Source organism: Gracilinanus agilis, chromosome 2 (genome assembly GCF_016433145.1).
Source record: "Gracilinanus agilis isolate LMUSP501 chromosome 2, AgileGrace, whole genome shotgun sequence".
Classification (NCBI taxonomy): Eukaryota; Metazoa; Chordata; class Mammalia; order Didelphimorphia; family Didelphidae; genus Gracilinanus; species Gracilinanus agilis.
The window spans coordinates 123934762-124078940 of record NC_058131.1 but is presented as its reverse complement, the minus strand read 5'-3'; the positions used below and the strand labels follow the sequence as shown (position 1 = coordinate 124078940).

The 144179-nt window shown below is 35.7% G+C and overlaps 1 protein-coding gene across 1 annotated transcript; it reads left to right on the top strand.

Moving 5' to 3' along the window:
- Positions 1-57180: 57180 nt before the first annotated feature.
- On the top strand, positions 57181-120730 carry FERMT1 (FERM domain containing kindlin 1). The gene is made up of 15 exons (XM_044663398.1): positions 57181-57625; positions 61661-61843; positions 72787-73020; positions 75671-75817; positions 76748-76961; positions 79186-79288; positions 82377-82484; positions 83305-83436; positions 92117-92166; positions 96917-97041; positions 99770-99876; positions 101512-101733; positions 104214-104338; positions 111240-111381; positions 119825-120730. Exons 2-15 carry the CDS (start codon positions 61678-61680, stop codon positions 119996-119998), a joined length of 2049 nt encoding a protein of 682 aa, XP_044519333.1. The 5' UTR covers positions 57181-57625; positions 61661-61677; the 3' UTR covers positions 119999-120730.
- Positions 120731-144179: the final 23449 nt, after the last annotated feature.

Below are 144179 nucleotides of genomic sequence, written 5' to 3'. Positions count from 1 at the left end.
TTTTCCTAATAAATACAGGAGTAAAATAAGATGTTTTCTTTCTCCACTGTCATTTGGTTTAACTCTAGCAATGCAAGTAATAGTAGAAAAAAAATTAAAGGCACAAACGTGGCAAAAAAGAGACAATTTTCTTTAATTTGATTAGAATTCTTTTTCTTTCTCTTTTTACTAGGTTTTATTGGTAACATACAAAAAGTCCAGTGGTTTTCATAATTTTAGTTTATATCTCATTACTTTATTGAAGTTGTTATTTCTATTAACTTTAGATCACTGTCTAGGGCTAAGTAAACTTTCATGTAATGTACAAACCCACTAATTTTATTTCTCCAACCTATTCAGAATACTTTGATTTATGCTTCTTTTCTTGTTCCTGTTATTAAAATTTTGGGAACTATATGAAATAATGGCATATAATCTTATTGGAAAGGCCTCCAGCATTTCTCCATTACAAATAATACCAATTCTTGGTTTTATCTAGACACTACCACATCAAGGAATGATTCTTTTATTTCTATGATTTTTAGTTTCTTCATTGTAAAAAGATGCTATATTTTATCAAAAGTCTTTTCTTCATCTATTGCTATAATCACATGAATTTTATTATCTTTCTTATTGACTTAACAGGGAATTGGTGAACAAGGCACCAATATTTGCAGAATTCACAGTATTTTCTCCCTGCTGGCAATCTGAATGGTGCTTGATAAACCTTATTTCAGAAATATGTGATTGTAAATAATGAAGAGACCACCTGCCTCAAATTCAAAATGTATAGAAGTATTCTTCTACTTTTTATTACTAGCTTCCAATATATGACAAAAAAGATCTTTAACTAGTTACTAGACTAGAACTACAAAGGCACAAACAATTGACCACTTGCTTTCACTTTGGCAGCTTTCAAATAAGAAGTAAGAAATGTTGGAGGCCTCGAAATTTTCTATGTGTTTGTTCAATCTGTCTTTGTCAATTCAAATAAACACAAAGACATAAATAGCTGCTCTTCTCACCCCTGATCAATGTCTTCATGCTTTACTCCTCTACTCCATTTACGTTAAATCATAAATTCCTCATACTTTCCTACTTTTTTCTCTATTTATTTTTTCCACTCCCTTTCTTTAGTTTTTGCAAATCAATGAGAAAAGAAAAATCTAGCACCTGTAGTTGTTACATTTTACCCCTATAACCCTTGAAAAAAGTTGAATTCTAAAGGGACAAATGTCTCTTCCTCATATCATATTAGAAGATAAGTGCTTCATCATCATGTAACCCCTTCCAATTGTTCTAATATATTTGCCTTTCTCTTAATTCCTATGTTTGCATTCCAAAGTTTCTACTTATTGCTGGTCTTTTCATCAGAAATGCTTTCAAGTCCTATTTTGAGATCCATTTATTCCCCTATAGGACTATATTCAACTTTTCAAGGTAAGTTTTCTTTGGTGGTAAGATGTTGTCTTTGCCTTTTGGAATATTATTACAAGACTTCATTTGCTTTTAGTTTTTGCCAAGGTTTGTATAATATTGTGGGTTTAGGGGATTTCACCTATTTCTTTTTGAATACTCAAAGAACTTATTATTTAACTTGGAAGCTAAAGATTTGAGTTATGATTTTATTGGGTGGCTTCAGCTTGGGATTTCTTTCAAGAGGATCCTTTTTGCTTTCATTTTCCCATCTAGTTCTAATAGAATTAAATATAATTGTTTTAGGATTTCTTGATATATTTTTCTTCCAGATATTTGATATATGATATAGGACATATGATAAATGATAATTTTCTTTTTCCAGATTTACTTCATGGATTTCTCTTAACCCCTAATATTTCTTCACAGTGTTTGCTATTTTATTCTAATTATTTATTTTTTGTTTAGTCATGGTTTCTAGGGATTCTAGTTATTATTAATTTACCTCTCCTTAACCTCTTTTACAGTTAATTTTTAAAATATCTTTACCCTTAGGTTTTTCTCTAATTTTTTTCAGTTTTTTAAAACTTTATTCCAACATTTTCTTCTTGTTTCATGGAGTCTTTGGTTTATGTTTTCTCCAGTATACTAGGAGTCCTTTACTTGAGTAAGGCTTTCTGCTTTCTTTTCTAAGCTATTTATTCTCCTTTAATTTTTCCCTAAATTTGTATGTCACTTACAATTTCATTTTTATATCTACCTTCATTTTTTCATTCCCATATTATGTTCCTTGCGTTGATTTTTTTCTCCCTCAAGCGCCATTTGTTCACACTTGAGAGGGTTACTTTCTTCTTCCAGATTTACTTCCTAGATTTCTCTTAATCCCTAATATTTCTTCACAGTGTTTGCTATTTTATTCTAATTATTTATATTTTCACCCTTAGTGTTTGACTTAGAATTTTGCATTTAGGCCATTCAATAATCTTGAATGATTTTGGGTAGGATTTACTTGGTTCTGTCCCCAATGTGGTCTGAATTCTGCTTCCATTATCAATACAAATGGGATAGCTGATATTAAACCCCTCCTCCAGCCTCAGTTCTTGACTTCCTATTGTCTAGTGATGGTGCTCTATGGTTTATAGCCATAAATAATCCCTGTCTTTTTTTAATGATCCCCAGTCAGGGGATGGTTCCATCTCCAGTTTTAACCTTGGCAAGTCCCAATGCAATGCTAGAGATCCCACTGATTTCAAGTCTTTTATATCCCTGATGATGAGTTGTCATAGGTTCTTTTTATGGCCCCTAGAATTCCAAGAAGAGCAGTAATTCCCCATTTCCCTGTGCAAGTGACCTATAAAGTCTGGGTCTGTTTCTGTTTCTCTTGCAGTTCTGACAAATTAGGAGCAAGATTGGACTTTAGGTTTTTTTCTAATTCAGTAAAAAAGTTTTTGGTAGTTTGATAGGTATGGTGCTAAATAGGTAAATTAATTTGGGTAGAATGGTCATTTTTATTATGTTAGCTCATCCTACCCATGAGCAATCTTTGTTTTTCCAATTGTTTAGATCTAGTTTTAATTGTTTGGAAAGTGTTTTGTAGTTGTTTTCGTATAATTCCTGTGTTTCTTTTGGTAGATAGATTCCTAAGTATTTTATATTGTCTAGGGTGATTTTAAATGGTGTTTCTCTTTCTACCTCTTGCTACTGTGATGTGTTGGAAATATATAGAAATGCTGGTGATTTGTGTGCATTTATTTTGTATTCTACAACTTTGCTAAAGTTGTTGATTATTTCTACAAGCTTCTTAGTTGATTCTCTAGGATTTTTTAAGTAGACCATCATATCATCTGCAAAGAGTGATAGCTTAGTCTCCTCATTGCCTATTTTGATACCTTCAGTTTCTTTTTCTTCTCTAATTGCTACTGCTAGTGTTTCTAGTACTATGTTAAATAATATAGGTGATAATGGGCATCCTTGTTTCACTCCTGATCTTATCAAGAATATCAAGGGAAATAATGAAAAAAAATGTGAAGGAAGGTGGTCTAGCAGTACCAGATATTAAACTATACTATAAAGCAGCAGTCTTCAAAACGGTATGGTACTGGCTAAGAGACAGAAAGGAGGATCAGTGGAATAGACTTGGGGTAAATGACATCAGCAAGACAGTGTATGATAAACCCAAAGAGCCCAACTTTTGGGACAGGAATCCACTATTTGACAAAAACTGCTGGGAAATTTGGAAAACAATATGGGAGAGATTAGGTTTAGATCAACATCTTACACCCTACACCAACATAAATTCAGAATGGGTGAATGACTTGAACATAAAGAGGGAAACTATAAATAAGCTAAGTGAACACAGAATAGTATACTTGTCAGATCTCTGGGAAAGGAAAGATTTTAAAACCAAGCAAGAGTTAGAGAAAATTACAAAATATAAAATAAATTATTTTGATTATATCAAACTAAAAAGTTTTTGTACAAACAAAAACAATGCAGCCAAAATCAGAAGGGAAACAACAAATTGGGGAAAAAATCTTTATAACAAAAAACTCTGACAGGGGTCTACTCAAATATACAAGGAGTTAAACCAATTGTATAAAAAAATCAAGCCATTCCCCAATTGATAAATTGGCAAGGGACATGAATAGGCAATTTTCAGATAAAGAAGTCAAAAGTATCGATAAGCACATGAGAAAGTGTTCTAAATCTCTAATAATTAGAGAAATGCAAATCAAAACAACTCTGAGGTATCACCTCACACCTAGCAGATTGGCTAAAATGAAAGAAGGGGAGAGTAATGAATGTTGGAGGGGATGTGGCAAAATTGGGACATTAATGCATTGCTGGTGGAGTTGTGAACTGATCCAACCATTCTGGCTGGCAATTCTGAACTATACTCAAAGGGCTATAAAAGAATGCCTGCCCTTTGATCCAGCCATACCATTGTTGGATTTGTACCCCCAAAGAGATCATAGATAAACAGACTTATACGAAAATATTTATAGCTGCGCTTTTTGTGGTGGTAAAATACTGGAAAATGAGGGTATGTCCTTCAATCGGGGAATGGCTGAACAAATTGTGGTATATGCTGGCGATGCTCAAAGGAATAATAAACTGGAGGAATTCCATGTGAACTGGAAAGAACTCCAGGAATTGATGCAGAGCGAAAGGAGCAGAGCCAGAAGAACATTGTACACAGAGACCAATACACTATGGTAAAATAGAATGTAATGGACTTCAGTACTAGCAGCAATGCAATGACCCAGGACAATTCTGAGGGATTTATGGAAAAGAACACTACCCACATTCAGAGGAAGGAGTGCAGGAGTGGAAACACAGAAGAATAGCAACTGCTTGAACACATGGGTTGACACATGATTGGGGATGTAGACTCGAAACCACCACACCAATGCAACTATCAACAATTTGGAAATAGGTCTTGATCAATGGTACATGTTAAAACCAGTGGAAATGTGTGTCGGCTATGGGAGGAAGGGGAGTTTTGGTAGTTAAGGGGAAAGTAAGAGCATGAATCATGTAACCATGTCAACTTTTCTAAAAAATAAATATTAAAAAAAAAGATTGGACTTTAGGACCTTGATTCATTTTATGACTAAAATTCTCTGATCACCATTTCTTAATTTATTAATTTTTATTAAATAATAAAAAGTGGGCCAGAGAAAGAAAAGTAACCAGTCACATGTAGGTGGCTACTCTCTTAGCCACCTCTCCCTGAGCTGGCCTCCTCAGTCAAAAATTACAAGGAAAAAAGAGCCCTACTTCCTCCTTCTACTCCATTTTATGCTTTTCATGACATCCCTTTCACACGCCTCTTTGATTGGAGGACTCCAAACTCAGTCCAGAGAAGAGGAGGGTCTTCCAAACACTGGGATTTACCACCAGGTGACATTTAGAATGGTCACACAGTGAATGTCCATTTTTCTCCACCTGGCTCTATCTCATTTAATTGTTTCACCATTCAAGACCCTCATTCACATATAAATAAAACTTGGTTCTGCCCTGCTTCAGCAAGAGGGGAGAAGTAAGTCCATAGCTTCAATCTTAAAAATCAAACCTTTCTCTCCTTTAAAATGCAAGGATTATCTTAAGGTGCCAAAAAGGAATACAGATTAATATTAACTTTACACATGGTAAAAATTATTCTAGCCAGTGAGCACTAGACCTGGCAATAGGAAAAAGAAGAGGAAAAGAAAAAGAGAGAATAAAGCAGGGAAGAAGGAGAGAAGGAAGAAGAGGAGGAGGAGGAATTGAAAATAAAATAACATTGGAAGGGTGGTTGGAACCATTGTGTGGAGGGACTTAAATAAAAGCTCAGAGTTTATTAAATTCCATAGGCAACAAAGGCCTCTAAAGGCTTTTTACCAGAGGGGTTTCATTGGTCAGAGCTGTGCATTAGCAAGATTGTTTTAAAAGTTCTATAAGATAAAGTGATGGGAGAGAAGCTAGAGTGACCAGACTTAACAGGTAGGCTGTTAAAAGTATTTTTTTCACATCTGGGTATACAACTTTGGGACTTCTCCACCATGTCCCCAGTCAATTGCTGGTGTTGGTCACTCCTCTCTGCATCTTCTGCCTTTCCTGTTTTTTCAGCTCCACAGAACAAGATGGCCTTCCCAGATAAAGCTCTTCACCCCTCATAGTCATGCTGCCACCTGGACTGATAAAACCCCCTTCAGCCTTTCTTCCCATCTGAATGGAGGACTAGAAAGTAGAGTATCAAACTCCTCCCAATGCCTTCCTTTATAGGAGGCATAAACTGGACTTTTGGACTCATACCACTCTACAGCTGCTACTCTTTCTGGTTTTAATTCCACAGAATAAGATGCCTCAACCCTGATAATCCCCTTCTATCTTTCCCCCATTTTTATACATTTCTTTTACATGTTGCCTCCCCCATTAGATTGTAAACTCCCTGAGGAGTTTACAGGACTTTCTTTCTTATTAATTGATAACCCACACTCATAGCTATGTTACTAGTTTAGTATTTGAATTCAAAATATCTTTTCCCATAGAATCAACATACTGTTAGATTCCATTAAAATAGTAGCTTAAGTACAATCCCTCTGCTACATTATGAGTTAAATCAGCTTTTTTTTGAGCTGGCCTGGAAACCTAACCAACATAAATTGCTTCTATGGAAAAATATGTTCCAAGTTCCAAACAACCAACTTACAAATGAACTTCTGGAACACAACTTTTTTGTAAATTGGGGACAGCCTGTATTACTGTTCACCATACAGTCACCCCTTGTTACTTCCAAACACAGGGGACCAGAGCTAAATAGACTTGGGTTATTCAATATTTTTATTAAAAAATAAGGGAGTTAGTTATTTGTAAAATAAGCAGGAGTTGTTTGAATTACACTCTATTTTGAATAAACCACTAGGCTTACTAAATCCTGAGCTCTTCTTTTCCCTCCTTTGCAACTAACCTTTTTTCTTTTAAAGAAATTAGAACTTGAACTAGATTCTGCTACTGTGTTTTTCAAGAATTTCATAGTTATAAAAGACCTTAAATGTCATTTTGTCCAATGAATACAAAAATAAGAATTTCCAAAAAGTGGACATTCTGCTTTTACTTGAAGATTCTTTATGAGGGGGAACTAACTCCCCATCTTCTAACTTAAAGAAATATTACTTCAATCATTCAGACAATAATAATGATAGCATTATATAGTGGCTACTATATGCCAATCATTATGCTAATAAGCACTTTAAAAATATCTCTCCTTATTCTGACAACAACCCCGGGAAGTAATTGATAGTATTACCTCCATATAACAGCTGAAGAAACTGAGATGGACAAAGGTTGCCCATGGTCACACAGCTAGTATCCAGGACCAGAACAACATTTAGGGTGATACACTAGACTTCTTACTCTACCTTCTCTTACCCTCTACTTTCATTTTTCCATCTCTTTGTAAATAAAGCTACTCAAAGTCAATTTTACTTGAACTATAATATTTTTAAATCAGTGACTACAGTACTATCTTAGAATTCTCATATATTTAGTCAAACACTTAATTTTAATTTCTTACATTTTACATAGGTTAAATTCATGGCTGCTATTGTTAAGTCAGTTCAAAATATGCAGGGTAAATATTATAAGTTATTCTCATTAAAATTCCTTACTCTACTTGGAAGGCTTATAAGATCTTAGAATTCTTCATTTCACAGATGAAGACATCTTAAATAAATTTCTACTATATGAAATTCATAGTAAAATATTAATATTATCTATTACATTTCTAAATGAACACTTTGAAACAATTTATGTCATTCTTTTAATAGTTGAATCCAGATTTTAAAAGAAAGTACCATTTTAACAATATTTCTAATACAATGAATTATCAAATTAATATTAGGCGTTTTTATCCACATTGTAGACTTGTAAACTGAGAAAACTTGCCTTAAAACAGTGATGGCAAACCTTTTAGAGACCAACTGCCCAAATTTCAACCCTCACACCACATGTGAGCCCCACCACCTTACCCTAGTCAGGGAGGGAGGAAGCACTCCCATTGGGCTGCTGGGCAGAGGGTCAGGTGAGGTGAGAGATGTTTTCTGGAACAAGTGGAGTGTGAGAGAGCCCCTTCACATGCCATAGGTTCACCAACATGGCTTTAAAATCACACATATAATGAATTTTCTGATCCATGCATTTTCCCAATGCTTTGCCTTACTATTAAATAGCAGAATAAATTATAAATACATTTTTATTCAGTTTGAAGATATATATGGCACAATTTTACTCTAGTTACTTTCAAATCATGATTTAGTTGTTATTACTACAGTTTCAACAAAAATAAAATTCCTCATATTCTTATCGAACCCAAAGCCTCCTTCAAACTTCTATGCATTATTGGTTAGGGACTTCCTTCTCTTCCTGCAGTGTATCCTGAAATTTATTCCAGTTCTATGGTGTTTGATATAACCTGATATTATCCTCAAGACCACTGGAATTCCAATGTGGATCTTCAAATTTGGGCTGAATTTGCACTTTGTCCTCACCAACCTGTTTGCTGCCTCTATTTTAGTTTGTCCTTCCCTGAGAGTGTAAGGTTAGCATTACACTGTTAACATCTCCCTTCATAAGGTTATATCTCCTAAAAATGGATTGAAATTGATTGGCCACAGTGGCTAGATCCTCATCAAATTTAAGGGCATTTCTACTAACATTACAAAGATTAGAGGGGCTGAAAGGTTTATGTTGTCAGAGCAAAACTATGGTGTCCTTAAAATAATGGCTACAGCTTCTTGCTGAGGAAGAATGCCCATAGATTTTTTCCTTTTTTTTAGAAGAAATCAAGCTCTCAGTCAATATGAGGCAAGTAGGAGGAGATGCAAAAATCAAGAGAGAGGAGGGAGGAATGAAGGAATTACAGCTGTCAGAAACTGCTCATGAACATTAAAGCTATCCACCAGGATCTCCTTTGGTGCACTGCTTTTGCTACTCTTATCTTCCATTAAAAAAGGGGGGGGGGAAGTTTTTAAATATACAGATAGAAGAAGATAAAACAAATGCACGCCAATTTGAAAAACGCTTTCCAAATTTATTCTTGCCTTTGTAAAATTATCAAGTATTTAATTAGATGTTCTAAAAAAACATTTATTTTTTGGTTATCTTCTGAATCATACAAATTTTTCTCTTTTTCATGAACCAGGAAGGAGTTAACATTTAAAATATAGGCTAGAGCCTATTTTTTTTTTCATTCACTGTTAACTTCTCACAAGCTAACTTGGCACTAATCAAGAAAGTGACCTTCCTCTCTTAATTGTAAAACAAGAAATTTTCCACTTGGCATGCAGAATGATAAAGGACCTGAATATTATTTTCCCTGTGACTTTTTACACTTATGGTCACATTTTTTTTTCTTAAAATAATCTAAAGAATGTTAACCCAAACCTCATTAGAATATTTCAGCATTAATAAAAATATTCATGCCACAATTTGGAGATTCATAATAGAGAATTTACATTTTAGTCCCAAATTCAATTTCTAATTAGTTTACATCATAAATTGTCTTTGCCACTTGTTATAAATAGTGCTGTTATAAATATTTTTGTACAAATAGATCCTTTTCCCCTATCTTTGATCTTTTTGGGATATGGACCCAGTAGTGGTATTGCCAGATCAAAGGATATGCACATTTGTTCTCCAGAATGATTGAATCAGGTCACAGCTCCAATGACAGTGTATTAGTGCCCCAATTTTCTCACATCTCCTCAAACATTTATCATTTTCCTTTTTTGTCTTATTAGCCAGCCTGAGAGGTGTGAGGTAGTGCCTCAGAGGTGTTTTAATTTGCATTTCTCTAATTAATAGTGACATGGAATATTTTTTCATATGACTAAAAGCTTTAACTTCTTCATCTGAGAATCACTTGTTCATATACTTTGACTATTTATCAATTGGAAAATGACTTGTATTCTTATAAATTTGACTCAGTTCTCTATCTTTTTGAGAAATGAGGCCCTCATCAGATACACTTACTATAAACGTTTTCCCAGTTTTTGTTTTCCCTTCTAATCTTAATTGCATTGATTCTGTTTGTGCAGAGCCTTTTTAATTTAATGTAGTCAAAGTTATCTTACATCTTGTAATGTTTGCTATGTCTTGTTTGGTCATAAATTCTTCTCTTATCCATTGAACAGACAGCTAAACTATTTTGTGATCCCATAATTTGTTTATGGCATCACACTTTATTTCCAAATCATGTATCCATTTTGACTTTATCTTGGTACATAGAGTGAGATATTGCCCTATGCCTAGTTTCTGCCATACTCTTTTCCAGATTTCCCAGTAGTTTTTGTTGAATAGTGAGTTGTTCCAAAAGCTTAGGTCTTTGGGTTTGTCAAACACTAGGTTACTATGATCATTTACTACTGCATGTTGAGTGCTTAATCTAAACCATTCTATTTCTTAGCTAGAACCAGATTGTTTTGATGGTTGCTACTTTAAAATACAGTTTGAGATCTGATACAACTAAACCATCTTCCTTCATACTTTTTTTCATTAATTCCCTTGATATTCTTGGCCTTTTGTTCTTCCAGATGAATTTTATTCTTCTAGATCTATGAAATAATTCTGAGGTAGTTTGGTATAATACTGAGTAGGTAAATTAACTTAAGTAGAATTACCATTTTATTATATTGGTTTGGCCAACTGTGAGTGATTAATGTTTTTCTAATTATTTAGATCTGACTTGATTTGTGTAAAAAGTGTTTCTTAGTAGTGTTCATATAGTTCTTGGGTTTGTCATGGCAGGTAGACTTACAAATATTTTATATTCTCTACAGTTATTTTAATTTTAAATGGGATTTCTCTTTCTATCTCTTGCTATTGGACTTATTATTAGTTGTACAAAGAAATGCTGATGATTTATGTGGGATTTATTTTATATCCTGCAACATCGCTAAAGTTAATTGTTTTGATTAGTTTTTCAGTTAACCATCTAAGATTCTCTAAGCATAACATCATATCATTGGCAAAAAATGATAGCTTCATTTCTTCATTTTTTCCCTCAACTGACTGTTTATGATCATAAACTATAAGACTGAGGAGACTGCTTATTTGGATGCATTATAAAGTCATTCAAAATCAAACAATTCTTTCCCCATTCATATATAAATAGGATTCCCTTAAAGCTTCTTTCAACAGACCTCCACAAAAGCTAGAATAATGATGGCCATTAGCAATGCCAAAGCATCCAATCTCAGCAAAGGTAGATCAAATCTCATTCTTTCATATTCTCTTCTAGTGAAGAGAAGAATATTTTCAATGTTAAAAAAAAATCAAGGGGGCAGCTGGGTAGCTCAGAGGATTGAGAGTCAGGTCTAGAGACTGGAGGTCCTAGGTTCAAATCTGGCCTCAGTCACTTCCCAGCTGTGTGACCTTGGGCAAGTCACTTGACCCCCATTGCCCACCCTTACTACTCTTCCACCTAGGAGCCAATACACAGAAGTTAAGAGTTTAAAAAAATTTTTTTAAAAATCAATCCCTCCTGTTTGCTTTGAAACTAAACTGAATTCTAAAAAAAATCCCTAAATAGAATTTGGAAGAGGCTTACATTGCTATACCAAGAAAGAGCCCACTGGTGGGTCTAAAAGTCAGCTATTTACCAGGACTCAGGAGTGTAGAAAATTAATATTGTGAAATCATTTTTCCCTTACCCCTTCTTCCCCCTAACCCCACCAGATTCTATTGTAAAAATAGATTGAGAGCTTTCATTTTTGTTAAAGATAAAAGGATCAAAGACAGTACCAGCCAGTCATGGTGAACCCCTTGATCTATTTGAAAGATTAAGGGAAGTCAGGAAACTCTAGCAGACGTGTTGGACTCCATGTAGCTGAATGTGTTGGTATTTTCCTTGCATGGACAAAGACCTGCATCTTCCTTTGATGAAGTACTGAGGGAGGAGTTGAGGTCTCTAAGTACCCCTCCTCAGTAGCTACATACCAATCAGAAATGGCTTGGGATATCAAGGGGATGCACTGAGTAGTGAGCTCATAAATGATATATAAACTGGTACCAGAGGAGTTGATGCTCTCTTTTGCCTTCTTCTTTCACCATGCCAGATAATAGAGTCAACTGACCAGCTTAGGATTTACAGACGGGTTAATTGATAAATAATTTTTAAAATAAGAAATATGCCTCCCAAGAATTTCAATTATTATAGCAGTTAGGTGGTGCAGTGAATAGAGAGTACACAACCAAGAGTCAGGAAGGCTTCTCTTCCTAAGCTCAAATCTGGACTCAGACACTAGCTATGTGACAAGTCACTTAAACCTGTTTCCTTAGTTTCCCCATCATCATAAGCTGGAGAAGAAAATGGCAAACCATTCCAGTATCTGCCAAGAAAACCCCAAATGGGATCCAAAAATTAGACACAACTGAACAAAATTACTGAAAAACAAATCTTCCAGGACACAGAATTCTCTCCTTGCTAAATGGCCATAGAGATTTTACTCTTCAGTGTCTCAGAGGACCTCACTGTTGTTGCCATTTGTTCTTCATTTTCAAAGAGGACCAATGGCATAATGGAGTGATATCTTAAATTGATCATGAATTGGATTTATGGGAGGCAGGGCTGCACAAAGTCATCAGCCTCACTCTCTCTTCCAGTCATCAAAATCCATTGGCAAGACAGAAGTCAGGATGACTGATAATGGCCCAGGTTGTTGGATGATGTTGGAATCTTCAATGATCAAGCTCTAAGTACTCAAGAGTACCTACTTCAGCCTCCTTCATGGCCTTTGGAACATATTGTTCTCATCTACCCATTCCACCAGGGGAAGTCTTCACTTGCTGGTTTAACCTATCTACCAAGATGGTTCTCCTCGGATGTAGCTGCTGTACATGCTACAACTTCTTGGGGCCACAGCTGAGAGCTGGGTGAAACATGGACACCAAAGGTGGATGAGCATCCCTGAAAAGGACTTGTCAAGCCCTCACACCAGAGGTGCTAGTGTTCCCTAACCATCCTGTATACCCCAATCTCACTATAAGCACAGGGATATAAATAAAATGGCAAAGATAGCCACTGCCCTGAAGGTGCTTACTTTCTAACATAAAGGAGTGATGGCACTCAAAGATCTGGGAAATTTACAGGAAATATGAGTAGAGCCTAGGGGAGTGGAGTGACATGCCTCAGAAACAATGGAAGAATTTATTAGATCTTAGTTGGCAGTTCCAGAACTGGAGGGTTAGGGAAGAAAGAAGAGCTAATTTGAGAAGGTAGAATGAAGTACAAGCAGGGCTGAGGTATTCCTGATATAGTATGCCTGGAGTTTGTCACCAATCAGGAGACTGGAGTAGAAGCCTCTGGTGTTGGTAGTAAGTCATTGTTGAAAAGGCTGTGGAGTCCTTTGGCAGACTCTTAAGGATAAACACATTATAAGAGCTCATGAGATATGATTTTAGGATACAAACCCACAGAGGGCCTTTCCTTGGTGGAATGGAGCTTCTCTACAAATTGAGATATACTCTAGGCATAAGGTACCCTTTCCTGAGAAAAGATTTCGATAAAAATTTAAGTCCACTGAATATCTCAAATAGTGGCATTCTTTTCTGTACTTTTTTTTGTTTAAATAAACCCTTACCTTCTTAGAATTAGTCTTAGAACATATATTGTGTATTGGTTCCAAGGCAGAAGAATGGTAAGGGCTAGGCAATGGGAGTTAAATGATTTGTCCAGAGTCACACAGCTAGGAAACATTTGAGGGCAGATTTTAATCTAGGACTTCCCATCTCTAGGCCTGACTCTCCATCCAGTGAGCCACCTAATTATCCCTTCTAGCACTTCCTTATGATTTGAAAAAATACTGGACTAGAGTAAAAAAAATGTTATTTATGTACCAACTGTACCACTTTATATCTGTGTGACTTTGAACAAGTCACTTAACTGCACTGAATCTGTCTCCTCATGAGTAAAACGAGAATAATAAACAACTCAGCTATACAGTGCTTTACAGTTTGTTGTAACATCTCAATAACCCTGTGTGGCAGAGGCTCAAAGGTTAAATGACTTGTTCACTATAACAAAAACTAGTTATCTCTTTTCCACTCTAAGTCTAGACCTCTTTCCATTACATGACATTACTTAGCTAGTTCTCACAGAACTGTTGTGAGGCTTGTAAGGGTTAAATGGTAGGAGTCTGACAAAAGTGAGGAGAGCAGTTGAATAAAACACTTAGTTTAATTTGAGAAGTACAGATAGAAAATATAAAGGAAGAAAAAGAGATTATTATCCTAATACCCTATGACTACACTTAAATTCCTAATACTAACTAAAATTTCTAAAACTCTACTTTAACTGTCTTCTGAGGACAGGTTCTTCTTGCCTGGCCAGACCAGGCCTATCTAACCTACACTATCTAAATTTGATTCACTAGGGGGCAGCTGGGTAGCTCAGTGGATTGAGAGCCAGGCCTAGAGATGGGAGGTCCTAGGTTCAAATCTGGCCTCAGCCACTCCCCAGCTTTGTGACCCTGGGCAAGTCACTTAACCCCCATTGCCTACCCTTACCACTCTTCTGTCTTGGAGTCAATATTTAGTATTGACTCCAAGACAGAAGGTAAGGGTTTTAAAAAAAATTTTTTAATAAATAAATAAATTTGATTCACTAACTATCTTATCTTACACTAATAAACAGACATTCACCAGCCAACAGAGACAGACCTCCTGCTCTCTCTCCAGATCCAAAGGCAAAAGACCTAAATGCCAAGGGATTCCTTCCTTATCTCTTCCCTGCTCTCCATGGTAATGGAATCTTCAGTTCTCCTTCACTGACCCCTGTCAGCTCTGCTCCACCTAGAAATCCCCCTCTCCTGCCTCTTAAAGAGACAGAGGAAGAGATTAAGAAAATCCCTTTAAGAAGATCATAGGTTGAGAGTTGAAAGAGTCCTTACAAGCCATTGAGTCCAGCTCCCTCATATTACATATGAGGAAAATGAGATTCAAAGAGGGGTTAAGCAGCTTACATAGAATCATACAGAGACAGTCTAAGGTAGGATGGAATCCAGGTCTCCCAGACACCAAAATACAACTCTGTCCATTGTGTAAACAAGTCGACATGTCTGTGACTCCAGAAGACCCCTCCTGAACCATACTATGGGGTTGTTATTTTGTTTTTGTTTTGTTTTTTATTTCATAATGTGGCATCTGGACAAAGGAAATATTTTTGGAGCAAGATTCTTTCACGACTTTACATTTTAGTCTCCCTACAGATTGGAACAACAAAAAAGATCTTTCATTTGATTATGTGTTGTTGTTGATTTTCTTTAGTAAAACCACAATGTATAAAAGCCAAGGAAAACATTTTCTCCTTGCATCTCCAACAAACTCCTTTTCACTTCAGGAAGGGGAAATATATACATACATATGTGTATATACATGCATATATATACATATGTGCCTATATTTAAAGAGGAAAGTGACAATGAGAAACAAAAACTAGTGAAAAAAACATGGGAGGAAACCAAAGATTCTGAGAAGTTATAAACGGAGAGGAAAAAAATTGTCTATGACCTAAGAATCGATATACTGTGCAAAAAAATCTACTGACTCTAAAGTAAGAAATATGTTTGATAAACAAGACCACAGTGGCATCTGCTGGGAGTAACATGCTAAAGCAGCTCAAATGCCCATCAATAAAAAACCATTTCATATTACTCCATAACAACAAAAAATTAATACTTGTTGGATTCCACATATCCTGATAGCCTAATTTTTTTGTTTTTTTCTTAATTTTGTCTTGTTTTTACAAGGAAGAATTGAATGAATGCTAGAAAAATGAAGAAAAGAAAAAAAAGAGTTTCATCATCATAAGCAATTTTTAATTAATATTTATGTAATGAGAATGACTCCATCTGTAGAGAGTGGTCCCATGTGTATAGTGAGGCTTAGATGTTGCAAGGGATTTCACACACACACACACACACACACACAGGAACACACACCTGTATTATGGAGGTGTTGATTATAGTTCAAAGGAAAGCAGAATAGACATCTCTAGTCTCTTCTTTCTCTACCTTTCTCTCTGCCTGGAGAAGAAGGAAGTTGGGCCAGAAGCTACTCTACTCTTCACAGACTGAGGAAGTGCTAGGTTAGAATTCTATTTCTCTGCTCCTGTAAGTATTATTCACCTAGGGGATATGACTGGGTTCAATCTAATTTATGATTACTATGTCATTATCAAGCAGAACCTCCAAGCTCTATAGCCAAAGCTTGACCCCTTTCCCAATAATCCCAGTTCCATGCTGAACATACATAGCAAATAGCAAAGAAACTCATTTATCCAAATTATAGCAAAATAGAAATCAGATAAGAGAATGAAGGAGGTCTTCCATTTGGGAGCAATGTAAATCAGCTCAACTGAGAGAGAAAAAGGATTCTGGGTCTCACTCAAGGGGAAACTACCTGTAGTGGCTAATGTAGCAATCCAGGGCCAACGAGATGCTGAGGACTGCCAGTTCTTCTCATATCTTCCCAGAATTTTTTTCTTTAGCAGCCCGAGTAGAGTTGGCCTTTGCCATTTTCTCTCTTGAAACTGGAAGCCCAAAGCCCCCAAAACAAGATACTTGAAGAGGCCTGACAAAGACCGAGGAAAGGTTGGCGATCTCCTGCTCTAGCCAATTCTACTCTACCCATCATGCAGAAAAGTAAATTCATCCTCACCAGTAAAGAGAGAGACCTATACCAGTAAGCTTTGGGACAAGAGTTACAAATGTAATATTAACAAGAGTTTTTGCCATTCTAGAGCATAATCAATTAACAAATAGTTATTTTACTGTGCTAAGCTCAAGAATAAAAAGAAATGCCAAAACAGTAGCTGTTATGAAGTAGCCTGCATTCTACTTAAGGAGATGACATGTAAATAAATATGTACATACAAATACATATGGTAAAAAGAAAGTAACCTTTTAGAGAAAAACTCCAATGTCTGGAGGGAACAAGGCAGGCCTTTTCCAGAACGTGGCTTCTGAACTGAGTCTTGAAGGAAGTCAAAGATTCTAAAGGGGATTGAGGTAAGGAAGGAGAACTTTCTAGGCATAAGAGACAGTCATTCAATCAATAAACCTTTATTAAGTTCCTACTATGTGCCAGGCACTCTGCTAAACTCTGGGAATACAAATAAGAAAAAGAAACAGTCTCTGCCCTCACAGAGATTGCATTGTAATGGGGGAAGACAATTCACCAAAAGAGGTTGAAGAGGGGTGGGAATGGGAAACACAAGAGGATACCCAGCTCAGAGGCCATGATGTTTGTAGAATTGAAATGAAGGGTTAGCTAGAAACTTCTGAGTCCTCTATAAAGGAACGCTTTGGGAAGAATTTAGTAGTTTGTTGCTCTGCCCTCCAACCCCTCAATCAGTGACTGAAGATTCTGAAAAGGTGTATCAAAAAATCAATTAAATGTTCACGATAAAGAAATTTCAGGTAATGAGCTTATCCTAAGGTAAGAATGGAATCCAAAACCAGGCAAAACACCTGATGAATAATGGAGAGAAATGGTGATGAGAGATTTGTGTGTGAAGAACAACCAATAGGCTAGTGGAACCAGATCACAAGAGTATATGGAAGAGCATAAAATCTAAGAAGACTAGAAAATGAGTCAGAAAAACAACCAGGTTGTAAAGAGATTTGAAGTCAAATAAATGACTTTATATTTGATCCAGGAGATAACAGTTAGCCACTAGAGTTCACCAAAGAGATGAGGCTACATGCAATTATGAAAAGTAAAATGAGCAAAACCAAGACAACATTATACACAGTAACAAAAAAATGTTACCTTATTTGAAGAATAACTTGTATATGTCCAACTCCAGAGAAAGAAGTGACAAATAGAAATAAGACATACTTTTATATATACAGATATCTTTTTTTTGTTAAATGATGCCTTCTCTGATGGGGGAGGAGGGAGTTTGGTATTTTAATGTAAAAAATAAATTTTAATTTTAAAACATATAAGCAAAAAAACTAGTATTAACTTTTCTAAGTGTGTGCATGTTATTTTGTCCTTACAAAGTTAAGAGGTAGGAATAGTAGAGATTAATACCCCCAAAACTTGCAAAAAAAGGCTAGATTTGCCAAAAGACAGACAACTAGTTAGTAGCATGCTCCACACTAAAATTGAGGTCTCCGGTCTCCCCTTCAGTATTCTTTCCACCAGACTCTACAGCCAAAGTCCTCAAATCCTGAATTACAAAAGTAGTTTCTAATGAGTTCATTCTTTTGTTCACACTACTTATCTAATCTGAGGTAACTTTTCATTGGCAAAGCTAATAACCCTCTTTTAAAGTGTATTCAAGATCCACTTGGTTTTAAATGGCCCTAAAAAGGTTTTCCAAATGGGTCAGGCTAGTTGGCCTGAAAGTATCTATTCCTGCACTTTTTTCTGACTTGTTAGATTGAAAAGCAAGTGAACAGAGCATTAATGCAGAAAAGAAAATATCTTAAAATGCTGCTCTGAAATCATTGAATTTTAGAGCTTACAAAAAACCAGGGAGATGGTAAATTCAATCTAATGATTTTACAGGTGTAGAAACTAATGTATATAATAGCTAAATATCTTCCCTAAAGTCATATAACTAGCTAGTGGCAGAGCTAGGATAAGAACTCAGGACTCCTTTGCCAGGGTTTGAATTAGTAATGAGTAAAAGTGCTCTGTAATTAATTATATGTTTTATAAGAAATAAGAAGCCCAGGAAAAGAGAAAGTGTTTCTCAGGAAAATTATCTTTCAAGTAGGAAGCCTAGAACAAAAAATGGTTAGCAGGGAACAGAAATCCAAGACAAGTGAGGAGCAGGTCAGACAACATCTAGCTGCCCTAAGTCAGTTTAAGTTACCATGCCTGCTTGACTGAATTCCTAGGATAATGAAAGAACTAGTTTATGGGATTGATGAACCATTGTCAGTGACTTTGGAAAGTTCTTCATGAATGGGAGCCATACTGTATTGAACTGGAGAAGGTCAAATGTTGCCCTGATTTTCAAAAGAAGGAATTAGAGGCTACAAAGCTTCATTTCTATTCCTGGTGAAGCTGTAGAACACATTACTAAAGGGGAAGCTTTTGAGCACTTAGTTCTTCATCAATACGAGATCATAGCAGATTAATAATTTTAAGCATTTACATAGCACTTAACTATATGGCAGACATTTTATAAATATTGTCTCTTTTGATCCTCACAACATCCATGGGAGATGGGAGGCAAACAGAGCTTAAGCTACTCACATCATTTCTTTCTTTAATAATAATAATAATAAAATTTCAGAAAATTTTTCCTTATAAGGCCTAAATTTGTACAAATGATTCTGCTCCTGCCCTTTAGGTCCAAATAAAACAAAGCTGATCCTTGCCTTTCCAACACTTGTAAAGAGTGATGGATCATCAATAAAATTGTATGGCTCGCTAATCAATCTGATAAGATTACAAAGAAGGGTACACTTTTTGGAGGTTACTAAAAGCTACTTCCTTCTGAAATGTGTACATGTCCACTCCATTGCACTGAGCTTAAGAGATTATAGCTGCTTCTTGAGGGCTGGCTGAGTAAAGATCAACTGCTCAGACATTTCCCTGTGAGCTATAAAAATGATCTATGACCTCTGCCTTGTCCATTTTTCATTCACTCTTGCTCCATTTTTTGTATTTCCCCTTCACCTTCTTTTGGATTGTAGCTAGGAGGGTAAAAACATTTGTTCCTTCTCTTCCCACCCAATTCCAGAGCAGTCAATAATGGTGATTAATAGAAGAAGCACATGGAAGTGACAGATATGTGTTTGAACAGTCTAAGAAGGCAGTTCATGGGAGATGTTTGTGAGCCTTAAGTAGTCTGAGGATTTCCTTATCTGTGTGGTCCTTGAACAAAGACAAAAATATCCACCTTGTTCCTGTCTAAGATTCTACTTGAAGAGCAAAGCTACTGAGTTACTCAAACCAGATAAGTCTGATTAGAAGGGTTTTGCATCAACTCTTCAAACATCTTTACATTCTAGGATGTATTATCTATCTTAGGGAGATGTTCACAGTTTCTTTATGACAATATAGCATGTTCTCTGAACCCAACTCATCTATCTGTTCATCTGAACTCTACATCCTAGACTTATTTTTTAATTGAAAATTTAATTAGTTAATTTAGAATATTTTACATGGTTACATGATTCATGTTCTTTCCCTCCCTTCCAAACCACCACCACCCCTGTAGCTGATGCGCAATCCCACTGTATCATTGATCAAGACTTATTTCCATATTATTGATAATTGCACTAGGGTGATCGTTTAGAGTCTACATCCCCAATCATAACCCATATGTTCAAGCAGTTGTTTTTCTTCTGTGTTTCTACTCCCACAGTCCTTCCTCTGAATGTGGATAGGGTTCTTTCTCATAAGTCCCTCAGAGTTGTCCTGGTTCATTGCATTGTTGCTAGTACAGAAGTCCATTATATTTGATTTGCCACAGTGTATCCGTCTCTGTGTATGAGGTTCTCCTGGTTCTGCTCCTTTCACTCTGCATCAATTCCTGGAGGTAATTCCAATTCACATGGAATTCCTCCAATTCTACATAATCTAGATTTATATGCTAATGGGCAAATGCTTTATGTATGCATGTGTGTGTATATGATAATTAAAAGCCAGGTGAAGCTCCTTTTAGACATGGGCAGTTTTGTTTGTGGAAAGGCACAAAAACATGGATAACTCTGGTAGAGAAAGCCCTCAGAACAAAGTACAAAACTGAAGGCAAATATAGCTAAAGTCTCTTATTGCACAGGAGTTCATATATATAGAATGAATATCAGAAATCTTAATCATAAGAGATTTTAGTGAATATAAACCAATTTTATATCACCTATTTGAGGCATGCATGTCTAATAGAAATATGAAATTAAATAGAAATGAATAACTTCTGAAAGGAAACCATTTTGAAAGGAAGAGAATAGAAGCAGAGAATACCAAAAAAAGGCCAAGCAAAGATGAAAGAAAACTAATGAGGAGCCACTATTAGTAGAGATTGCTCCCTGCTACTTGACAAGAGCCAAGCTCAGCTGAATCTAGATGAGCAGAAGGCTCAGAATCAAGTTCTTTACTTCTTGAGGGGAAGGAGAGGATTTTCTCTCCTCCCCACTTACATTCACCAGTGGTATCTGTATACACGCCCAGAGGGAAACACTCATTCTAGCAACTGGAAAAGTCTGAAGGAATTTGAGTTGAGAGATTGAGAGATCAGTGGAGAGATCAGAGACAAATACTCCATAAAGATATAAATACAAAGAAATGCTGCCTCTTAGAACTAGAAACAGATTCAAGGAACAAGACTTTTGGCAGTGAAGAAAGGGCATAGCTAGGGACTTATGAGAAAGATAGCCCAGGCAATCAAAAATCAAAGTACAGAGGGGAAGAGATTCTAGGATCCTAGCTGAGAAATCCCAGCAGCAGAAATGCTGCATCTAGGAGAGATCTTTTTTGAGTCTAGTGAAGACTCCATTAGGAAAGAAAAAATATCTAGTCCCTACAGTAAATGGAATGGCTTTGAACACATGCATGTAACATCACTATGTTCTAAGTTTGGACCCATTATTCCAGTGGATTCTGTGTATTTGTGGAAAAATATGTTCCAGTTTCATGGGAGAAAAATGTTTTATATCATAACTACAATGCCATCTTGGTAAATGCCTTTGCTAATAACTACAGATTGATTATTAATGGAAAATATATTAGTGAACCCTTATGATCTGTAGTTTTACAAATGTAAACCCACAGAGTACCTTATAACTGGAAAGCATTAGAGGACCTCTGAGGAAGTATTCCAGATAGGTTACTGCAAAAATCATTCATTCAAAAATCTAAAGGAATTAAATTGTTGAATTGTTTGGTTCCAAAGTATTGAATTAGAAGTTATAAAAAGGAAAATTTAGGCCTACTGTCAGAAAAACCTTACCAAAAATTTCTTGCCTTCTTAAAGAGGTAGGGAAAGATTTTGAAACTCATATTTTTTTTAAAATGATTGTTTAAAAAAAGTTTACTTGTAATTGGGAAATATTTAACAAAATAAAAAGAATTAAAGAAATGAAAAAAAAACCCTCCCAAAAAATTAGAACATTCCAAAGTGTAATGATTTTGCTCACAGAAAATAACAAATTCTCTTTCATGGGAAGTTTTCCAGTAAAGTGACCATTTCCCAATGTTTTGTTGAGAGGTTTGTTTTTTAGATTTAGGTTAGAATAGATAGCTATTGAGATCCTTTCCAACTCTGAAATTCTAACTAGGAAGGCAAGAAATCTGGAGAACAATGCACTTGAAGACTGGTTGAAATAGGGATTTGTAGCCTAGGGAAATTTTAGGGAGAAAATGACAGCAAAATTCAAGAATTGGAAGGGCTATCCTGTGGAAGAGGGATTACACTTGTTCTGTTTAGCTCAGAATGCAGAATAGGGACAAGAGGGGAAATTGAAGAGGGGCAAATCAAGGCTTTTGTTGTTGTGCAGTCACATCAGACTCCTTGTGATCCCTTTTGGGATTTTCTTGGTAAAGATATTGGAATAGTTTGCCATTTCCTTCTCATTTTACAGATGAGAAAATAGAAGCAAACAGGTTTAAGAGATTTGTCCATGCTCACAGAGCTAGTAAGTGTCTGAGGCCAAATTTGAACTCATAAGGATGAATCTCTGTGACTCTGGACCCCGTGCTCTATCCATTACACCACCTAGCTGCTCTCACTTGGACATACTATAAAAGAAAACTTCCTAAGCATGAATGCTATACAAAAATGAAATGTGCTGCCTGGGAAAGTGATGGTCTTAAAGCATTTTGTACTGGTTGTTTTCTAAGCCTGAAATAATGCTTCCCTATCTTAACTCTACATCTTGGAATCCTTGGTTTCATAGGACACTCAGTACAAGGATTATATTCTTCTTTGAAGCATTGGTCACTTGTAATTTCAACATAATATTTAAAAAAGAAAAATAAGGTCAAGTGATTAAGAATAATCCATACAAGCCACAAATGGAAGACACACTTATGATCTGCCTGAACACCTAAGACAAGATTTGCTTCCAATGTGGTCAACAGCAGATTGACTAAAGGAGCAGAAAAAAAAAAAGGTTGAAATAATAAATAAACCTCTATAATTAGCACCAGCAGCTGCAGTGACAATGAGTAGCTAAGTCAGTCAGACATTCTCAAGTGTAGAAGAAAAATGAGAGCATTTCATAAGTATCAGCAGGTGGCAGCATACACTGAATCATTCTATATGCAAGCCAGAAGTGATACATGGTCCAAGAAACTGTAACTTTTAAGGCTAGGGAAACCTAATGGTTTTAATTTTCCTGTGCCTAAATTAAAATGACTTTTTCTAAATTTAAACTATCAGGATATATTTATTTCTTCATTGAACTTGGCAGGGCTAGGTAAGATCCCCAGATAAGGCAAGCTCTTTTCAACACTCTGTTTTCTTCATCTTTCTTTATATCAGATTTTCTGGTTTTTAAATTTTTAACAATTAATGAGATTTTAACTACTCACCAATACATTTGGCATTAGGCATCAGACAATCAATAGCATTCTTTGAAGACTTACTCTGGGGTGGGTACTATACTAAGTGCCAGGGATGCAAAGACAAAGTGGAACCTTCAAGGAGCTTACAAAATAATGTAGGAGATAGCAAATAAGCATAAAAGTATGTTCAGAACAAGTATGAATGAATATAGCATTGTTTGGAGAGAACAGTTCTCTCTCTGGAAGTGTCCAGCAATTTTCAACATGAATTCTGAATTATCTCAGGTCATAGTATTGATCACGGAAGTTAAGTCTTTCACAGTTATTCATCACCATAATATTGCTGTTACTGTATACAATGATCTTCTGGTTCTACTCATTTTGCTTTTTTTCTTATAGGTTTTACTAGCAGCCCAGGAGGCAAAGAAGGATGAACTAGAAAATGCTTCATGAAGAACATAACCCTTGAGCTGAGTTTCAGATGAAAGCAAGGCATCTAAGAGGTAGAGTTAAGATGGGGATGCATTCCAGATGTGGGAAACAACCAGTACAAAAAAGCAATGAGATGGAAAATAGGGCATCATTTGTGCATAATATGACTGAATTAAAGAATGAAGCTAGCTGATGGGGGAGAGGGGAGAATAATGTATAAGAGGATAAGAAAGGTATTAGATATATAATGTATAATTATATAAAATAAGAAATATATAAAAGAATAATGTATAAGAAAATATGAAAAGATTAGGTTGAATTTATAGCAAAATTGTAGGGTTGTTTTAACATAAAAACTATAAAGGTAATTGTGGGAAGCCAATAAGAGAATAGATAAAAAATCTGAGACTCCTCTTTTGACCCCTTTTGTGATCCTTGTGATTTCTTGTTGAAAAGTATTGTGGCCTTATTGAAAAGCTTTAAGTTCCTAGCAAACCTGAATTTAAAGGGTTAACACTGTTCCCCTTTGACCAGGAATGCTGCTGCCTGGTATAGCCAAGGCCAAAATCTTAGCACGGGCAATTCGACCCTGAGAGGGATACTCCCCAACTTGGATTCCTAATAAGAACCCAGTCAAAATTTAGCCTTGGCCTTGGTCTGTTCTGAAGCCAATGAGACTTTTTGTGTTTTGATATGATATAATTTGTAACTTCTGCACATCTGCAAAGTTTCGGGGGGGGGGTTCTTTTATGTGAAATGAGTCTTGAAACACATATAATAAACTCCATGCTCCTGGAGACAGAGCTGGAAGCATGAGGTAAAAGACAACTCCAGTGTCCCATCTTTATTTCCTTATCAACTAAACTGTCTTTATCAGATTATCAGAGATGATAAAGAGATCTCGACAGGTAATTACATTTATCAAAAATCATGATTGTATCAAGAGATACTTTAAGAGCTTTCAACAAAATGTCATACTTATTTGTCAAAAATTCTGAAAAGCAAAGCCGTTCCCCATAAAGAAATGGTCAAATGATATGAACAAATAGCTCTCATAATTACAAACTATTAATAGCCACATGAAAGTATGCTCCAAGTCACTAATTAATACAAGAAATATGAATAAAAACAACCTTGATGTTTCATTTCACCACCCAGAAAATAGTCAAAGGAGTTGCAAAAAGACAGGAACAGTAGAGTATTGTAGATAAAACTATGATTTGATAAAATCATTGAAAAGCAAATTAGAATTATTTAAATAAAATATATATTTTATTGACCAAAATATCCATACACTTACCAGAAATTCCACTGCTAGGTATATACACCAAGGATGTATATACAGATGAACAACAACAACAAAAAAAAAGACTTCCTATGCAACAAAATATTCATAGCCCCAATTTTCATGGAAGCAAAGAACCAGGAAAAAAAAAAAAGGAACTTCATTCATTGGAGAATGGAATGCAATGTAATATTATTATTCTGTGAGAGGCCACAAATATGCTGACTATAGAGAAGCATGGAAAAACTGACATGAACTAATGCGAAGTGAATAAACAGGGTCAGTAAAATCATGTATATAAGGACTGCAGCAACATAAGAAGAAAGGACAATGACCACAAAACAATTGAAAAGGAAGGTCAAAAAGGTAGTACATAGAGTATGAGCTTGGCCCCCAAGAGATGAAAATACAGCCCATCCCAATCTTTTGCTGAGGTAGAGAGTCTACAAGTGTAGAACACTGTATGTAACAGAATTATTTTAAGTGTACTAATTAGTTTTACAGTTTTTTCTTTTTAAAAGAATTGTTATAAGAACTAGCTCTCTGGAAAGAGTGGAGGAAAGATAAAGAGGGAAATCTAGTTAACGTATCGAAAACAAATGTATCAATGAAATGTTATTTTACAAAACACTAAAAAACATTGGAAAATGTACCTTTCCTTATTTTGATAACATCTATCTAAAACCAAGAGACAACATTATATGTAATGGAGAAAGGGCATGGTTTCATGATGAAGAATTAATATATCCAAATGTTGTTAATTCAGTATAAAATTGTGTAAAAACAAATGATCACAGAAAAAGGAGAACATATTGCATATCAAAAGTTTTTTATTAACATGTAAAAGGTATAAAGTTCAATCCCTTGTCACAGTCTCGGTTTCCTCACTCTGACTATCTAAGCTTCTTTAGCAACCGACTCACCATCTAGATTACTGCAGAGGCTTCCCAGGAGGTCTCCCTGTCTTGTTTGTACCCATTCCAATCTATACCCCACAAAAAGATTTTCCTTAAACATAGATATCACTCTCCAACTCAATATACTCCAGGGGCTCCCTATGACTCTAGCATTAAATTAAAGTTCCTCTGTCTAGTTTTTTAAACCTTTTACAACCTAAACCAGGCTTATTATACATTACTCCCCCTTCCATACTCTGACCCAAACAACAAAACAGTTTTCTCTGTTCCTCACATACAACATATTCATCTGTGGTGCTCTATCCCTACACATAAGCCTTTTCACTAGTCACCCCCATTCCCCCTTTCTCCTCATCTCATAGAATCTGACTCCAAGACTCAACATGAACAACACTCTCTAAAAGAAACCTTTCTGATCCCCTTCCTGATAATGCCCACCCTCCCTAACTGCCATGCATTTATTTGTATTTTTTTTCTCAGCTGTATTCTTAGAGGCAGCAAGATGGAGTAGATAGAGTTGGCTTTGAATCCAGAAAGTCCTGAGTTCTAGGCCTGTCTCTGACACATAGTGGCTATGTGACTCTAGTCAAGTCTTGGTGTTCTAGGCATCTCCATAAGAGAACAAGTTGAAAATAAAATGCTGAGTTGCATCAATAGAAGGCATTTCCTTATCTGGTAGTTACATATACCAATAAGATCACACAGGCCATGTCCCTCTCATATACACACACATTTATTTGTGGACAGCAAGGATCCTTCCTAATACTTCTCTTTCCTCCTCATTAGGGATTAAATCTCTAGGACTTCTATTTTAGCTAAGTTTTACTTGATCTAGAACAGAGAAAAAAGTGTTCCAGAGAAAACAGACATGGTAGCAGCAAGTGAAAGTAATTAGAAGAGAACTTTTGAGGCCAGAAATTAATTGAGTGGACAGAATAATACAATTACTCTCACACTTGGAAAGCCTTCAAGCAAAGGCTGTATGACTATCAGAAATGCTATAAATGCGATTCTTGTTCAGATACAAGTTGAATTAAATGACCAGTTAGGTCCTTTCCAATTCCTATGTTTTTGTACCTAAGGGGCCCTGGTTGAATTGAGATTTCAAGTATTACTTTTTTTAAACCTGGGGGAAAAATGAAAGCTAGGATAAATAACTAAGGAAGAAGAAAAATACAAAGTAATAACAATCTACAAGAATAGTATCAGAAAGTCTAAAGTCCAATAAAAGCTCACATTAGGGATAAATGTTGAAGATAACTGAATGATTGTTTCTTAACGCTTTAACGCAACAGTTGGGACATAAGTTAGTTTAAACAAGATATAGAATCCTATTTGTTGTGTATGGGAAATAAATTGATTGATGAGAAAAAGTAAGACTAATAAATTCCTTTTTTTTGCTTGTTTTCTCTACTAAGGGGAATGCTCCACATTAGGAAAGGAAGATTAGAATTGTAAAGGCAGAATTGAAATGCAAAATAAGTAAAGAGATAGATGTTAAAAAGAATCTAACAGGAGCAGCTGGGTAGCTCAGTAGAATGAGAGTCAGGCCTAGAGACAGGAGATCCTCGGTTCAAACCCGGCCTCAGCCATTTCCCAGCTGTGTGACCCTGGGCAAGTCACTTGACCCCCATTGCCCACCCTTACCACTCTTCCACCTATGAGACAATACACCGAAGTACAAGGGTTTAAAAAAAAAAAAAAAAAAGAATCTAACTACATTAAAATCAAGCAGTCAACAGTCAGGTACTGTGCTAAGCAACAAGTATACAAAGTTGTCTTTTTTTTAAATAAAATAGGCCCTTTCTTCTAGAAAACTCATATTCTAATAAGAGAGATAATAGGCAAAAAAAACTATGTGCATCTCTATAAGTATAGAGTAAATTGGCATTAATCTCAGGGTGAAGACATTTAAAAGTGAGGAAAATCAAGAAAGGCTTCTTGAAGAAGGTAGGATATTGACTGAATCTTGAAAGAAACCAGAAGTCAGAAACAAATACAATATTCAAGGCATGGGAGACAGCCAGTGAAAAGCACAGAACTAGGAGGTGAAGCTTTGTGTGACAGGAAAAGCATGAAAACCAGTGTCACAAGATCATAGAATATATAGAGAGGAAAAAAAAGTAAAATTAGGAAGTTAGAAAGGGTCCAGGTTGTAAAGGATTTTAAATTATAGATTTTTTATTTGATCTTGGAGGTTACTGCAAGAACTTAAGAATTATGACTAATGAAGTTCTGTCAATGAATTGATGAACCAAGCAAATGAAACAATATTTTTAAAAGAGGAAATTCTGCCCAAAAATATTATTAAAGTAGAGGTTTGAGATCACTTAGAACAGGAAGTAGTTATCACTAGGAGCTAGTGCAGGTTCATTAAAAACAAGTAATGCAAGGTTAACCTAATCTTTTTTTTCCAGGGTCACTAAATTAGTAGATCATGGTAGTGCTATAGACAAGTATATTCTGAATTTCATCAGAGCATTTGAAAATTTTCTCACAATATCCTTGTTAATAGGAGAGAAAGATATGAATTAGATAACAATACATCAGGTGAATTTCAAAATGGTTGACCAATAGACCCAAACAACACTAACAAGATCATAAAATTAGAGCTATGATGGACATCATGTATTACCTAGTCTAACCCTCTAATTTTACAGATAAGGAAACTGAGGCTCAGAGAAGTTGAATGATTTGTCCAAGGCTCAAACCTTAGTCCTTCTGGCTCAAAATCTAGTACCTGTTCCACATCCACAAATTTGATCAACAGATCCCTAATATAGTGCCACAGGGTTCTGTTCCTGGACAATGTGGTCATTAAAACTACAAATGAAGACATCTTAGTCAATAGATGACACAAAGATAGGAGTGAGAAGTCATCTATTGGGCAATAGAGCTATGATCTTAAAAGATCTCAAGACTTAAAATAGTGAACTGACACCAAAAATGAAATTTAAGAGGGATAGATTTCCACGTATATGTGTGTATATACACATGTACACAAACAATTAAATTTTTATATATAAACATTGTTCATTTGTTTCAGTCATATCTGATTATTCATGACTCTATTGGGATTTTCTTGGTAGAGATCCTGGAGAGGTTTGCTATTTTCTTTTTCAGATGATTTTATAGAAGAAGAAACTGGGGCAAAAAAGGATTAAGTGGTTTACCTAGGAGCATACAGCTAATAAGTGTCTGAGGCCAGAGTTGAACTCTCCTTGACTTCAAGTCTACCACTCTATCCTATCCACTGTGCCACTTTGCTGTCCATGCATATATATGTATACATATATGTACATAAACACATGTACATATATATCAATTTTATATATAAAGTCTTTTATACATATGTGTATATATTGCCATATATATACCTATACATGCATGTGCATGTATGTGTGTGTATCCTTACTTATCTTGGGTTTTTAGGAGTAAAAATGAATAAATATTTCTGATATTTTAAATTAAAGGATTTAATTATAACAAAAATGAGAGGGAAAGGGATTTCTTCAGCCAAGTGAGCAGAGCACAGAGCCAGAGACCCATACCTGCCCCACTTTAACTAAAGCAAAGCCCAAAAAGAGCCCTGCAGCATGGGTCTCAGCCAAATTTATCACCCAAGCCTCTGTACATCAAATGAGGATGTACTTAAAAGGATCCTGGGAATGTAGCCCAGGTGTGGCAAATTTTCCACCTACACATTCCCCCCCGTGATCCTTTGGGAGACCAGTCTCCCCAGTGGATCATTTAAAACATAATTAACTAAGGTATATACAATATTTACATAGGGAAAATACAACAACTTGGTGATAAGGAAACAAAAGAGAATCAAGAACAAAACCAATCAGGGGGAAGTCCCTTTTGGTTCAGTAAAGTACATATAAGCAAATGTATTCAACACCCCAAAGTTCAATTCTGCAAATTCAATTTGTTCAGAAACTCCTGGAGCAGTGTGCGGTCTCCACAGGCATCTTCGTGGTGCCTTCTCCAAAAAGTTCACCTTCAGGATTCTGGGAGGTAGTCTCTTGTTCTAAATTAAGCTCAAATTCAAAATAAAAAATTCACAACAATAACATGGTTCCCCCTGAGGAGGATACAGGGATACATATAAGAATCACACAGGGATACATGGTGGATTAATAAGGTATATAAATCAATTATCAAAAACATCAAAGAATCCAGAGAATTTAAAAAGTAACCTCTGAGTGAAATATAGAATATTAAAAATGTGAAAAAATTATAGGAAGAAAAGTTCACAAATCACTACAGGTTCTTGAAGCGATCCATGTCCCATAAGCCTGTAAGGACAATAATTACTAACCCAGTTCAACAATCTGGACTACATTGAGTTGCCACATCATGAAAGAAAATAGAAGACGAAACTAGATCTCAAATGAAATGGAAAATAGTATTCACTGGTCTGACCCTTTTCCTCACTTTTCTGAATAATGGAACCAGAAAAATGTATGCTCATGTGGCACTTCCCAGGTTAACTTCTGTGCTCCTTTGTGGTCCCTTTTTTCTTGAATTTGATATATTCATGGAGCAAAAGTCTCATAATATTTAAATAAATAATGGCAGGTTGCCATAGTCCAAAGCTTTTTGGGGTATGCATTTATATGTTAGGCAAATCGACATCTTAGTTTTTTCTATTCCTAAAATCAAAAAAGTTTAAAAAAAATCTTTTCAATACTGATGACATGTGCTTTCAAATACAAAAAAAAAGAGAGAAAAAAAGCAAATACTGTATCACACATGTAGAAAGAAAAACAAAAAATATTTTTAAATGTATACATTTCACAATCACAGAGGTAAAATATAGAGGCTACTTGCCAAGATATAAGATTCATTTCCTGTTTAACTTGCCATGATTCACAGTGTGAGTACAAAAGAGGTATGTTAAGATTAAAAATGATTAAGACTGATATAATAAGAGAAATTAGTAGTTTAATTAAAGCCATGGTCATGTTGATAAAATATATATGACCACACCTGACTAACTTTTTTTTTTATTTTAAACCCTTAACTTCTGTGTATTGACTTTATAGGTGGAAGATTGGTAAGGGTGGGCAATGGGGGTCAAGTGACTTGCCCAGGGTCACACAGCTGGGAAGTGTCTGAGGCCGGATTTGAACCTAGGACCTCCTGTCTCTAGGCCTGGCTCTCAATCCACTGAGCTACCCAGCTGCCCCTCTGACTAACTTTTAAATTTACCACTGGAGCCCATCTTATCCCTCTCATACGCCAGCCAGCCACTCAGCAAAACCAAGAGGCCTTCTCTAGGCCCTCCTCCAAATTTAAATTGCCCTCTGCATGGGGACATCAGACATCCCCACACCCAAAAACCAGAAACCAGAAACCCATTGGAATCATGGAAAATGTAGTCTCAAAGTCCCCACGTGTCCATAGGGAGTCTGCTAGACACTTCCAAATAGCACTTCCCTAAATTCAAAACAAACAGGTAGATAAAACAATGGAGGTATAAAAGCAATAATACATTCTAGAAAATATTTTTTAAAAATTCACAAAAGGCACAAAATGTTACAAAAAGACACATCAGGTCAATATAGGTGACTAACATAGATTTTTTTTTGAGGTAATATATGTGTTATCCTATAAGGGCAATTTACTGAAGTAGAAGGATCAATAAAATATAATAGAACAAAATAGTACAGATTTAGCAATAGGGGAGTCTTAGTAAAATACAATCAATAGTTAAATACTACTAGTATAGGCAATTATTCATCATCAACAGAAGGTACTCATTTTACATGGCTACAATGAATCCATGAGTCCCTCTTCCCAATTTTAATGGCTATTGGTGTTGTTAGTAGGACCTGGTAGGTTCATCATAAGCAGGTTCAGTCGATCCAGGACATTTTAAATTCTTTATGTAGACACTATCACCTGGGTTTAAATCATGAAGTGAGAAGTCTATGGGGCCTGCCTGAACAGCAGCTCCAGTGTCATGGAATTCTAGCAATTTAGTTTGTAATTGTCTGATATATGTAGCAATGGTTGTATCCCATCCTAACAATGAAGTATAGGTAGGGGTAAAGGGTTGTGCCTGAATAAGTAGATATCCAAATAACATCTCAAATGGTGAGATGTTTAAATCACCTCTGGGTCTGCTTCTGAGATAAAATAGGGCCAGAGGTAGAATTTCAGGCCATTTTAAATGAGTCTCCACACGTAATTTGCCAATCATAGATTTAAGTTCTTTATTCATCCTTTCAATTTGGCCAGAGCTCTGGGGATGATATGGTGTATGAAATTTAGGAGTTATCCCCAAACATGAATAAATTTGCAATAAGACCAAATCTGTAAAATGAGTTCCTCTATCTGAATCAATACACTTAGGAGGAATTAAACAGGACCCAGCAGTTAAAATAAAACCTAGATATTGTACTTTAGAGAGATACCATTGAACTTTATCTTTGGAGACCTTGTGGTCTCTCTTATTGTAGCTCCAAAAGGAGGTGCTTGCTATCCTCTTGGCATGCTTCAGCGTTAGGTGATGCCAAGAGTAAATCATCCATATATTGTATTAAATGGCTGTGTTTCAATTTAATGGAATCAGTATCAGCAGGAACCACAAAGAGATAGAATTTCTTCTGCTGCCATGGCCTCCCCTCTCCTTTCTCCCTTGTCCCTTCTTGGTTGCCAAAAATTGTAGGAGTAAAAATGAACAAATTATTCCTGATATTTTGAATTAAAAGATTTAATTATAACAAAAATGAAGAAAGGGATTCCTTCAGCCAAGTGAGCAGAGCATAGAGCCAGAGACCCACACCTGCCACACTTTAACCAAAGCAAAGCCCCAAAAGAGCCCTGCAGTGTGGGTCTCAGTAACATTTATCTCTCAAGCCTCTGTACATAAAATGAGGACATACTTAAAAGGATGCTGGGAATGTAGCTCAGGTGTGGCAAATTTTCCACCTGCATAATTTCAATTCTTCATCTATCTTTCCTAATGTGAAGAGAATTCCCCTTGGTGGAGAAAACAGAAGCAAAAAATAAATTTAATACCACTGATTTTTCTCACTAATCAGTCATCTTTTCCCCATATACAAATAAGATTTCTATATTTTACTTGATTTTCCTTTCTTCCCTAAACATAGCTAAAAGTATTTTTAAACCTTTTGGTTATCCTTAGCATTTATCCCTATATTGAAGTCTTATTAAACTTTAGGTTTTCTAACACATCTTACAGATCATGTTGCTCTTTTGTATTCATATTCAGAAACTAACCTAGCTTTCATTTCATAAATTTATACACACACACACACACATATATATGCATATGTGTGTGTGTGTGTGTGTGTGTATTGATAATATTCCTACAGTAGGGTTAAAAAATTATTTCTGCAAGTATAGGAGAGAGAAAGAATAAAAATGGAGAAGGAGGAACCATGACTAAAAAGTAATTCAAATTGAAAGATTTAAAGGATTTATTGGGCTGTAAACTCAGTGAGTTAGCTGACAGCCAAAAAGTTAATGCACTCTTAAGGTGACTTAACAAATTTTATACTACTACATTTAGACACAGAATTTATCTGAAATATCATGTAATCATCTAATTTTACAAATGAGAAAACTGAAACTCAGAGGTTAAATGACTAGCCCAGGGTCATACAAGTAGTTAAGCAACAATGCCAAGATTCAAGTACAAGTGAACAAATCAGAATCAAGACCTCTTTAGTCCTCAGAATGAAGACAATAGCCTCTATTGTACTCTGTCTTGGTCAGCCCATTTCGGGCCATATTGAAACCCAAGATAAATAATATTGAGTTCAATTATGGAAAGGAGCCACATTTCAGAAAGGATACTGGCAAGCTAGAACATGTTATGAGATAACTAGGATAATAAAGGAACTTGAAGCAATATCACAAATGAAATGGGTTAAAGGAGCCAGGGATATTTGAACTAATATCAAAAGGGACATGAGAATATCACATTTCAGAAAGAGATATTGGCAAGCTAGAACATGTTATGAGAAAGGTGACCAGGATGGTGAAGGCACTTAAAAACATATCATATATGAAATAGACTGAGGGATTTGGGGATGTTTAGTCTAGTCTTAAAAGGCACATGAGAATAGTCTTCAAATATGTTGTTGTTACATGGATTAAAGATTAGACTTGTCCTTCTTGGATCAGGAAGACAAGAAGGACTAGGTCCAGGAGATGAAAATTATAGTAATATTAATTTCAATGCAGTATAAGCAAAAACTTCCTAACAATTGAATTTGTTCTAAATGTAGAATAAGGTTCCTATAGGAGTAGTGATTTCCCCAGTAGTGCAGGTCTCCAAGTAGATTCTAAATGGCCACTTACTGGAGATATCAGATGTGAGATTTGGCATTTGTATAGGTGCTAAACTAAATGACTTCTGAGTCACTTTCAGAAGTCTTTGTAAGTATAACTTCTAGGGCCCTTTCCAATTCTAACAAATCTAGAGCTAGATAATGGAGTACAATCTGGCAAAAGGTCAGTCCTAAGCAGTTAGGACTAGCATGAAGAAACCAAAATAATTGAAAAAGAACGTGGAAAGCTAAGAAAAAGACAGAATACCATAATCACCACAAAACAAGTGTAGCACTCCAAACTACTCACAAGCTTTTAAACCTAGTTCAAGCTTGGGCTACTCAAACTAAAGCTCATGAATCATCGTCCTTCTGATTTCTTTCCTTAAAAACTATGTTTTTTACAATTGATAATAAGACATGACATATTACTGGCAGGAAAAAATGGATAATGTATGTAAACTAAAAAGGCAGAGTAAGACAACAAGCAATAAAACTGAAATCATGAACTCCTTTAGTATCTATTTCCCAAAGTATAACCTCCTTATATACGATGGTTACCAGAAGGAAAGTTGTACAAGTTCACATATCCCTGCATCTCTTAGCTTCAAATTGCTATCAAAATATCAAAAAGAGAATAAGGATTTGTCTAATGGGCAAATGATAAGATCTAAAAGCCCAGGACAAATGGCATTTCTCATGCTGATTTCAGTGACAGGAGGTAGTAGGAAACTTTAATGTAGCAGGATTTGCAACAAACATTGCAAATAATGATGGAAATCTTGGCTGCTCCCCACAGCTATTTACTGTTCCCAGGCATTACTATTTCCACATTATTACCATGGTTGTTTCTGACAATCATATGTGGATGAATTATATCAGATGTTACAGTCTTCTGCTACAATATAATTTCCTCTTTAACACCTCCCTCACCTATCTATCACTCCCAGGTGTTCTTTCTGTGCTCACCTTTTGCATTGCCTCCTGAGACTCTCTTTCAATGAGCACAGCTCTCTATCCCAAAGTCTTATAAGAACACATATCCATTATACAGGTACTCCTCTACTTATAAATGCTCAATTTACAAATCACTGCCTTGGCATGATTGCTTAAAAACTGCCTTCTCCCAACCCCAACTCAACTCACATAGTTAAAAAAAAAACAAGTTATCCCACAGTTGCAACAGCCTGATCTATCCCTACTTGTTCAATTCCCTCAGAAAGGATTAAATTCATATGCTGGCACAGACGTTTTCCTCTGTCTTTTGTGCCTATGAATGAAAACCATAGATACAGCCTAACTGCAAACTGAGAGCATAGTCATGAGGTCACAAAATTTTAAAAAACAATATTCAGGGGTATGCAATGTAGAAAGAGAATGACTGATGAGTTGGAGGGTAACCAGGATGGCAAAAGACCTCAAATCCATGCCACGTGAGGAATGAGAGATTTTGAGAATAGGGTAATGATTGTCTTCAAGTATTTGGAGAGCTGGCATATTCAAAACTAGATCTGATTGGATCCAGATGGTAGAACTAAAAGGAGCGGGTAGAATTTACCAAAAAGGCAGATCTAGTTTTGATCTAAAGAAAAACTTTCTAAAAATTAGAGCTACCCAAAAATGTAATAATGGGCTGCCTCAGGAGGTCGTGTATTTCCTCTCAGTGTAGGTCTTCAAAATCAAAGGCTTAATAAATGCTTTTTGGCTTTGTCAGTGAAGGATTTAATTTGGGAGATGTAAGTGGGACTAAATGGTCACTAAGGTCAATCAATCAAAACATTTTTTGTTAAGCACCTACAATTGCCATTCAATGTGTCAGTTATTGGGGGTTGAAAAATACAAAAAAAGGAAACAATCCGACTCTCAAGAATTTACATATTTGTGCATATATAATCAATTTCTAGATTTTCAGGAAGGGTAATGTTCCTAGAAAATAGTGCAGAAGTCAAAAATACAAATGTTGATACATTAAACTAATAGGAAATAGTTTCCATGACCACCAAAAACTAATCTGTCACCAGAAGTTGCTGAAAATGTCCTTTTCCATACATAATTTTTGTTTTAAAAAAGTAATTCTGATAATATGCACTTTTTCTAATACAGTAACCATGAAATTACTCATAAAATGCAGTATACAAAACAAAATCAGTAACACTGCAAAACATTTTTTTCTCAATAGTCCAGTAATTCCCTAGAATTCTGTGATCATTTATGCTAATATTTCAATTTTTTATCCAGATACTGACTTTTTATAACCCGTGACATCTACAGTACCATAAATACCATACAACAAATGAAATTCTTTTTTAATATTTTATTTTCCCAATTACATGTAACAACAGTTTTAATATGTTTTCAAAATTATAAGATTCAAATTGTCTCCCTCTCTCTCTCTCTCCTTTCTCCTCTCTGAGATGGTAAGCAATTTGATCTGGATTATACCTATATGATCATGCAAAACGGATTCCCATATCGGTCATATTATATGAAAATACACATATAAAATCAAAACTTCAAAATAAAAACACACAAATAAAATAATACGAGAAAAAGTATGCCTCGATCTGCATTCAGACTACATCAGTTCTTTCTCTGGAGGTGGATGGCATTCTTTGTCATAAGTCCCACAGAATTGTCTTAGATCATTCTATTGCTAGGAATACCTAAGACTTTCCGAGTTGATTATCAGACAATATTGTTGTTGCTGTATACAATGTTCTCCTACTTCACTCTGCATCAGTTCATGTAGGCCTTTCCAGTTTCTTCTGAAATTATCCTACTGATCATTTCTTACAGTACAATAGTATTCCATCACAATCATATACCACAATTTGCTCAGCCGTTCCCCAAAGGATGGATAAGTCCTCAATTTCCAATTCTTTGCCACCACAAAAAGAACTGCTATAAATGTTTGTATATAAATAGGTCCTTTTCCCTTTTGTAAAATCTCTTTGAGATTCAGAACGAGTTGGATCAAAGGGTATGCACAGTTTTATAGCCCTGTAGGCATAGTTCCAAATTACTCTCCAGAATGGTTGGATCAGTTCATAACTCCACCAGCAACGGATGTGCCAATTAGCAAATAAAATTCTTAAACTAAAATATTTTTTTAACCTGAATCTTAACTTCCACTGTTAGATAAAAGTATGAGAGTGTCTTATTACATACTATATTGCTGTAAACTTTTCTACCTTGATACCCTCTGAAAACCAAAAGAGAGGATGCTAGGACTTTAGTTGTTGCTGCTGGAAGATACCAAGACTGGAGAGATCTTGATATCACCTCTACCTTTCTATCCTTAATAGTTGGTGGATGGCATTGGAGATCATGAAGACTAGACCAGCTTGAAATAATCTATTATTGTCATCTGCTTAGTGCTCTGTTTGAGATCCTTAACGGTTTCAGAAATGAGAGTGCAGCAGAGGTACAATCAATGATGAGATCAGCAACCTTATGTATTTAGCCAGCTAGTCTTTTAATTCAACAGCAACTGAAGACATTCCAGCATGAAGTTTGATATCAAACACTAAATTTCTTACTAAGCCATATCAGTGATTTTGCACAATTGGCTTTGGAACCAAAAGAATTTGCATTATGCTCTGAGTGCATAATTATAGCATAAAGCTTGAATTTTAAAGGCTAACAATGAAAATATACAACAAATGGACAGGGAGTTCTGTGTGAACAAGACTAGTGAAATACCTAATAGGATACCTGCCTCTCTACAAACTTGCACACATAACACTTCCCAGGGACATAGCTACAAATGGGCAAGGTTGCCAAAGCAAAAGTGAAAATGAGGTTAATTAATAAAATCACATGACTGCTTGAAATTAAATGTTGATTAAGCATCAACTGTATAAGGTAGAATGAACATATAGAGAATAAATAAAAATAGATACAATTTAATTCAACATAAAGTGGTTGGAAACTAGCACTTCAGTGGATCAGAAAGTGGTACTTAAGCTAAACCTTGAAAGAAAAGAGAGATGCTATGTAGCAGATGTGAAAAGGGAATGCTTTCCATGAGAAGTGCAAATTTATCAAGACAGGAGATGGAATATCATGTATATGAAAGAAAAAAGGTAGTTTGGCTGAATTACAGATAATAAAAATCTGTCTTGGACATATGAGTTTCAGTCCCTGAAACATCCAGTTGTGATATAAAACTGAAGATCAGGGGAGAGACTGAGATTGCATAATATAGATCTATGAGTCATCTGTTTAGAGATAAAAATTTAAAAATGTAAGAGTTGATAATGTTACCGAAAGAGTATGGAAAGGTCTCTTCCAATTCTGAAATCCTATATTTACTTGTCATAAATCAGTCTTTTCAGCTGGAGTCAGCACCATTGAAAGAACACCTTCGAAATTATTTAAAAAATTAAATTTTAAAGAAAATAGAAAAATGTACTAACTGAACACTTTAGTATGGAAGTCTAATCAAATTTTGCATTACTTGTACAATAAGACTAACCAAGATAAATAATCTTACTATTAATTTTTCAAGAGAACCACAAAATTAGGTTGTAATATGAGGTATGTTTCTATGTCATTTTCCTGCAATTATTTTTGGTCCTCCTCTTCTTGCCACTCTCTGCAGCATTATCACTATTGACCATATTTTCCTCCTGGAGAGGAATTGGTTTTTATGACTGTTCTCTTGGTTCTCCTACATAATATCTGGCTGCTTTTTCTTTATCTCTCTGGCTGGATCTTCACCTATGTCACATCCACTAACTGTGGATGTTTCTCAATGTTCTGTCTTGGGCTCTATTCTAGTGTCTTTCTCTATTCTCCCACTTAGTGATCTGATCTCTCCAGATGCCGGAAGCCATTGAGGCTGTGAGGTTAGCACGGCTACTCACAAGCTCTGACAATCCAGCACGGCAGGTTGTCAGGAGGATGGAGATTCCACACTCAGTTTACCCTATATGATTCTTTTTACAGTGACATTCACTTGTATTGAAATTATTGTAATCAATATATCCAGCTCCAAGGAGACACAGAAAAACAATACAGGTTCATGGCAAGAACAATCACAGCCATAGACTACCCACTATCCAAAAATAAACCCCTGTACAACCCCTTAGATTATAGAAATTTCCCCTAGAATCAGCCTAGCAAAAAACCAGCAATTAGTGAGTTAATGCAAGTTTCTAAAGTTCCCAGCAAGAAAATACCTGGCCTGAGTTTGTTCCCAAACTCCTACAGACCATAGAAACAGTGAAACACAAGGAAATTAAAGCAATGACAAACTAGCACAGAATCACCCTACCAGAACTGTATTCTTAGTGATCCTATAACAGAAAGAACACCATGGAAACAAAACTTGGACCAGACAGATATTATTGTATCTTATTGGATGTAATCAACTACCATAACTATCTCCTTAATTGATGATGGGAATGAATAGTATAATGTAACTATATACATAATATAATTAGTTAAAATATAATTAACTATTATGCTTAGCTAGGAACTGATGTACTTGTACTTTACGCATGGCTGAAAGGAATAAGTTCAAACTAAGCCAGCCCATAATGAATAATTTTTGACAAGCTTGCTTCTTTGTTTAACCACAGTAAGATATTTGGTAAATGTCAATCTTGTGATGTTTCAAAAGTTAATATGTGATTTTGAATGTATGGGAAGAAAAAAAACCTGTATGAGATCTAAAGAAAAGAGGGTATAAAAATTAAAATCAGCAGATGGCACTTCAGATCAGCCACTGCAAGCCTACTGGGTCTCTGGCTCTTCTCACTCCATTTTCACTCAATTGTCCCGCCCCCAAGGGGAACTGGACTGCTGGTAACCCCCAGCAGAGTGGCGCCCGAACAGGGACTCTTGGAGAGGCTAGACCCCCAAACCCTCAAAGAAAAGCTGAGAACGCATCCCTATGAACAATTGGAGATCCCACCCAAGGATTCTGCAGGCCACCCACCAGTGAGCGTGGGTTAGGGGTGGGTAAGTCAGAACTTTCAAGAACACTTACATGAAAAGGCACTAGCATACTAAGATAAATAGCACACTCAGATAAATAGCATACCAAGATAAATAGAAGCAATGGAACATAGTGAATCAAAGGAAAGAAATCTAATTATTGAAATGATCAAGCACAGTAAACAGCAGCTAATTATGATACAGAAATATAGTGATCCTGGCTGGGACTTTCTTGTTTGGGTTGAGAGGCCCCCAGCGGCCCCCCCCTCCCTCCAGGTATTTTTCTCTCTCTAGGAAGATAGATTTAATCCTAGATCTAATCCTAGACTCTCTCATTAGCTTCAGTACAATGTTACCTACTGCCTGTTGAATAATTTGAACTAGGTATCCCATTGGGATTTTAAATATATGTCCATAATAGGATCCATTATTTTTTGCTCCAAAGCTTTCTTTTTCTGAACTTCCTTATTATTATTGAGGGTAGCAACATTCTTCCAATCACCTAGCCTTGAAACCTCAGTATCATCTCCAACTCCTCATTCTCACTCATCCCACATTTCTAACTCATTGGGAAACATGGCAATTTCTTTCTTTATAATATCTGTCCTACAGTCCCCTCCACCTCATCCATAAAATTTATCACCTAATCTTGGTCCTCTCATCATAAGAAATACTGCAATAACTTTATAATTGATCTTGTTTCAAATTCTCCTGATTCTAATACAACCACTACAGAGTTGCCAATGTGATTTTCCTGAAGTATGGGTCTAATCATGTCATACACCTGCTTAATGAACTCCATGGGTTAATCCTCCATGAATGGGTAGAGTCAACATAATTAAAGTGACAAGACTAACTAACTAATCTATTTACTCAGTGCCATCCCAATTAAATTAAAAAAAATTGTTTTATAATATATGTACACAAAAAATATTTTGAAAAGAATAACAAGAAAAGAACAGAAAATCAAGAATATTAAAAGAATTAATGAAAAATATAAAGGAGAGCTAGCAGTATCTATTATATTATATTATATTATTTATATTATAAAGCAGTAATTATCAAAACTATTTCATAGTAGCTAAGAAATAGAAAAATAGATCAGTAAAAAAGGATAAATATACAACAAACAATAGTAAAGTATTATAGTAACTTTGTATTTGACAAAAGCATAGATCCATGTTTGGGAGATAAGAAATCACTATTTAGTAAAAATTGTTGGGACCACTGGAAAGTAGTTTGGTAGGAACTAGGTATATACATATCTTACACCATTCACTAAGATAAGATCAAAATGGATACATGATCTAGAGCAGTGGTTCCCAAACTTTTTTGGCCTACCATCCTCCTTCCAGAAAAAATATTACTTAGCCCCCTGGAAATTATTTTTTAATTTAATAGCAATTAATAGGAAAGATAAATGCACCTGTGGCCATCATGGCTCCCCTGGATCACTGCAGCACCCACCAGGGGGTGGTGGTGCCCACTTTGGGAATCACTGATTTAAGCATAAACAGAGTAAATTAGAACAGGGAACATATTACCTATTATATTTATGGACATGAGAGGAATTTATGAGTCAACAAGAGATGGAAAATATTGTGAAATTTAAAAAGGATTAAATTTAGAAGGTTTTTCCACAAATAAAATAAATGTTGCTAGATTAGAAGGAAAGCAGAAAAATGGGGGAAATTTTTATACACAGCCTCTCTAATAGAGTTCTTCTATCTAAAGTATATAGAGAACTTTGTCAAATTTATAAGAATAAAGGCCATCCCCAAATGATAAATGTGTAAAAGATATGAACAGATAATTTTCAGATAAAGAAATCAAAGCTATATATGTAGATATATGAAAAATGCTCTAAATCAATATTGATTAGAGAAACACAAACCAAAACAATTCTGAGATATTATCTCATACGCATCAGATTGGTTAAAATGACAGAAGAGCAAAATGACAAATGTTGGAGGGGATTTGGGAAAATGACATTAATACACTGTTGTTGAAGCTGTGAATTGATCCAGCCATTTTGGAGAGCAATTTGGAATTATACCCAGATAGTTATAAAACTGTGTATACCTTTAGACTCAGCAATACCATAGCTGGGTCTTTTTCCCAAGGATATTAGGGGTAAAGAACCTTTATGTTCTAAAACATTCATAGTAACTCTTTTTATGCTGGCAAAAAACTGGAAATTGAGGATATGACTATCAGTTGGGGAATGGCTAAACAAATTGTGGTATATGATTGTGATGGAATACTACTGTGCCATAAAAAATGACCAGATTAATTTTTTAAAAAACTTGTAAAGAACTACCCAGAATAATGAGCAACAAAATGAGTAGAACCAAGAGAACATCATACACAACTACAGATTTAATACTTGAAGAATAAATTGGGAATGTTAACTCCAGAGAGTGAACTAAAAAGTGGAAATATGAAAGAAATAATTTATATGAACATCTGTTTCTCAGATGATGCATTCTATGATGTGGGGTAGGAGGGGTTGAGGGTGGGGGGCACTTGTAGATAATTCTAATAATTAAAAAAACTAAAAAATAAACTTCATTGGCTCATGCTTATGTCCAGGTTCATATATATATATATATATATTTTTTTTTTCTTTTGTCCGGCATTTTAAGCCCTTCACAACACGATCCCTTCCTACCTTTCCAATCTTCTTATATTCTGCTACCTACCATGTAATCTACAATCTAGCCTCACACTCTGACAAAGTTCAGACTCTGAACTGCCCAAATTGTGAGATGTTTATTAAATTCTGAGCTAGTTTCTCTCTTTTTAATCCAAAGTTCTTTGGGTTTACAAGAACAAGAGCTATTCCCCAACTAATAAACAGTCAAAGGATATGAATAGACATTTTTAAGAGGAAGAAATCAAAGCTATAACTAGCCACATGAAAAGTTCTCTAAATCACTAATAATTAAAGAATTGCACATCAAAACAACTCTTAAGGTGCCCTGTCACCCTTACCAGATTAGCTAAAATTATGAATGATGGGAGGAGGGAAAATAGGTATGCTAATGCACTATTGTTGGTGGAGCTATGAATGAGTCCAATTGTTCTGGAAAGTAATTTGGAACCATGCCCAGAATTGAATTGTGCTTACCCTTTTAGTACTGCTCTTAGAGCTATCCCCAAGGAGATGCAAGAAAAAAAGATCAATATATATAAAAATATTTATGATCGTTCTTTTTGTGGTGGCAAAGAATTCAAAACCAAGAGTATATCTAAGTTGGAAAATGGCTGAATAAGTTGTATTATATTAATGTGATATAATGCTATTGTACTGTAAGAAGTGATGAAGGGGATGGTTTCAGAAAAACTTGAGAAGACTCATATTAATTTATACAAATTGAAGTGAGCAGAACCAAAAGAATAATCTACACAGAAATAGCAATATTGTAAATGTAATCAACCTTGAAAGATTTTATAACTGAACACAAAGAGCCACCATAATTTCAGAGGAGTCATCATGAAATATGCCATCCACCTTCACATAAAAAAAACTGACTAACTCAGAGTATAGATTGAAGTATATTTTTTTATTTTAATTCTCTTCTTTTTTAAGCATGGCTAATGCAGAAATTTATTTTGCATGACTATATATATATATTTAATAAGTTTTGTTTTTCTTGCTTTCTCTTTGGGTGGGAGAGTAGGAGAGAATTTGAAACTGAAATAAAAGAGAAAAAAATCTCTTTGCTTTAAAAAAATTAAATGAAAAAAAAATTAAAGGTTTAAGGCTAAAGGACTCTCATACAATGATTTTGAAAGACTCAAAGGTATACAGGTCCTGTTCACACTCAGTTCTTATTGTTACCTTAAACAAAAGAAATGTTTTTACCTAATCACCAGAGTCAAATGCATGACTTAGACCCACCCTTACATGGTCAGTCTCCTAGTTATTTCACTACCTCATATTGTGTGTTAAAAAGATTCTTAATTTTTTTGTTTGTTTCATGGACCCTTTAGGTAATCTTGTAATGTCTATGGAACTCTTCCCAGAATGATGTTTTTAAGTGCTTAAAGCAAAGAACATAGATTTACAATTTACAATTCTATTGAAATGCAGTTATCTAAAAAAATTTTTTTAAGGTAAAAAACCCAGGTTAAGAACTCTTGATCTAAAGATTCAGAGAAAATATCCCTTTCCCTCATCAGTTCTCTCTTATTATCCTTCCTTTATTAATATACCCCAAAGCTGCTTCTTGGTGAATCTATAAAAAAGAAAGCCATACCCTCTACTACTACTACCTAAGTACTAGGGAGGGAGAGATTTATAGTTCCTGCTATTATTAATATTTTGCAGGTTACAAAGTTCTTCACAATTATTTTGAGTGGTAGGAAGATAAGAGCCTGAGCTGCCTCTTTTGCTTTATATTTCTTTCCTGAAAAAAGTCTGAGAAAGGATTTTGTGATTATTATTTCCAGCTTTGTAGGAAACTTCAGGAATTTCAAGAGGTTAGCAGCTTCAGAGCCTCAGTTAATGCCAGCTGAACTTCGATGGGGGCCTCTGTAAGTACCCGGTGCTTCTTACAGATGATAACCACAGGCAGGAGGAAGAAAGAAACTCATGACTTACTTTGCCAGTAAATGTAGACCTGGAAGAATTTCTTTGGACAGTGAAGAGTTCAAATGCAGATGAAATGCTGGTTCAGCGATCCTACAAAAAGCTGTTTTAGGTTTTGATGTCTTTTAGGTATCAACTTAACAGAAGAGTGTAATAATAATAATAAAGAGAGCCAATAACCAATGTTATAACAATAGTTAGAAGTTACTTATTATTTAGTCTTTTTTAATGCTCATTTGTGAGTCTCTTATGTTAAGCATTTTATTTTTGTATACATAAAATAAAGCCTGGCACTGTCAACTCCACCCTTTAGGGGAGACCCTAGACTGAACAAAATTTAAGCTTTAAGATCTTTTCCCTGGGGCTCAGTTGTCTGAACATAAAAACCAGAGTCTACAAATAAAAGAGTTTGATTCCCATCCTCCAATCTTAGGTGCCACTCTCCCCCCATGATGGAACCTAGACTAAAGGACTAAGCAAAAAGTGGAGAGGGATCTCTTATTGGAAGAAAGGGCACTAATAATACCCCAGCCCCACTGGATTCAGAATTAGCTATTTATAGTGTTATGCACAGGGGATGTTGTGAGACTCAAATGGGATAATGAATATAAAGCATTTTATAAAGTTTAAGGCACTAAATAACTGAGTTATTATTATGAATGTCATTATCATCATCATCATTATTATTATTAGCCTCCAGTTACCATCCCTCCAGTAATGCTTATTCCCCAAGCAGAAAGCATTCCTGCTGAACTCAAGCAATGTTTATAGAGCAATACACAGTATTCAGGTTAAATATTTAACAACTGGGCTGGGAGGAGGGAGGAAATGTAAGCACACATTTTTCAGTTTAGTCTGCATTATTAACACTTTCTTAAGACAATCAACAAAACAGTAAATTAAGCTCTGATTTGTATCGGATTGATACTTTATGAGGTGTAAATGCTTACAGTTTAAAAATTTAACAATGGGCTCTCCCCAGCCAGAGAGCCCTTGCTCTCTAGTTTTACACATAGAACTAAAGGTGCCGACACTCTACGCTGAATATTCTGGAACAGGATAAAAACCGAATAACATATTATATAGTATCAAAGAATCACAGGAGGACAGGATCTTTGAGAGGATTGGTCAGCATGTCTTACAAATGAAACCCAATGAGATTAAATGACTTGCCTAAGGTCACACAGATAGCAAATAGCAGAGACGGCATTATACCCAGGTTTTCTAATAAATAGTATACTATCCATTACTATACTATTCTTAGGGAAATTTCTCCTACTTAATAATTCCCAAAGGCTCAGAAAATATTTCTATTTCTTCTGTCCTTAGTTTACAGTATTTTATGATAATAATAACTAGCAAATACCTATACATATGCATACAATATGTGCCTATGTGTCTATATATATAAAAATAGATTGCTTTAAGATTTGCAAAAAATCTTTATATATGTTATATCATATTTCCTGAGCAAATTTTAATTAATTTTAATTCATATCCTAAGAATTTATCTCAACTAAACAAAAGCTCAAACGGAATCTTGCCTCTTCAAAAGCTCTGCTATACATTCATCTACCCAATCAATAGAAAGTATGTTGCCAGCAGCTAAATTGACTAAGATTCTTACGGTCACAATACTCATTTATTTGAGGCTTGGGAGTTAGATTCATTAATTTTAAGTGAAAGTGAGAGAGAGAGACAGAGAGACAGAGAGAGAGATACAAGTAAATGGATCATTTTATTCTAGCATACCCATATTTTTACCCCACCCCCCCAGATTCTCCAGAAGGACTTTACCTCCCTGCAAGTGATGTAGGTGATACTATTAGAGTCTCATCCAAAGAACTGATTGACAGTTCAGACTGAATCCATTGCACTAGAACAAGCTTTACTGAGAGATGAAGAGAGAGTAGGTAAGTAAGGTAAGTAAAGTAGGGTTTTTCAGGAATGTTTTTTTTATCTTGATTAGTTACTAAAGAAGGGGGTCATTTTCCTGGGTGGTTGTTGCCCCGTCATTTCCAAGGAACTGATGTCGCTTCACCTACTTTGGTAAGTATAGCTTTACCCACCTACTTTGGTAAGTATAGCTTTACCCACCTACTTTGGTAAGTATGGCTTTACCCATGATTCATGCTTCACTCTGTTTGCCTATGATGCACATTGTGGGGTAGGGGAGAATGCAATGTAAATGAGATGCTAATGATACGTTAAATAACCCCCCAGGGAAACTTTAGGTCAGACTTTGCTCTTTTCTGCTCAGACACTAAGGAAGGCAGTGATGAAAGAAATTGATCATTGCTTGAACTTAGTCCTGGGTGTCTGGGAAACTGAACCATCTGACCCACCTGCACTTCAGAAACCAACCAAAGACCTCAGCTATGTCTAAATATTGGTGGAAGGAGTTTTCTAAGCAATCCATATGTCTGGGTGGTCCCATACTGACAAATAGTTGTTTCCATGTCCTTTTGGTTATTTATAGCTACTTTGCAGGGTTTGTGGGTCATTTCAGCCCACATCACAAGTACTCAAAGGTCAGTTTGTAAAGTTATATATAACCAATTATAGGTACTATTTATGTTTTTATTTAGGGGTTCCCTGAGATTAGGGGACATCTTCATTTTTTGATATTGAGGGTCTGCCACACTTGGTCCATTTAGGATCATTTCACATGAACTTAGCCTGTGATTTTATTGGTATTACTTTAGAGCTGGTATTTTATTTATTTTTATTGTATTGTATTATATGGTAAATACCAAATATTTATTGGTATTACTTTAGTGATGGGCAAACTAGGGCCTGCGGGCCAGATTGGGGGTGGGGGGTCTGAAATGTTCTATTCGTAATCTGATGAATACAGTGAGTAGGATAAGATACAATGAAACTTCCAAAGAGTTGCCTTAGAAACAGAAAGACAGATAAGCATTTCCTTTCCTTTGGCCCCCTCTTTAAAAAGTTTGCCCATCACTGCTTTAGAGAATTCTTAGCTAAGGAAACTGTGAGCATCTTCTCTGAAACTTATAGTCAGAGAAAACCATCTGAAACATTGAGAAGTTAAGTGATTTGCCCAAAGTGACCCACATCTGGGATTCAAATCAGAGTCTTCTGACTCCAAAATTTGCCAGTGAACAAAACTCATCTACATACTCAGGAAATACCTGTTACCTGATGTATAGCTACATATGAATTACAGTAATTTTAAAGTCTGTGTTTTGTTCAGCCTATTATTTATTTTAAATCCTTGTTTACTTAACCCTTCTGCACCCCATTCTTCTATAAAATGAGGAAAATGGATTAAATTTTCTCTAAGGTCCTTTACTGCACTGAGTCCTATTATCCTATGAAAGTTGATGAAATGAGGGTGATGTGAAATGGTTAATTAATAATAAAGCCAAAAGTTATCCTGAGATGAAGGGCAGCTAGGTGGTGAAGTGAATAGAGGGCTAGCCCTGGAATCAGGAGGAACTGAGTTTAAATTCAGTCTTATACTCAGTTTCCTCACCTATAAAATTAGCTGGAGAAGGAAATGGCAAATACTCCAGTGTCTTTGTCAAGAAAACCCCAAAACAGATCTTGAAGAGATGGAAAGACTGAAAAATGACTAAAACAACAATCCTGAGAATCAAAATATAAACTAAATTAAATCTTTAGCTTAATATGTGTCTTCTCAACTAAAATGTGAAAGTATAGACTTTGAGGAACAGAGATATTAACATTTCTTTAACTACAAACAACAGCTGAAATTCAGTCTGTTTTTAACATGTCATGAATCCAAATTGCAAAAAGCTTGTTTCACAGGCTTTCTCTTTTCTATTAGGGTGGTGTTAGGTATGTTAAAAAGGTTGGGCAAGATTCGCAAGTGGCCCTATTCTCTTGTGCCACTACCCTGAAGTTATCAAACTCTATCCACTTAAGAAATACTATTTCAAAGCTCTTGGTTAAAATTAAATCCTACATTTACTTCTAATAAACAAATTTCTTTTAGATTTGGTTTTCAGATATTTTCTATATCTTTATTAAGGCATCACCCTGACAAGGATTTTTTACTCAAATAGTTCAATTCAAAAACATTTATTAACTGCCTTACATGGGGGCAAGGCACTGAGCTAGATACTGAAGATATAAGAAAAAAAAAGAATTCTTTTCTTACAGGAGATTACATTCTGTTGGAATTTATATTTTATGAACTCAATAAGCAAGATGCAATAAATTAAATATTTCTGATGTAGAAAACTGTCATATAACCTGAAAGTTCAAACATGAACGACTTTCAGAATTGATTACCTTGTGTTTTAGATAGTAGTACCTACTGACAAAATGAGATAAAGACACTGAGATCTTCCATTTTTACTGACCCTACCCTAGTACTGGTACTAGTTTTTTTTTTTATCTAAAATATCATAATAACCTTGAGACCAGTCTTACCTTAACTCCCATCTACCCTATACAACTTTAATAGACTAATCATCCTATGGTACACCTCTGATCATGCTACTATTCCATTTGAAAGCCTTCAAAAGTCCTACTTCAAGAACAGACAAAAAACTAGCAATAAGAGGTCCATATGCATTTGAGGAGGCAGGCTTCCACTCTCCACCATTCCATTCAATTATTTTGTGGTTCTCTATCCCATTTCCCTATTATCCCCATTATCCCCAAGGCACCTTTGCTTTGAGTCATGCTTCAATCTGCTTTGGTTCCTACCACCTACTTCTAGGGGATGAGGACAAGACACTCAGGGGAAGGGATAACCTCTTCTCACAGCATAAATGCCATCCTCAGTCAAATTCCTTTCTATACCACACCTTCAACTGTTTTTTACTCAAATGAAAAATTTTTCAGTTAAGGGTTCATGCCCTACAAGTTGGTACCAATCTTCTTTTCCAGTTTTTTTCTCATACCTGAGAAAATGTACCTATTTCCATTCTTGAATAGATGACATTGGATCTAAATTCATGAAATTTTCTTTGATTCTTGATTAGAGATGATTTTATCCTCCTCTGAACTCTCATAGCACCTTTTCTATTTCTTTACTATAATCATGTGATACTATATATCTGTGTATATATAGTATATTTCCAGCAATGTACATATATAAAATCCATATAAATAAAATGTCCATATATGCCCATATATAGTATATTTATAGTAATATGTAAATAATATATGTAGTAATACATAATAGTAATGATTATATATAATATAATAATAGTAATATATAATTCTATATAATAGTATATATTACATGTAATATATATAATAGTATAATAGTAATATATAACTATATATATATATATATTATAACTTCCCAGGAACTTCCCTGTCTTACTACTTTAATGCTGTTAGGAAGGTAGAATGGAAAGAACACTGATACTCTGAAGTCAAAGGATATGAGTTCAAATCGTTCCTCTGATACTTATTGCTTAGAAGGTCCTACTTCAAGAACGAAGCAAGAACTATCATTAAAGTAAATAGGGCTTTGCCCCAATGCATTTGAGGACACATCACTTAATCTCATTTTCCTCATCTATAAAATGAGGATGTTGAATTAGATATCCTCAGATGACCCTTCCAACTCTAAGTCTTCAAGCTATGTTCCTATATTTGTACTTTCTTCAGTGCTTAAGTGTGTTGCACACAAAAGACAAACAGTGAAATGTTTGTTGAATTGAATTCTATTTTGAAAATATCTAACAGAGATAAAGAGAAAGAAAACATATTATTTATGGGAATTATTTATGTAAAATGTCCAGTCACATCAATTCTAATTTCATGACATTTTTCTTATGTGTGCCATTCTCTTCTTTGATACTGACACCATTTTGATGCAAGGGCTCTATTTTACACCTAAACCATTACAATAGACTTCTAATTGATCTTCCTGCCTCAAGTTTCTCCTCACTTGTCTATCCTCTAGTCAAGCTGTCAAAGTGAACTTCCTGAAGCATGGGTCTAATAACAACACTCCACTGTCTAATAAACTCCAGTGGCTCTTTATCCACCTCCAGGATCAAATGAAGAATCATCTGTTTAACATTTTATAACTTGACCTTCTCCTATCAAATCTTTTGACATCTTATTTTCCCCAATTTTGTACTCTGTGATCCAATGATTTTGGCCTCTTTGCTATTTCTTGAAGATATCAAAATAGTAGGGGGATATAGAGGTCCAGCTCTATAGTAACAGGGATTTGAATGGCGCTTGAGTGGTGTCAGATGAATAAGGACAAAATAGAATGATTGAGAACAGCCAGGCTAATGGTTAGCTCATGAGCACTCTGACAGGCATTGAGCTTGGGATTTATTATATACATCTTTCAAGAGCAGTTTCTTACAAAGTACAATTGAGTTCATAGCTGTACAGATACCCAAGATTACAGTTACATCATGATTGACATATGGCTTAAAAAAATTTCTCTCATGAAGCTTATGCCCAGATGAGACAATGTCCAAGGCCAAAAAAAAAGTCTCACTTTATCTAAATCCTATTTTAGTAAAAAGCTTTCATACTTCAAAAGATATGTTGAAGAATAAGCCTTTAAGATGGGGGGGAATGTATTTAGTCCTTGGAAAGTACCTAAGTGAGTTTGGAATTTGTCTAGGTCTGCCTACATTTTCCTTGGAATGTCTGAAGGTAGGGGAAAAAATACAGAGCAGTTTCTGCTAATTTCTGCTTTATTCGGCTTTGGGGAAAAAATGTTAATTCCTTAATTGCTAGTTTACTATACGGTACTTAGAGACTTTCTATAAAACTTGAAGCTATCCTAAATTAGATCATAATGCTTTCCAATAAGAAAAGGTATTGATCGTAAAAGGAATCACAAAGAGGGGTCTAGATTTTTATCTCAGATAAGCCATCCTGTCTGTGTCCTGACTTGCAGGGCAGAAAAACCAAGTGTAGGGCTTTGGCAAACTACGTTAATCTTGATGGGGTCCAGATAAAACTCTATCCAAGGACCGTATCTCTCAGAGTGCTCCCAACAGAGGAAAAGATGAAGCATTATCCAACACACACACACACACACACGTAAATTGCCAGATGATAATCTACTCACCAGGAAGAAACTTGTATTGAGGATATTAAGCTTCTAATAGCATCGTGCCACTATAAACTTGTTGCTTTCTTTTTTCTTTTAAAAGAATTCATGTGAAAAGGAAGCAAATATATTGGATTCTGAAAAGACAAACAAATAACCTATGCAAAATGAATAAATCTCCCTCTCCAACCCTATACCAAATAAAAGGTGGCTGTGAAATAGGGAGATAACTTAAGACAGTGGGAAAATTCTTTTTTTTTTCTTCTTCATTTTTACATGAAGAAACTAAAGCCAAGAGAGAAATGAGTTACTCTAAATCACATAGGAACTAGGAGAAAGAGGAAGAAATTTTCTCTAAGATCCCTTCCAATTCTTTCTATGATTCTAAGTGGTGTTCTCTCATTGGGAAGACATCTAAAGAAAAACTGCTGAGAGCTTTTGTCTCCAAGCTAAAGCCAAGAATGAGTGGATAATGAAAAGTTAAGAATTAGTGAGAAAGGCACCAATGTAGTTCCATGTATATTTTGCTTTTAGAAATTGTCCTGAAATATCATTGTTAAATTGTGGATACTGAGCTTTAACTATTTTATACATTTTTAAAATAATAAAGGCAAATTTGTCAGCATTAATATGGGGACTTGAGATAATCCTATAAGAACCTCAAACAATATCTACACATTATAGTTTGACCCGCTATTCACCTGGAAATAGCATAATGAAGTATATAGTTTGGTTTGCTCTAAAGCAGTGATTCCCAAAGTGGGTGTTACCACCCCCTGGTGGGTGCTGCAGCAATCCAGGAGCATAGTGATGGCCACAGGTACATTTATCTTTTCTATTAATTGCTATTAAAATTTTTAAAAATTTAATTTCCAGGGGGCTAAGTAATATTTTTTCTGGAAAAGGGGCGGTAGGCCAAAAAAGTTTGGGAACCACTGCTCTAAAGGGTATATAAATCTCTTTTTATAGGTGTTGCTAGTCTAAAGTTATTATGAAAGTATAACAAAACCTAAAGGTTTCTTGGAGTAAAGAAAAATAAGTGATTAAAGTTTAAGGATTGGCAGTTAGATCTTGGTAAAATGCCATGAAACAGACAGGGTCAATTTTTGCAAACATTAACGACTATGACAACCTAATCAAGCTAATTTAGTATGTGTGTTAATAGCACTAAACAAGGTGAAAGTAAGGTAACAGAGCTGTGAAGATCCTACATCCTTCTATAGCTCTTGACACTTCCACTATTTACTTTTTTTCAAAACTCATAAAGATTGACGTTATTGATATAGGGAATTTGTGGATAATTAAACTTTTTCTACCAAGGCAGGTCAGTACCTTTTCCACTTAGAGCACTAACAGTGTTAAAGTGACTTATCCATGATCACAGAGCTAACTGACTAATGTAGCCAGTGTGTCTCTGAGGTAAACTCAAACTCAGATCTTTCTGTTTTCAAGACAAGTTCCCTATCCAATTTATTCTATCCAATTTGGATTTATCCAATCCAAAATAATTTACTTATTTTAATTTATACTTTCTTGCCTCTACTTGCTCATAATTCCCCTTATCCCCAATTCTTTGGTCCCCATTTCTTTCTTAAAAAAGAAAACCTTACCCTCTGTTTTATGTATTGGTTCTAAGACAGGAGAATGATAAAGATTAGGCAATGGGGGTTAAGTGACTTGCTCAGGGTCACATAGCTAGGAAATATCTGAAGGTCAGTCCACTTCTTTCTATATCAATTCTCTTCAGTCTGGCACATAAAAGACACTTAAATGCTTATTGACTTACTGATGCATTTCAAATCCTGCCAACTTTATGAAGCCTTCTCTGATACCACAACCTTCAGTGACCTCTTCATTTGTCTTCATTCTGATGGCCCTGTTCTATATCACTTATTTGGCATTTCATAGTCACAAACAGAATACTAGACATGGGAAGGATTGGAAAGGTCCAATCTTTTTTTTTTTTTATGATAAAAGAGGCACATAGAGGGGAACTGTTTTTCACAAGCTATAGAACCCAGGTATCTTAATTCTCAGACTACTACTCTTTCTATTAGATTTGCTGCTTCTAACATCATATTGGATGGTGACCAGACTATTTTAAAAGCATGGGAAGAAATAATGTTGCTGTTAAATCAAATAAATAACAAGGATTTATTGTTGTTCTGTCATGTTCAACTCTTTGTGACCCCTTGGAACCTACCATCCATGGAGTTTTCTTGTCAAAGATACTGTAGTGATTTGCTATTTCCTTCTCTGGTGGATTAAAACAAACAGAGGTTAAGTGGCTTGCCCAAGGGCACTGACATCTTCTCAGATCCCCAGCCTCAAATCCTCCTTACTATCTCTAACCTTCCATATCCAATCCGTTGCCAAGGCCTCTGGATATTACCTTCTTGATATCTCTGGCATACACTTGACATTACCATCACCTTGGTCCAGATTCTTATCACCTCATGCCTGAACTATTAAAATAGCCTGCTGATTGGTCTACCTGCCACAAGTCTCTCCCCACTCTAGTCCATCCTCGGCTTAGTTGCCAAAAAAATATTCTTAAAGCATAGGTCTGACCAGGTCACTGGTCACCACTCTCTTCAGTAAATTCTAATAGATTCTTATCCCCTTCAAATATAAATTCTCTGGCATCCAAAGTCCTTCCCCCCCCCCACCACCTTTTCAATCTTTTTACACTTTACACTCCACTACCCAAATTCTCTTTGATCCAATAACATTGGTTTCTTCAGTGTCCTTCCAATAAGACATTCCATCTCCTTACTCAAAGAATTTTTACTGTTTGTCCCTCATGCAAGGAATGCCTATCTTCTTCATCTCTGTCTCTTGGCTTTCTTCAAATCTTCACCAAAATTCCAACTTCTACAAGAATACTTCCCAGATCCTTCTCAATTCTAATGCCTTTTCTCTATTATTTCCCATTTATTCTCTATATAGCTAGTTTGTCCATAGTTGTTTGAATGTTGTCTCCCCACATTAGATTGTGAGCTCATTGAGAGTAAGGATTGTCTTCTACCTTTCCTTTTTTAAAGATAATTTTTTAGTGATGTCTTCTAATTCTTGCATTAGCATAAAAGCCATCCCATTTAACAAATAGTATTTTTCAAAAAGAAAAAATATTCAGCTCAATTTTTAATACATTGAATAAGTCTGAAAACAAGTGCAGTTGGCCTCAACCACCAAGAAAAGTAAATAGAGAATGCCTTCTCATATCTCTTTGAGTAGTGGTTGATCTTTATAATTTTGTTATATATTTTTTTAATTTTTTGATGAAGAATTGTTCTTTCTATTTACATTTTTATGGTTAAATATTTTGTTTGCTTGCCTCTTCACTTCATTCTGTATCAGTTCATAGAGATCTTTCCATGTTTCTCTATAATCATTATATGTAAAATTTCTTACAGCCCAGTAATATTCCATCACAATTTGTTTAGCCATTACCCATTTAATGAGCATTCAATTTCTCATTCTTTGCTATCACCAAAAATAAAAGTGCTGTTCTAAATATTTTAGTGTTTATGGAGACTTAACTTCTTATAGATAGCTTCTTTGGAATATAAGCCCAATAATAGATTTTCTGGTTCAAAGGAACTAGAAAGTTTAGTCATAGTCATTTTATTTGCCAAGTTCCAGATTGCTTTCCAAAATTATCTTTTTATCCACAGAACTCATCACATAGTAGGCACTTAATACATGTTTATTTTCATTGACTATTGCTATAACACTGGTATTTCTTGTAGCTATTTGCAAGCCACAAGCTGAAGCAATTTAGCCTTTTCTTTTATTTCACCTACATGTTTTATATTTGGTTCTGTAGATTCAACCATTCAGATAGTTTGTCCCATTTTAAAGTTACATTTATTCTTATTCTAATGACTTATTCTTATGACTCTTCCTCACACTGTCCATATTTATCTATCTGAAGTATTCTTCCTTTTACTTATTTTGTTAAAGACTTAAAAAAAAGTATGTTTGGTAATATGGCACATAGCACCTTATTATATTAAGAGCTAGTGCTAGGCGAGTGCACAGTGAAGATTAAGTAGTCATGTCCTAAACTCTCAAATGTAATATGCTATTTTATAATTTTTACTAAATCAAATTTCTCATTCTTCCAACATTAATGCAGACCTAGCTACCTGCTTAGTTAGCATATCCTTGATACTAAATCACTACACTTATAATATTGGTGGAACAGAGGACCCAGCATGAAAAATGATCTAGCAAATTGGATTCATTTACTAGCCCTAACTTGCATCCAAAAGTGAGAGTAAACTCTTATTTAAAACTAGACAAGGTGGACTGAGAGCCAGGCCTAAAAATGGGAAGTCCTAAATTCAAATCTGGTCTCACACCCTTCCTAGCTGTGTAGCCCCAGGCAAGTCCCTTAATACACGGTATTTAAAAAAAAAAAAAAAAAACTATATCAGAAAGCCATCACGTACCAAGTAACCCTGAAGAAGGGTATATAAGTGTGGTTAATAACAAAGCTAGAACAGGGATATCCAGACTTTGCAAATTCCCTGGATGAGCCATCATCACAGGAAATCCGGAGTCATTACTTCATTGGATTTTTAGGGGAGCAGAAAGATAAGAGGATGAGTTGACAGAGTAGCGGCATATTTCCCTCCTTTGTTGTTCCCCTCCTGTCTGAAAAGGACTACACCCCACCGCTGGGGTTTGGGGGAGGGAGAAAGGGGATTTACGTCATTTTGTTAATCAGATGCATCTTGACTTTCCTTTTTTTTTTTTTTTTTTCCTGTAACCCCCTGACCTACCAGCCTCCTAGATCACTTGGTCATTTGCCCTTTCAACCCATTTTGGGGTTCGGAAAGCAAACTGTCTGAACCAAGGTGAAGCCGACAGTCCAAAAAAAAAAAAAAAAAGCAGGTATTTTTTTGAGCCCGGAGGATGCACAGAATTGCCAAACCTGAATCACCTGGGCGCATCTTTGGCAGGATTTCAGAAGCACAACCCTTCCTCCCTAAGGTCTCAGGGAAATACTGGAGAAGCCGAGCAGAGAGGGCGGTTACAAGGAAGGTGGGACCTGGGACTTCTATCTCTAGATGGAAATCGGGTTCTTGTTTGCCCACTGTTTGCCCAGAGAAGAGCCGGGAGTGGCATCTCCTCCCTCAGAAGAATGAGACTTGGCAAGTCCAGGACAAGGTTGGACCCGGCGGGTTCTCTCTTCACCCACCTCAAGGCTTCCCAAACCCCGCAGGCTAATTTTTTGCTGGGGGTAGTGGTGAGAGGAGACGGCGGCAGCCAGGCTTGCGTTAGGGCGGGGTTTTACGTGGAGGGAGGTCCCGGGGGCGGTAGTGCGCTCTCCAACTTGACCTGTTGTTACCTGTAGGAAAACGATCTAGGTAGGACTACTCTGCCGGGTTCCGCCAGACTGGGCGGGCTCAGCTCCCCAGGGGAGCAGCTCCTCTGTAGCTTCCACTTCACTCCCGGGTCAGGGTGCTCGAGACTGACGCGCTCCCGGGACCACTGACTCAGCCTCCCTAGGACCCGGGGGCGGAGACACGGGGCTAGAGCTCGGCCTTGCGGAGCTCTGTTGGTTCCCACCCTCCCAGCCTCCTCCCCGTCCCCCAGGGGACTGAGCTAAACTTGGGAAAGTATCTTCCCATCCGCTCTCCTGTTGCTGCAGCTGAGGGCTGGGAGGCAAGAGAGAACAAGTCCACAGGAAAGGAGGTGAGCGCTGAAGGGGAGAGGAGACTCCTTTGGGGTCAGGAGGCTTCAGCGGGGCTGGGGTGAGGGGAAGGGATGCCTCAATTCCCGGGACTGCAAGCGTACCCAAGCAGAAGGAAATCTGGATCCTCCCCACCTCTGTGCCCCTTACTACCTGTGTGACCTTGGGCGGTCTCTTCTTTTAAAAGCCTGGGTATTCTCATTTGTTAAATGGCGGGTCCGTAGATTAGATGGTCTTATCCAGCTCTAGCCACGATCTTATGACTCCCTTTCTTGACTTTTCCTGCCTTTTATTAGTTTGGGTGCCAGAGTATGCTCTCTTCACCCCTTCCCCGTAAGTAAGTTAACTATCATCTCACATCTCTGATGAGGATAAAAGGCTGAGATCTCCTTGCCCTCCTCCTTTATACCCTTCCCAAGAAAGCCCCAGCGAATGCAGCTTGCAAATTCCATCGAGCTGCCGTTCAAAAACATGAGTGCCTTCTGGTTTCCTCCCCAAGATAAGAATAAAAAGTAATTAATACCTGGGAGTTTTGCAGGTCCGTTTTTTTTTCCCCTGACTTTTCCACTGAGCACAGGCAGGTGAAGATGATGGACTCCTTGAAGAAGCATCTACCCACAGGGTATAGGGGGGTATCTGTCATAGATAGATAGATCTAGAGGTGGTTTGAAACAGCCCCTTTCTTTTATAGATAAGGAAAGGGAGAATGAAGGGTAAGTGATTTTCTCATGGTCACAAAAGTAGCAATAAGAGTCAAAATTTGAACCCAAGTCCTCTGATTCCAGATACAGCCCTCCTCTCACATGCCACCGCCTACCCACTTTGTTTATTTTCAGCCCCAGCAGCCCTCAGGTCAGTGATTTCAAATTTGTTTGCCATAACAAGAAACGACTTGCTTGAAAGAAATTACGTTCAAAGTTCACTAAAAAATGAAGGCATGAGAGAAGAGGCTAGGAGTGGAATGCAGAGGAACCAGATTTTCTCATTTTAGATTGAAATTTTATTTCAATAAAGTAATCATCCTCTGCATAAATCAAACATGGTTTAGTTCAATCCATAGCATTCAATGTATTAAGTTTTGTATATTTGTTAAGTGTATGTATATTTGTTACCTATTAGTGCTTTCTCTAAGGTGATAGAACTTCACCTAAAGAGTTACATAAGTTACTTAGATTTTAGCATATAGTTTTTTTTTAATCTGCTCAAAATAAGTGAATTTCATTATATTTCCTTTGTGCATATTTGCAGTTGTGAGTTGGTATGACTACAGCTTAATTTTTTTTAAGTCTTCTTGATTTCAAGAAGGATTAAGGTGGTGGCTCTAAAGAAGAAATATGATTTTTCATTTCATGACTGGATACTTTGAGGTGTTTTCTCAGGACTACATGTTCATAAAGCAGAAAAAAAAAAAATTTCTTCACTAAAGCTTTAGCTTCCTTCAAAGCACAGGTCAGGGGTGACCTCCTTCTAGAGGTCTTTCTTAACTCCACCCTCTCTTCCTGTTCTTTCCTCCCAACCCAGTTGTTAGGGCCTTCCCTTGAAATGAATTGGTAATACTTTGTATTACTTTGTCTATATTTTGTGTTTACTTATCAGACTTCCTGCTTTATCTCCTAGCAGAGGACCAGAACTGTCTAGTTTTGTATCTTCTATCCCCAAGATCTTGCTCATACTAGATGCTTAATAAATTCATTTGCAAGTGAAGCACTTGCTTTTGTTGTTTTAAATTAACTTCTGATTCATAAAAGGAAAGGCTTGTGGAAAAAGCCTTATTCATTGAAATATGGCTCTATGCTTAGGATTTAAAAATCAAATATATTTAAATATCAGGTGAAGTATCTAAATTGAAAGTCCCTTAAGGGCAGGGATTGTCTTTTGCTTCTTTTGTATCCCCAATACTTAGAACAGTGACTGGCACATTTGATTGATAGATATAAAGAGGAGGTTTTTTTCCCCTTTGTTTATAGGGAAAGAGTGTTGAATTTAGAACAAAAAAGGGAAGTAGATTTGAATTTGCCCCTTTCCTCCTATGTGGTCATGGTCTTAATCCTCAATCTCTTTCATCTCCAGGTAACACTTATGTGAGACCTCTCAAAAATTAAATGAGATATCCTATGTAAAACTACTTTACAGAATACTCAGAACACTTTTTATTATGCAAGTCATTTATTGTGTGGTAACTTATTTTAAAATTTACAAACCATTCATTATAAGCTTTTTTTTTTAGTAGAAAAGAATCCTATATGGGTTCTTGGGACCATGAGACCTGAATGTAAAGAAATTCAGTGATTTGAATTAATAAAACCTACCCTATATGCTGGTCCATAAGTAATTAAATCTCTTCCAAATCCTCCAATGTCATTTTGAAATAATTGATCTTAAAAATCATAAATACTTATAGCTCTCTCAATGAAGATATATATAGTTTTTCTCTGTCAGTCCTCTTCACATATTATAGGGCTAATTCCCTATTCATTTCACAACTCACAAAAACAGTTCTTCAAAAAACAACATTTTGCAAGGTAAGTGACTCACAACTTAAATGTACCAATTTTTAATGACATAAAATAGTATCTTTAATGCTCAAAATATAAAGTATTCATTGTCATCACTAATTGCATAGCAATAATACCAGACCAGAAGTGGCTTTGGATCTCTTATATTATGCTTGAACTTTCATATTCTGGATGGTTCCATCTGAAATGCATGAAGAAACTAGTAACTTGGAAAATTTTTTTAAAGAATGTTTTCTTTTTCAAAAGTTAGTTAAATATAATGTCCTTATCTGAAAAGTCTTTATTTTTTAAGGCATGTGTAACTGAAGGCACGTATACTTTGTATGTATGGGTAGAAACGGGTTTTCCATTTATAACTTAGTCATGTGTTCCTTGAATTTACACAATCATTTATCTTCTCATTTGTTTATTTTTTTTGTTTGTTTTTATGAGTCTATTAGTACCTACAATGTGAACCTACAATGTACTAATTTATAGCCTGAGAAAATGACTACGTATGGAGAAGGGATAGGGTCTTACAGTCAAATATAAAAAAGATAGAGACAGAAAATCCAAGTGTCTATGTACAAGGCTGGTTATTCATCAACAAGCATTTATTAAGGGTTTACTATATGCCAGACACTGCTTAGCTATGGATAAAAAAGAAAAAGGGGGAAAAAAGCATATTAACTGGCCTCAAGGAACATGTAGCCTTAATAAAGAAGACAACACAAACACAATTATATACATGCAAAATAAATAAAGAGGAAATAGAAAGGGATCTCAACTAGAAGGCAAGTTAGGAGATTAAGAAGAAAAGGCTGTCTCCAATTCCAAAATAAGCTGTAAGACAATAATGAATTTTAAAAGTTAGAGATTATTTACCTCACATTTAACTTAGACTGTAAGTTTTAGTATAACAAGAGATATTTAGAGAGAAGGAATGTAGTTGATCTATACCTTCTAGGGCTATGCTATATGGAAACCTAGCCTCATCATACTCTGGGATCCTTCAGAACGGGAATGAGCTGACTGTAATAGAGCAAATCTTCTCAGTACCCTCCTAATTAGTTTAGACATTCATCCCTGGAGATCAACTAGTTAACTAACAGGTATTGATTAAGCTAGTCCTAACACGTGACCCCTGCTCTCAAGATACATACTTATTTGGGGATGGTGGGAATGAGGAGAGAGGATGTGTCAAGATATACCTGAAACAACTAGCAAAATAGTAAGTTGAAAATGATAGGAGGAAATATGGAAGTCCATCAGAATTAATGCAGATGGAAAGCCAGCACTTATTTGGGGGCAGAAAAGGAGGAGTAGAATAATAAGAGATGCCTGTAGATAGCCTTATATTAAAACTCTATATTGAATATTCTGAGGAATTAAGAACACTGGAAAATATAATGAGGGAGTAACAAGTTTGGAGGATTGAACTTGAAAATTTGATCATAAGAAGAATTATTATATAATAAGAATTATTTCCACTTATGTCCACTTTTAAAATACATTATTTTGATTTTTATTTTCTTTTGATAGGTTTTTGTATTGTGAAGATGTTTTCTTCCAGTGATTATGGAACCACCTCCTGGGAGCTTATTATCCGTCTTGATCACCAATATGAAAAAGAACAAAATATGGAAGAACAAAAAGTATTCACCCTTAGAGTATCTGGAGACTTACATATTGGAGGAGTCATGCTCAAGCTAGTAGAGCAAATCAGTAAGTTAATTTTAATAAAATGCTCTTTCATTCTCCAAATGCACAGATTAGAGGTCTTAGTAAACAAAGTATGCTTTTTATTTCTCACATGATTATGCAGTTTTATTTCACATAGATGTATAACCAGACAAGTGAACAGGCTAGATTGTATTCATCATCACATGCTCAATACTTTAACAGACTTATTATTTCAGCATTATATATACTCATTGATGATATAGACTGGTCAGTGGCAAATTATTGTAACCCAACTATGATCTTAAACCTGTAATATCAATCGTATTGATAATTCTAAAATCAAATGTAATATCAAACAATCAATCTGTATCAAATTTTCAAACAGTATATTTATCTTATCCTAGTTAGCTACACAAGGTGTTAGTAATAACACTTGTATTAGTCACACAGTGATAAGGTCTGATAGCCAGCTGTTGTCTGATTTGATTCATGGTGACCTGTGGTTTTGCCAACATTCAGAAAGATTTCTGTTCAAGTAGAACATCAGCTCTGAGCTGCCTCAGCTACTTGTGTATTCAGCAGTACCTCAAATCACTCGTCTGTGCCTGTTGAAGTTTAATAGGAGTTGCTCACATGCATTCAAGGAAGAAAATTGGGCCACAGGTATGTGGGAGAGCAGCAAACATATTGTTTCTACTGCCAGTGATTTCATCATAGATTTTGTAAGCAAGCCAAAATGCAGAGATTTGGGGATGAAATAAAGCCAGGAAATCTAAACACTAAATGAAGGGTGTTCTATCCTTGTGTTATCTGCCAAGTAATTCTAGCATTTTTTAAATGGTCATACAGGAAATGCAGCCCAAAGAAATAGAAACTAAACTTATAAATGACAGTTGGACAATCAGCTTGTGAAACATAGTGATGAGCACTACTCATTTATTTTAATTTCTGGTGAACAAACCAGTTTTAAAAGCAAAATAAAGGATTACAAAGTCTTTTTTGCTTTGCTTTTCTCCCTTCTGGGATGTTCTATGTTAGCAACAGTGCGTGTCCTTTAAAAATAATTTCAGGACAGTCCATTATTAAACAAACTTTAAAGCCACTTCTGTTATTTGATCCAAGCATTATTGATTTCATAGAAAATCTGATCGTACAATTACAAAACTATTTTAAGAAAATGTTAGAGAAAAATAATGGCTTATTCATTTACAAAGTTGGCAAGTAGTCTAAATGAGAAATTGGAGATTTATAGAAAGTTTAAAATGATACTATAATAGTAGCCTTTTATCTGCTTTTGCTTCTAGAGATGATGAGACTGGTACTGTTGCAACCTATGTAGTGGATTTAGATAAAGACAGTTGGATGGCCTCCAAACATCAAGCCATGTTGTTTGGGTTTTATATGGGATCCTTGGTAATTGTTGATTGCATTGACTCCATTCCCTGCCACATTCACCTCTCTTTCTTCTTTCTACCTGTGTCTGCATTCCTCAATGGCACCAATAGTCACTCAATCAGTGTACATTTATTAAGTGCCAGCTATGCTCCAGGCACTCTGCTAAGCACTGAGAATACAAAAAGAAGCAAAAGACAGTACCTGTCTTCAAGGAGCTCACAGTCTAATGGGGAGTCTGTTTAGCTCCACTGACTGTACTCTGAAATAGTTTGCTGACCCCTGCCCTAGGTGACTATAATACTAATTTGGGTTTGAAATGAAAGACTTAGAATGAATTGGCAAAACAAATATGCTTTTTCACTGTGACATCTTAAGTTCAATAAATAGATCACTGTGTTCCAGAACCACAATTCATTTATTTATTTATAATTGTATCGATTTCTTGCTAAACTGTCAAGTCTCTAAGGACTAGGAGGCTGTTTTAATAATATTTGTATTTTCCCTACTGTCCAGGACAATGTTTTATACAAAGTAGGTACTTAATAAATGAATTGTGGTTCTGGAACACAGTAATTCCTGCCTTCTCTAAATTCATCTAAATCTTAGATTTCCTAAAGGAGGTGGCACTTGAGCTGGGGATGGGATGATGGATAAGATTCTCAAGATATAGAGCAGGGAATAAGGAAAATTTTCCCAGATATACAGTACACTGAGGTGGTAAAGCAGGGGAAAAAAGTAATGGATGTATTTTAAGGGATGTAGAGTAGTCCATTCTGACTGAACTGTAATATACATAGTGGGCCTTAAATTCCAGGTTAAGGAAGAATAAAACTAATTGGAGTTTTTCTAACTTGCATTAAATTGAATATATTGTAAGATGTAGTGGATTTTTTCGTTTTGCTAAACTATATTTTTCATTTTAAGTTCTCTGTTCCAGAAGCTTGTTCTCTGGGGAAGGGAGTGGAAAGGGAAAGATTTGGAAATGAAAGTGATGTAAAAGCAAAATATAGAGAGAAAAAGTTTAAACTAGCATGATGATGTTGCTTTTCCAGACAGCATCCAAGATTACTCACAAAGAAATAATGATGTCCTACTTACTAAATAGCTGTACAACTAGGACCTGCTTGTTCTTATTATCCATACAAAATTTGAGCATGTTCATTTCTTTCTTCTCTTGGAGTAGAGCCTTTTCTACTTTTATCCAATTGGGCCCACTGACCTTTTTATTTAGATTAGTTTAATCATTTCTACTTATGAGCCTTTCTTAATATCTAGTTACCGCAACCCTTCATTGTGAAAGGCCTTAAATGCCACCAAGAGGAGTTTGCATTTTATCCTAGAGAGACTAAGGAGCTTCTTGAATAGGGGAGTCAGATCTGTGCTCTATGTATACCAACTTGACAGCTGTTTAGAGGATGGATTGGAGAGTGGAGTAAGAAAGATCAGTTAAAAAGCTATTAGAATAACTCGGGGGAAAAAGATGATGAGCACACAGACCAGGCTGATTGTGGGTAGAAAAAATATAACTGATACAAGAGATTTTGTTGAGAGAATCACCAAAGTCTGTCAACTCTTTGGATATGGAGGAATAAGTGAACCTAAAGATATCAATCAAGACGACTAGAAAGAATGTAGTACACTCAGCAGAAAGAGGAAGGTTAGGAAGAATGGTAGGTGTAGGGGCAAAAAGCATTCTTTTTTCCACATGTTGAATTTTAGATGCCTATGGGGCATTAAGGTAAACAGTTAGCAAGCAATTAATGCTGATATAAGACTGGAGCTTTAGAGAAAGGCAAGGGATGGATATGTGTATTCCAGAGTTATCTATATTGAGATGATTACTGAACCAATAGAAGCTGTTGAAATCAAGAATGTAGAAAGAGAAGAGCATCCTGAGCAGCATATACATGCATAGTAAGACTTAAATGATGGTTCAGCAAAAGAGACCAAGATGGGGAAGTTGGAAGGGGAGAGAACACATCCAGGGGAATGAATGCCAGGCGCTGAAAGAAGATAAAGAAAGATGAAGACTGAGAAAAGGCTAATTAATTTGTCTGTTAAGAGATTGCTGGTAACACTGGAATGAGCAGTTTCAGTTTAGTAGTTGAGGCAGAAGACAGATCAAAAGAGGTGGAGGAGTGGGTCAGCTGGGTAGCTCAGTGGATTGAGAGTCAGTTCAAATCCGGCCTCAGCCACTTCCCAGCTGTGTGACCCTGGGCAAGTCACTTGACCCCCATTGCCCACCCTTACCACTCTTCCACCTATGAGACAATACACCAAAGTTAAGGGTTTAAAAAAAAAAAAAGAGGTGAAGGAGTGCCGAAATGGAAGTTTTTTTTCTAGGAGTTTGGTTCTGAAAAGGAAAAGAGAAATAGGATTATGACTTGAGGGTCAACTGGAAGACTTTTAAGCCTGGGGAAGATGTGGATGTTTTTGTAGACACAGCGAAGACTGTGGTGAGACTTAATGCAAAAGGAGATTTCAGATGGAATGGACACTTTGTGACTTCATTTTGAGGTTTTCTTGGCAGAAATACTAGAGTGGTTTGACATTTCTTTTTCCAGCTCATTTTACCTCTGAAGAAATTGAGGCAAACTGGGTTAAGTGACTTGCTCAGGGTCACAGAAACTAATAAGTGTCATCTGAGTCCAGATTTGAACTCCTAAAGATGCATTTTCTTAACACCAAGTCAGGCACTTTATCCACTGAGAAGAAGGGAAAATCTAGAAGGGTGAAGGGATCAAAGATAGAAGTAAATGAGTCGGGCAGCTAGGTAGCTCAGTGGAGTGAGAGTCAGGCCTAGAGACAGGAGGTCCTGGGTTCAAACCCGGCCTCAGCCACTTCCCAGCTGTGTGACCCTGGGCAAGTCACTTGACCCCCATTGCCCACCCTTACCAATCTTCCACCTATGAGACAATACACCGAAGTACAAGGGTTTAAAAAAAAAAAAGAAGTAAATGAGTTGAAATTAGCCAGAAGAGTTACCACTTGCTCTGCAGCTAAACAATTAAGGAAAAATGGAACATTTTGAAAGGATTGAAGCTGTAGATATGAGAAAAGGGAGCACACAATGGATAGGCTCTATTGTCTTTTTATGTTTATAGCTCTAACTCAAACCTTGGGAGGGAATACAAAAAAAATTCCTAACACCTGGTCACTGCTCTCTAAACGTTTACAGTTCAGTTGGGAACTTGACATCTGTTAAACAGATAAGTAACAATACAAGGAAGCATGTGATTTAGAGCCAGAATGAGAGGTGGGACCCACATATAAGATGGGAAAAATCAATCCTAGCCCAGGACCAACAGCCAGAAGAAGGGATAACTAGTTTAAGATTGTTGATCAGCTTCAGCCAGAAGAATCCTAAACAATATAGGAGGACCTGGCCTTTTGCAGAAGTCACTAAAATTAAGCAGGTGCTACTAGCACTTTGACCCCTTTTGCTTAGAAAAACAAATGAGCTTAGCACCTAGTTACCAATAACAAGAATAATCAGAACCAGTGACCTTTAAGATGTCCTTGTATCTCCTCTCAGAGGAATTCTGGCCTCCCCCACAACTGATTTTTCCTTTAAAAGTTGGAGGCATTTTTGTTACTTGACCCTAGTATATTTTGCCCTGCACACCAAAATCACTATCTTAAACCCAATCCCAGAGGCTTTGTGGAAGAGGCCAGAATCAAGACAAGTTTTATTCACAGACAGCACTTTGGTTACAATCTTGTTCAGGGAAGCAGGAACTAAAACAGGATCAAATAAAAATCAAGCTTGAGCCAAGATACTGAGTAACACTAGGAAGAACTGTCACTGAACTCATTGCTGTGGTAAATGTTTAAAACAAATGCTGCTCCTTTGTCCCTGGGAGTTCAGGTCTCAGCAAACCACTTTAGATTTAATAAGTGCCCAGCATTTAGGGACTGATGTGATCCCTAGTGAAACAGATTTATTCTTTATCTACCCTGGAACCTGCTGCAGTCTGCCCATGTCTACAAAGAGACTACATTTTCCAGCTTAAACATGACAAGAAGGTTAATACTGGTTCCCACATTCAGTGTGATCCTTGAATCCTCATCCTTAACTCACCCCACATATCTAGGCCATTGCTAATAAAAATTATTTTCATATATCTACACACACACACACACACACACACACACACACACACACACACGGTGCCTTTCTAACATCTCCCATATCGTTCTTCTCATTACTCACATAGCCACCACCCTAGTTCAAGCCTAATTCAAAAAATACCATATCCATAAAAGTTTTATTTCCTCATAAAGTAGATTGTTACTTGGAATTCTTTTCTCACATTTAAAATACAAATCAAATTAGCTGGAAGTTTAGATTTGGAAGGAAGGAAAATTCTGTGACTCTGTAACAAAATTAGTAGTGAATCTAAAATAAAGGAGTCAGTACTAAAGTTGCTTAAGTATATACTAAACTTTGGCCAAGATTTCCAGTAACCCCTGGAAAATATACTGTTATGGTATTAAAAAATTTTCCTAAATCTATTTTTCCCCACTCTTTTACTTTTAAAGTTTCTGGATTCTTGGCCTATGAACTCGTGTATTACTTAAATGCTTTTATCTTACATATTTCATTTTGTACATTTAAAAACATAATTCAGGGGAAAAAAGGAGGTTCAGAGACTGTACCAAGTTTCCAAAGGGGTCTATGATACTAAAGATAAGAACTGTTTTAAACTATAAATGAACAAGTTTATGCTAAGGGCTGGGGACCCAAAAATGGGCAAAAAACAGTCTATGCCTTTAAGGAACTTATAGTCTAATGAGAAATCAGCATGTAAACAAATATACATAAAGTAAGCTCTACCAAACAAATAAGAAATGTCACTAACTATTGGCACTAGGCTCAATTTCAGTAAAAGCTGAAATTTTAGTTGGGACTTAAAGAAACCCTGAAAAGTTAGTAGTCATATCAGAAAGAGTATTTCAGCTTTGGGGAGCAGGCAAAGAAAATGCCTAGCTTTGAGGTATGGAGTATCTTGTTCAAGGGACAGCCAGGAGGTCAGTGTCACTGGATCAAAAAGTACATGTTGGGGGAGTAAGGTATAAAGATATTGGATGGATAGGAGGGGACCAGTTTATAGAGGGCTTTAAAGAGAGGATTTTGTATTTGCTCCTGGAAGCAACAGAGCCAATAAAGTTTACTGAATGGGAGGGTAATATGATTAGAGCTGAATTTTAGGAAAATCACATTAGTGGCTGACTAGAGGATGGATTGGACGAACAAGGAAAGACTTGAGGCACCCACCAGTACCCTATTGCAGAAATCAAAATGTGAGGTATTGAGGGTGACAGTGCCAGAGGAGAGATGGAGGCATTTTGGAGAGATCCTACAGAGGTGAAATTGATGAGCCTTGACAATAAATTGGATATGGGGTATGGGAGATAGTGAGGAAAACAATATGGCGCCTAGGTTCCAAGTCTGAGGAACTGAGAGGATGGTGTTGCCTTCTATAGTAATAGGGAAGGTAAGATGGGGATAGGAGTGGGGTAGAGGTTTAAGGGCTATTTCTAAATTCGAAAGGTGTTGAGGTGATAACTATAGTCAAGAAGATGTTGAGGTGTCAGATAACCCTAATTAGAATTTTGCCAGTGAATATATAGCTTTGTGACTTCAACTAAGTCATTTAATTTCTCTAGATCTGTTTCCTTTTTCAAAAAGGAAATTCAAATAGCTTTCTAAAACTTTATTCTTTCTTCTAAACTTCTGCAAAGTTTTGTTAAATTTTTGTTAATTTAATTTTGTTAAAAATTTTGTTAAAGAAATGAGGACCGTGGAATTTAAAGCTTAAAAGCCATTTAACATCATTCTTTCCTATTAATAGGTGAAGAAAATGAGGCTCAGAGAAATTAAATGTTTTTTTCATCACAGTTAGAACCAGGATTCAAACTCATCTTTTTGTCTCCAAATCCAGGGCTTCTTTCCATGATTACACCTGGTGTCTATACAATAGCAGTAGAGGAATGTTTTGTACCAGTTTTTTTCCCTCTTGTGTTTCTGCTTTCTAGTCATTATTTTAGTTTCTTTTTTACTCTCTTTGTATTGCTCCTATCTCCTTTCCTTCTTCTCCTCTTTCTCTTTTTCTCCTTTCTTCCTTTCCTTTCTCTTATTTCTTCCTCTATTTTCTCTCCTCCTCTCTCCCAAACTAGTAGTACTATAGCCACTCACAAGCTCCATTCCACTACCGATCACACAGAAGTTTTAACCTGCTCCATTTCTGATTTGGACCAATTCAGTCCTCCTTTGGGTAGCCTAACCCCCAAAGCTTACCATATTGGTACAGGATTTAGGGAGGACAAGCTGACTGATTTTACCTCTATGGCAGCTCAGAACTCCCAAGCTCAGGATCCACCAGTCTCAGCCTTCCCACTAGCAGAAATTATGGGTATGCATCATTCTGTCCTGACAGGGCTGGCACCAACTTCTTCCTTTACTAGGCCTTGAAGGATTTGAATATATGAAGGGAGAAAAGCCATTTCAGGTAAGAGTGGAACAGCATAAGAAAAGACTTAGAAAATCAGGACTGAATGTGTTGCGCATAATAGACAATGAAACCATTCTTACTCTGGAGCAAAAATGCTAAGCACAAGTAGGAAAAGAACGGAACAGCTAGATGATGCAGTGGATAGAGTGCCGGATCTGGAGTCAGAAATATTAATCTAGTTATATAACCCTGGACAAGTCACTCAAGCCTATTTGTCTCAGTTTCCTTGGCAAACCATTCCAGTATCTTTGCTAAGAAAACTCAGATAGGGTCATGAAGAGTCACACACAACTGAACAACAAAAGGAAAAGAATGGAATGGAGGAAAGAGACAATGATAGGTTATGAAGATTCTGGGTCTGTGGAAGCTGGGCAGAGGAGTGACAACTAATTGACCAGGTCTCATAGGTTTCTGAGTAAAGGGAGAGCAGTTTGTAATTGTGTGGGAGACAGATAGGAGGTAGGAAAGACCAGAGTCAAAGAGGACAGATAATTCTTCCAGTAATCCAGATGTAGGATCATAAAAATTTAATTGATGGAGTAGACAGGGTGAATGAAGGGGAAGGGGCAAATGGGAAAGCCATTTACAAAGATTAAAAATCAGAGGGTGAGAGGAAAGAATCAAAATTAACTTTAAGGTTTTAAGACAAGAATGATATTACTCTTAACTGAAATAAGGTAGTGTGCACTATTATGGAAAGCTAAAGTGGTGTAACATTAGTGTTACTGGCTACTTGTTTGTCCTTTCATTGGGGGTGATTAGTAGCATCTTGTGTCTCAACATTGCTAAAGCATATTTCTGAGAAATAAGTAATGCTGGCCAAACTTAGATCCAAAATCCACTCTGCCACTCTAGAACAGAACCAGAGTTATCTATAAGGAGAGAGTTGCCATTGCATCATGAATCAAGATTATTTGAGCTTTTTAAGGTGATTGAATGCAGTAGACAAGTTCAACCACTGTTAATTTTTTTTTCTTTTTGGTAAGAATTTTTTCAATAAGAGACTTTGGTGAGAAGCCATATCCTGCTTCGCCCTAAGCTATAGAAGGAGATCGAGGAGTTCCTCAATAGTAGCTACTGAGAAAGAAGAAAAATTCATAAAATTTGTTTTGTTTTTCTATTCCCTCAGCATCCATCTGACCTTCCTCTTTAATCTCATCTCTGCTTAATATTGTAGGCAACTTCAGGGTCATAGATCAGAATTCTTAAGGTGTCAATTTGTAAGAATTTAAGTAGCTATGTAAATATTTAAAGAAAATCCATCTGACTTGCTGCAACTGTGGGACCAGATCTCAGTTTTCAATGTTTTGTATGAGAGTAAACTATGAAACAGTCTTTGGTTCATTTTCCCATCCTACTCAACCTCTGACATTTTAAATTCTGTGGGGGACAGAAGTCAATTTTAGTCTCTCTCACTATAGACCTCAGCAGAGGCAATGCATTGCAAATGTTCATTGATCAAAGAAATTGCTCAACAGCAGCATTTTGGGGGTGGGGAAGACAGGGATAGGAGTGCTAAGACTACTTTCTTTATGTCTTCTGCAAATGAAAAATATTTTTTCTTTTGCATTTTTTCAAAGCAGCTTTATCTCTACAGCCTATAAGATTCTCAGTAACTCTGTGATTAAGAAGCTATTCTTTTTCCTATTTGGTGAAAAGATAAACTAAGGGACATGAAGTTAAAGCCTTGCCTAAAGATCACTCATCTAGTTAGTAAAAGAGTTAAAAGTGAATCTTGGTGCTCTTGACTCCTCTCCTGGAATTTTTTCCCAGTAACAGAGCTAGAAAGGAAATCAAATTTAAGGAAAAAACAACTTCTTTGTCTGTTCTACCTGCCTGCTGAAGAAAATGGTTACAAAAAATAAGGCCCTGAAACCACATTTGTCCCAATTTTTTTCCACCCTTTTGGCCTGAAAAATGGAAAATATCAGACTATGATTTATGATCAGCTGGGGGGAAAAGGAGGAACCCTAAAAAATCTAAAATATAAAGAGAATCTCTAATGTGATTCCTTTTAGTAGTGTGGAAGTAGGGTCTTTAAAGGAGCTGATAGGGAGGGATACAAAGTCTTAAAAGTTCTGCCAAGCTAAAAAATTTGAGTTTGAGCCTAGTAATTTTTTGTCATCCAAGAATCATCCTAGCCAAGTACAGGGAGCCTTATAACTAGGTTGTTCACAATGTATACTTCAGCCACAGCAACTCACTGAGGCTATGGAAGTATAGAACTGTTAAGAATCCTTAATTCCTACAGTTACTGGAATCAGATCCTTTAATCACTGAACTAAAGAGCAGTATGATTTTCCACATGGAAGAGTTTTCAAGGTGAATTTATCTTGTTTGGTTCATAAAACCTCTTTAAGTTTGCTTTGCAACAGAAAGTTAATGAATAAAAATAAATGGTGTTTCAGTATCTTTTACTGATAAATTCCATAACTACCTAATGCACCTTTGACGCAAATACCATTTTATAAAAATTACTACTTCTGTCAGAATCTGAATTTTTATTTAACTAATTAAGTTAACTAATCAGTAATTTAGTAGATTAGTTGGTTGGAGAAAAATGCTAATGCGGCCAAAGTCATGGATCTTGGAAACCTTTGTGGGCTGATTATCTTCATTACTTTCCCAACCAATATTGCCCTGCAACCTTAACTCTAACCATTTCACAAAATGCACATTCCAGCTTCGCATAGTCCTTGTATGTATAACGAGAGCAATGACCTTGGCAAATTTTGGATCTCTTTGGATCTCAGTTTCAAAATAAGAGGATTGGATTTGATGCCCTTTTGAAGATCCTTTTCACTGTGAGATCTATAATACCTATATTAGGTTATATCATATATTCCATTAGGGCCCAGTGAGCAAGTGTTTGTGAATGGTTTAGAACAAATTCATCATTTCTACTAGAAAAGCAGAATATAATCAGTCTCATTGTTATTTTTGTGACAAAAGCATATATAACTCGAAGTTTGAAATTCTTGTTTGATTTTCTTATGTAACAATTGATTTTGAAATTACCCTATTCTGTGGTTGCCACCATTTTGTTTGACCATGTTTTTTTTTTTTTTCTTGCAGATATAGCTCAAGATTGGTCAGATTATGCTCTTTGGTGGGAACAGAAACATTGCTGGCTTCTAAAAACCCACTGGACTCTGGACAAATATGGTGTCCAGGCAGATGCAAGGCTGCTTTTCACACCTCAGCATAAAATGTTACGCCTTCGTTTGCCAAACATGAAAACCGTGAGGCTAAAAGTCAGCTTCTCATCTGTTGTCTTTAAAGCTGTTAGTGACATCTGCAAAACCCTTAGTAAGTACATTTGGAGTGAAATCTAAACCTTTGAAAATCTATACTGAAGGAGGGCAAGAATCAACTTATGTGCTCTGTAATTTTCATAAACAACATGAGGGGAATACATTCACTGTTACGATATTGGTGTCAAACTTTTTTCAAGTCTCTGTCTTACTTTCAACTTTTCCTTTTCTACTAGTTCCTCTCCTCTCCTTCCTTAAAAAAAGACTTCTCTTGATTCTTCTGACTCACTCTATCATCTTGTTTTCTTCTTCAACTCTATTGTCAAACTCTAGAAAGAGTACTCCAAACTCATTGCCTCTGCTCCTTTATTAGTTTCCTTCCACCTCTTTCCAATTTCTGTCCACACCACTCTACTAAAATAGCTCTCACTGAGAACATAAATGACAGCCTTATCACTAAACCTAATGGCTTTTTCCCCCTCTTCTCCTTGCCTTGGACTTCTCTGACATTTGATGCTGTAGGCATTTCCTCCTAGATACCTTCTTCTCCTCTGGCTTTATAGTTCAGGATACTTATAGTTCTCTTCTACACCATTCTGTACCTTTTCTGCTTTCTTTGATGACTCCTTATCCTCCCATTCCTTAAATATAAGTATTTTCAAAGGCTCTATCTTAGACCTTCTACATTCTTTCTCCCTTGCTGATCTTCATTTTGCTTCCCTAGTGCCTTCAAAATGTACATTTCACCCCTATCCTTAAACTCTCATTTTATATGACCATGCCCATTAGGTGTCATCCTTATAACTCTTCTCCAATTTTTGACAAACTCCTTGAGAAAGCCATCTACAATTAGAGTCTCCAGTTCCTCTTCTCTCACTCAATTCTGATCTTTTTTGACCTCATCATTCAATTGAAACTCCAGTCTCTAAAGATATCTTTATTGCCAAATCTAATAGCTTTTTCTCATTTCTCATCCTTCTTCATTTCTCTTTAGTCTTTGACACATCCTGTAACGTCCTATAACAATTTCTCCCTGGATATTTGCTATGTAGGTTTTTGTGACACTGCTTTCTCCTGATTCTCCTGCCTAACTCACAACTCCTTCTCAGTCAACTTCGTTAGATCTTTGTAGAGGTTTATGCTCAGTAATTGTGGGTGTTCTCCAAAACTCTGTCCTCAATTCTTTTCTCTTATATGTACCAGAGATCAGGAAACTAAAACCTGTGGCTCAAACCCAACACTTTTTTTTATATAGCCCCAGGTAAGAATTGTATAGCCCCAAGTAAAAAATTGTAAAAACTTAAAAAAAAGTTTTTATTGTATTTTAAAATATAAAAACAATTCTTTACTCACAGTCTCCCACATTCTTTGTTAACTATGAAATATGGAGATATCTATTGGAGAAGATGATCACCCATCTTTTGTGGATCCCTTTGTAATGAAAGAGCATTTATGTAAACTTTATACCTCTTGGAGAGACTCTGGTGTTCCTTTTTTTTTTTTAATTGTATCCTTTGCACTTAGAAAAATACCTGGCACATAATAAGTACTTAATAATTGGTTGTTAACTCTAGCATCAGTCAACAAGACAGAGATATGAATTTATAATTTAAAATTCATCTGCCTCAAAGCCCTTTGGGATGATTAATAAAAATTCCACAAATAACTTCAGTGGATAGAGCTACTTCGTGGAGCCAAGTGTTGATGAAGCAATTGTGATATTACCACACATCAAACACAATAAAAATATACTACCATATCAATAGTGATGAGTGATTGGATATGATTTCATTAAATATAACAGTGATGCTAATATGCTCTAGGGAAATGTTTTTTCCCTTGGTGGATATCTCTTTGTAGATTTGGAGATATGGTTTTAAATAGATATAAAGCTTCATGGAATAAGTCCAAATTATATTCAACCTAGCCCCATTTATTCTGGACACCAACCATCACTTGGCTGGTATATTTTAATGTAAATGACAATCTCTAAAAAAGTGTATTTAATACTAAGTTAACAATTCAACTAGAAAACCATTTATTATTAGAATCTATCAAATACAGGGCACTGTGCTAGGTACTAAGAATACCAATACAAACAAAAGACAGCTCTAATCCTCAAATATGTATATAGTCTAACAGGGTAGGCATATAACATGTATACAACTTAAATGTATGCAGAACAGAGTATATCCTAGATTCTAGGGCAAATAAAAGGCTGTATAAATTTCGGCTCTTATGATTGCTGCTATTTAAAAAAAAAAAAAAAGATAGGTCCCTGCCCTTATACATTTTACAGTCTAGTAGGAGGTGACATGGGTACAAATAACTAGTATAAAATAATGCATGGTAACTTCAATAGAAAAGTATTAATGCCAGTGTATAAAGTTGAGAAGAAGAAGATCACTATTTACTGTGTAAGGTTTCATGGAAAGGCAGACATTTGACTTGACTAGATAGTAATTAAAAAAGAGTTAACTAAGACTGTGTGGAGGTAGGAAACAACATAAACAAAAAGCCCGTTGACATGAAAATTCAGTATTAGATGGTAAAAGTCCAGTTTGTTTAGATATTTGGGGGGAACATTTACTAAGAAATTAATTAGGTGAGTCGGGTTGGATAGTGCTAGACATGAAAGATAGTTTCACATATAGCAGTGCCATAAAGTCCTGAATGAAACTGATTTTTTTCTTTTTTTTTTAAAGACATTAGAAGATCAGAAGAGCTCTCTTTGTTAAAACCATCAGATGATTATTTTAAAAAGAAAAAGAAAAAAGAAAAGAATAATAGAGAACCTTTAATTGAAGACATTCTAAATTTAGACAACTCTATAACCAGTTCAGGCTCTCCAGGTAAGACTACAAAATGGATGGGTTGGATTTACAACATATCTTAAAACCAACAGGAAAAAAGAGATTCTTATTCCTTCCTACACTAAAAAAATTGTTTTAATTAGAAAATGATATCCCAGTATCTTTGAAATAAACTAATTTTAATTATCTCTTTTTAAAGGATTCTTTGGTAATTTTCAATGCCATTTTTTTTGCTAATAGTCTACAAATAAATCCAGTGGAATAGCTATATAATCACCAACAAAAAAATTTCAGAAAGGTATTGTTTACCGTTTAATAATCATAAAATGAACAAACTTGTTTCCCTCGCAATACAAAGGCTAGCTACTTGGACAGTATCTTCTCTTAGAGAATAAGAGGGAATGAAATTTGTCTCTCCCCTTTGCGAACCAAAGCCAGGTGAGTTATTAACACAAACTGAGCACTAATCTTCAGGAAGGGAGTGTTTAATTTAAAGGATTTAGCTGGAATGATTATGATATGTAGCTGGAAGAGAGACTTGAAAGTCTTTCCTAACATCGTAAATTTACCTTTTAAAATTAGTAGGTAGGGAGAATTCACCCTACTGTGAAATATGGGTTAGTTAACTTGAAATCTTTTCAGCCTGAAATGTGTTTCAGTGAGATAAAGTGGCACAACAGATAGAGGGTTGGTCTCAGAGTCAGAAAGATTTGGCTTCTGGTCCAGCCTCTGAAGCATACTGGGTGTCTAACCTTGAACTTCTCAGTGCCCCAAGACTAGAAGTTGCAGATTGGCAGCAGTGGAAAGAATTTTCTCATTGGGAATTTCTTACAACAATAATAATACGGGTCTAGCTTCCCTCCACACTGGAGCTCTGATGATTTGCTCTTATTTTTAATGAGGTATATCCTTAGATTGTTGTTACCTCTAAGCCCCATATTACATTTTGTGTTCCTGTTTGCCTTACAGCAAGCCCTGGCTTATACAGCAAAACAGTGACTCCTATATATGATCCTGTCAATGGAACGCCTGTTTCTTCTACCATTACGTGGTTCAGTGATAGTCCTCTGACAGGACAGAACTGTAATATCCTTGCTTTCAGCCAGCCCAGCTGTTCCCCAGAAACACTTGCTGAAATGTTCCAGCCTCGGTCTCTAATCGATAAAGCCAAACTTAATGCAGGGTAAGGGTACCTCTTCTCATTGCATCATTGTAAGCTGGTATTGGCATAGCAAGGTAAAGGTTTATCTTGGGATGCTGTGCTTCTTTTTTAAAAAAAAAATTATAGGAAATTGTGCGTTGGCTAAGGGGAGTTAGGGAGATTTGGGGAGAGGGAAAGAACATGAAACATGTAACTATGGGGAAATACTCAAAATAAAAATAAAAATATAAAAAATTTTAAATATTTTAAAAAATAGGAAGCAGCTAGATGGCTCAGTGGGTTGAGAGCCAGGCCCAGGGACAGGAGGTCACAGACTCAAATCTGACCTCAGACACTTCCCAGTTGTGTGACCCTGGGCAAGTACTTAATCCCCACTGCCTAGTCCTTATAGCTCTTCTGCATTAGAACCAATACTAAGTATTGATTCTAAGATGGAAGACGGGCCATTGTTGTTGTTTTTTTAATCAGTGCTAATTTTGAAATAATTCTTAGGATATGGAAATGAAATAAATTAAAATTTTTTATTTATTTTATTAATTTATTTCCAGTTATCATCCCTTCCTTACGAAGCTTCCCCACATCATAGAAGGCATTATCTAGCAAACAGATATTTATATATAGCTTATATCTTTCGTATTTCCATTTTTCAGTTCATTCTCTGGAGGTAAACATTCACAAGTTATTCTTCAAATGTTAAATATGTAGCTGTATATAATGTTCTCCTGGTTCTACTCATTTCACTATAAATTATAAATTTAAAATTTTAATGAACTTGATGTATCAAGCTTATATTTTGCTTTCTACTATATGTCTGCAGTGGAAGGACTTTTTAAATTGAGATTGTTCTTGAATGGCTATCTCCAAAGCCATTTCTTTATGGAGAAACAGAATGATCAGATATACAGGAAAAACCTCCTAAATAGAGCTACATGTTTTTTTCACACTAATTTGTGGGTTAAGTGGATATGAGCAGCCTGAAAATAAATTAGGAATCTGGAAGTACTGGCTGTCATCAGGGATATATTTGAACAAAAAACAATGGGCTTTTTTGTAATATGCCCAGAACAAGGAATAATAGCGAGGCAGCCCAAATGCTTCACTGATATCCTAAATAACTCACGTAAAAGTGAGGAAGGACTCGCTATTGAGAGGGCCCTATGTGGTGAGCTTATGGGAGAAACTGGACAAGGATCATACAAGATGACCAGGCATGGATGGGCTGTTCCATCATTGGAGGGGATATCCAAATCAGAGGGATCATAGATATCCATTTGAGCATCCAAGTATACTATTTAATAACAGCAACACTATTTAATGTGACATTTTAATGTTTGCAAGGTGCTTTACAAATAATATTTCATTTTATCTTCACAACCACCCTGGGAGGTAGGTGCCATCAGTATCCCCATTTTACAGAGGAAAAAACTAAAGCAGACAGAGGTGAAGTGACCTGTCCATGGTCACACAAATAAGAAGTGTCTGAGGTAGACTTTAAACTCAGGTCTTCTAGATTCAAATCTAGTGTTCAATCTACTGTACTCTCTCTGTCTCTACTGATTATATAATAACATTCTACTATTTCTAGGAGCTCAGAGTGCTTTCTTGTATCCTTTAGGTTTTGTTGTTTTGCTTTAAGATACAAGTTGAGTTAAGCAGACTACAAGATACAACAAGAGTTAAGCAGGAGAGAAGGAAGTAAAGAATTTAAGAGTTAGAGTTCTGATTCACAACTTATTGATCTAGGATCTTGGGAAAGTCACTTATCATTTTACCTCTCAAAACTGTAATTTCCTCAGCCATCAAATGAAGATGAAAATTCCTGCCCAGCTTGCCTCCTAGGATTGTTGTGAAGATCAGTGAATTAATTTACATAAAAATCTTTTGAAAACCATAAAACATGATACAACTCTAAAAGCTATTTCTATTAAGTGGCCTTCCTCATCTGTTATTTGTTTGATACAATCATTCTTGCCCAGTGACTTTATTTCAAGGATCCAAACATGAGAAGCAGCCATGGTAGAGCAGCAAGAGGACTGCATTTGAAGTCCAAGATCTTGGCAAATTTAGCTTCTGCTGTCAGCCACCTATGTCTCCTTGGGCAAATCGCTTAAATCTCTGGCCCTCAGTTTCCTCATCTGGACAGTGAAGGGTAGGAAGGTGGGGTAGATGTCCTCCTGAGGGCCTTTCTAGCTCTGTTTATGATCATTGAAATTAATTTCCTTTGTAACTCAATTCTTTTTTTCAGTTGGCTAGACTCATCCCGATCCCTTATGGAACAAGGCATTCAGGAAGACGAGAAACTATTATTACGCTTTAAATACTACACATTCTTTGACTTGAATCCAAAAGTAAGATCCTTTTTTTTTTGTCATATTCAAATGTCAAAATGTAAATTCTAAGCATTAAAAAACTATTGTCGGATAACTAACAATTTAGCAATATTAATTTGACAATGATAAATATGTTTAGTATTTTATACTTTCACATTGTATTTTGTTTGACTATTAGAACTAGCTCTTGGCTTGAATAGGAGACATACACATCTTCCAAAGAGAAATCAGTCCCAAAGTTTGAGCTTTTTAGCTAAGGCAAAGGTTAAGCTCAGCACATAGTTCAAATTCAGTTGACCAACAATTATTTTCTATAAATGCCGTGCACTTTGCTAAGCACTAGAGCAGTGGTTCCCAAACTTTTGGGCCTACCACCCCCTTTCCAGAAAAAATATTACTCAGCCCCCTGGAAATTAAAATTTTTTAAATTTTAATAGCAATTAATAGGAAAGATAAATGCACCTGTGGCCATCACCGCCTCCCTGGATCACTGCAGCACCCACCAGGGGGGCAGTAGTGCCCACTTTGGGAATCACGGCACTAGAGAATACAAAAATAAGAAATAAAGCAGTCCCTGCCCTCAAAGAGCCTCCATTCTAACTAGGAAATAGTTTATCTTTTGAACTATAAGACTATCATACATTAGCCTGGGTATGGTTCTTATGCTCACACATTTCACTGTAAATATAAATATAAATATAAATAATGTGTAGAGAGTAATAGTGCTATAGGATTTGATCAAATCCATTTAACTTGAAGGACCAAGATTAGAGAATGCATGAAAGCATATCACCTCAGAAATAATTGGAGAAGGAAAGAAAGACTTCCACCTGTGACCTGAGAGTCCCTGAATAAGGACTCAGTATGCTCCCAAATTCAGTTTTACAAACATGTATTCAGTGCCAGTGATGCACAGGTTACAACCTGTATCCCTCTAAATATAAGAGAGATTTCCAAAGTCCTTTCTGATCTGGCTCTATCCTGCCTATCCAGTCTTATATCTTATAACTCCAGGCCAACTTGTTCATAGTCTCAAGCAAATTTAACACTTAGGACTTGGTTGTATTTATTGTGCTTACCTGGTTTATAATTTCTTTTCTCCTTCTTATTTTTATTTTTTCTCCTCCTATTTATTTCTCTCCTCCTAGTTATTATTTTTATTTAGCACTGAATACATGTTTGTTGAACTGAAATGTGTGAAAAGTACACTGCACTCCCATTCAGGGACCGCTAGATTGCAGGTATAAATCTTTCTTTTCAAGCCCAACTCTTTCCATGGGCACCTTCTCTGATTGTCTAGTCCACTTTGAGCACTCCAACTTTTGATATGCTCTTTTATTTCTAGTAAAAGATTGAAAGAGTTATTCTAAACAAAAGAAATATTTCTAGTAAATACCATATTTTTAGGCCTGAATTTCTCTATTTGTTTATGTGTTGTTTTGGTTTCTTTCCTGCTAAAGAAACTATATACTTTTTCAAATCCTATATAATGACTCTATCTATACTTTTTTCTATATTCTCCACCATGCTAAGCCATAGCAAGTATTCACTAAATTATTTGTTTGGATACTTGAATCAGACTTGACCAATCTATGCCCTTGCCACAACCTCCTGATTAGGGAAAAGCCTTCATCTTTGTGCCCCAGAATTCCCATAATCTTTTCTCTTTTTGTTAGTATCCATTGCAAAGTATCTGCAGAATTTCTGGAAGTAACAGAGGCAGCTATATAGTGTATGTTCTACCAAGTAAGCAACCACTAAATACTTAGTGCAAAATCTCAACTTGATCTCTTCAGTGGCAGATCCTTACTGGAAGAGTCACATAACCCAAGTGGCACCATGTGCCATTTACCAGGGACAGGCCATGACATTTTTGGACAGTTCTGATTGTTTTTTTAAAATTGTTCATGTGTTGAACAATTGTCAAAAAAAATGGTGGCAACTAAATTTTTTGTAACTTTACCTATTATTTTTCTAAGAGAAAAGATGATTGCTAGGAATAAAAGTACAAGTTTCTGAGAGTTGGGATTCTTGTTCACGTTCAGATTGTAGTAGATGACATTAGAGATCCCATCCAACTCTGAGTTTGCGATTAAAAAGGTTTTATTTTGAGATCATTTTTAAGAATTGTGTTGTATTTCCTCAGGTGTTCTCAAAACAACAATGGTTCTCCAGCTATCCTCTGACTTACTAAAAAATTTGTATCTAATCTAATTTGTATTTTTATCTCTTCACATCACCAGTGTGAGACATATCTAAACAATTTTTCATATTGCCTGCTTATCAGACAGTGTGATTTGCTGATTTTGGCATAACTAAAGTGTTTGTTTCATGTTTATAATCTTCTATAAGAAACTGCGATTATATGTAAATGAGAGATGAAACACAGATGAGTGAAGCACACAGAACTTTAGAGTTGGAAAGGGTTATTTAATATAGCCCCTATTTGAATCATGGATCCCACCAATAGTATCCCAGACAAATAGTCATCTAGCCTTTGATTGAAGACTTCCAGAGCCTGAGAACTCACTATACTCAAAGGCAATCCATTTCATTTTTGGATTGCACTAATTGTTAGGAAGTTTTTCTTTATCTTCCTATAATTTCCACCCAATGTGTTTACTTCTCCCATATCAGAACTAGTAGAAAAAAAGCATTTTTTCTCTTGTATGATATTGTCAACTAGTGATATTCCATTTGGGAATTGTCTGAGCCTTGTATTTTCTATTCCTTTTTCTTTCCCCTGCCTACTTTCTACCATTTTCCCTATTTATTATTATGTTTGCCAGAATTTTAAGAGAGCAAGGAAAGATATTATAGATAAATCCATTTGACTTCTTAACAGTGGCCCCAGAATACTTTTTCAAGGGCTAAAATGAGATGGAAGTACAAGGATCATATTTTTCTGTATCTTTGTACTAGTTCTCTCCCAAATAAGCAGAGACATCTGACAATAGCCGACATCTTAGTGTATTACATAGGTTGGCTAATAATGTAGATACTCTTAATAAATGTTTGAATTAATGAATTAATGTATTTAATTTATGATTTCCAGATTAAGAAACATAATCTTTTCTCTCCAAACTTTTTCCCCTTTTAACCACAGTATGATGCCATTAGAATAAACCAACTTTATGAACAAGCCAGGTGGTCCATTCTCTTAGAAGAAATTGACTGCACTGAGGAGGAGATGCTGATCTTTGCTGCTTTACAGGCACGTATCAGATTCTGAGCATCCTTTTTAGGAAGTGAGCAAGGAGGAGCCAAAATGAGAACCTATTGGAAAATATGTTATCATGCCATCCTACTTACAGTTATCAGTCTTGGGAGGTTTTTTCCCCTCTATAGAAAGGATAGTTTAAAAAAATTTTAAATGATCAACATAACACAAAAAATAATGCATGTGTATACAAGTGTATTATAATAAAAATATTATATGTATTTACATACATATGCACACTTACACTTATATTTCAAGAATCTTTGGGTATTCCTTTCACTTATGAAGATTAAAACTTTGTAAACGGTCTTAAAAAATTGTTCTGACTGAGAAAATGTATTAATAATTTGTGAGCCTCTCCAAAATAAGCCAAGGTAGCCTTTTAGAAAATGGGCATATGGTTCATCAATGGGCCCATAGATGAAATTATTGTAATTTGGTAGGGTCTAACAGAGATTGTTTTAAGCCTTTTCAGAACCGATGGTCACCTGTTTATCATGATGAAATATCAGAATAGGAATGAAGTATTATCACACGTGTATTTATGGTGGCATTATTCTTTCTATTCTAGAATCAAAAGAAATCTTCTTCATGACAATAGGAAAATCAATTAGAGAGGCCAGTTATGATAATAGCTTTTATGTACTAACTTCCAAATATCTCAGAATGACCTAAATAAAGGTCCAGAATATTTCAAAGAATGTTCACTGTTGGTGACTTTTTGATATGGAGATGAAGCAGGAATGAGCAATAAAAATATTGGATACTAAAATAATAATTTTTTGTTTATGGAATTTACATCTTTCTTTTTTAGTATCATATAAGCAAATTGTCATTGTCGGCAGAAACTCTGGATTTCACAAATGAATCTGAAGTTGATGAAGTTGAAGCTGCCCTGTCTAATCTGGAAGTCACATTAGAAGGAGGAAAAGCAGAAAATATTTTGGTATGACTTCCCAAATGTGAAATTATCTCAAAAGAAAGACAAGGTTTTTATGCCTGTAAAAAGAAATCCATTTTTCCATTTTGTTTTAGGGCATTTAATCTTAATTTCTCAAAAGAAAAAGTTATCTATATTAAGTATAAACCTATCCCTAAGACCTAAGTGAACTTTTTAAGATGTTATATATATTCTTTTAGAGAATGAGTAGCAATACAGACACTAATCTATGAGCAAGGAAGAATTTCTAGCATTGGGGATAAAAAGACCAAAAAATGAAATCTCCAAGAGCTTCTCTACTGAAGGAGCTAGGAATTGTAAGAATACAACATAGGCAGAGATAAATTTAAGTTAATTTGAAGAGGGACAGAGGAGCTCAGAAGAAATTATTATGAAAGAAGTAGCATTTGAGCAGAACCTTGAAGGGTTATAATAGGCAAAGATAATAGAGTGGATTCAAGAGATAAGGCAATAACTTGCCCAAAGACACACATGTGAGAAGAATATTGTATCAGGGGAACACTTGATAGTCTAGTGTGGGTTGATCTTACCATTCCAGAAGGAACATAATAAAAAAGCAGCATAGGGTAATTCAAAAAGTGCCAGAGTTGGAATCTGGGAACCTGAATACAAATCTTGCCTCAAACCCTTAGTAGTTATATGAAAAGATCAAGCAGCTTAATTTCTTACAGCCTCCATTTCTTTATCTGCCAAATAAGGTTCACAGCCTTTACCTCATGTAGTTCATAGGGTAGTTGTCAGAATAACTCTCTGTTGACCTGAAATTACTAAATCAATTTGAATTACTATTTTTTTAATTTAGGAGTCCTATTTATTTTTATTTTAATTTTCATTTTGAATATTTTCCAATAGTTACATGTTTCATGTTCTTTCCCTCTCTTCCAAACCCTCCCACTTCACCCCCATAGCCAACACACAATTCCACTGGATTTTACATGTAACATTGATTAAGACCTAATTCTATATTATTGATAGTTGGACTAGAGTTACCGTTTAGTGTCTACATCCCCAATAATATCCCCATCAGCCCATGTGACCAAGCAGTTGTTTTTCTTCTGTGTTTCTCCTCCCACAGTTCTTCCTCTGAATGTGACTAGTTTTTTTTTCTCATAAGTCCCTCAGCATTGCTCTGGATCCTTGCATTGCTGCTAGTAGAGAAGTCCACTATGTTCAGTTGTACCACAGTGTATCGGTCTCTGTGTATAATATTCTCCTGGATCTGCTCCTTTCATTCTGCATCAATTCCTGGAAGTCTTTCCAGTTCACATGGAATTCCTCCAGTTCATTATTCCTTTAAGCATAATAGTATTCCATCACCAACAGATACCATAATTTGTTCAGCCATTCCCCAATCGAAGGACATTTCCTCATTTTCCAATTTTTTGCCACCACAAAGAGTGTGGGTATAAATATTTTTGTACAAGTCTTTTTCCTTATTATCTCTTTGGGGTATAAACCAAGCAGTGCTATGGCTGGATCAAAAGGCAGATAGTCTTTTAAAGCCCTTTGGGCATAGTTCCAAATTGCTATCCAGAATGGTTGGATCAATTCATAACTCCACCAGCAATGGATTAATGTCCCAATTTTGCCACACCCCCTCCAGCATTCATTACTCTCCCCTGCTATCACTTTAGCCAATCTGCTAGGTGTGAGGTGATACCTCAGAGTTGTTTTGATTTGCATTTCTCTAATTATTAGAGATTTAGGACACTTTCTCATGTGTTTATTGATAGTTTTGATTTCTTTATCTAAAATTGCCTATTTATGTCCCTTGCCCATATGTCAATTGGAGAATGGCTTGATTTTTTTGTACAATTGATTTAGCTCCTTATAAATTTGAGTAATTAGACCTTTGTCAGAGTGATTTGTTATAAAGATTTTTTCCCAATTTGTTGCTTCCCTTTTAATTTTGGCAGCATTGGTTTTGTTTTTTAAACTTTTTAGTTTAATGTAATCAAAATTATTTATTTTACATTTTGTAATTTTTTCTAAGTCTTGCTTGGTTTTAAAATATTTCCTTTCACAGAGATCAGACAAGTATACTATTCTGTCCTCACCTAATTTACTTATAGTTTCCTTCTTTACATTCAAGTCATTCACCCATTCTGAATTTATCTTGGTAAAGGGTGTGAGATGTTGATCTAGACCCAATCTCTCCCATATTGTTTTCCAATTTTCCCAGCAGTTTTTGGCAAATAGTGGATTTTTGTCCCAAAAGCTAGGTTCTTTGGAGTTTATCATAGATTGTCTTGCTAAGGTCTCTTACCCCAAGTCTATTCCACTGATCCTCCTTTCTGTCTCTTCGCAAGTACCATATTGTTTTGATGACTGCTGCTTTATAGGACAGTTTAAGATCTAGTACTGGTAGGCCACCTTCCTTCATTTTTTTTTCATTATTTCCCTTGATATTCTTGGTCTTTTGTTCTTCCAAATGAACTTTGTTATGGTTTTTTCTAATTCAGTAAAAATGTTTTTTGGTAGTTTGATAGGTATAGCACTAAATAAATAAATTAATTAATTGGGGTAGAATGGTCATTTTTATTATGTTATCTCGTCCTACCCATGAGCAATCAATGTTTTTCCAGTTGTTTAGATCTAGTTTTAATTGTGTAGAAAGGGTTTCGTAGTTGTGTTCATATAATTCCTATGTTTATCTTGGCAGATAGATTCCTAAGTATTTTATATTGTCTAGGGTGATTTTAAATGGAATTTCTCTCTCTAACTCTTGCTGCTGTGATATGTTGGAAATATACAAAAATGTTGATGATTTATGTACATTTATTTTGTATCCTGCAACTTTGCTAAAGTTGTTGATTATTTCCACTAATTTTTTAGTTGATTCTCTAGGATTTTTTAAGTAGACCATCATATCATCTGCAAAGAGTGATAGCTTAGTCTCCTCATTGCCTCATGCCTTCAATTTCTTTTTCTTCTGTAATTGCTACAGCTAGTGTTTCTAGTACAATGTTAAATAATAGAGGTGCCAATGGGCATCCTTGTTTCACTCCTGATCTTATTGGGAATGCTTCTAATTTATTCTCATTGCAAATGATGTTGATGGTTTTAGATATATAACACATATTTTTAGGAAAGGCCCTTCTAGTCCTGTACTTTCTAGTGTTTTCAGTAGGAATGGGGGGTTGTATTTTGTCAAAGGCTTTTTCAGCATCTATTGAGATAATCATGTGATTTTTGTTTGTTAGATTGTTGATATGGTCAATTTATGTGGATGGTTTTCCTAATGTTGAACCATCCTTGCATTCCTGGTATAAATCCCACCTGATCATGATGGATGATCCTCTTGATCACTTGCTGGAGTCTCTTTGCTAGTATTCTATTTAAGATTTTTGCATCTATGTTCATTAGGGAGATTGGTCTGTAGTTTTCTTTCTCTGTTTTTGATCTACCTGGCTTTGGAATCAGTACCATATTTGTGTCATAAAAGGAATTTGGTAGGACTCTTTCTTTGCTTATAATATCAAATAATTTGTATAGTGTTGAGATTAGTTGCTCTTTGAATGTCTGATAGAATTCACTTGTGAATCCATCAGGCCCTGGTGATTTTTTCTTAGGGAGTTCTTTGAGATAGAGAAGGTAATTACATCCTGATAAAAGGCAGTATAAACAATGAGGAAATAACAGTACTCAACATGTATACACCAAATGGTATAGCATCCAAATTTCTAAAGGAGAAATTGGCAGAGCTCAAGAAGGAAATAGATAGTAAAACTATACTAGTGGGAGACCTAAATTTTCCTCTATCAGATCTAGATGAATAAAACCAAAAAATAAATAAGAAAGAGATAAGAGAGGTGAATGTAATCTTAGAAAAATTAGAGTTAATAGATATGTAGAGAAAAATAAATAGGGACAAAAAGGAATATACCTTCTTTTCAGCTGCACATGGTACATTCACAAAGATTGACCATGTATTAGGGCATAGAAACATGGCAAACAAATGCAAAAGAGCAGAAATAATAAATGTAACCTTTTCAGATCATAATGCAATAAAAATAATAATCAATAAGGACATATGGACAGGCAAATCAAAAATTAGTTGGAAATTAAATAATGATTCTCCAGAATCAGTTAGTTAAAGAACAAATCATAGAAACAATTAATAATTTCATTGAAGAGAATGACAGTGATGAGACATGCTACCAAAATCTGTGGGATATAGCTAAAGCAGTACTCAGGGGCAAATTTATATCCTTTAGTGTATATAATAACAAACTAGGGAAGGCAAAGATCAATGAACTTGGCATGCAAATCAAAAAACTAGAAAGGGAACTAATGAAAAATGCCCAGTTAAAAACTAAATTAGAGATTATAAAAATTAAAGGAGAAATCAATAAAACTGAAAGTAAAAAAAGCCATAACACAGTTCATTTGGAAGAACAAAAGACCAAGAATATCAAGGAAAATAATGAAAAAAAATATGAAGGAAGGTGGCCTAGCAGTACTAGATCTTAAACTGTCCTATAAAGTAGCAGTCATCAAAACAATATAGTACTGGCAAAGAGACAGAAAGGAGGATCAGTGGAATAGACTTGGGGTAAGAGACCTCAGCAAGACAATCTATGATAAACCCAAAGAACCTAGCTTTTGGGACAAAAAGCCACTATTTACCAAAAATTGCTGGGAAACAATATGGGAGAGATTGGGTCTAGATCAACATCTCACACCCTTTACCAAGATAAATTCAGAATGGGTGAATGACTTGAATGTAAAGAAGGAAACTATAAGTAAATTAGGTGAGGACAGAATAGTTGGTTAGGAGAGTTAAGTGCCCTGCTTCTACTCTGCAGCCATCTTAACCCGGAAGTCTCTGAATTACTATTTTTAAAGGTAGCTTAGAATCAGATTTGGAAGGCCTTAAATGCCAGACTGAGGAGTTTTTATTTTCTCCTAGAGACCATAGGAAAACTTTGGAAGCTTTGAACAAGAGAGGGATATGCTTAGATATGTCCATTTGGAAGAACATTTTGGCATTTGTGTGGGAATTGATTGGAGAAAAGAGAACTGAAACAGGAAGACCAAATTATTAGGTTATCAGTAATCTAAGGGAGATGTAATAAGGGCCTGAATTAGAGCCTTGGAACTAGAACTAGAGAGAAAGTGGTAGGTATGAGAGATATTATGGAGATAGAATTGATAAAACTTAGCAAATGATTTTGTGTTTTTCTTAAACCCTTACGTTCTACCCTAGTAACAACACTAAGACAGAAGGGCAAGGGCTAGGCAAACAGGGTTAAGTAACTTGTCCAGGATCACATAGCTAGGAAATAACTGAACTCAGGTTTGAACCCTGGTCCTCTCAACTCCAGGTCTGGCGCTCTATCCACTGTTGCAGAATTCTCAAAGTAAATGTAAAGTCTTTTTAAGCTCCTACTATGTGCCAGGCATTGTGCTCAATCTTTATAAATATTGTTCATTTGATTTTCACAACAATACTGTGAAGTAGTTACTATTATTACCCCCATTTTACAGACAAGGAAATGGAGGCAGACAGATGTTAAGTGACTTGTACAGGGTCACACAGGTACTGAGATAGGATCTGAACACCTGCCTCCAGGTCTAGTACTCCATCCACTGTGCCACCTGCCTCTAAGGACAATTTAATTAACATGGTGAATAGGAAGAGCACTGGACATGGAGTCAGGACTTATGGCTTTGTAACTAATTATGTTTGTGACCCAAGACTAATCACTTTACCTAATGTGATAATATTTGCAATGACTTGCAATAAGGATTAATTAAAATAATGGAGTGGAGTATTACAAAATGTTTTAAAACCATTTTGAAAAAGGAAAAAATCGAGAAGTTTGAAACATATAGAACAAATGAAAAAATCTCCAGTAGATCTTCATTCCATTTGATGGTAGTTTTTGTTTTTTAATGGATGGTTCATCTATGGAGAAATGTAGCAATACCCAAGCCAACAATGGAATCACCACTCCTGTTTCAGTCAGTCATTCACTTTCTACTACCTGTTGTTTGCCTTCTTTATCTTAGAGATAATTATGACCTTAATGGCATTGATATGCAATGAGGAAGTGAGTCATTTGCACATAATTACTGATATAAATAGTAAGAAGGAAAAAGAAAAAACTGATTTTAAGTAATACAGATTTCTACATTTAGTGTGTGCGGCTTTCTTAATCAAAAAATTTTAAATGGGGATTTTAGTTCAACAAGCAAGACAGATGAGAGTAATAAGTGGCATTTTTGTAGCTGTTTTATAGTTTGCAAAGCTTTTACAAAAACACATTATCTCACTTGAACTTCAAAAGAATCTTCAAAAGAACTTCAAAAGTTAAGAACTGTTACACCATTTTACAATGAGGAAATGGACTAAGGAAGGTTACATGACTTACCACTGTAAAATTTAAATTAATATCCAATAACTCCCAAGTATTATATTTTTATAAAGTTTATTACTAATCATTTGAAGTATAAAGACAATAAACTAAAAGAAATAGAAGTTCAAACCTAATTATCTAACAAAAAGTAAACCCATGTGTGTAGATTCTCCTGCCTGGCATAAAGCCCGCTTTCCTAGCTGTGATCAGGGGAAAAGAGAGCCAGAGGCTGGGCTACACCAATATATATATGTCCTCCTTACATTAGCATGTAATGTGAGAAGGAACATGGGAAGCTGGCATTTAGAGTCCTGGGGAGCAGATTCTAAATAAACACCACTAAGTATTTCTTAGTCACATTGCTAATAAGCATCCAAGATATGATTTCACTCAGTTCTCCCCTCACCTGTAAGTCCAATTCTCCACTCACTACTGGATACTTCCTCTCTAAAAGTTAGGGTCATAGAAAAACAAATACCTGGGAAAAAGTATTTGCTAAATAAATGGATTTAGAAAGCTTCTATTATATCCACTTTGGAAAAGAATACAGAAATATATGAAGAGAAAAAAAGAGAATAATATATACTATAATTTTATTTTTAAAATATTAACCACAACATCAAGAGAAAAAAAGTATTCAACTAAAACAAATTCAAAGGGAACTCAAAAGCAGAGGATGTTTATCTTAATATGATTCACATATTTTTAAATAAATTGTAAACAATGTAGAATTTGTGGTTTTGCACAATTTTTATACACTTGTTTAGTTAAATTTTTTTGTTGGTGGTAGCTGTTAAATATAGGTTTTTTTTTTATTTTTAAAAAGAATTGAATACAAAGAGATTGACAGTAATGCCACACTGAACAGATAAATGGGATTTTAGTTTATTTGAAATAAATGATGCCCATGAAATAGTATGGCATTCTATATTCAACTTAAATCATAGCTACATGGTAAGGAAGGAGGATTAGCTTTGCAATCAGAGGACCTGGGTTTAAATCCTGCCCTCTAACATTTACTACCTATGTGACCTTGTGGGGCAAGTCACCAGAATCTTCCTCCCCACCCTTACCCATTTGGCCTCAATGTCTTATGAAATGAGGAGATTGGGCTACAACATACTCTGATTTCCCTTTCAATCAATAAATTTATAATGTATTTAATTGCACTAGGTGCTATGGATTAGAAAAATACAAGTGAAACAAATCACCCTTAAGGAGCTCACATTCTATGAAACAACATTTATCACAGATCATAGATGTAGAGCTAAAAAGGAGCCACAGGGACCATCCAGTTCAACCCTCTCATTTTACAAATGAGAAAACTAAGAATCAGGGAGGTTAAGTGAATTGACCGTGGTCACACAGGGAAGAGGTAGGATTGAATTTGGGACTCTGCTCCTTGTACACATATAATAACCTTTTTTATGTATGACACATACTATGGTAACATTTTTAAAAATAATAACCACAAAATCAGTGCTATTTAAAAAATCAAAATAAAATAAATTAAGAACTCCTGAGGTAGATATATATATATATATATATATATATATATATATATATATATGCCTGATACATATAGAAATATATGTCTATTGAGGCTTGAGGGTAATCGGGTATTCCAAGAGATAGAAGTGAAGAGGGAGTATATTCCATGCATGGGGGATACCAATACAAAGTCACAGAAATGGGAGCTTGAGTGTCATGTATGAAAAAGATTAAGTGAGCCTTTGTGGCTAACTGGACCATAAGTATGTGGAAGATAGTAATGTTTAAGAAGACTGGAAAGGTAGAAAAGAGAAGGCTAAGAAAACCTTTTAATGTCAGAGAAACTTCTATTTGACCCTCAAGTTTTGAATCTGTGGTCCTATGACTAGCATTGGCTTTCCTCATATTGCCTTTATTAGAAAGAGAATATGAGACGGTAGTACTTTTTGAGTAACTTGGTCTTAAAATATTTTTCTATGAATTTAAACAATAGACTTTTGAGTTTTAAGAGATGTATTAAGCTGATTTGTGAAACTTTGTTCTGAGGTCTTTATCTGAACTGTTGATTTTAATTTCTGTTATAATGTAAAGATGATTTAAAAACAGAATTTTAAAAATAGCTACTACAAGCAATGAGATTGTTTTTCCAGGTGATGCTTAAGCAATTATCGAGTCATTTTAAAAAATATTTCTAGAATTTACTTTTTCCTTAACTTTACTTACATTATTTTGTGTGTGTGTTTTAACTTAATGTGAAAAATTCTGGCACTTACAAAATTACTATTGGTAAAAAGCTGTACTTTTCTCCATAGGAGGACATTACAGACATACCGAAGCTTGCGGATTATCTCAGATTATTTAGGTGAGTACCTAAAAAGGTTACAGAGAAGAGCCAAGAAATCACTGATAATCAAAGCTTATGAATAAATAATTCTTAGATATTTAATATCTAAACCCAGCCATGTATTTAACAAAGATGAATCATCATCCCTGTCTTCCCCTGAGCACCATTCAAGACCCTCAATGGAAAGTAGGAGTTATATACTACAATTAGAGGATCAAAACACTGTAGTGCTTTGAGCTTTCACATTATTCTTTTAGGTATTTGTTACCTTGAGACAATCAAAGTCATATTTAATGATCAGTAGTCCTGCTACAGTAATTAAATGATCAAAATTAGTTACATGAAAGGTTTTGCCTTAATTTTGACAAACAAAACTCCATTGGAAGGGAGTGACCATTGAACTCCAGAGAGTTGTGTGATTTTATCTGTCTCTGAATTCAGATAGAGTTTATTGTAACCCTAAGATTGGTTAGGTTGTCAGGGAGTTTTTTCCTATTAAAAAAAAAAAGATTGTCAAAGTCGTGATAGCGATAAAGGTGTGTTAAGATGAAAGAAGTGAGACTTCTTTGAAGTTACAGCAGTTACTCACACCATAAAATGATTTGTTGATTTTTCTCAGCAAACAGATTTAGAGCATTTAACTTCAAAAAAAAAATCATCTCCACACTGGTAGGTTTGTTTAAACTAAGTCAAAGGGCAAAGGGAAGACTTTCAAGAAATGTTCAATGAATGATAACATTTAAATGTATCATAAGTGTTCAAAGGATGTTTTATTAGATTATATTCCTGATTCTGAATCATTTAGAGATAATATTTTGTGATTCTTGCCACGGATTTATGTAGGTATAATCCTAAATGTCCCTTTTTTAATGAATATACTGAAAAACAAAGTTATTCAAAGTTCAGTTTTCTAGAGATTAATTTGCTATACTATATTATATGTTTAGATTATCATAAACCAAAACATTTATCTATTATTTTATAGATAGTTACAGAATTATTAAATAATGTTTCAAAGTAAGAATTAGGCTCCAGAAGAGGACCAATTAGAGAGGGTTGATCTGCTTCGGTAGAGGAAAATTCCCCAGCGTAAGTTTTCTATATTGAAAAAATCATGTGTCCACACTTAAAAAAAGAAAACAAATCAGTATCAAAAAAATTTCAAAGTTCAAAGTAGTCTTATAAGCCAGAAGTCTGTCAGATACTTGAACAAGAATCTTCTCAGGAACATCTATTCTGTATTTTCTTGAAGACTTCCAGTGAAGGTAGGACTATTTACCTCTCAAAATCTATTTGGGTGGAACTGTTAGGAAGTTTCTCCTTACAGTAAATCTAAATTTGCTTCATTTTACCTTCAATCTAACAAATATCTGTTAAGTACCTACTACATAAACAGTTCTTTGCTAGGTGCCCACACACACAATAAAGTTATTCTTGCCCTCAGAGAGTTCAGATTCTATTGGCAGAACACTTTATTGTTGTTCAGTCATTTTTCTTTCATGTCTAACTCTGACCCCATTTGGGGTTTTCTTGGCAAAGGTACTGGAGTGGTTTGCTATTTTCTTCTCTAGCTCTTTTTACAGATAAGGAAACTGAGATAAACAGGGTTAAGTGCCTTGCCCAGAGTCACACAGCTAGTAAGAGTTTGAGGCCAGACTTAAACTCATGAAGATGAGTCTGACTCTAGGTCTACCAGACTCGTCCTTCTGCCTTTTAGTGCTATGCAGAATAAATCTAATCCTTCTTCTAAATCTATGATCTCGTGATGCTAATGTGGAGTGGGCCCATAGATGAATTCCCAGTTAGCAAAGAACTGAGAGAACATGTCACATGAAGATCTACCAAAGCAAGTGGGTGACTTTAAGCTTGGTGTAGACATGTTAGTTCTCTTCTAATATTTGAAAATGGCTCTCGTAGGATTGTAGATTGAGAGTTAAAAGAGACTTTGGACATCTTATCCTTCTAATTTTAAAGAAGAAGAAACTGAGCTAAAGAAGTTAATCAGTAGAAAGACAGTTGCTGCCCTCAAGGAGCTTATAATCTAATGAGGAGACAACATGCAAACAAATATATACAAAAAACAAAAGTAAGCTATGAACCAGCTAGATATACGCATATTTATGTTTTGTTGGCATTTTTCTCCTTTTTTTGGAATCATTATCCCAAGCCCTCCCTTGTAGCAATGAAATATAGTTAAGCCATACCTGCCTACTCATTGACCCTATCTGAAAATGTATGTCTCATCTTGCACTTCTAGAATCATCTGGGTTGCAAGATGTACAGAGCATCATCATCAATATTGTCTAGTCATGAATAGTCATTGCATTGAACATAATTTTAAGTCTTGTATTATTGTTTTCTTTTATAATATTGTAGTCATTGTATAAATTGTTCTAGTTCTGCTTATTTGATTCTGTAGCAATACCTAAAAGTTTTCTCAGGTTGCTCTGAATATTCTTTTCTTTAAAAAATATTATGTTACAAACATATACTATGTTCAGTCATTTCCCACTGATGGATATTCACTTTATTTACAGTTGTCATTTTGTATGTATGCATGCATTGTCTTGACCATAACAGAAATTTCTATTATAAATTCTTTTGTGTATATGGATACACAATATATGCATATTATAAATGTGTATACAATGATATTTACATTGTTATTTCCCTCTTTTGAGTTTTAAATTTAATAACAATACTGATAGGGCTGCAGCTGTAGACTCTTAAGAGATCTTTTCAGCTAGAATACTAAATTGCTTTTTTAGATTGTTGGCTCAATTTACAAGTCCACCAAAAAGGCTTGTCCTATCATAGCTCCTCCAAAAATTAACATTTTCCATTTTTGTCATCTTTGCCAATCTGATAGCACCTCTAGAGTAAACCTCAAGGTTATTTTAATCTACATTGCTCTTATTGGTAGTGACTTTTTTTTCATACAGTTGTTGTTAGCTTGTCTTTCTTCTCTTGTGAACTATCTGTCCATAATGACAATTATCTTTTGGGGAACCCTCTTGTTCTTATATATTTATTTTTAGTTTTCTATATAACATATATATCATACCATTTTTAGAGAAACAATCTTTTTCAATTCAAAACATTCTACCTTGTCAAGCTCCTTTTGAATCTTGACTCTGTTAATCTATGGTTCAATGGTTCTTTCTAGCCTCATGTTATCTGTATATTTGATTATATGTCAATTATGCCTTTATCCAAGTCATTAGTAAACATATTGCACAGCATAGGACCAGACACAGATCCCTAGGACACTCTGCTGGAGACTTCATCCCAAATATCTATCGAACCATTAATGACTACCCTTTGGATCCAGCCATACAATCATCGGTCCTATTTCTCTCCATATCCTCCACAAAAATAAGAGACTTTTTCAAATGCTATCTCAGTATCAAAGATTTAGAACTTGAAGGGACAGTGAGTCTAAACCTTTAATTTGACAGAAGTTGATTGATGCCTAGAGAGGTTACACTTGGACTAGTCTGAGGTCATGCAGCTGATAAGTGGCAGAACTACGAAGATTTTAACTCAGGACCTCTGACTCCAAATATAACTCACTTTCCACTGTACTGTGTTGCCATCCACAACATTTCCCTTACAGTGTAATAAATAAAATTGGGTTTGACCAATATAATAAAGCAATGCTACCTCTTCTTGATCACCACTATATCCTTTTCTAAATATTCAATAAATATCTCTCTAAAAATATATTTTAGAATTTTGCTAGGAGCAAAATATCCAAATTATTGGCCTATACTTGACAAATTCTATTCTCATATTATCTTTTGGAAAATTGGAACATTTACCCTCTCCAGTACAAGGAAAGGACCCTATGGCAACCATCAGTAGTATTCTATCATATGACATTGTATACAGTTCATATTGTTTTTCACATTTTTCTTTTCTATAATTTCTTTTCCAGTTTTCTTTTGTTCATCTATTTTTTTCTTTTCCTCCAGCTAACAGTATCTGCTGGCATTGTTTTCATACTACTGGTGATCCTCAGGGATCAAAGAGCTACTGGACCTTGCTTAATGACTTTTCAAAACAAATATTTCTTTTAAAGTTTAAATTTTTCAAATCTTGGATAATCCTACCTTCTAAAAATAAATTACTGATTGAAAAACTAATGTAATTTTTGATGTTGACCAGAAAGCTTTTGATAATTTCTCTTAAATATGTCCAGCAGAAACCAGAAAAATCCCTCATTTTTGTGATTACCAAAGTTTTGTACTGTTCACATGAATATTAGTTTCTAAGAACTGTTCTAGAGGCAATCAGGCATATGTATTTTCATATGAAACCCTAATTTCAAGTTTTTAGAAATAAATTAGTGGGAGGGGCAGCTAAGTGGAGCAGTAGCTAGAGTGTGAGGCCTGTAGTTATTTCAACTCATTTATTAAAAATTAAATTATTAGACAGGTAGAAATAGTTGAAAAAGAACTACATCCAGATTCAGAGGATATGAATTCGAATCCTCAGTCCCAGGCCTTATATTAGCTGCCTGTGTGACTTTGAGCAAGTCACTTAACCTCTCTAGCCCTCAGTTTCATCATCCGTAAAAATGATGGTGTTAGACTAAATGGCCTCATTCCTTTAATTCTATAATCCTCAAATTTTAAAATAATTTAACATATTATCAACTTGTATGAAATGGGCACTAGAGGAAAGTAACTTTTTTTAGCAACCTGTTAAAATTGTATGTGCCTTTGTTTTTCTTAGAACCATTAAGATATTATTCTTTCATTTTCAGGGCCAAAAAATTAACATTAAAAACTTTCAAACTATATTGGTTTGTCTTTAAAGACACTTCAATAGCCTACTTTAAAAATAAGGACCTTGAACAAGGGGAACCAGTTGAGAGACTACATCTTAGAGGTAAGAATGTTCAATGGTGAATTGGATTATTATGATTAATCTAACAAGTTAAAGGTAAAGAGGTCTTGGAAAACTAGGTGATTTAGTCCAATGATAGCATCATTTTGCACAAATTGGAGGAATATGTTCCTCCCCACAAACCTGACCCCTACCTCCATTATAATCTGCTTCAAATTCCCATCCTACATATAGAATAGGCCTTTATTATGGTACTATAAAGCTCTGTAATCTAGCATCTGCTTCATTTTAAAAGCATTCTTATTAATCATTATTTCTGTACATCCAGAGAAAAATAATCAGTGTTCTTAACAATGATGCTGAAGTAGCTTTTAAATACATTTAGATTAAATTTAATTCAGGGTAGCTTTAGCATTGTGTTTTGACTGTTACAATCCATTTGAAAATGTGTAATTCATGTATGGCATATATGATACTTTCCTCATACTCTATAGGCATTAAATTCTTAATAAATTATAAATGAAGGAATGAATAATAACTCTTTGGGAACCAAACCATAAGACTCTATTTCCTTGCCATGCTGGATGAAAGTAAATTGTGCTCAATCTGTTTTAGAGTTTGTATTTTTAATATTATTTGTAATTTAAGGTCAATCATCCCCAACTGACAAATTATTAATATATCTGAAGTAAAAATGGTGTGGGGGTGCATAGTTTTGCTTTCAGTCTTAGCTATTGATTCCCGATCAAAGAAGCTTTAAAAATCTGTTTTCTCTGTTCTATGTTTCAAGAGAAAAACCTGAGGAAATATTTAATATTTTATTTCAACAAACACTAAGAATTTCCTATGTGCCAAATTCTGTACCTAGGTATTATGGATACAAAAATAGCTGAAATACAGGCCCTTATCTTTAAAAGCTTATAATATAATTAGAGGATTTTTTAAAGTAAAATAATTGATTCTAAATGAGGAAAATAAAAAGTTAAGGCATCCAGAGAAATTTGAAAGGTAGAGTTCAGATGCAAGTTATGAAGGGGTCAGAGAGACAGAGAGATTCAGGAAGGAGGTGTCTCTTGATTTGATCTTTGAAGGAAGGGAGGGATTTCAAAAGAGATAAGGAAATCCATTCTTGGCATAGGGAAACAGCATGAGCAAAAGGAAGGTCAAGAATGGAGAATAGAGAATAAATGATACAATTTGGCTGAAATAAGTCATGATCGAAGAATAAACACTTAAGTTGGAGTAAGATTGTGGAGGACCTGTCTTTTGCCACTTCATGTGTTTCTGATGCTGATGACAGTGCTTGGTGTGCAGAATGGGTGCTTACTTTAATTTATTGACTGATCTTGAAAGTCAGAATCAGAAATGTTTATGTTTTAATGAGAAGGAAATAAAGAGCCAGTGCTGGTTTTTTAATAAAGGATAATATAATTAGGGTGTTAAATAGGGCAGATTATTCCAGCAGAAGTATTAGGTGCAGAATAGAGAGGAGTTAAACTAAAGAAAGGCAGAGTGGATTGAAGGCTATTAATAAAGTCTAGATGAGTAAAGATGGGAACTTAAACCCAAGCAACTACAATGTGAGTGGAGAGGTACAAGGATCACAGCATTAAAATCAATGGGACTTAGCAACTGATTGGATTTGTGGGATAAGGGAAAGAAAAGAGGAAAAGAAAAATTCAAGATTATAAACTTGAGTAATTGGGAGTATAACCACCACATAAATAGAATGATAAGTAACAGATTTTAAGGAAACAGTGATAAGCTCTATTTGGACTTACTTTGACACGTTAGTGGTACATCCAATTGGAGTTATTTCAGCAGGAAGATATCAAACTAGAGCAATTGAGAATAGGAAAGAGCCAATTTAAATTTGGAAATGATCTGCATAGAAGGAATAAATGAAGCCCTACGCGTGGATGAAGTCAAAGAGGTTAAGAATGAGGAGAGGGTCAAGGATCTTAGACAAAGGAATGATCAGAGAAGTAAATCAGCCACGAGAGTACAGTGTCATGGGAACCAAGGGAGGAGAGAGTACCAAGAAAAAAAGGTCATCCAGAGTATCAACTGCTATAGAATATCAGGGAAGATAAGGGCATTGAATAAGAGAAGGGGAATTATATTTAATATTCATTCATACTCAAAGAAATCCATTTCAGTAGGATGGTGACAATGAAAGCCAGGTTGAAAGGAGGTGAGGAGGGAGTAGAGATAGTGAACATAGGCTTCTCTACTTACAGTAAGTCTAGCAATAAATAGGAAGAGGAAAACAATGTTAGATCAAGTAGCAAGATCAGGGAAACTTATTCATTTATTTAATGAGACCTAGATATGTTTGTTGAAGAAAAGGAGTCAATGGAGAAAAAGGGAGATATCAAAGATTATTATAATCATGATAATTTGCATTTCCAAATATTTTACAGTTCACAAAACCTAAGGGAGGAAAAAGGCCATCTTTTCCACTGAGGTATAATAGATGGAGGAGATACCATGAGTAAGGACACATATTTAGAGTGGGCTTGAGAGCAATTCATTGATGTGATGGCTTCAGTCTTCTTATGTAAAATAGGAGTTTAGTGAGGGTCACTTTCCAGGACCCCCTCTATAAATCAGAGAGGATTTATGGGGTAAAGTAAATTTCGAATGACATTAGGTTCTAAGGCATGACTAAGCTGATGAACAACTTCAAAATTAATAATCCATGCCCTTTTCTCAATGTTTAAAAGCAAATCCTTAGAAATAAACTGCTTTCCCTACCCTTTCTCATTAGGCTGTGAAGTTGTACCAGATGTAAACGTATCAGGGAGAAAGTTTGGAATCAAGTTGCTAATCCCTGTTGCTGATGGTATGAATGAAGTATATTTGAGGTGTGACAATGTGAGTAAAAAAAGAGAAATTGAATGAATGCTTAGTTGTCTAACATAAGGACTAGTGTGTCGTAGCACATAAGGAATTTTCTCACCTATATGATGCTAATGTTTTGAGGGATTCTTGGTTTAGTTCTCTCTAGCCCTTTAATCACCACTTCTCTCATCCTTCTCTCCTACCCCTTCAAAGCTTAGGTCAGAGAGAAAATTAGAGAAGCAGCAGAGTCCACCAATGATTTCTTTTTCAGTATCCCTATGCCATTGATTGACTACCCCTATGGTAAGTTCCAGGCAAGAGAGTAGACTGACTGTGGAGCTAGAGTTTTTTTTTTTTGTTCAGTCATTTCAGTTGTGTCTGACTCTTTGAAACCCCCATTTGGAGTTTTCTTGGCAAAGATATTAGAATGGTTTGCTATTTTCTCTTCCTGCTCATTTTTAAGATGAGGAACTGAAGCAAACAGGGGTGAAGTGACTTGTCCAGGGACACATAGCTAGTAAGTTATCTGAGGTCAAATTTGAACTCAAGAAGCTGAGTCTTCTTGACTTCACTCCTGTCACTTGATCCACTGTGCCACCTTCCTTCCCCATTTAGAAGAAGGAAGCAACTATCCAAATAAGCTAATCGTTTTTACTTATTTTTTTCCTAAAAGGACCAGGCAGGATAAGGAAAGAGAAGCAAACATGTTGAATGATACATTCAAACATCTGTTATTTTTCCTTATCCATACTCAGACATTAATTTGTTTTAGTGCCAGCAATATCCAAAATATAGAACTAGATAACACACAGAATATTGCAGAGCTATTTGTACCCTAGCAATTTGTCAATTTTAAAATTCAATAGACGTTATTAAATTTTAGTAGTAATTTAATAGTTGTTAACCTAAGGAAGTGATTATATATGGAAATATATAATATTTTATAATATAATAAGATATATATGTAAATATATAAAATTAATTCAATTTGGTTGGGGTAGAGGAGAAATCCCACCCATGATTTTCTTGATATATAGGGAGATTTTTTAAAAAATTTAAACCCTTACCTTCTGTCTTGGAGTCATTACTGTGTTTTGGCTCCAAGGCAGAAGAGTGGTAAGGGTGGGCAATGGGGGTCAAGTGACTTGCCCAGGGTCACAAAGCTGGGAAGTGTCTGAGGCCAGATTTGAACCCAGGACCTCCCGTCTTTAAGCCTGGCTCTCAGTCCACTGAGCTACCCAGCTGCCCCCTATATAGGGGGATTCTAAAGAGGAAATAATCTCTGCCAATACAGGTGGGTATCTGCTCAACATCTAGCCAACTTACAAAGTTGCCTGCATCACTAAGAAGTTAACTGACTTCTCTGTCACATAGCCACATTGTCAGAAGCAATATATTATCAATCCCAGGTCTTGCTGACTCCAAGACCAACTGTTTGGCACTTTATAATAATAATCTCTTTATAACCTACTTTTATCATCATCTTTTTGTTGTGTTGGGGTATTGATTACCTACAATAAGAGCCAAAATATAGGCAAAACTTTATGATATGTGGAAAGTATAATCACTGATGAGAAGATACTCTTTGGAAAAAATAAACAGAATGGCAAAGAAAGTGGGTTTTTAAATATCATAGTATTTTAAGGTCTTGTCATGTTTCTATTACAGGAGAATCAGTATGCCAGATGGATGGCTGCCTGTATTTTAGCCTCAAAGGGCAAAACTATGGCAGATAGCTCCTACTGGCCTGAAGTGAACAACATTCTTTCATTTCTGAAGATGAAAAACAGAAATACAAGTTCACAGGCACCTTCTGACCCTGAATGCATGGATATGAAACCAGAATGTTTTGTATCACCTCGGTGTGCCAAAAAACACAAGCCTAAACAGGTAAATCTAACGTTTAGATTAGTATCATTTGGATGGCAGAGCTTCACCCCAGAAAAAGAGGAGTCTAAAATTTAAGAGCTGCTTTCCCAAAGGAAAATAGAAGTGAGGGAACTTGAACTCAGATATTGGCCAAGAAGAAGAAAAAAGGGAGTTTGTGGTAAAATGAAGAGGCTGTTCACTTCTTCTTTTTCTCCCTACATCCTTGAAGAAATTTTCCCCTCTGACATACCACTCCCTGGGACTTCCTTTTCCCTTTTTTCATTCCAGGAAGACCAGCTTCTCTCCTGACCTCCTTTCATAAGCTTTCCACACCTTTTCCCCCAAGTGAGTGTAACTCCTTTGCTGAGAGACATGGAACCTCAACCCTGTAGTTAGACTACACAGCCTCCCAGCTCTGAAATCCAATCTCCTAAGCCACCATAGTAACTAATTTTATTCCCCATTAAAATGAATTTGTCTTAATAATTATATTATTTACACATTTTGAATTACAAAGTTTGTTTGAAATCCTCTTTCACACATAGCAGTGGATAGTGGTCCTGAAGTAATGAGTTATGGTTCTGATGATCATCATGGTTTATACTAATTCTTAAATCAAGTCATGGAATCAAAAAAGAAAAGGGGGGAATTTATAATTAAAAATTAAGATCATTAATAATTAAACTTACTGACCAACTGCTTTTATGAGTACTATTCTAGATATTACAAAATGCTTTGCAAACCTTAAAGCACCATATAGATGCTAATTATTATTATTGCTGTTGTTTTTTATTGTTATCAGCATATATCTTTTTATTTCTAATATCTAGTGTTTTCTGAGTCAGACCTTCAATGAAGAAACTTAGTTAATTACAGGCATTGTAAATAAAATGAACAAAGGCCCCTAAATGGAAATAAAAGATTCAGATCACCCCATCAATGAGTAAACAAGTCTTTCATTAACTTCTGGAGATAGTTTTATTTAGAAATCCAGAAATTCCCTTCTTATCAATCATTTTCATTCTACTCTTGCCCCTATTTGACTTGAAGTATTATATTTATTATATGGCATTATATATTACATCAATTGTATTATATTATTTTTCTTTTGAATTATATCACTTCTGAATAAAGTCCAAACTCATCAGCGTAATATTCCAAAGCCTGACCCCAGCATATTGTGTTTTTCTTACTTCACAACACTCTGCCACACGTTACATGACTGCCAATAAGAATAATCTCCGTTCTCCAAATTTATCCTTCCCTTTTCCATATTCTTGCTTGTACCTGCTTGTCTAGAATGCTTTTTCTCAACTGCTCCAGACTCTCCTTCAGTCTCTAATCATTGAATTCTCGTTCCTTTGAGGTCAGATGTTCAGTGCTAGTTATTGACTTGTGTGTTACTGATTAGACCTCTTGGTAAAACTCTTGATGTTTCAGTGAAAATTATCTTTCCATATGCAACCCTTACATTCTTGACATGAGAAAAATAACAGTGATATTTGTATAGGAGTTTACAGTTTTCAAAACACTTTCACATACATTTCAGCCTTAAAACAACTCTTATAAGGTAAGCAGGACAAGTATTAATATCCTTGTTTGGCAGAGAGGATACTGTGGTGCAGATGGCTTACTTGGCAAAGGTCACATAATTAGTAACTCAGTCCAACAAGGGTTTATTAAAGCACCTGCTTACATGCAAGATGTTCAAAGACAAAAATGAAGCAATACCTCAAAAATGAAAGACCCTCAAGGAATTTATCTTCCAATCCATAAACTACATGAAATATTTTCAAGATTGGGAAAAGATAGCAATTTTCACAATCCTTTCTATACTTTTAATATTTTAAAATCTTTTCAAGGACTTCTGGCTGCCATCCAAAGTGTGTTTCTTTGCTCCAACTGGTAGATCACATCTGTTCTTTGAGCTTCAAGTCCCAGAATCATATCCCTATGCAACTAGCAAATTGCATGCTTAAGACTAGAACTCAAGTAATTCTAACTCCCAAGTCTAAGGCTCTTTCCAGTATACCACAGAACTCTTCCAGAATGCAGAAGAGAATATGACTAAATAAATGGCTTATCAAACAGCCATTTCATCTGAGCAGGTCAGCAGCTCTACAAAGGAAAGAAAAGGAATAGCCTTTGAAAACCCAGAGTGAGATATCATCAGGAGCCTCCTACCTATATGGTCACGAGACCCCATCTGATAATATTTGTGTCAATCGAGAACTTCCAGTTTGTCCTCTGATTTCAATGTCTTAAAACAGTAAAGAATGAATAAGTTATTTTGGGGTCATTCCTGGGATTCTTGTAATCTTCCAAGAGTATCCTGGAATTAGTGATGACAATAACAACAGTTGATTAGCCTTCAAGAGTTGTCAGATGCTGGATGACGCCTTCCATGGTGTGGAAAGAGGAGGGAGGGGCTAAGATACCTGGAAATAAATTCTATTAATTTTTTCTTAAAAGAGTTATCAGACCATTCTTATTGTTCCTAGTTGGCAGCTCGAATTCTGGAAGCCCACCAGAATGTGGCGCAAATGTCTCTAGTTGATGCTAAGCTCCGTTTTATCCAAGCATGGCAGTCCTTACCAGAATTTGGGCTCACATACTACATTGTAAGGTAATGATCTTGTATATTTTCTTTCTTCCTTCCTTATGTACTTTGATTTTAAATGACTTAATGGGAACTCGGTTTATTGTCCATTGTGATAAATTTCCATTCTACCATTTCACTGAGTCAAAACATCTTGGCAGTTCACAGAATGCTTCTGTGTGATAAAATAATGCAACCAGAGTGTCAGAACCTTGAGATATAGTTAAAAGTTAGAAATGGTCTGATTTTTTTTAAGGAAGCTGATAATTAAAAGGTAACCTTCAATGAAAAAAGAGAATCTAATTCTTTAGTTTCCCAAAAGCAAATGGTAACTCCTCACTGTCTTTGACTAATTGCTTATGGAATTGATCTGGACATTCACAGTGTGTCAGAGAATACACTATACAGTAGTCTGGTAATCCATATTTCATGATATGGCTTTATATAGTATTCCAGGTACTTTATTTCCATTGTAGCCATGTAGGGTATCAGTTTAAAAAATGCTTTTTGAATATTTTTTATTGTAAGCTTATCAGCCATTGAAAATTTCAATGCACAAGGAGCAACAATTGTGACTATTAATTGTTTTATATAATATGCTTTTTTAGAAATTTGCCTGTGTATTATTTAACATGATAGTAACAAAATGAGACAATTAAATGGTTCAGTGGCTAGAGAGCCAGGTTTAGAGATGGGAAGTCCTGGGTTCAATTCTAACCTCAGACACTTACTACCTACCTGTGTAACCCTGGGCAAGCCAAAGGCAAAGACTTTGCCTAGTCCTTGCCACTCTTCTGCCTTAGAATCAATACATAGCACTGATTCTAAGATAGAAGGTTAGGGTTTAAAAAATAACAATACTAATAATTGAATCCATATAAACATACGAATTCACTAAGTGAAATAGCATAGAGAGAAGAGAGAAAAGGAACCAGGACAGAGCCAGGGGAAACACCTATAGATGTAAGGGTTTGTTTTTTTTAAGTAACAAAATCATTCAATTCATGTTTCTTTATGTACTACTTTTGTTTTTTTCTCTGCCTTTAAAAATGTTCTATTCATACTTTTTTTGTCTAATTCATCATTATCCATGAACTTACCTTATCCCTCCAAAGAAACATCCTTCCTTGTAACGTAGTCAAGTGGTCACAATATTACTCTTTTTGAGCCAGACAGAACAATAGAATGCTTATTACTCATGGTCTTAGAAATGAGCTTTGGAGCCAAAAGGGATTATGTAACTACAGAGTAACAGAATTTGAAAGTTGGAAGGGGCCCCAGGGAACTAGACCAGCATTTCTTAATCTGGGGTCCATGAAATGTTGGGGGGAGGTGGTTAATATTTTGATCATTATATTTCAGTTGTTATGTTCACATCCTAGGAAAAGATGGATGCCACCTTTGAATGACAGGGGAGGCAGTTGGAAGGCATAGAATGTTCCCAGGCAAACGTTGGTTGGCCTGGCAGTATAAGTAAACCTGACAGCCATTTGGAGGGGTCTTTGGGTTTTGGTCCTTTAGATCTTTAGGTCTCTGGATCTTCCTAGCTCTTTAGGTCTCTGGGTCTCTGTGTGGTGAATGAAGGCTGGGAGGTCTATGAAGAAGATGGTAGGAATAATCTGAATATAGTTCCTGAAGACTGTGAGAACTAGTGCATCACCAAACACTGATAGTGAAAGCTGAGAGAATAACATCACCAACACAACTGCATCAACAGCAGTCTCTATTCTCTGGCTTGGCTGTGGCCAGGCTGGGCCAGAAGGGTAGTGGAGAACAAAGCTCCAGCTTCTACTAGATCAATATAGCCTCCAATTCTGATTGTCAACTAGTTATAGATATTGGATTGACAGGGTCTCCAATCCCCATTCCTTATCCTGTTTATCCTTTCCCTGATTATAGATTATAGATAAAGAGAGTTTAAAAAGTACCTTCCTGAGTGGTCTTTATATTATGACCCAAAGGGAGGGAGCTAATACAGTCAGATACCAAACGTGATCCAAAGCGAATCAAGAGCCCTATAATAATTTATCCAACCCCAGGTGGGACCTGAAAGGGTTACCCATCCACCTAACCTTTCTGGGTCCTCCCTGGGCAACTGTTAGAGAAAGGGGGAAGTTATAACAACCATCAAGGGTGATCGGGGTTGGTGTTCCTCCATCACCTGCAACTAGGGAGAATACATAGATACATTCATATCACTGTATACCTATATCTCCCTAGGACCCTTTTTCTTTATAACACAGTATAATTGGTTCCTTTGCAATCCCTGTGTATTTTATTTTATGCTTCTAAAAGCATTATTCTGAGGAGTCCTTAGGCTTTTACCCAAAAGGATCCATGACACAAAAAAATAAAGACCTCCTAATCTAGTCTAATCCATATTCATAAGGAACTCCCACTGTAATTTAAGCAAAGATTCTTCAGCCTCTGCTTGATAGACCTCCAAAGAGTAAGAAACCACTAGCTTTCAAGGAAACTTATTTTACTGTTGGACAACTCTAATTATTAGGAAGTTTTTCCAGACATTGTCTAAATTTGCCATTTTCCAGTTTTGACCTTTTGCTCTTATTTCTGACTTTTGGGACCAAAGCTTAATCCATCTTCCACATGACTGCCCTTAAAATATTTTAAAAATAAATTTTAATCTGCCCTTCCCCAATCTTCTCTTTTAAAAACTAATTGGTCCCAGTTCCTTTAATAGATCTTCATATTATATGGATTCTGAACCCTTCACCACCCTGTTTGATTCCTTCTGGACACTCTACCTTAAATTGGTTGTCCTTCTTAACTGATGCCTTGAATTGAAGAGAATTCTCTACATGAGGTCTAATGAGGGCACAGTACAGTAGGATTGATCACCTTATTTCTTGAAGCTATACTTCCCTTAGTAGCTCAGAATTTTATTAGATTTTTTGTTTGTTTTGTTTTTGTTGGCCACATTACACTGCCAACTCACATTGAACTACCAATCCACTAAAACATGTAGTTGTTGTTTTCAGATGAACTGCTGTCTAATGATACCTTCCATCCTCTACTTGTAAAATCAGTTTTTTTAAGACTTTATAAGACTTTACATTTAAAACAATTTAATTTCAGTTTTTTGGATTCTATATAACCTGTCAAAATCTTTTAGGATTTTATCACCAGCCAGTTTGATGAGTATTGTTGTGAGGAAGATTAGCATAGCTAGTGATTAGGAATTAAGTAGATCTTGTCCTCTTTGCTAGATGCCACACCACACAGGATCCCAGGGGAAAATCAGGATGCAAGGTGTCCTTTTACTCTGAGTTCTCCCAAGGCTCACCACAGTTTGTGTTAACCCCTAATGGAGTCCCTTCTCAGAGCCAAGTCACTTCTTCCTGCTCCTCCATTCCAACCTGGAATTCCCAGCTCCAGCTCCTTCCTGCTATGTACAACTTAATTCCTAATCACTAGCTATTCTAATCTTCCTCACAACAGTTTGCTATCTATGTCAATTATTCAATTAATCAATCAAAATCATAACTAATATAGAACCTCATTCAGATCTTTTAGGGTACTATTTAAAACCTCCTCCTCAGGTTTGGTCATCTAGCTGTCTATCAAATTATATAATCATTTAGTCCATACTTTTTATCTTTTTCAAAAGAATAGTATATAGTACTTTATGAAATGTTTTCTAAAATCTAGATAAATTATATCTATAGCATTTTCTTCATCCACCAGTCTAATAACCCTATCAAAAAAGGTTAATCTGGTATGAACTGTTCTTCATGAAGCCATACTAACTCCTTGTAATCATTTCTTCCTTTTCTAGATATTCACAGACCATCTCTTTCATGATCTGTACTAGAATTTTTCAAAAAATTGAAGTTGAACTTATTGGACTATATATGGCAGACTTTGTTCTCTTCCCTATTTTGAAAACAACAAATCATTTTCAATCTAGTGGCACTTTTCCCATTTCCCCTCATCTTTCAATTTTTCCCAGCAGAAGCTCGACAATCATATTTGCCATTTCTTTAGGAAACAAAATTTGAGCCAAAGCAACTTATATTTATTAAGAACTATGTGTTCTCTTCCTAACTCATTACTTATCTTGATTATCAACTTCCTGCTAGCCATTGTTGTCCTCTCATTTCCAATGAAAAAGTCATTTTCCTTGGCAGAGATAAGAATAGTAAAATGAAAGTAGGATAACTCTGCCTTCTCTCTTTTGCCAGTTATTATCATCCGACCCTTCCCCCAGCAGAAGTCTTTTTCCATCTTTGATTCTCCTTTTTCTCTGACAATCACTTTAAAAATATTGTTTTCAGGTTCTCTCATAGCTTCAGCACACTGAGTTTCTTATATTCACCCTCTGTTAACTGAACTTGGTTCCATCTTCTGTCCTTTTCCTTATTTTAAAACTCATTTGTGGGACAGCCAGGTGGCACAGTGGATAGAGCACAGGTATAGAGTCAGGTGACTACGGATTCAAATCTGTCCTCAGACACTTCCTAGCTGCATGACTCCTATTTGCTTATCCATTGCCCTTCTGTATTAGAGCTATTATTAGGGCAGAAAGTTAGGGTTAAAAAAAAAACTAAACTAAATGAGGTCTCTATAGATTCACATTGGTCTCTCCTATGTTTCCTCCTCATTGGAATTGTTTGTTTTGGCATCTTTAAATTTTTAATCTCAAGTATTCCATCTATGTTGGGCTGACTTCCTCTGTATAATTCTGTCCATGGGATACTAGTCTTCCTCTGAACTCTTTAAATTTTGCTTTGACAAAAAGTAAGCTTCATGTCAGATCATGCCCAGATGTCCTCTCTCCAAAGCATACATTCTTAGCTTTAAGAGGTAATCTTAGCTTCCCCCACCCCTAACCTTCTCAGGCTTACATATTTTTCATCTTGGTTCCAAATGTATCCAGTCCTCTTCTCTAAAAGATGAGAATTAAAGCCCAGAGTTACTAAATTATTTGGCAAAGGCCACACAAATAGTAGCATAAGTGAGATGAAAACAGAACCTAAACTTCAACTTCCAGTTTACTATTCTTTGCATTTTACTAATATCATCTCCTTAAGTTTGAGGGGTGGAAAAAAACAACTAGATCCTGTAGTAATACCTAATTTTATGTTGCTGAAAAGGTATGTCGTAATAAAACCTTTCAAAGTCAAATCCTAAATTTAAAGAAAGCTTGTGATTACTACTATAAGCATGTAGTTGTCCTATCATTTATCTTTCATGTCATTTAGTAGAAAAAGCACTAGATTGGGATTTAGGAGATCCTAGACTCTAGTCCTTACTCTAACATTAACTTTTTTTAAAACCCTCACTGTCTTAGAATCTATACTATGTATTTTGAAAGAGTGGTAAGGGCTAGGCAATGAAGTGACTTGCCCACAGTCACACAGCTAGGAAGTGTCTGGAGCAAGATTTGAAGTAGGGACATCCCATCTCCAGACTTGGCTCTCTATATACTGAGCCATCTATTGTCCCTTACCACTAACTTTTTATGTCATCTTTCTCTTACATAAATGAGGGATATCCACTTCAGGTCCAAAATCCTATTATTTAGTAATAAATCTGGACATAAAGGTCTTCATTTTACATAAAGCATAATCTGATATGTTTGTGTAGTTGCTCTTGTTCCAGTTGTGTCCTATTTTTTGTGATCACATTTGGGGTTTTCTTGGCAGAGATACTAGAGTGGTTTGTCATTTCCTTTTCTAGCTTACTTTACAAATGAACAACTTAAAAGAGTTAAACAATTTACCTGGGATCACACAGCTAGGAAGTGTCTGAGGCAGGATTTAAACTCAGGAAGATGAATATGCCACCTTGCTGCCCACATATTTGTGGCTCTTCTCAGCAACTTAACTGTATCTTTTGTTTTATTTGTTACAAGTCCTCCTAGGTATGATGGGAATTCATACCTGTCCTGTTTTCTGAAAGACTGATCTAATATTTATTTCTTATCTTCTTTTCTCTTATACCACCCCCCAAGATACAGTTGGAAAGAAATAATCCACTCTCGACTCGGCCCAATAAAGTACCAGTGAGCCTACAGCTGTTCTGTTTTATTCTGTCCATGTTCCTTTAGAGCTAATCCTCCTGAGACAGAGTATCCTACTCTAGCCCAAAGAAAGTATCCCATGACTTTCTGTTCCCACAGCTAATCTCTTCTCCCTGAACTATTTCCCTCATTTTTTTTTTTTTGCCTTTCTTGCCCATTCACTACCCTTTCTCCCAGTGCATATGGTCTGCTCCTATTTTGGTGATTCGTGATAATGAATCCATATGAGACTCTTAAAGGTTTATAATTATTAAGCTTCCCAAAATATGTGAATCAAGGGCTTTCCCATGCTTACACTCCATGGTATTCAGACACAAGAAGGCCATGCAGGCACTGACCTAAAGATGAGCAAATGAGTAGTCCACCCTGTATATCCTTTTGCTTTTCCAACAAAAGGAAAGTAGAAGCATAGGACAGAGACTGTGCATGTCCTTGAAAAGTAGAGGTACAAAAGGGTGAAACTGAAGAAATAATTCTGGCATATAGCACAAGAAGTGGAGTTAAGTTTACAGACTCATTTAATACTGTTTTCTTATCTGCACTTGAATTTCCACTGCTCTTTTTTTTTCTCTGACATGATTTTATTTAGAGATTTAGAGGTAAAAGTATATAAATCTGTTCTTAAGTGCCATCAAGGAGTAAATTCAATGTCATTCTTTCTAATATTGTTTATGCCATAACAAAAAGGCATACTTCACTAGGACTTGTAAATGAGCCGACTGTCTCTCAGCCTTTTGTAATCCCAGTGGAATGGTTTAGAAATGTGTGTCTCATTTGACTCTTCCAAAGAAAAGGAACTTGAGTGAGAACTATTTAAGTGCCCTGTTATAAAATGGTTTCCAACTGGACTTTGCTCTCTTAATGATCACAATCATTATTTTCCAGGTTTAAAGGAAGCAAGAAAGATGATCTTCTTGGAGTCTCATATAATAGATTAATTAGGATAGATATGGCAACAGGGGATCCAATTACAACATGGAGATTTGCAAATATGAAACAATGGAATGTAAACTGGGAAATCCGCAAGGTAAAAATCCTTTTTTTTTCTTCTTATAAACAGGTATAGGTCCAGTGAGTGTGTTATTCCAGAGAACCATAGGTGGTTCTAAACTGAGGAACTTTTGATTTGAAAGTTAACAAAACCGCAAAGATTTTGTAATTGTATATAATTACACTTAATTGTGGACAATTTTTAAACATGTAAAGACCAAAAAATAACTAAACCAACGTGGCAAAAAATGTTTAATTCATATTTTGAACATATGGAATCTCCAGCTTCCTAAAATTACTGAGCTTTACATGATATTTTATTTAGTTTTAATGTATTTGGAATACAATTATGAAAAAGCTTAGGTTCATCATAATGTGGGTAACTGACATAGAAATGAATCTTAGAGCACACATTCTCGAATTAGCTGTCTAAAATAGCCTATTTTGTCTTGAGCCTTAAACCTCACTTGTCTACTTTAAAATAATTTTATTTATAAAAGAGAGAATCAGTTAAATGACTCATTTGCACAAAGTGGAATAGATAGCCTGTTAACATTAAGAACCCATTAATCCTTTAGGCCTTGATACAAAATTAGCATGTTTCAAAAAGAATTACAAAATCTGACAACTGGAAGGGAAGATCAACTGACCATGAATCTGTTTACAGCACATTCAAGTGGTCATCCATCCATCATATGAAGATCTCCAGTACAGGAAAACTTACTACTTCTGTAGGCTTATGACTCTGAAGCAACTTTAAATGTTAGGCAAAACTTTATTTCTATTCTTTACACCTAAATTTGCCTCTCTCTAGCTTCCACCATTACTTCTTGTTCTCCCTTTAGAGCAAAGCAGAAAAAATCTGCTGTGCCCATATGATAGCCATTAGATATCTGATTGCAGCTATTACATTCCTCCTGAGTCTTTTCTCTTCTCCATACTATAATCCCCAATTCCATCAACTGATCCCAATGTGATATAATCTTGGAAGTTCTCCATCTTGGTTGCGTTCCTCCTAGATACTTTCTGGCTTATCAACATTATTTTAATCAAATGTGGATCCCAGAATTAAACAGAATACTCCAAATATGGTATGATCAGGGAAGAAGACAGTGGGACTCTAACCTCCATATTCCTGGAAACCTTGCCTTTTTAGTGTATTCTAAATTCAAATTAGCTTTATTGGATGCCATGTCACATTGTCGGCTCATATTGAGCATGCAGTTCAGTCATCTGAAATCCCCAAATATTATTCAAATGAACTTTTCTCTAGACATAATTCCCCCATTTATGCTTGTGAATTCGATTTTTTGAAACCAAGAATAAAATTTTATGTTATTTATCAAATTTAAATTTATCCCAGATTTAGAACAACTTCCTATCCCTTCAAGATCTTTCTGAATCCTGGCTCTGTCATCCAGTGCGTTAGCTCTTTTTCCCAGCTTTCTATCACCTACAAACATTTTTTAAAGCATGTCTTCATTGTACTTTTATCCAAGTCAGTGATAAAATGTTAAATAATATGATCAATCGCAAATCACTAGAGTGCTTTACCGTCTCTTTTCATTAAATCATTACTCTTTGGGTCTAACCATTCAGCCAGTTGTAAATCCACCATCATATATCCTAATTCTCTCATTTTTCCTTGAGAATAGTGTGAAAGACTTTGTCAAAGGCATTGCTAAAGCCTAGGCAAATTATATCTACAGGATCAGTATTTACCTATGATAAAAAAAAGGAAATTAGTTCGGAATGACATCTTTTTGAAGTTATTCTTCCTCTTTGGAATTACTGCTTCCCTTTCTTGATGACACTAAATACTCCTTTAATAATGGATACCAAAATTTTGCCAGAAATTGACTCATTGATTTACACATCAAAGACTTCTTTCTTTGAAAATTGGAATATTGGTTTTCCTATTATTCCTGATTCTATACTCTGGGGACATTTTTGTTCAGTATTTTTCAGTTCAAAGATTATTCTCCTTGGCAGAGAAAACAAATGACTATGTAGTCTTTCATAGATCAATAACAGTTGCCTAGAATGATATTCCCCAGTTCATTCCATATCCAGAGTTCTTCTGGGATTGGTGATTTGAATCTTTAGCACTTAACACAGTGTTTGGCATATATTAAAGTACTTAATAAATGCTTTTTCATTTACTGAATTCGTTAAGGGCAGCTCCCTAAATATGTTGGGTTGCATTTAAAGAATCAAAGGATTTTAGTTGGAAAGGGCCTAAACTGTCATCTAGACCAATCCATACCTTGAGGAAACCCCACTGTAACTTACCAGATAAATGACCTTCCAACCTCTATTTGAAGATCTCCAAGGAGGGAAACCCCACTAAGCACTTAAGTCTGCCCAATACAGTTAGAATAAGACAATTTGTTAGGATTTATCTCTGTCATCAAGTCTTAAATCATCTTTGCATTCTCCACCCATTATTCCTGGTTATACCCTCTGAGGCCATTTTTGTTCAGTTTTTAAAAAAACATTGGTAGAGAAAATAGAGAAAAGATGAGGAATTCAGCCTTCTCTTTTTTATAAATTGTTATCCTCTCATTTATCCTGAACAATCTTGGTTATTCCTTTCCTTGATTTTCTTTTTTTCACCAACTAACTCCAAAAAACAAAAAAAATCTTTGTTGTCCTTTGGTTTCTTTGCTAGTTTCAGCTCTTTTTGATATTATTTTATGGCATAATGCAACATTTTTATATTCTTCCTGATGACACAGGTGTCCTAGAAATGTTAGTATGCAAAAACATGAGATTTTAAAAATTTAAAAAAAAAACCTTTGGTATATAACGTAGGAAGAAACAGGCTCCATATTCACTTAATATAACTTTTTCTTGCTTTGAACTTAAGTTTCCACTGCCCATCTTTCCTTTAGCTCTATGTCTATAGCTCTACAATATTTGCAAAGTCTTTAAATTTATTATCTCATTCATTCCACACAAGCATCTATGAGGCAGGTGCTATTATTCCCAGTTTACAGATGAGGAAAGACTCACTTTCCCAGGGTCACACAACTAGTATGTGTCTAAGGCAGAATTCATACGCAAGTCATCATGACTCCCAAGTCAGGCACTCTATCCATTACACCATCTAGCTCACCTTAATATAAGTTTTTATTTAGATATTTAAGGATAATGGTATTTCACATTATCTATTCTTGGGTACCAGCATCAGAAGTCAATTTAAGGGAATACATTTTTTTTTAATCCTTACCTTCCACCTTAGAATCAATACTGGATGTTGGTGCTAAGGCAGAAGAGTGGTAAGGGCTAGACAGTGGGAGTTAAGTGACTTGCCCAGGGTCATACAGCTAGGAAATATCTGATCCAGATTTGAGTCTAGGACCTCCTGTCTCTAGACCTGGCTCTAAATCCACCGAGCTACCCAGCTCCCCCAGAAGGGAATGCATTTTTAACTTAACTTTTCTCATGTAGTTTAAATAAATTTAAAAAGTAGACTTCCTGCATCTCCCTATTTCCATTTGCTGTATGTGTCTTTGTAAAAAAATCTAAGTTGATTAAAGGAGTTCCTGGACTTCCACATTCCATTTCTACTTTATAACTCTGATCACTTTTTTTTCTCCCTTTGAGAATAATTTCTCCTTGAGTTTTTTTTTTGGTTGTTGTTGTTGTTTAATATAATTCACTTGAATCCTCCTGGCCCTGTTATTTTTTCTTAGAGAGTTCATTGATGGCTTGATCAATTTCTTTTTCTGAGATGGGATTATTTAAGTACTCTATTTCCTCTTGTTAACCTGAGAAATTATATTTTTGTTTAATATTCATCCATTTCACCTAGATTGTCAGATTTATTATCATATAATTGGGCAAAATAGCTCCTAATGATTATTTTAATTTCTTCTTCATTAGAGATGACTTCACCCATTTCTTTTTTAATACTAATAATTTGATTCTCTTCTTTCCTTTTTTAAATCAAATTAACCAATACTCCATTTTATTTGTTTTTTCATAGAACCAACTCATCTTATTTATTAGTTCAAAAGTTCTTTTATTTTCAATTTGATTAATTTCTCCTTTGATTTTTAGGACTTCCAATTTAGTCTTTAATTGGAGGTTTAAAATTTGTTCTTTTTCTGGTTTAGTTGTATGCCCAATTCATTGATCTGCATTTTCTCTGTTTGATTGATATAAGCATTCAGAGATATAAAATTTCCCTTCAGTACTACTTTGGTTGTATCCCATAAATTTTGAAACGTCTCCTCATCATCATTCTCTTTAATGAAATCAGTGATTGTTTCTATGATTGTTCTTTTATCTATCCTTTTTGAAGAATTAGATTATTTAGTATCCAATTAATTTTTAATTTACCTTTCCAAGAACCATTATTGATTTTAAATTTTAATGCATTATGATCTGAAAAGGTTGCATTTATTATTTCTGCTTTTCTGCATTTGGTTGTGAAGTTTTTATGCACTAGTATGTGGTCCATTTTTACATATGTACCATATGTTACTAAAAAGAAGGTATATTCCCTTTTATGCCCATTTAATTTTTTCTAGATCTCTATTAAATCTAACTTCTAAAATTTCATTTACTACCTTTACTTATTTATTGTTTATTTTTTTATTAGGTTTATCTAGTTCTGATAAAGGAAGGTTGAGGTCCCTCATTACTATAGTTTTACTGTCCTTAAGGTCCTTTAATTTCTCTTTTAAAAGTTTGGAGACTATACCACTTGATGCATATATGTTAAGTATTTATACTACTTCATTGTCTATATTACTTTTTATCAAGATGTAATTATCTCCCTTATCTCTTATCAGATCTGTTTTTGCTTTATCTTTGTCTGAGATCATGATTACTACTCCTGCTTTTTTTAATCTCAGTTGAAGCCCAATAGATTCCACTTTTTCCCCTTATCTTTACTTTGTGTGTCTCCCTACCTTAAATGTTTCTTATTAACAACATATTGTAGAATTCTGGTTTTTAATTCACTATGCTGTCTCCTTCTGTTTTATAAGTGAGTTCATTCCACTTACATTCAGTAATGATTACTTTCCATGTATTCTCTTCTCTTATTTTCCCCTTTAATCCTGCCCTTTCTCCTTTCACTCTGTTCTTCCACACAAGTGTTTTGCTTTTAATTAGTTCCCTTATCCCCCTCTCTTATAATCACTCCCCACCCCACCACCACCTTTTTTTATTCCCCTTCTACTTCCATAGGGTAAGAATTCTATACACTAAAGTATAAGTATTATATTGCCCATCACCATTCTTATTCTTCCCTCCTCTGTAATAGTTCTTTTTTCCCTACACATCTTTATGTGATATATTTTACCCTATTTTACCTCTCTCTTTCTTTTCCTCTCATTGTAATCCTCTTTTTTACCCCTTGATTTTTTTTGCATATCATCCTAAACAACTTACTACCATCCTCTCTGTCTAAAATGGTTTTCACTCTTATTTACCTTTTTTTGCTCCTCTTGCATTTTGTATTTAGACACCTAATTTTCTGCTTAGGTCTAGTCTTTTTTTCAGGAATACTTAGAAATCTTCTATTTTATGAAATGAGCATTTTTTTCTTCTGAAAGAAAATATAGTCAGTTTTCATGGGTAGGTGATTCTTGGTTTTGAACCCAGTTCCCTTGCCCTCCAGAATATCATATTTCAATGCTTCCTATCCTTCAGTGTAGAAGCTGACAGATCCTATGTAATCCTAACTGGAGCTCAATGATATTTGAATTGTTTCCTTCCAGCTACTCATAGTATTTTCTCTGTGGCCTGGGAGCTCTTAAACTTGGCTATAATATTCCTGGGAATTGTCATTTGGGGATTTATTGCAGGAGGTGATCTGTGGATTCTTTCAATTTCTATTTTACCCTCTTGTTCTAGGATATCAGAGCATTTTTCTTTGATAATTTCTTGTAATATGCTATCTAGCCTTTCTTATTATGATTTTCAGGTAGTCCAATAATTCTTAGATTATCTCTCCTGAATCTGTTTTCCATGTCAGTTGTTTTTTTCAATGAAATATTTCATATTTTCTATTTTTTCATTCTTTTGATTTTGTTTTATTGTTTCTTGATGTCTCATGAAGTCATTAGCTTCTGTTTGGCCAATTCTAATTTTTAAATTATGATCTTCTTATGTGACCTTTTGATCCTCCTTTTACACTTGGTCAATTCTACTTTTCATGAAACTCTTTTCTTTATAGGATTTTTAACCTCTTTTTCTAATAGGTCAATTCTGTTTTTTAAGTAACTCTTTTTTCATTGTATTTCTATGCCTCTTTTTCTACTTGATGAATTTTGCTTTTTTTAAGCTGTTATTTTCTTTTTGCATCACTTTCATTTGTTTTTCTCATTTTTCTTCCACATCTCTTATTTGATTTTTGAATTCCTTTTTGAGGGGGAAGTGGTGCAGAGGAAGGGAAAAGAACAATAGTGACACTTCTCAGAGAGACAAGTGCCCACATACAGAGAGAATCTATTCCAATTTGTAGGGAAGAGCCAGTACAATGCATGTCATATCATTTCAAAATGTTTCCTCTTACTTTGAGACAATCATCCTGCCTCACATCCTGGCTTCCTGGGGAACATCCTTTAAATTAACAATTTAGGAACAGTTAAAGTTCAGGGTCCGAACATTTCTTCTACAAAGTACTTCAATCCAGGACAATTTATGCCATGTTCTGGTATCTGTCAGATAAAGGAGGGAGGGAGTTATAGAAGAATCAGGGTCATGAGTTTCTCAGGGGAGAGGGAGCGGCAGTTCAGGCACCTCCAGCCAAATTAAAGCTTGTGATTAATGACAAAAAAAGAGGGGGAAAGGTGTTCGTATTTCAAGAGGTGCAGTTGAAGGAAGGGAAAAGGGGAAAGCTAGAAGGCTGTTTAAAATGAGATCTTATCCACAGGTGAATAGTTCAGGCTTCAAAACTACAGGAGTTTATTTCTAAGCACTTTGGAAGAGGGTCTATCTTCCTCTATTTAGAGGAATCACCATTCCCTTTCCAAGGGGATCTACATTTTAGACTTACAAAGGTACTTCATTTGAGGATATTATTGTTACTAAAAAGGAGGAGAGAGCTAAGCTGTAAACTAATGCTTATTTTAAAAGTAGAAGGGTGGAGAGGTCTTCCTATATGCTTCATTAGAGTGGCTAGTCTCTGTCCCATTTTAGCCAAAAGGTCCTCCATAGCTCCATGCCAGAAACAGGATCCCTCAGTCTCTTCCTTGAAGGGCTCCTAGTTTCCCCTATAGGAGAAGTTTTCTGTGGATATTGATCTGCTCTTATTGCTATGTTAACTAATACACTGAGAATAATACATTAATTTCAACCCACATACTGGCATTCTGAGATTTGTTATTCAGAGAATTAAACATTGTAGTTTGGAAGGCAATATACAAATACATTAGTTCTATTCGTTGACAGTTTATCATTACAATATTTAAAACTTGAATCTAGAAATCCAAATTCTATTCTCATGACACCATCTTCTTCTTTTTTTTTTTTTAATTTAAACCTTTACTTTCCATCTTAGAATCAATCATCTGTTCCAAGGCAGAAGTGCGATAAGGGCTAGGCAATGCAGGTTAAGTGAATTGCCCAAGGTCCCATAGGCAGGAAATGTCTGAGATCAAATTTGAACTCAGGACCTCCTATCTCTAGACCTAGCCCTCAGACCCCTGAGCCACCTAATTACCCCGAACACCTTCTTCTTAATAGCTGTCCACCTTTCAAATAGATGTGGATTTTCTTTTTCTTTCCAAGCCTTTGCCTTTGATTGGTAGAAATGATTTTTTAAGATACTATCACTGACCAAGATTTCATATAATGATCTCCCTGTGTCCTTGAATAACTTTGTAAAAAAAAATTTCATTCTTCTAACAGAAATCTGTGAGCCTGATGTGGTGGGAGCACTGAATCCCTATTATGTTGCTATATAATCTTTGACAGTCAATCAAAAAATATTTATTAAGCACATATGTGCCAAGCAAGCCTCATAATTTCTCCAGATCTCCATTATAATAATCTCAGAAATGACAAACTTATACCAAGTAGTCTTTCTTAAATGTTCTCTGTCATTGTTAAAATTTTCAAAATATCTCTTGCCCTTTATTAATTATGAAATAAATTTCTCCCCTGTGAAGAGAAGATGTCCTTCATTCATGAGTTGCCCTGTTATATAGGGGTCATTTGGGCAATGTTTACATCTAGTATCATTTAATCAGCAAATGTTGATTAAAGGTCGACTTTAGAATTGTCTATTCCAGATAACTTTCAGAATGTATTTCTATGAAAGTTGCTACCACAAGAGGGCACCAAATAAGCAATTTCTTTGTCCCTTTTTTTTTAACTAAATTAATCTAGTTCTTGAATTGTCGACTACTTCACAAGGAACTAGTCTATATATCACTAAGACCATGTTAAATTATAATATATGATTGCCTATCTGTGTATATAAATTTTTTTCTTACTTGTGCTCTGAATTTTTTTTCCAGGTTACCATAGAGTTTGATCAAAATGTGTCTATTGCTTTCACCTGCCTAAGTGCAGATTGCAAGATCGTACATGAATATATCGGTGGCTATATCTTCTTATCTACTCGCTCAAAAGACCAAAATGAAACACTTGATGAAGATCTCTTCCACAAATTAACAGGCGGTCAGGAGTGACTTGATTGCTCTTTGCAACAGGACAACCACATCTTTGTTTTGGGGGCACTTGGGGTTTTTTTTATCCTTTGATCCTTCCTGACAGAATAATATAACAAATACAGTGTAGATACTAGAATATTTCCCATGTTAAGTCTCTAGCGACATCTCTCCCTCCCTCTTTTGTTACTGGTCAATTGAATCTACATCTTGTTTGAAACAAGCCCAAGCACATTCCCTTCTTCCATGAAGCATTTTCTAAGGTGGGATTCCTTGAACCTGAACGTTATGGCCTAACATTTGATTTCAGCACTAAGGTAGACAAAGAAGATAGATGAAGTAAAGCAATTTTTATACAGATTGAAAAGCAAATGCTTTGGTATCATTCCAGAGAAGATCCTATCAAGGCTTTTGTCTGACCCAGAAGCATAAAACTTACCTACAAATTTTAAGAGCTATGTTTTTATTTTTTGAAGCCAGAAAATGAGAAGAAAACGTAAAACTTAAAAGTAATACACAATCAGAATCTTTCGTGCCTATTTTTCCCTGACTCCAGACCTGGATGAGGCAAACCTGGAAACATCTTTCACCCTCAAGTTTTAAGGACTTCAAGGTCTAACTTGATATTTGGGCCCTAAGACCATATGGTACATGTAGTACCAAATATATTTGAAACATTTCTTTTGATACAGACTGATAATTTGACCCTAATCCTGGCACTATCAAACTTGGTCACTATCATTTATATATCAAACCTCCTAATATTTTAATTTATATATTAGAATTATATTATTTAAAGTAAACATAACTAGTCTATTTGTCACAAAGGACAAAACTGTGCATAATTTACCAATGTGAGACCTCAGTTTCAACTGGACTGTTTGGTATTTCCCATTTGATCTTAGACAAATTTTGTCTGCAACAAAAAATATCAAGATAAACTTCAAGTTCCATTTGTGAGTATATGGCTATCACAAAGGAGACAACTGTGGATTAGAATCTTCCCAATGAATCATCTGTACTCAGTAGAGATGCACTTTACAAAAGCATTAGTCTAAATTTAGACTAGCTTATTACCCTCTTAGAGATTTCTAAATGGTTACATTAAGCCAATAGGACAATAAGCATTTATTAATCATTTACTGTATGCCAGCTACTGTGCTAAATACTATAACCAGCTCATTCTTTGTCCCATATAAAGCTGTTTACATCCATATTCTTCATAGTCATCACTGTAAAATTTTATATTAATATATGCAATTTAAACTTGCTTTTCTATCTATATTAGATGGAAAAAATACATTTAATTTCTTTTATAAGGTTAGGTACAGGAACTGGACATAGGGACTGTGATTTTCTTGATACAGAGAATTCCCAGTTAGGAAACTTGCCAATGTAGGCTGACTTTGTACCTTCTCTGCAACTAATTCTTTTTTTTTAATTCTGAATTTTACAAATACCAAATAAAGTAAGCATTTCTTTATACGTAATGGGTCAGAGAAAAGATTTTATGTGTAACTGCAAATCTATTATATACAATTTGCTTTTCTTTTCAAATATCTAATAATATATCTGCATTTAAATAGGCTTAGAGAGTTGACTAGAACACTGAGATGTTAAGTGTTAACAGTCATAGTTAGTGACAGTGGCAAGTCTTGAACCCCTGTCAACCTGGCATCAAGGTTGGCTCTCTTGTACTGCCTCTGTACCTTTTAGCTTCAGTAATAAAATATACAAAGTTTGTGTGGTATTGGGGGGGGGGTCAGTATTGTTCCAGGCTTATTGGCTCTTCCCCATATATAGATTTATCTATTAAAGAGAACAAACGGCTTTCTGATTGTCTCATCACATATTCAGGATGACAGCTAGTTCTCATTTATCCATGAAGAGGGAAATTACACTGATAATTGGGGCAGGCAGGGGAAATCCAAAAAATTACTCTAGCCGTAATATCCAACTTCTTTATGATGTCAGAAATTCTAATGAAACACAAAACACAAAACTTCAACTCTTCTCTACTCCCATCTCTACCTCTGAGAAGTACAAATGACCAATGTAGAAGCTGAAAGCCTAGAAATGTCAATTGGAGACTGAGCAACCAGCTTAGAATGAGTTAGCAGTTTGATATGGCAACCCAAAGAAGTCAATGGCTTCTTAGCTGCATGATAAAGAGGCAGAGATTTCATGAATAAGCTGATTGTCCTGCTGTCCTAAGCCCTGCTCAGACCGACTATGGCATAGACAGTTTGGAGCATTGCATTTCTGGAAGATCATTGATAAACTGGACAACAGCCAGAGATGGGCAACCAGGATGATGAGGAGGCTTGAAGGCATTCTATTATTGGTTAAAGGAAATGGGGATACTTAGAATAGAAATGAGAAACAATAACTTTAGAAGGGAAACAAAATCTTTTGAGCTCTTCAAGCTTAACTAACCCAATTGTCTAGCTTTTAATGCTCTTCTGCCTTGGAATCAATACACAGTATTGATTCTAAAGATGGAAGGAAAGAGAATTTTTAGGAAATTTTTTTTTATTTTTCATTTTTAAGAAAAGGGATTAGACTCTTTTGGACAGAGAGGGCTGATCCTGAAGAAATCAATATAAGTGCCAAATGTAGGTCTGAGGGAAAAGTTTTGACAATGACAGCTTTCTGAAAATGAAATTAACTGCTTGGGATAATGTGACACTGTCCATGACTTGAGGTCTCTGAGGGAAGGCTGGTGGGTCACTTGTGTGAGGTATATGTTAGATAAAAAATGTTTTTTTGATAGAGTTTGGACTAGATTGCCACTGATATTCCTTCTATTCAGAAACTGTGATATCTCAATAATGAAGAATCAGTTGTATCTTTAATAGTCTTAGCTACCCTCTCTGGCCATTTATATTGACATCTTCACGGGAAGTTCATCTTCGCTTCCTCATTCCCTTTTCTTTCTGTAATACAAACTTGAACTCACTGATAATGATGCTCAGGCATTTTCAGTCATGTTCGTAACCCCATTTTTTAGCAGAGATGCCAGAGTGGTTTGCCATTTCATGCTCCAGCTCCTTTTATAGATGAGGAAATTGAGGCAGGGTTAAGTGACTTGCCCAAGGGCACAAAACTAAGTGTCTGAGGCCAAAGTTAAACTCAGAAAGATGAGTCTTCCTGATTTCAGGCCAGGCAATCTATCCATCTTGCCACCTAGCTGCTTTGAGCTCATTACTTATTCTAAGTCAAGCAAAAACTGAATTAAGATAAAGGTAGAAAAAAGGGTCAATATGGAATCAGGCAGTGAGTATCAGGAATAATCTAGTGATAACATAATGAGGAAAGGTAACTTTCATTTTTATGGTTCTCATAAATAAAAAATGTTATCTCAGAATATAGGGAGTACTAATAATGTAATACAGTGGAATTGCTTGTTGGCTTTGGAAGGGAAAAGGGGAAGGAAAGAACATGAATCATGTAACCATGGAAAAATACTTAAAAATAAATGAATAAATCAATAAAAATTTTTAAAAGAATATAGGGAGTACTGACTCAGTAGAGATGGGAAATTAACTGAATAAATTACTCGTTTTAGGGAGGTGATGCACATTCTAGTGATAGGAGCTAAGATTTAAAATTCAAGGCAGTTTGCAAAGGTAGGAAGATAGAAAGTACTCTAGGCTCTAATCAGAATCCATGATTTCAGATCTTAGTTATGGCAGACTTTGTCAAAAATGTATCAGCATTTACAAACTGTGTACCTTAAAGCAAGTAACTTAAAAATCCAAGCCTTAATTTCCTCACCAGTAAAATATGGATAATAATCCTCCTATCCACAGATTTTTAATGAGCAAAGTGTTTTATAGACCTCAAAATACTATACAAATGTAAACTGTAACTTAAAAATTGCTTTATGCAACTTATTTCAATTAAAAGATTTTCACTTTTAAAACTCATTGCTTATTGGTTTGGTGCCTACCTCTGTCAGAACCACATTTCTTGGGGCAGCTGGGTAGCTCAGTGAATTGAGATTCAGGCCTAGAGACAGGAGGTCCTAGGTTCAAATCTGGCCTCAGACACTTCCCAGCTGTGTGACCCTGGGCAAGTCATTTGACCCCCATTGCCCACCCTTACCACTCTTCCACCTAAGAGCCAATACACAGAAGTTAAGGGTTTAAAAATAAAAAAAGAACCACATTTCTTTAGTGTATATTAGTTTGACTCTTGAAAATCATTTCCAATTTTTTTCATCCCTCCCCTCTTTGTCCTATCTCCCATCATTCTCCCACACTCCTCACAAGAATTATCTTTCCCTATAATATTCCTCATTTTCTCTTGCAGGATCTCTCCCTACAAAGAGAGCTAACATTGCAGAGATATCTACATGGGCAAGAGATGTAGGACTTTTCTGTTGGAAAATATTGTATAGTAGCCCACAATCTAGAGACTTTGATTAAGCGGATTCTTACAGAATGTCCATGTCAGAAGCCTTGAAATAGTTATTCAGTCAACAAATAAAAATGTGTTTGCTATGTGCTAGGTACTATGGGCCTTCCTCTCAAGTAACTCAGATTCAAAGGGAAGACAACATTCAAGAAAGAGATATAAGATAAGATAAACAATGTAAATTAATCTTAGATGGAAAGGATTTATTGGAGCTGAGCTAAAAAAAAAAATCAAAGAAAATGGAAATTAGAAGTAAAGAGGAAGAATGTTCCAGGCATAGGGGACAGCCAATGGAAAGAACAAAGGATATGAAGTGTTCTGTATAAGGAACAATAAGTAGTCTGATGTCACTGGATTGTAGTCAGTGGAGAAGAATGGAGTATAAGACTATAAAGGTTTATATTTGATCCTGGGGATAATATAAAACCATTGAAATTAGTGACAAGGTCGGGCTTACTTCTTAGGAAAATCACTGTGGAAACTGAGTAAAAGATAAATTGGAAGAGACTTGACAGGAAGACAAATTAGAAAACTACTGTGGGGGCTCTGAGCATAGAGAGTCGGATCTGTAGATGGAGAGTCCAGGGCTCAAATCTGGCCTCAGACACTTCCTAGCTGTGTGACCTTGGGCAAGTCACAACCATAATTGCCTAGCCTAGCCTTTACCAGTCTTCTGCCTTGGAACCAATATTCAGATAGGGTTTAAGGGGGGGAGCAAGGCTGGAAAGGTGGCTGTTGCAATTTCATAATGAGATTATTTTTTTTCCTTCTTACAAACTGCTTAGGCAAGAGGTAAATAAGGGCTTACACAAAAGTGTCAGTGGAAATAGGGGAAGTATAAGAGCCATGAAGATAAAAATGACAAAATCTGACAACAAATCCAAAGTGTGAGGTGACAATGACTGAGGAATTGAGGATGACACTGGCTGTGAGACTGGGTGACTAGTAAAATGATGATGCCCTCAAAAATGGGAAACAGAAGGTTTGAGGGAGAAAGATAATTTCTGTTTTGAGCACACTGAGTTGGAGATGCCAATGGGACATCCAATTTGAGATGTCCAAAACTGATGATGTGGGATGAGCTGAGGAAGAGAATAGAGCTGGGCATAAAGATACGGGAATTACCTGTATATAAGTGAAAATTAACTCTGGGAGGTAATTCACTAATCAAGATAGCACAGAGGGGAAAGATTAGAGTCAAGGACAGAGCTTTAGGGTAATCCCAGAATTCGTGGTTGGGACTGGAAGATGGAGCAAAAGACTGAAAAGCAACCAAAAATGAATGTTCATGAAAGAATAAGCACTGCTTTCTGACTTATTTTTTCCTTTTTTTAAATTATGAACTTAATTATGTCAGTGTTCAAAAAACATAAAAAGTGAATGGTATATGAAATTGAACTTCTGTTACTCCTATTAGATTTTCACTAATTAAGTCCTTTTGATAACCTGAAATTCCTGATATCTTTTATATTTTGTTGGATTTTTAATTATAAAGAAAAATATTTGCCTTGCCCTTATTTCCTGTTACTTCTGTCATCCCTCCAAGGCTAAGCTGCCTCTCTTAACTCTCTGTACCTAACCAGACCTAAATCTTGGAGTCAGAACATTTGATTTTGAGTTCTGGCTCTGACACTAGTTTAGCCAAGTCATTTAAACTCCTTGAGCCTCAGTTTCCTAGCCTGTAAAATGAGTATACTAATTCTGCTTTTTAAATCTTAAAGTACTCTGTAAATTTAACTTATTATTCTAATCCCTGAATCTTCCTGCTTCTCAAAGCTTAACTTTATAAATAAAGTAAATCACAAATTTAGTGTAGATATCTTCATCCTAACCCTAATCTTGGCCTTGAATGAACCTTCAAATCTAAATTGCACTATTGTTCTCATGTTAAGTCAACAAATAATTATTCAAGGCCTAGCATGTGCCAGGCACTGTTCTAAGCACTGGAGGTTCAAAGAGAGAACCTTCCCCAACCCCCTCAAAAAAAGAAAAAAGACCTTGTTCTCAAGGACCTTAGAGTTGAATAGTGTTAAGACGGTTTCTATTAATTTCTCCTTTTTTCTATTTAAGAGGCAAAGAAGTAATAAGATTTCTTAGAGACCCCCTGCTGTGCAGGTTGGCAATTGGTGAGAGTTGGATGTGGCTGAGCATGGTTAGTGAGTGACAGACCTTTGGAAAGGGCTTTTTGTCTCTGGGTCTCCTATGGAGAGGTTGTGCAGCTAGCACTCTCTCTGGTTGGAGACAGAGAATGGAATTAAGGCCTCAATAGCCTTATTGATTATTAATAACTTGGGTAGATAAGGTAGTTAGATAGTGGTTATATGATTAGATAGTGAGAGTAGGAAAGTAGGTGAGGGCTTTGGCCTAGCAGAAGATATTGCCCTCTGAGGCAGATAGATGGAGGGTTTTTTAGAGAAATTTAGTTAGGATTGAGATCTGGAACATAGTTATAAATTATTGTAAGATTACTTTCACTTTCCTCCTTCCTATTTCCTATCCATATTTTCCTAATAATAAACTAAGTGTTTTGTGTTTAAGAAACTGCTCTCCTGACTTTTGTTCAAACGCCTACCCCAAAAATTTAACCCTTCACTATAGGAAAGACAACATGCAAATAGCTAAGTGTAAATAAGATGTAATATAATATAGAAGATAAGTTGGGGATAGTCTCAAAGGAAAAACGTTAAGAATAAGAAGGACTAGGAAAGGCTTCTTACAGAAAATGGGAATTTACCTGAGAATTGAAGAAAGCCAGGGAATCTAGGAGATAGAGATGAGGGAGAGTATTCCAAGCATGGTGGATAGTCAGTGAAAATGCCTACATTTAAGAAATAGTATCTTGTGCAAGAAACAGCAAGGAAACCAATGATGCTGGAATGTGGAGTAGAGGAGTAAATTGTTAAAAGACTGGAAAGGCAGAAGAGAGCTAGGTTATAAAGGACTTCAAAAAGCTAAATGAAAGACTTTGTATTTGTCCCCAAAGGAAGAAGGAAGGAAGGAAGCATTTACTGAGTGCCTGCTATGTCCTAGGTATTATACTAAGTGCTTTAGAAATATCTCATTTGGCACTTAAAACAACAATATGTGTTGGTACTCTCATTATCCTCATTTTACAGGTAAGGAAACTGAGGCTCAGAGTCATACTAATAATCTAGAGAGTGTCTAAGAGTGTTTTTGAACTTCAGGCTCAGAGCTCTCGCTGTTGGAAGCCATTGAGAGAAACAGGGTCTCTAATAGGTATTTTTATCTGGATCCCATTAAGGTCAATATAGCTGACAGGGTCATATATTGACTTGTTTTACCTGAAAGGTTCGGGTCAGGCAATGGATGGCTTATCTAAGATAAAAAAAAAAACCTTTGACCCCTCTCTATGGCTCTTTTCATTATTGAAAACATATCAGTTTAATTCTCTAAGACAGCCTCAAGTTTTATAGAAAGCTTCTAAGTACTCTATAGTAAACCAGCAGTTGAGGCGTTAACTTTTCCTCAGAGAAAAGAGCAGAAATCAGTAGAAGCTGGCCTGCCCCTGTATCTATCTATTCCTAGACAGCCAAGGTCAAAAGCATGCAACCAGTTTCACATCCAGCCAGGTGCTTTCCACCCCATAATGTTAAAGGATCATTTATTAAAGAAGCTTTTCCTTGAAATAACTTTTAGATAAAATGAGGCTCATTCCTAACCTTGAATTTTGTCTCATTTGGCTTAATCTATATGGGAGAAAATCTTGTAAACCATGTGTCAATCATGATGTAACCCTTTAACCTTGAGTGACTGTACAGCTGTAACTCTTTTGTGCTTTGTAAACTGCTTCTGAATATTGTATAAATAAAGCTCAGAATCAATGCATGGTCAGAGCAGCCATGAGCTAATGGACAGCCTCCAGTATCTGCTTCATTCTTTCTCACCTAAACCATGCACCTCTCAGACCTAAGAAGCTGTTGGATAGATTCCAACACTTTCACCACTACTACCTAGCTGCCCATAATGTTATATGATAATAGGGGCTCAGGTTCTCTGATGATATGAGAGCTGAAGCTGAGTGAGTATGGAAATCCCTAGGTGTAACACTAAATTGTGGTGGTGAAACACTAAGGACCCCACAGGAATATCTGTGAAGAAACTATTACACCCAACTTCAATAAAACAAGTGGTCAGAACAATAAAACAAATGGTCCCAGAACAAGTGGTCAAGTGAAGAGGCTGTGGTTTAGATCACACAGCTCTTATGACTGCTTTTCCTGGCCCCAAAATGTGGATAAAAGCTAGTTGACTGCGACTTAACTTTAGTTGAAATAATCCCTCTTTCTTCAACTACTCAAGGATATGATTGTAAATCCTGAAGGTAAAGAATGACATTCACCTAAGTGAGTTTAAGATTTAATGGTAACAAACTTAGAGAAAGGGAACATGGAATTGAAGGAGAGAGGGGTAAAGGAAATCCTTGGCTTAAGCTATAGATGATCAGATGCTATGGGAATTGAAGGTCATCAAGGTTTCAAGTTTGTCAGTTGATGTGGCTTTGCCTGCCAGATTCAACCTGGCAAAGCCTGGCTGTTTAACCTGAATCAGGTTTGATGGTGATTGATATTGCTTCTCCTTGATGAGTAGTTAACCAGGATGTACAGTATAGAGTCACACAGGATTTGAGAGTATGATAGTGATCAGTGCTGGTTGCTGGTATCCTAAGTTGATCTTGGCCTACCCAAACCCAACCAAGACCTCCCACCAAAATCCCTTCTCAAAACTGAGACCTCCTTTGGTCCAAAATCCTGCTTTTTAATACCCTCCCAGTAACTGACTTTTGCCCTTGCTGGCACATGGCAAGCTCGGTTCATTCTAAGTTCCAAACTGCTAGCTGTCAATCATTCTGTTTTTCATATTGCAATGCCAAATAACATTATAGTAATAAGGAGCTCTTGGAGTTTATTGAATATCACAGCAATGTGGTCAGATCTCAAGATGACAGCTGAGTGAAGAAGGATGACCTGAAATGTGGAGAAGCTTGAGACAGGAAGACCAGCCAGGTGGCTACTTCAATAGCCCAGGTCTGAAGTAATGATGACCTGGCAGTATCAGAAGAATGAAGGGAGTATATTTGAGATATGTTATAAAGGTAAACATGACAGGACTTGGCAACCAATTGGATATGGGGAAAGGGATGTTTAGAAAGAGAGGAATGGAAGGTGTCACCTAGATATGAGCCTGTGTAACCTCTACAGTAACAGAGAACTTAAAAGAGAAGATGTAGGTAGGGAAAGATAAATTACATTTTGGTCATATTTATTTTAAGATGTGTACAAGATACCCAGGTCAAGGTGTCCAACAGGATATTGGAAATGGAAGATTGGAGTCTGCTCAACCAATCAAAAAGCATTTATTAAGCTTTGGTTTACTATCTGCCAGTCTAGGTATTAAGTGTTGGGAATATATATAGCAGCAACCAAAAATCATTGCTTCCCTCAAGGGATGGAATGGGCTTCTGGTAGAGTATAGTACATATAGCCTAGAAAAGAATGAGACCTAGCTGGCCTGGGTACCCTCCTTAAATGGGAGTTCTGGGAGGATCCAGCCAACTCAGAAGAAGAGGGGCTCAGAATATTTTTAGTGTGAGAATTCTAAGGCTGGATTGGGCTACCATGATGAAGAGATTTCTGAGACAAGTTAGAAGTCCAGAGTACAGCAATGAATTTATATCATGTACCAAGACAGGGGTTATCTATTATTCACTTAATCAGAATTTCATTAGGTACTCCTTTTCAATAAGGCTGAGATCTAGCAATATGATATTCAATCACTTTAGATTCTTTAGGTTCTTTAAACACAAACCATCTGTCCTTCAGAGGGAAAAGTTCATGGGAAAGGTTAGGTCTGGACAAATAGTTCTGAGGAACATCTGCACAGAGATTGTAACTGAAATCCATTTAGGACAGATAGGTAGTTCAGTGGATTTAGAGCCAGGCCTAGAGATGGGAAGTCCTAGGTTCAAATTTTGCCTGACACTTCTTGCCTGTGGGACCTTGGGCAAGTCACTTAACCCCCATTGCCTAGCCCTTATCATTCTTCTACCTTGGAACCAATACACAGTATTTCTAAGTTTCTAAGATGGAAGGTAAGGGTTTAAAAAAAATAATAATAATAATAATAATTGAAACCATGGAAACATATGAGATCACTAAGTGAAATAGTATAGAGAAAAGAGAAAAGAAGCCAGAACAGAGCCAGGGGAAACATCGATAGCTACCAGGTGTGCAATGAATGAAGATCTAGCAGCTGAGACTAAGAAGTAGTCAGGCTGGTAGGAGAAACCAGGGAGGAAGCAGCATGAAAACCCAGAGAAAAGGGAATATCAAAAATGCAGTTTTTGACAGTGTCAGAGGCTCCAAAGAGATCAAGAAACTTAAAACTGAAGCAAAAGAATGTATTTCTTTGGTCACTGTTTAATTCCTCCCAACACACATCAGTCAGTATTTCACCTTATTAGTTTTTCTTCCCCCTATCACTGTAACTTAAGTATGATTTTGATATATCTCAAGCTTAAGTCCTGGAGGGAGGTGGGGTGTTGGGAACAAAGCAGATTTACCTGGTAGAAGTCACAACCAGAACAGAAATATTAGTACTTTTTGGAAAAGTCCTAAACATATAATAGATCACATTTGGAATATTGTAACATCATGTTTCAAGAAGGACATTGATAAACTGGAGAACCTCCAAAGGAGAGCAAACAAAATGAAAGCCTATGAAAATTGCCTGAATAAAAATGACAATGTTTAATATAGAGAAGAAAAGACTTAGGGTGGGGTAAAGGGAGAACATGATAGCTGTGTTTAAGATTTTGAAAGCTGTGATGTGGAAGAGGGATTAGATTCTTCTGTTTAGATGCAGAAAGTAGGCATAGTAATGAGGGGGAGTTGCAGAGTAGGGAATTTAGGCTAAAGATAAGGACAAATTTCCTAAAAATTAGAATTACCCTAAAATTGAGTGAATAATGGCAGTCTTTAAATGGTGAGTGAATAATTACTTGTCTGGTACATCATAGAGGGAATTCTTTTAAAGTTATACTTTAGACAAGGTAATATCCCTTCCAACTCTGAAATCTGCCATAATCTTTACTTTAGAGGAGTTAAAATGAAGAGATGGATTGATTTCCAAAGTCTTAAAAGCCGATCCAGGCAGCAGAAGAAAACCTTTTTTAAAGAAGGCTTATCTGTGGTGTTTTATCTTATCCATAGTCTTTTATATATCATCCACCTTTATCTCTTTACATAGCTCCCCTCAAGTGGTAAGAAAAGCACTGAGTGTCCAGTGAGTTTAAGGTTTGGTCAACACTATAAAACTCTGTGGACGGAAGGAAATAGTTTAGAATTAATAAGGTAACCTGATTTCTGGGCTTAACTATAGAAAAATTTCATGAAATTAAAATATTTTTAAAATCCTTCTAAGAATACTGAACAAGGCCTGATTTTCTAGAGACGTATCTTGTTCTTTGGACTCTCTCTGGCCAGCAAAAAGTCTTTTGAATTCACAAAATGTCAAGTGAACATGTCCCAATATATTTTACCCCAGAGCAAAATGTTATGTTCTTAAATTGCCTTGAATTTTCTATTAATGGAAAAATTAATGAAAAATTATTAACGGAAAAAGGTAGATTTATGACTAATCAATAACCTTGTGTCTCAAATGACAAATTCCCTGCAGCTACTCTCAAAAGCAAACTGGGGAAGTACCAATGATCCAAGAGTCCAAAGACTGTTTTGGATTTCTTAATTTGACTGCCTAAGTACCCTCTCCCACCTCCATTTGCACACACTATTAATGAAGTAGTATAGTCTCTTTTCACTCCAGCAGGCCCTAAATTTCTTTGCCATGAACCAAATACCTCCACTTCCTCTCTGCTCAATGGGTGATAGGAGGGAAGCAAAGATATAGAAATTTAAACACACATCACTATCTTCTGTAGGAGAAAAGAGCTCTGGATTTCAAATTGTAGAACTAGCATTCAAATTTTGCCTCTGTCCCTGCCTTGTGTGCACTACCTTGGATAAGTCACTGAATCTCACTGTCTCCTGTTATTGCATTTATAAAATGAGGGCTTTGCACTAGATGGTATCTTAAGTCCCTTCCCAGCTTTACATGTGGGATCCTGTGATCCTCAGTGAGGAATGACAGTCTCGGGTAAGGCAAAACAACATTTTTCTTGTCATAACAAGCAAGAAAATTTGGAGTAGTATAATATTTGCTGAGTTGGCTACTCAACATTATCCATTCAAATGATCTAGCAGTTTCCCAATGTTAAAAATGATCACTCCTAAAAGAATAAGTCTCCATATTTAATATGAGCTGTCTCTCCCCAAATCCAAAATGTTGACTTAGTCTACCAGCTTGATGTATGATGGCACAGCATAGCATTCATTTTTATTTTTAAAAAATGCATATAGCAAGAAGCACTGTAAGAGATGGCTGGAGAGTTGGCCTTGGAGTCATGAATATTTGGAATTTTGTGCCCCCTCTGGCATAGACTCCTTGTTGTGAGCCGAGATGAATTTTTGAAGTTGTCAATGCCTCACCCATCTCTCTAAGAATAGAAATTGCATAACAGCTGTTGAAATACTTTGGTAGAGGAAATATCTTCAGAGGGAGTTTCCTATACCAGTGAAATCACAGGCTCTATCCAAAAAAAATGTGAATAAATTAGTAAACTATTCCCAGTAATGTCTTGGCAATTCTGACTCTGACTCATTGTACACTCCTTGACAACTGTTTCTTAGTTTCTTTGACTACAAGGGGATAAAAAGACACCTTTTTTCCATGACTTATGAACAGCCAATTTATAGATCATCATCATTATAGCATTTCTTTAGTGGTTACTATGTGCCAGGTACTGCATTAAGTGTTTATATTCTATCATTTAATTCTTGGAGAGTAGGAGCTATTATGACTCTATTTTATATTTGGGGAAACTAAAGCAAACAGAGATTAAGTGAACTTGCCCAGGGTCAAAATAGTAAGTATTTGGGGCAACAGTTGAAGTCAGGTCTTCCTGACCACTGGCCCAGTGCTCTATTCACTGTGCCATCTGGCTGCTCCTCTTGTATAAAGGTCTTTACATCTTATATAAATGACTAGTTGGTATCATGTTGTGGTCTGTGACAGTCCTAGAGGTTGCCATACATATATGAAATAGGCATCAAGGTATTAATCAAGATGCATTATGGTATAGGATGCTGGACACAGGACCCTATTATTTGTAGTCAAATATTTGAGTTCAACTATCATCCCAGAAACTTACTAGCTATTTGACCCTGAGCAAGTCACTTAACAGCTCTCAGACCCAGTTTCCTCATCTATAAAATGAGAGGGTTAGACTTAATTGCGTCTAACATCCCTTCCAGTGCTAAACTTAAGGTCATGTGGTTTCTTTTAGGTTCTCAATCCAGTCCACAAAATCATGATTATCTCATAGTTCATGATGATTAGAGTTGATTCATGTGGCTTTTTAGATAGTATCTGACCCTTCCCTCCTTATAACATCCATTAACAAAAAAGAATGCAACTAACAGAAAGAAGAAAAGTAATACTAATCCTCTGACCTGTACCCAAATAGATGTATGCTTCCCTCACCAAGTCTTACTCCTTGCTCAGAAATGCTCAGGACCTTCCTGAATTTCTGCAGGGCTCAGGTGCCTCACAATCTCCCCTCCTCATGGTTTTATCTTATCCTTTTCCAGGTTTACATTTGTGATGCAAGTTCACATTGCAGTGCAAATATTCCAAGATTCATATGTCCTCTAGATCATATTTATTTTTATTATATAATTAATTTCTACCATCAGCATCAACAAAAAAATTTTAACTAAACAAATGCATAGAAAGATTATGTGCAAAACCACAAACTCCACATTATTTACAATTTATTTTAAAATATGGAAATGATATATCTATGCTTATATAAACATCGTCTGAGTTCCTTTTAGATTTGTTTTACTTGAATACCTTTTTCTCTTGATTTGCAGCTATTGTTTTTTTACTTGCATACCTTTTTCTCTTGATTTGCAGCTGTTGTTTTTTTAAATGTAATCATGGGATGCATTCTTTTTCTCTTTTCTTCTCTTCATGTTTCCCTTATTTTCTTTACATTTCCAATATTTTTATTTCAATAACATAATACAATCCATTACATTCAAATATCAGAATCTGTTCAACCATTTCTCCTATTCATTGCATTTGTGTTATTTCCAATTATTTAGTCATAGTAAACAAAGCTTCCATGGACGTTTTCATATATAAATAACTTTTTATCCTCTCAATAATGTCCTTACAGCCTAACCTTAGCAGTGAGATCTCTAGGTCAATGAGCATAAATACCTTTACAGCTCTTATTGTATAATTCCATCTTCTTTTCTAAAAAAAAATCGCAGCTGCTCTACCAATGCATTAATAGACCCATTTCTCCACATTCCTATAAACATTTTAATTTGATCACATTACCCTATTTGATTATCAGTACCAAATTTTGCTAGATTGGTTCTTAGGCAGCAGAAACAATCTGTGCCAGGACCATACTCTTTCCAAAACATATCTTTCCAGCTTAGTCATTCCTGATGAAACTATTGTTCCAGTGCCACAACCTCTCAGAAAGGCAGGATTACTTACATAGTATAATGGTATTAAGATAAAACGTTCACAGAACATTTATACTGTGACTACTTGTGGCTGCTCTCTAAATCATTGTTGTCCCATCAGAAACTATGTTTGAATTATATGTATGTTCAGGCTTAGATCTATTACTAACTTTATGCAAATGTGTGGGAGCTCTCCAGATATCTATCTTATTCTTTATTTTTTAATAAGCAGTAGCTCCCCAGTGTCTCATAATTTGGGATAAATAAAAGTTATACTAGAAAGCTTCTAAGTAAAGACCTAAATCTCTATCTATATTACAATGTGTCCCTTTTTTTTCTTGAAGTTGTGAATAGTCAGAGATACAGACTTACATATGAATACTTTCAGTTCCACTATACTGTACAGGCCTAAGACCTGGCAAAATGGTGATTCTGAAGGAGGTCTACAATCATAATATATAATCTACCAAGAAAACCTCAAAGTTTTTCATTGAAATCTACATACACTCACAAAAAATCTAAAATATCACTTATTTCAGTGAAGGCTCTGCCAACTCTAGCTTTTAAAATGGAAATGGAGTAAAAAAAATAGCATCTTAATTAACTTGTATGCCCACCATTCCTTTCATTTTGGAAGGATCAAGGAAGAATTCCATGCCTATTGGTGATTAGAAGAGTAATCACTTTTATATGTGACTGCAAGAGAGAAAATTATTAGACTGATCCTAAATTAATAATTTTATTTATCAAAAGTAATAGGGGGAAAAGATGGAAAATAGGAGAGAGAAATACATAGTTTACTTTCCTTATTGATCCATTTAGCTTGCTATTCTGCAGTCTCCATTAGGGCCCCATAGCCATGCTACACAGGGAAGTTCAGCCAGCAACAAACATGGACGAGAAGAGAACGAAATCTGCTCTTGCCTCAGTTTATCAAAACTTTTCTCTGCCCACTAATTCTCATACATCACATCTCAAGAACAAACTGTGGCTTTCTATTTTGCTGCACCACCCGGGGGGGGGGGGGCAGTCCAAGAGGCAGTGCAGGGGACATCGCCCTGCTCCCTATCTCGTGATCTCTTGACTCTATTGCTGCCTTTTTCAGACTGCCATTCTAATTCTCTCACACACAATCTTTGCCTCTGGGCCAAGTAGTCAACAGGAGATGAGGTCATCTGTGCAACCCTAGAAAAGGGAGAGGGGGGACAAATTCCCTTCGTATATGACTTCTTTGCAAAGATTTGCTTTGATTTATTAGTGATCTATCACTCTTCTAATGATTATCCTCTCAGGGTTCTGATATATAACCAGAGGAGTCAATGATAATACTAATAATAATAGTTCACATTTTTAAGGTATGCAAAGCACTTGATGTACATGATTTCATTTGATCCTCGTATGCTATAAGTTTTAACAGAAAGAAAACAAAGCATCAGAGAGATGATGTGACTCATTAGTGGTCAACTAGTATGAGAGTGGGATTTAAATCTAGGTCTTCCTTAATCCAGACCCAGGCTTTGGACCACTATACCATATCCTTTCTCTGCTAACACCATGTCATATTTTTGCATCTGTCCACACTTACCTTTTAAAACTCTTTCTGTATTCTATCAACAACACTATCTTATCTGGTTACTTCTCTTACTTATATCACTCAAATATCAGGAAGGATTGACAGTGCCATTCTGTAGCAACTGGAAACAAATAAAAGTTAAACAGATTTCACAACATTGTGCACCAAGGAAGTTTTAGAATCGACACATTGCTGAACTTGCCTCAAGAGAGTCAAATAATATTTTTGCAGAGAATTTGACTTTAGATCTATTTTCCTCTTACAAGTTTAAGGGGAATAGGAGACTTGATTTCCCCCAAATCAGTTAATGTTAGTCACAGGATATACCCATGGATTATGAGGTTCTGATGTTCTGGCAAGGCGTTAAACCCTGTTATCCCATTTCAAAGGATGAATGAGTACCTCTCTGAGTAAAAGGCAGTCATGGGGGGCAGCTGGGTAGCTCAGTGGTTTGAGAGCCAGGCCTAGAGACGGGAAGTCCTAGGTTCAAATCTGGCCTTAGACACTTCCCAGCTGTGTGACCTTGGGCAAGTCACTTGACCCCCATTGCCTACCCTTACCACTCTTCCACCTATAAGTCAATACACAGAAGTTAAGGGTTTAAAATTAAAAAAAAAAGGTAGCCATGTTACTGGATGTGTAGAAAAATGAGCATTACTCCAATAGGACTTTAGCTAGCTAAGCCCTAAAGTTCTAGATTTCCATCCGCTGAAAGCGAATGAGAAAGAAAACCAGCTGTTGGAAAGAATGCAGCTCTTGATCTCCCCTTCCTCCTCTCTCCCACCCCTGCATAAGCCATGGCATCTCATAGCAGAGCTGTTCCCCCAGAGGGAGACCCCCCCCCATCCAGCAATTGGAGAGTCTGTTTGAGAGAGTCTGAGGGTACAGCTGAGGAAACACATTCCAGTCAGGCATGTTTCTCAAGGCCAGAAAGAGCTTCAAGAAGCATGCCTTCTGTCAGCAGGGAAGAGAGCCAGTTAACAAGGGAGAACTAGCTCTGGCCATTGCATTGGGCTGCAGAGAGGAATTCTTGGAAGTGAAGGAGCCGAGCTTTCCAGGCCTGGGCTAGAGCCAATGCAACAGTGCAGGCTGTAGTGTTCAAGGAAAGGCAGATAGACCACTAGAGCCTGTGGAGGGAAGTGTGAGCCTGGAGGAGTAGGAAAGTATTGGAAAAAGACTTTAAATGCCAGAGACTAAAAAAGGCTTTAAAAGACTATTTAAAAGATGTTAGATGCGGTTTCCATGAGGAACATCCTCCTTTTGGACTTGGCTCTTTTTCCCCCTAGGCCAGGTGAAATTTTCTTACTCTGATTTCTCTCTTTTCCATTAAGCAGACTGGAGGAGGACAAGGGGGGGAATGCAAAAGAAAATGTACTTTGAAGGGAGGTGCTCTTAACCTGGAGACTGTGAACTTGTAGTATTTGATAATTGCATTTTTATTATCTGTTACCTTCCATCTTAGAATCAATACTATGTATTGATTCAAACTATTGACTCTAAGGCAGAAGAGTGGTAAGGGTGGACAATGGGGGTTAAGTGACTTGCCCAGGCTCACACAGGTAAGAAGTGTCTGAGGTCACATTTGAACCCAGGACTTCCCATCTCTGGGCCTGACTCTCAATCCACTGAGCCACCCAGCTGCCTCCCTGATAAATGTATTTTAATATAATTTGCTTCCTTTGTAATTCTACATGTTTTATTTTGCGCCTTTAAAGACATCTGAAAAGTGAGCCATACTAAAGAGATAAAGAAACCCTAAGATGATGACTTTGAAGAGGATGATACATTTCATAGAACCACAGACTATCAGAGTGGGAAGGAATCCTAGAGGTCAATATCGTCCAGCTCCTTCATTTACAGATTTCTTTATTTCCTCAGATAAGGAAAGTGTAACCCAGAAAAGTCATAAATAAAATTCCAGGAATATAAATACACAAAGTCACCCAATTAGTTCATAGCAAAGGTGAAAATAAAGCCTAGTTGTGAGTCTCATCCTCCTTTCCAGGAGTCTGTGGAGTAAACAATTCACTTTTTACTATCTGAAGAGTAGGGAAGGGTGAGTAACAATAAATTAAACTAATTCCTTCTCACTGGGGTGTGAATAGAGGAATACCCTGCTTTTGGAGATATATAGACATACGTCAAAATTAACCTTATCACTTAATATAATTATAGCTCAAAATGAAACTTGGATTCTACCTTTTTTCACTGTTTAAAACTAAACCTTTTGTATGCCAATGTTGTGAAGTCATTAGCAAGGCATTTCCCCCAACTTACCTGATGAAATCCTTCCTTTAGCAACATCCTAACTGAATGAGTGTCTCAAATTAGTGCCATTTTACATCAAGTTTACTTCCTCATTGGGTTTTTCCTTGTTAATCTGTGTCATTTTGACGTTTTCATGTTTTCATTCCAATCACTTGGCATTCCTCTGTAATGGATTTTGCTTGGAGACTTTACAACCTGGTACCATCTCCTCCCATGATTGCCTTTTATAGCCTCTCCTTATCTAATGTGGTGTCAGAGAAGTATGCTGCTTTCAATCTTTCACATTCCAGTTCCTGCAGTCCTGGGGATTAGGACACCCACAGCCCAAAAACACTCCTTCATAAAAACTAAAAGGGAAGTTAGATTTAACTTCCTGGCGAATGACAAATAGCCCTACTTGTCCCCAGTCTAGTAGAGCAAAGCACTTTAGTCAGATGACCTGAATGAAGCAAGGTATGGAGAATATTCCCACAGTGCACAGGGTCATTCTCCTAATGGTACATTTTTGCCTTGTGGTCTATGTATGTTCTCCTCTTTGCTCTTTTTTTTTTTAAAGAAAAAAAGAAAATCAACACCTTTGTTAACTGATCAACAAAATTTATTAGGTTTATTTCCTGATGCAATCAAGGAAAATGGAAAGGAAAGCATATGTTCTAAAATATTTATAGCAGCTCTTTTTGTGGTGGCAAAGAACTGGAAACTGAATGGATGTCCATCAATTAGGGAATGGCTGAACAAGCTGTGGTAAATGCTTGTAATGGAATACCATTTTATTTTATTTTATTTTTATTGTCTTTCAAAACACAATACCATATTGGCCATCGTTGTAAGAGCAAGCTCATACATAACCAAAAACCAAAAATAAAACCATAAACACGACCAATATGGAAGACAAATTTAACTCTGGAGACTGGAATACCATTTTGTCATAAGAAATGACAAAATGATCACAGAAAACCCTGGAAAGATTTATATGAAGGGAAGCAAAGTAAAGTGGGCAGAACTAGAAGAATGCTGTTATACAGTTAGCAACAATAACATATGATGATCAACTGTGAATGACAACTATTATCAACAAGGCAAGGATCCAGGATAACTCCGAGGGACTCGTGATCAAAAAGGATATCCACGAACACAAAGGATCAGATGGAGTCTGAATGCAGATTGAAATATAATATTCTTCACTTCATGAATTTTTTCTAGTGTAAGCAACATGTACCTTGTTTCACAACATGACAAATATGGAAATAAGTATTGTATCATAATATATGTACAACTTATATCATATTACCTGCCTTCTTGGGGAGGAGAGAATGGTGGGAGGGGAAGAGAGAACCTGTAATCTGGACAAAATTAAAATAAAAAATAAAATAAATTCCCATATTGACTATGTCCAAAAGGTATATATATACTTCTCTTCTAGAAGGTGAGTAGAATGCTTCATCACTGCATGCTTTCCTAAATCATGATTGGTCACTCCATGGATCAGTATTCTTAAGTTTTTTCGAAATTGTTTGTTTTTACATTGCTGTCATTCCATTTCCCTCTGGTTCTGTTCATTTCATTCTGAATCATTTTTTGTGAGTTTTCCTAGGTTTCTTTGGAACCATCTCCATATTTCTTAAAGCAACATAGTATTCTATTACATCAATATATCATAATTTGTTCATCTATTCCTTAATTAATAGAGGAAATCTTTGCAACCAAGAAAAAAAGCTACTATAAGTATGTCAATAAATCATTTTCTTCTTTTTTGACCTTTTGGATTACAAGATGAATAGTAATATTTCTGGGTCAAAAGGAATACCCAGTTTAGTTATTTGGGGAGCAGAGTTTCAAATTGCTTTGCAAAATGGATGGTCTAATTCACATGACTATTTCTATTTTCCTGTAGCCCCTGCATCTTTTGTTATTTCCTTTCTTGTTAATCTCACCAATCTTTTTAGGTGTGAAGTAGAACCTCACAGATGCTTTAATTTGCATTTCTCTAATTATTTATTCCTCTGACCAGTTGGGGAATGGCTCTTATTATACATTTGAATTGATTCCTTACATATCTGAGCAATAAGACCCTTAACAGAAAAGATTTACCCTTACCACAAAGATTTTTCCTAATTGACCATTTCCCTTTAAATTACAGTTGAATAGCTTTTGTTTGTGCAAAAAATTTTTAATTGTATGTTATCAAAATCCCTCTTTGCTCTGTTCATATGTTTTAAGAAGAGGTAGAAAAAGGAAATAACAGGGGCCTGGCACAGTGAACATGTCTGCTTTTGGGGCTGTCCCATATTGCTGAGAACATTATGGTCATTGTGGCTACATTAGGGCAAAAAATCAATTTGAGGAGATAAAAACAGCCATTCTTTTAAATAGGATGGTTAACTTTTCTAGCTCCTTTTCACTGGCAATTGATAGTCTATAAGCCAGAAATGATACAAGTTCTCAGAGGCAATAGTCATAAGATGTAAATACTAGTAGGGCAATTATGGCTAGATGAAAATACACGTAATGTGATTTTTCTTCTCATGGGCAATGGTTTTTACTAATACTTGATCTAAGGTAGTATTCAAAGTAACCTCTTCCAAGTAAAATAATGGAGTTTCCTTACATATAGTCAACTTTATAATTTTTTAAACCTTTGAAAAACGTATGTCCTTCTTTTACTACAATCACTTGTTTTACATCATTTGGTATTAAGTTCACAAGATATTGACACAAAAGTCTTTATCATGATATCACATTTTTTAAACTCTGTGTAAATAGAAATTTTATATACCTGAACTACATTTACCCACCATCCCTTTAGGTTATGTTCTCTCTTGGAGTCCTCATGTTTTGGGAAATAAATTTGCTGGAAACCCCACCCTCGGGAGCTCTCTGCTCTGATGGCTCTGGGCTCTCTCTGGGGTATTTCGGTCTGGGAAGCTTTTTTTTTTTTAGAAGTTTTTTTTTAAACCCTTGTACTTCGGTGTATTTTCTCATAGGTGGAAGAGTGGTAAGGGTGGGCAATGGGGGTCAAGTGACTTGCCCAGGATCACACAGCTGGAAGTGTCTGAGGTCAAATTTGAACCTAGGACCTCCCATCTCTAAGCCTGACTCTCACTCCACTGAGCTACCCAGCTGCCCCCTGGGAAGCTTTTTCTCTTTACTGAAGCTATTTTTTCTTTTGCTTATTATTATTATTAAATCTTATCAAAATAATACTTGGAGTATTTTGGATATTAATTTTTAATCCTGCAACTCTTACCTTCCATCTTAGAATCAACACTGTGTGTTGGTACCAAGGCAGAAGAGTGGTAAGGGCTAGGCAATGGGAGTTAAGTGATTTGTCCTCGGTCATACGGCTACGAAGTGTCTGAGGCCAAATTTGAACCCAGGACCTTCCATCTCTGAAGTTCTCAATCCACCGAGCCACCTAGCTTCCCCCATGATATCACATTTTTACAGGAACCTAGGATAGAAGTTTTGGATGAAAGATTTAAAATCTCCAGGACATAGATTCTGATTCACACAGCAAGGGTCCTGAAGGCTTTGGAGATGGCAGGGGAGTCACTGACAAGAACCTGTCTAGCCTTGCTAGAAGATCTCTATAGAAGGACACCTACCACCCACTGAAACAACATATCCACTTTAGGGTATTTTGTTTTATTAGAAAGTTTTACCTTATATCAATACTATATTATATTACATCTGTACTGTTTTATGTTTATAAGGCATCTTGAATACATTATCTTGTGATATCTTCCCAGTGATGTTATGAGATAAATGCTAACTATACATGCATATATACATGTGTCTATATTTGTATGTACATACATTGACAGTATATTTATTTTACAGATTAAGAAAAGAAGATCAAAATCATTCAGAAGTTACAAAACTAGCCTCACAAGCTACTTTTCTGACTCCACATCCATTGGTCTTTTCATTTCCCCACACCACCTCTTTGTTCTAAATCCGTATTTCCCATGAGTTCCTCGCTTGATTCTCAATGTGAGCCTTCACAATAGATTCTGTCTGATCCTGGCTTGTGTAATCAATGGCTGGTTCCTATTTCCCCTGTAAATCAGGGACTTGGGCTCTGGACTGGATTGCCTAGTAAATGCACCTAGGCTTTGAACTGAAGGAGGCCTGTTACTTTAGTTTATGGCATTTGTTGCCTGGACTCAGTTAATGGCAGAATCAGAATACCCCAAAATCAAATCCTTTTGGCAGGTAGGAATATATCTTTGGGTTCACAAGAATAATTTTTTTTGGAGCTTGCATTTTGATTCAAAGTAGATTTTTGAAATTTTAGAGTGAGGAAAGAGATTATACCCCTTTAAGATGAATGCTATGGTTTTCCTAGGCAATCTGGTGTTTTTCAACACCACCTAGATAAGGAATGACAGGAAGAGAGATAAGTTTTGGTCTGATCTCAGAAATCTGTTGCAATCTTCTATGATTAACCCTTTCTCACCTTCTACCCCCAGACTCTCTCAAGTTCCAGTGGAAATGGAGAAAGAAAATGTCTCCTATCTGTTTGATTGAAGGGCTGAGGAAAAATGCCAGTCTTCATTTTGCTTTATACTTGCAACTCTGAAGAACAATAATGAAGTATTCATAGAATTACAGAAATCGAAGCTAGAAGGGATGTTAGAGACTATCTAGTCCAACTCCTTCATTTTCAAGATGAGGAAACTAATAGGGTCCAGAGAAGTCAGGTAACTACTTTATGGTTATACAATTAGTAAGCAGAAAAACAAAAGATGAGTGAATTTACCGACTAAGATGGTTATAATTTCCTGTTTTGATAAAACTTTTAAAGAACTAATTAAATAACAAAATGTAATTGCTAACACATTATCATTTCTAATCCGCATTAATCTCTGGGTAGGGTCCTTTTTTAAAAAAGCAGGTTAATATGCTAAAGGACCACTCAAAAGTGGAATGAGGTGCCTGGTTTCCCTTTCTTGGAGGTCATCAAAGCAGAGGTTGATCACCTGTCAGATATATCCCAATGGGAACCTCTTGTTTATCACTGGACTAGATGGCAAGTGGAACTACTGATCTCCTTTCCACCTTTCAAATTCTATGAATCAGTCTCATATATCACAATAAGATACAAATAGAAATATATGACCTAACTATAAATCATACAATTTAAAAATCAAAAGATAAGGAAAAAATATCTTTCACAGCTATGGAGAGGGAGAAAGTCATAACCAAAAAAAGGATAGAAAAGATCATGGTAGATGAAAGAGACAATTTTGGTCACACAAAATTTGAAGTTTTTGCACCAGCAAATCAATGTGGTTAAAATGATAAAGGAAACACTTAACTG

What these genes read in the sequence shown, in the direction of transcription:
- FERMT1 (XM_044663398.1), top strand. Translation starts at nt 61,678, where the DNA reads ATGTTTTCTTCCAGTGATTATGGAACCACCTCCTGGGAGCTTATTATC. An exon ending in TGATCTTTGCTGCTTTACAG is followed by an intron (nt 82,485 to 83,304) that starts GCACGTATCAGA and finishes TTTCTTTTTTAG; the next exon opens with TATCATATAAGCAAATTGTC. An exon ending in AAAAACACAAGCCTAAACAG is followed by an intron (nt 101,734 to 104,213) that starts GTAAATCTAACG and finishes TATTGTTCCTAG; the next exon opens with TTGGCAGCTCGAATTCTGGA.